Here is a 122,688-nt window from a genome sequence, read left to right on the forward strand (position 1 = left end):
CCCTCTGTTCGTTCAATTTTCTTTTGGAAGAATGCGTTTGCATTGTGGACGTAAGTGAAGTTTTTTTGGAAAAACAGCCGTTAAAAAACAAACAAAAAACCCCCAAAACCCTGCAGTCTAGATGCACCCTAGGTGGTGTATTGCAGATTCACTCCGACTGCTGACCCAAGCCAGCTGCTGTGGAAGTAGCAGTGGCACTTACCTCGGCTTTGCCTGGAGAGGCGACACACAACTGGGAAAAGGCGTTTTGGTCTTGCCATTGGGCGAGTGCTCAGGCGGTTATTAAAGGTAAGCGGCCAAGAATATGTTGAAGAGGAGATCAGTGCCGTTTTGCTCCTGTACGCCCACTTTCCTTTTTCAAAACTGGCATGTCCAGGCTGGTCTTCTCATGAAAACCTCTAGCTCCCATGGCTTGTGAATTCCATCACGGAAAGGGCAGGGCTGTCCCTTCACTCAGGTAAAGGCAGCAGTGTGGGCGCACGGCAGGGGTTTCTTGCGCGAGAAAGCCCCATGGCTAAAATGGCCATCGGAGCTTTTTTGCGCAAGTGTCCACACTGCCATGGATGCTCTTGCACAAAAGCACATGGCAGCATGGACGTGTTCTTGTGCAAGGGTTCTTGTGCAAGAACCCGCCAGCGTAGACATAGCCAGTGTGTGCTTGGCTGCTATGCTTCAGTAGCAAAGCTCCCCTTTAGCAAAGCTGCACTTTGTAGCTCTGTAGTAAAAGCATCACCCCATGTCCTCCCAAGACAACCAAGCTATACACATGACAACAATGTTGTTGCTACAGGTGTCCACACTAGGGGCTTATGCCAGCACAGATCCATCAATCAGGGATCATTTCTCCAGACCAATGTTCCCACTAATCCTTTCCATCCATGTGCAGATTTTTCCATTCATGTGCAGAATATTTTTTTCAAGTGCACCTAGGCACGTGTGAATGTGCACCACTGGTAGAAGCAGAAAATCTCATTGTGGGAACTCCGCTAATCAGCTGGGCAGCATTTGAATTTCTCCTGAGTGGTCGCACAAGCACACAGCTTACAGGGAACACTGCAGACCAACTTGTCTTGTGGCTGGCAGAAAAACAAAATGGCCACCAGCAAAAAAGCCTCTTCTTAAAGGGGCCATGCTGATTTTTTATTAAAAAAAAAAAATTTTTTTTTTTTGCTTAGTAACTGCTGTCAGGTTTTTTTTTTTTGTTCTCAATAATTTTTGTCTCTCCCTCCTTTTTTTCCCAACAGAATTTTTTTCCCCAGTGGTTTTTTTTTGGGGGGGTGGGAGGAGTGTTTGGCATTTTTGGTTAAACCATCTGGCAACCCTAACCACAAGGAGTATTTGGGTTTCAGCGAAACCACAGTAAGATTCTCAAACTGTAAGTGTCCACCCAAAGGGCCTTGAGTATCAGGGCCTTGCCGCTTTCACTCAGTCTCCTCCTGTAGGCAAGGCCTTAGACTCGAGCACTCCCAACCAACAAGCAGCTTTGGAACACGATCCTATTGATCTATCCATTCCTCACTGACCCCACAGCCTGATCCCTCCCTACATCCTCCCCGCCCACAGAAAAACAACATTTGCACCTGTCAAGAGCAAAGGTTCAGAATCACTTGTTTCAACAGAGATATCCTCTAAGTATAGGCAGGGAGGGGAAGACTTTGTTGTTTGATCCTGCTCCCCAAACAAACACACAAACAGCTGTTGGGAGTACAAAAATATGTTTTTTTTCCTTTTAATTATATCAGTTATCAAAGAAAAAAAGCAGTGGTAACAAAAATACAAAGCTCTGAGGTTGTTTGTGGTTTTTTTCAGGTTTTTTTTGTAATACAAGCTGAGCAGCTGTGTGATTTAATTGAGCTTCTGCTCTGAGTCTCTGCTGGCAGAGTATGAGTACGCTTTTCCCAGGACCAGCCGGTCACGCAGCAGCTTGAAGAAGGCGTAATAATTGCTGAAGAGGATCAGAGCCAGTGAGATGGTCTGGTGCCACTTCTCTGACGAGATCAGGGAGTAGAGCTGGTAGAAGATGACGGCTCCTTCCAGCAGAATTAAAATGTTCAAGATCCTCAAGGGTTTGCTGAAAAAGAACTGGAGGATAAAGAGCCAGGGTAAGGAGCCGCATGGGAGTTAGTTCTGCCTTGAGCATGCTACGGAAAATATGGGACACACCACAAATGGATGCCCAAGGAGCTAACACACACAAAGGCCTGGCTGCACTAGACCAGGCAGGTCGGCTTCAGGTACGCCACCCAGCAACGCAAAATGCACAACCGAGTCTAGCCGAGCCGCCGCAGCATCTACACTGCGGGAGGCCAAGGAGAGCACGTGCTCCCGTCAGCTTCCCTTACTCCTCACAGAATGAGATGTACAGGCGACCGGTGGGGGCTGCCCTCAGCAGTTGATGGGGGGAGCAGGAGGGTGTCTACACTACACCCGCTAAATCGAACACTAGAAGATCGACCTCCGGAGGGTCAATCTTCTCTGTAGTGTCCACCTGCCCTAAGATTTTGCCTCTAGCAGCACACTCGCTTCTCACCCACGATGAAAAAAACGTTGGTGATCTGATCTCCGGGACACGGGCACAGAGGTCCTTCCCCGAAAGCCCCCCCCCTCCCATTAGTGCTCAGGATAGGAACAGAGAAAGCACAGGACTAACACTCAGACCAGGGGCTATCCCTGGCTCTGTCACTCCCCTGCTGCGTGACTGTGAGGAAATCACTCCTTCTCGCTGGGCTTGCTTGGCTTCCAGCTTTGTCTCTCTTGTCTGTTTAGTCCCTGAGGTCTTTGGGGCAGGGACTGTCTGCGTGCGCAGCGCCCCAGACAAGGGGGCCCTGGCCCTGTTGTGCAAGGAATCACTCATAAAGGAGGAGGAACACCGCCAGCTTACATGAAAGCGGAAGTGTGAGACATCAGATGGCACAGCCACGTTGTAATGGCCCACGGCTTTGTACACGTTCTTGCTGTGTTTCACCAGCACCCCCTGGGGCCACATGCATTCTTCGGTCCACCTGCAAGAGAAACCGGCTCCTGTAGTCGCCACCTCCAGAACAACAGGATCAGGCACAGGGAAGGTGGCAGTGGCTCTGAACAGTGTCTCCAGAGGGGTCAATGACATTCCCCCATTAGTGGTGGTGGTGGGGGGGGAGGTGTACAGCAATGCAGCTACCCACAGTTCTAACCCTTGAGTCCAACACTAACGACTCTTGTAACCATTTGCTAAGACACTGAGGCACGGTGATTTGCGAGGGCAGACTGTGGCTTGTTGCGTCAGCGTTTAATAGCCACTTTTCACCAACACATCAGAGGTTTAAATTATTAATGGAGATATCCCTATCTCCTAGAAGGAGAAGGGGCCTTGAGAGGTCATTCAGTCCAGTCTGCTGCCCTCACAGCAGGACCAAGAACCATCCCTGACAGATCTGCCCCAGATCCCTAAATGGCCCTCTCAAGGACTGAACTCACAACCTTGGGTTCAGGAGGCCAATGCTCAAACCACTGAGCTATCTCTCTCCCCTGGCCATAGACGGGGTACATCAGACCCAGACAGTGTCAGGCTGATTAGCAGCCACTTTGGAGCAAGTCTGGTTTCATTATTCCTGATGCTGACCTGGGATCTCTCCCGTCCCCCGTCCCCCGCAGGAATAGAAGCCTGGGAGAAGAACGCCCCGCCCCCACACACAAGAGAGAACAAACCCGTGCTAGCCAGTGGGAGCAGGTTCCTTACTGATGCTGTAGCACATTGGAGCACAGGGCTGGGTCGACTTTCTGCCAGCAGCCCAGGTGCGCTGCAGCTTTGTGGAGGAGGTCGCAGTAACGGGCAGGCAAGAGATGCTGCATCAGAATCACCGAGGTGCTGATGGACACCAGCAGGAACAGCTCGCACGACCACCGTTTGTCGTAGTACTGAGTGTTCTGTCGGGAGCACGAACACAACGGGACAAGGCGTTAGGACACCCTGGCCCCACAGAGCAGTGTTGGAAGGCGGGAACCAGCCCCGTTTGCTGCAGCAATTACAGCTGCTTGGGAAACCAGAGCAGGGCCAGAGCTGTTCCAGCCCTACAGTCAGCAGCAAGAAAAGGTGAAACTTCTGAGCACTTGGGATGAGAAATCGAGGCCCTGCTGGGTGAAAGGAACCTATTGGGCACAGTCACTTTCCTATGCTGGGACCCCACCATGATGACTCGCCTTTTGCTCAGAGAAGAGCGGGCCTGCGCTTTCAGAACAGGTGGCTCTGAGATCGAGTCCCATGGCTTGCAGAAGTGACAGGCATGAAGCCAGAGGCATGGTTCCGATTACAACAGGAACCCGAAGTCTCCACTCTCTGCTCATCCGAATACATGTGCTATACTGTACAATGGACTATGAAAATCCAGTAAAACAGACACAGGAGAGTCCCCTCTATTACAATCTACCCTCTCCCTAAGGAGAGGTTGGAAAGAGAAGAATTTCAGTTTTATTCTGGTCTTGGATCTGCCCCCACAAGACATTAGAGAGCATGAAAAGCTGGCATGGCCACAACCAAAGAGAAAATTCTGCAACTCTCTAGTAGGGATGTAATAGTGGAGTCGATTAACCGACAAACAAAAGCTTATCGGTTAATGCTATATAGACCACATGCAATTCCCTGCCCCCTCTCGCCAGTACATTTTTAGTAGGCTGGTCAGCATGCTCATGCCGGGTCTGGGACCTACCCCTGTTGCAGCTCAGCATTTAAAGTGTATTAGGAGCCAAGCAGGCAGACAGCTTGGCTCAGTTCCGGCTCACGCCAGGTCTGGTAGTTCAGACCCACCCTCAGAGAGGGGCTGCAGCCACCCCACGCTGCTGCCTCTGTATCAGAGGCAGCAGCGCAGGGCGGCAGGTAGCCAGTCTGTGAGGGGAACTGGTTTTTAAATTGGCTTCTCTCATGGACCAGCTCCTGCCTGGCACCCCGCGCTGCTGTCCCTCTGATACAGAGGCAACAGTGTGGGGTGGCAGGGGGCTCCTCAGGAGTGGGGCCAGAGAGCACTGGCTGCCAGCCCCCGCCCCCGGGGACTATAGAATAGTTGAGTAACCGATAAGAATTCACGAGGTTAATCGAATATTCAATTAACCGATATTTAACATCCCTACTCTCTAGGGGAAAATCAGCTTCACCCGAATAGACAGAAGTTTGCATAACTCGAGATAATCACAGTGTTCGATAGCAGAAACACGCTGTAGGGTTCTGTATTTATTATGTTACATTCATGCTTTTCTGGCTTTTTTAAGCATCACAACATTCAGACCCTTTCTACTCCACAAAGCGAACCACATCACAGAAGAATTTGGAATTAAGCAAATCCATCTGAGACAGGTGCACGCTGATTTGTAGGAATCTGTGTGTAAACCAGACTCTCGACTTACTGCACCCACTTCCCATGCACCGGGTGAGAACTAACCTCGTGAGAGCCACCCCCGCCTCCCACAGACCAAGTGTCTACTTCTGCTAGTGACTCAAACCAACCTGCTTTGCTTGTCCCACCAGAGGAAGGAATTACAGAAGCGCCTGCCAGGGCAGCGAGCACACAAGGGTGTAAGGCACTCACCTTCACAAACCAGACAGGCACGAAGGCCACATAGTAGGCACTGAGCATGGAGCTCACCAGCACCTCTTTCATCCTCCAGTTAAAGTCCATCTTCAAGTACTCCACCTCACTGCGGATGAGGTCTGGGGAGAGGCAGCAGGCATGGGTGGGCATGGCCTCCATGCCGTATATGTGTTTGGTATGCTGCTTCCAGGTCTCTTTTAAAACGGTTAGATAGTCTTTACTCCTGGAGTTTACTTCCCCCGTCTCTTGAGGGCCAATGTTAGCCACCTGGGAGAAGAGGGCCGTCTTCCGAAGGTCACAGTTCAGCTGCAGAAAAGGAATGTACATGCCGAACCTGGAAAAGGACAGAGGCAAGAAGGCTGTAACAAACGGTCCTCTGTTCCCCCAGTCTGACTCCCATCACCATGAGAGTGGAAGTGTCAGAAGTGTCAGCACCCAACTCTCTCTTCTGAATGGAGTTCAGGATCATGAGAGCCACTTCCCACCCAGCATCTAGAAAGGGACAACTAGAGGGACGCTGCCATATCACCCTGGCCCTGTATCTATTGGGAGCTAGACACACCACATACTTACTGTGCCCTGTTGCTTTGGGATGTGCATTGCCAAAGGTGCCCGGTCAATTTTAATACTGCTTGCTCCTGATTTAACTGGAGACACTTCTAGCAGTTAGGTTCTCCTCCCTGAAAGTTCCTCATCTTTTGCACCCATGTCTATCAGATAAAATCACACCATCTCGGCACTATCCACAGCAACACCGCGAGCGGTGCTCCTTATGTCTGCCCACATACAGGCTCACTGCCTCATCTCATTTACCCTGGGTCACCTTAAAAACTGGCTGGGCACGGCCCCTTACTTTTCTGAGATGCTCCTCATTTCACTGGCACAGAGTGATTTTGACGCCCGAAATCACATTTGCTTACAACACTTAGTCTGCCCCTGTTCACCATGGGGCAGGAAAACCTTTGCCAAAGTGGGGAAGAAATACTGCTGCCTGCATAGAAATAGAACCAGATTCCTCAGATTTGGTCAAGTGGCAGGGAAAAGTGCTTGTTTCTGCCCATCTCGCTTAAGATAGATGGAGGAAGACAAAGAAGTGGGAAGCTCTGGGAACTGAGCAACCACGGACAAGTTTGAGAAACGAACTATTTGTACAGCCTGAGAAATCTCAATGCGGACAGTCGTTTTACAAAACCCTGGGCAATTAAATTCTGGTTAACTTAGCCTGGGCAGGTCATTCAAGTGGAATAGGAAAGACATATACTTAGCCCCCAAACAGCTAACCTAATATAGTTTTGATCTACTGACAGAGTGAAAGATTCGGTTCCAAGGAGATCAAGTGCTCATTTACTTTCAGGCTACATCTTGCCGGGACTGATTGATTGGAGAGGCGGGTTTAGAAGTTCAGTATCAAACCACAGCTGGGAGGAGAGCGGTACTTACGGGTAACACAGGAACAAGAGATTGAGGAACGAATAGGTTCTGAAGAGGTGAATTATTGATCGGCACAGGCTCCAGCCTGTCCCAGTGAGGACTGCAAACCGAGTCATCACAAGGAAAATGGAACGTGCCAGGGAGACTTTGCCACTTTGTGAAGCCTGCAGATGAGTAAGAGCAGAGCAGGAGTTAGATGATTTACCCTCCTTCCAGAAAGTAGACAGAAAAACTAGCAGCATAACTAGTGAACGAGTTCTACTCAGTCCAGCTAAGCCAGCACCACAAAGTAACAAAGGCGGCTCAATCGCTAGGTACCATGTGGCTGCAGCCAGCTGAGAGGGGCCTGGTTTAGATCAGAATCTGCATGTGGACTCTTCAAGATCAAGAAGCTGAACCTTGGGCACAGATTTCAAATACACTTCCCATTTTGCTGGCGGAGAGGAATGGCCCCTCTGGTTTTTTGTCTAGCCCTGGTGTGTCATCTGTCTACTACAGCCTTGAAGGCCACTCAAATAAGAAGCAGCTTGCTTTCTTGAACACAGTGGGAAGGAAAAACCTCCAGTCTCCAATTTAACGCAGCAAGCCTCTGAAGTCAGCTAAATCCAACCAGCAATATAAACTGTTGCTTATTCAGCTTCTTCTTTGCAGGAAACAGGAATAACTAAAGAGGAAGGGAAGATGAAAGGAGCCAAACATCATTCTTTAGTAAAGGATAAAGTAGGGCTTCAAGTGATTATGAAATAGAATATTATTGATTTAAATATTTTGGATGTTTTCTACTTTTTTCAAATAAATTGATTTCAATTACAAGAGAGAATACAAAGGGTACAACGCTCACTTGATTTTTGATTACAAGTATTTGCCCTGTGAAACAAAATATTTTTCAATTCACCTAATACAAGTACTATAGTGCAGTCTCTTTATCATGAAAGCTGAACTTACAAGTGTCGAATTATGTACAAAAAGCTCTCAAAAATAAAACAATGTAACATTTTAGTGCTTGTAAGTCCATTCAGCCCTTGTTCACTTCTTGTTCAGTCAATCACTCGGACAAACCAGTTTGCTCACTTTTGCAGGAGACAATGCTGCCTGCTTCTTGTTTACAAGGTCACCTACAATGAACGAGAGAATGAGCGTTCTCATGGCACCGCTGTAGTTGTTGTTGCAAGATATTTACATGTCAGTTGTGCTAAACATTCATACACCATTCCAAAGGATGTGTATCCACGCTGATGACAGGTTCTGCTTGATAACAAGCCAAAGCAGCGTGGACTGATGCATGTTCATTTTATCTGAGTCAGATGCCACCAGCAGAAAGCTGATTTTCTTTTCTGGTTGGTCAGGTACTGTAGTTTCCACATCGGAGATGTTCTTTTAACATTTCTGAAAGCATGTTCCACACCTCATCCCTCAGCTTTTGGAAGGCACTTCAGACTCTTAAACCTTTGGTCAAGTTCTATAGTTATCTTTGGAAATCTCATGTTGGTATCTTGTGTCTTGTGAAATCTGCAGTGAAGTGTTCTTAAAATGAACAAAATGTGCTGGGTCACCATCTGAGATTGCTATAATATGGAATATATGGTAGAACGTGGGTAACACAGAGCAGGACACGTACTATTCTCCCCCAAGAAGTTCAGTCACAAATTTAATTAATGCATTATTTTTTAATGAGCATGTCATCAGCATGGAGGCATGTCCTCTGGAATGCTGGTCAAAGCATGAAGAGTCATACAAATGTTTAGCATCTCTGGCACGTACATACCTTGCAGTTCCAGCTACAAAAGTGCCATGAAAATGCCTGTTCTCACTTTCTCACGACATTGTAAATAAAAAGAGGTCAGCGTTATCATCTGTAAATGTAAACAAACTTGTTTATCTTAGCGACTAGCTGAACAAGAAGTAGGACTGAGTGGACTTGTAAGTGCTGAAGTTTTAAATTTTGTTTTGTTTTTTTGAATGCAGTTATGTAACAAAATCTACAGTTGAAGGCTGCACTTTCACAACAAAGATTGTTCTACAGTACTTGTACGAGGTGAACTGAAAAATACTATATTTTAAATCATTTTTACAGTGCAAATATTTGTAATAAAAATATACACTGATTTCAATTACAACACAGAAAAATATATATATCAAAATGTAGAAAAACATCCTAAATATTTAATAGTTTTTCAATTGGTATTCTATTGTTTAACAGTGCAATTAAATCCAATTAAGCATGATTAATTTTTGAGTTGTGATTGACAGCCCTAGGTTAAACCAACCTACTACAGTCCAAAACACCACCAGAAATTCAGTAACCAAATATACCTAAATATAGTGAAACTCATATGAGTAATGGATTGAGACATCCCTATACATCAGTTTTCCAATAGGAAACCACATCTAGATTTTATGTTGCAGTCAGTTCAAAACCCTTCAGAAGAGGGAAGGAAAAAAAGCAGTTTATAAGGGAGTCGGAACACTCGATTTTACATTCCGCTTCCAGTACATCTAAACTACACCCTATATCAGTGTTTCTTAAACTTTTTGAGACTACGGAACAACAAACAATATTTTTTTATGCAGAACACCTATGAAAATTTTCTTTAAAAAAAAAAAACAAAAACAAAGAAGAGGTCGTGGTACACCTGTGAGTTGTTCACGGAACACCAGTGTTCGGCGGAACATAGTTTAAGAAACACTGCCCTATATTCAAGCTCCAATAGCATTGCAGGAAGTACTATCTATCATCTGGTTTTTACTTTTAAATTTATCATTCCATTCCAAGAATCTTTTACACCTGGTTGTCAGCACAGACCTTTGAAAACCTACACCACTCTAAGGGCTTAGAGTACCCACAGATCTCTCTTATTGTGGTTTTACTGATGGCTCTAGAGCAATAACAGCTAGAGCACACTGTGTTGTACTCCATATTCTTTATGAAAATATGCTTATGATATGGATATGACATAACAGACGTACCTTATGCAAGATGGCTCATGTAAGATATCACTGGAAAGGTTGTGATTTATTGAATGTGATTATCTAATTTGTATACCTGTATCATGTCTGTATCTAAAGTTAGAAATACGGATCACATATTTGTATTTCAAATGTGTTATTTGAGGTGTTACCCATAAGTAACCCTTTGGGTACAACAAAAGAAAAATGCCAGTGTTTTTCCACTGGGAGACTAAAGGATTCCCACCATACATAAGAACTACATAAAGCCAGGGAGGGATATCATCAGGGTTTTCCTCTGCCACCCTGCCCAAAGAGAGTCTGAAAACACCTAGAAGCAAGAACTGAAGTGGGGCAGAAGAGCTGATCCCAGAATGGAAGGGCAACTAGCTCATGAGTGATAATACTTGAAATCTCAAACTGAAGGCCAGCGCAGCTGCCTTTCAAGACGGTCTGTGATGGGCCTGTGACAACATTTAGGGTGAGGAATTACTATTTGTAGCTAATTTCTTCAGTGAATCAAGCGCAAGTTTGTGCTAGTTGTTTTATGTGCTTAATAATCTGCTTTGTTCTGTTTGCTATCTCTTGAACCACTTAAAATCTGTTCTTTAATAAAATTGGTTTTGTTAATTATTAAGCCCAGTTCATGTAATTTCTAGCTGTGGGCAAGAAGTAGTGCATACCTCTCTTCATACAGAGGAAGAGGGTGAAATTGTATGAGCTTGTGCTGTGCGGATATTTCTATTAAACAGAATTAGTTTGGATTCACCTCCCAAAAGGGGTGTGCACGTCTGCTCTGGGTGATTCCTTTCACACAGAGCTGACTTCAGTCTATGTCGGCAGCTGGGTGTGGCCCTACCTGTGTGTGCTGCAAGAGGCCGGAAAACCTAATTCAGCAAAACAGGGAAAGGAAATTCAGGCTGGTGGAGCAGGAGAGGCTGAATGAAATGCCAGTACATCAGGTGGCACCACCAAATGGGGTGTGCCCCCATCACAATGGGAGTAGGCGGCACAGTTAACAAGGCTGGCGTTTTAGCTTGATAAGGTTCTATATTGAGTTGAAAGACACTTCTGTGCTTTCTTTTACCTAAAGCACCCACAATATAGCAAGGCAAACACAGATGCTACTCAGGGAAGGCTGGGAAGGAGAAAACAGTTTTGAGCTCGGGCTGTGGCTTTACCTCCTTCACAATGGCACCGATCAGCCTGCGCGCTAAGACGATTGTCGTCACCGTCAGCACGTTGAAGTCAATGAGATGAAAGTTCTGCAATGACAAAAAGGAAACTCTCCCATTTTGCAACAGGTAGCAGAACAGCCTGAGGGTGGTGGGAAAGAGACCCACGCTACTCCTACCTCTCTCCTGGATTATCAGGAGAATGCCCAGGGGGCACGGTGCCAGGATGTCCACACTTTGCTCAAATGAGTGTCACCTGACAATTTACCAATGGCCTGAGACACCTCATTTGCATGAAGTGGGGATGATTATAGCCACCTTAGTATTAACAAAAAGGTGCAGCCTATAGAGACTAAGTCCTAGGATGCAATGAGGTCAGGCTACTCAAAGACGGAACAGCGCCTGCTTGGACCCATAGTTGCAATAAGCCGTGTTTTTGTATTATGGTTCAAGGCAGCTACAGGCCACAGTGCAGAACACAGCGCATGATGCATCTGAAAGGATGGGAGAGCTCCACACCCCAGCCCAGAATAATACTATTAGCCAGGAGAAGCTACAGCTTGTTCCTTTTGGGAAAGAGGTTTCTCTTAACATTTTAGATCTCCTTTTCTGCTCCTCTCCCCTGCTGTATGGACACGCAGTCTCTCCAGTCCACCAAGGACTGAAATTAAGAGGATCAACTTTATTCAGAGAAGGAAAGTCAGTGTTGGGCTGGAATCCCAAATCTCATGATTCTTAACATTACAAATAAATTCAACATAAAAACTGGCAGGAGCCAGGGTGCTTGTACATTCCTTTTTTTCTCTAGGTCTGTTCTACAGTAGAACCTCAAAGATACAAAGAGTTATGGACCGACTGGTCAACCAGACAGCATGTGAAACTGGAAGTAACCGTTCAGCCAGAGCAGGAGCAGCATTGGGGTCTACGCTCCTTTCCTCTACACAGTAGGGCTGCATCTAGACTGGCAAGTTTGTCCTCAAAAGTAGCCGCTTTTGCACAAAAACTTGCCAGCTGTCTACACTGGCCGCTTGATTTTGTGCAAAAGCACTGACGTTCTACTGTCCAAAATCAGTGATTCTTGCACAAATGCTTTGACGTTCCCGTTCGGGCAAAAGCCCTTTTCCGGAAATACTTTTGTGCAAGAGGGCCAGTGTAGTCAGCTAAAAACTGTTTTGCACAAAAAAGCCTCGATGGCAAAAATGGCGATTGGGGCTTTCTTGCGCAAAACCGCGTCTAGATTGGCATGGACGCTTTTCCGCAAAAAGTGCTGTTGCGGAAAAGTGTCCGTGACAATCTAGACGCTCTTTTCCGCAAATGCTTTTAACGGAATAACTTTTCCGTTAAAAGCATTTGCGGAAAATCATGCCAGTCTAGATGTAGCCTAAGTGCTAGTTTCACTCTGTTCCTGCCCCTGGCCAGGAAGAGAAGGGGGTGCTGTTTTCCCACATCCCTCTTCCACTCCCACCCAGGCTGGAAGGAGGACAAGCTTGCCCAGGTAAGAAGCTGCCTCAGGAACCTGGCCCAAAGCGTGAACTGCTGGAACTGGAGGTGTGTTTTGTTTAGTGTTTTGGACAACCTCTTTTCCTGGGCCATCTGTAACTGTGAGGTTCTACTGTGTCACTTTCTAGTGAATCAATACATAGCCCTATAGTCCCTACCAGGATAGGATGCTGAGCTGTTTTGCACAACACCGCGAAAAAGCCACTGTCATGAGAGCTGGGCTAGACTGGGTGTTGGCTCTTAGACTGATGTGCTGTCCGAATAGGGCATCTACCCAGACGCTGTTGAAAAGTAGGAGGCACTGAGATACCGTTGGGAAGGGAATGGGTTTTGGGTGCTCAGCAATCTGGAGAGCAACCACGCATATAGGAGTGTGACTGCAGGTACCTGCCGAGGCCAGGGATCTATGAGAGTACAGCAGCACATACCCAGGTACCTACCAGTGAGGTGTGTGATGGAGGATGGGAGGGTGGGTACCACCACACAGTTTTGTAGATATTGATGTAGTGGACAAATAGAGCGATGAGATGGCAGAAGAAGAGCTGAAGTTCAAACAAGATACTCCGCTCCACAGGCAGCTCTGGGATCTTACAGTGCCGGAGGGGAACCACTGTCTGGGTTGCCAGAGGAGGGCTGGAGAGGCCTGTACCTGAACCGCTCCTACCAACATAAACCAAAACCCACCAATTACTCTCCAGAGATATGCTGGGGAAAAAACAATGCCCATCCCGAGCCCCCACACTCACACTGCCGAGGATGGACGGGTCTATGCTAAGTGGAAAGTCCAACCTCAAAGCTACCCGCAGAGGCTGCAAAGAACAGGTACAACCAATACGCAGAAGATACCTCTTGCACGCAGAGGCAAGACAACATACAGAAATAGTGTTGCGGGCTCAGTAGGGATGTGAATGTTTAACCAGTTTACTGGTGGGGTTGGAGGAGCCCCCCAAGGCCCGCTGCAGGTGGGGAGCTGCTTTAACCCCAACTGTTAACCAGCTGGAGCAGCCCCCATTCACAGCACGGGTGCTGCTTTAGCGCAGCCCGGCTAGAACACACACACGCACCTCTGTTTAATTGGTTAACCATAACATCTGGCTGGTTAACCAATTAAACAGGCTTTTACATCTCTAACGCTCAGGATATGCTGATACCCTTTTGCCTGGTCTAGGCATGGCATCTGGTTTGTATAGCAACCGCAATTTTTGAAATCAGGTCTGCCTGCAGCACCAGGACATCTGATTCCTCCACTTTGAGCAAGCTCTGAGAGCAGTGCTTGTACACATGCAGCCCTACAGGGACAACTGTTATAGTTAGCTGCAAGTATTTCTGCCTCATGCTGCTTATTTACATTGTGTAATGGGTATGCAGATTCAGTGCCATAAAATAAAGAGATTTCTTATTCTCCCAGAGAGTCTCTTATGCCACAGGTCTAATTCCAGCTATGGACCACTCACTCAAAGAGAAGGGTATAAACGCAAATCAAGCAAGGTGCATCCAGTGAATGATCCCTAAGCAATACTCAGTATTAGATCTTGGATTTCTAAAGGGGCTTCAGAGCATTAGATGCCAAACTCCCATTAAAAATCCCATCCCAGATCCACAAAAGTCACAGCTATAGTGACAGCAGAAAAGCTTCTGTTAAGAGAATGGAAAAAAAGAGAATCAATCCAAACTTCTTCAAAATGTAAGACTGTGAAGCCTGAAAGCCTTAAACACCCTGCATCGTGGCAACTCTGATGGTCAGAGCTTGTCCTCTTCAAGGAGCCAGCCAAAGGTGCTGGAGAACAGAGAGAGAGGTAGACACCAGACGACACGTTTGCTCAGAAAAGAGACAAAGCATGGAGACAGGACCGAGGGTGGTGACGGAGGCTACGCTGCTGCAAGCTGGTCAGTCTCCTGGTTTGGACCGAGGGGAGCCAGGGGCCACGTGCTACGGATCCCCACTCCTCACGATCGACTTTGCCAAACGTTCCTGCTTACTGTGCTAACAAGATCTGTTCTACGGTGTTTCCAATGACCCTTCTGTTTTACCTCGGCGGCTGAGTCACTGCTGACTGCAGAGATGTGATGGGTGGGGCACGTAAGGCTTCCCCAGGTGGACTCACTGTGGGGAGCTCATGTTGTGAACAGGGGTGCTAAACGCTGCGTAGTCAGACCCAGGCGGCACTGGAGCCCAGGAAACTTGCCCTGGTGAGAGTGTGCCCTAAGGGGGGAGACAATGCATTAGAGTCCTGACGGACTTCATTCCGAGCACGCCAGAACACCGAGTCTGACTCCATGACAGTGTCTTGCCCAAACGAACTAGCCAGCTCTAACAACTCCAATGGAATTGCAGCAATGTGGGTGGCAGCACAGGCTGTCCTTGGCCATGCAGGACCTGGGGTGTTTACGCAGGACTGAGAGGTCCTGCCGTGACCTTACTGCTTTTGAGACTGGAGCTAGCTAGATCCACGCTGGCTCAGGTATGTCCACACATGCTGCATTCATACCTCTGATTGCAGTATAGATTAGGGATGTTAAATTAAGATTAATTGGCTAATCAAACAGTTGATGCAATTTGCATTGACTATTCGATTAGTTGATAAGGGCGCCTCTGCCTTTGAAGTGTAGCAACAGCCCCTCCCCCCCACTAGCCCCATGCTTCCTGCAGCATTTCAAAGAGACAGTGCTGCATGAAGCCCGGGGTCAGCAGGGGAGTCTTTAGCTAACCCTGGGCTCCACTCAGTGCTGCTGCTTTGAAGTACCCCCCACCTTTGCTGCCTCTTTCTGATAGGGGAGGGGAGGGAGTGACTAGTTGACTTGTCTGTTGACTATCCGATAAGCATTTGCTTACTGGATAGTCAACTAGTCGTTCACATCCATAGTATAGATATACAGAGGCTCAGGTGTGTTACTGAATCGAAAACTTAACATTCACAGCATTAGCTCCCAAGTCCTCAAAGCCCCAAAACTCGCAGGATTGATTCAGCCCTTCAGCCTTTGGAACTCCTGTTGGAAACACCGCTTCTATCATACAGGTATCCAGGAGACAGAGACAGGAGGCCTCATAGGCTCTGTGTGGACACTAGATATCTAAGGGAACTTTTTATGAGTAAGATTCTCACCCTGCCAAGACTTTTCCCTGCTCATCACAGGGGCTTGCCCTTCATCTCCAAGGAGGCATCCTGCACCTCAGGGCTGCTATATGTATATGGATTATAAAATGCTCTGAAGAACGGCTCTATAAATAATATGAAAGAAACATCTCAGCCGGGGGCCACAATCATGGAGTACATTAAGGGATATTCACCGGCAGGGTCAAGGATGTTCTAGCCAAGGGATTTATGACGTGCTCATCATGTGGTTATCTGAGTGCTGATTTTCCACCTCTTCCCCTCTCCTCCCCACACCTCTGTGCTTTCCCCACAGAAGTCAGGCTGAGAGCGAAAGCATATAATCCACGGCTGAGCTGTCACCATTCAACCAGTTTAGGATTTGTGAAAGAAAATCCATCTGCCCTAACGAACCACTGTCCCAGAAGTGCATCAACTGCCATGCACTGCTGGAAATGGTTGACTTAACAAGCAGGACTCTGGAGCCATTTTTTAGATAAAACTTTGTCTATAGCACTCCTCTCCCCAAGGATCTCCAAGTGCTTTAAAACACTTGTTGGGTAGCTAACCATCATGTGCCAAGCACTTGGGAGTCCTTGAGTGTATCACTACCCACATTTTCCCCTATTGCTATTTTGTGTTAAGGACAAAAAACATACTCCAGAGAAGTTGTCATGGATAACCAAGACCGTTGCAAGCTGACATCCATGTACCAAGAACAACAAAAAAACACTGAACCACTGACAAAACGGCTACGGTAAGGGATGGGAAAACATGAACCAGCCTCAAGCTGCATGTTTCACGGAGGAGAAGCGGTCACAGTACATAAAGGAATACAAGAGATGCACATTTACCTGGTACGTGAGCGCACACCAGTGACCGATGAACTTGTGGAATGTCCAGTACCCCCAGGAGCCCCAGTTTCACAAAGAGGATTTCGGCAGTAAGATGTCCGGTTAGGGCCCCGCCTTCCCCCTGCCATAACAACAAAGGGTATGGAGGCTGCCCTGAGAGGTTGATCGCTCTTCACTGTTTAACTATTTCTTCAGTCCTTCCAACTGAAAAGGAAAGATTTATAACACACATGGATTTGGAGCAGAGTAGGCAGGTAACTTTCCTTCTCCTCTAGCACCTCAAAGCACCAAAGACTGTCACAGAACAGGTCGTGTGGGTGGGGGAGTGGCACTATATGTGAAAGAAAATTTAGAATCAAATGAAGTAAAAATTTTAAATGAATCAACATGTTCCATAGAATCGTTATGGATAATAATTCCCTGCTCTAATAAGAATATAACAGTAGAGATCTATTATCGACCACCTGACCAGGACTGTAATCGTGACTATGAAATGCTAAGGGAGATTAGAGAGGCTATCAAAATAAAGAACTCAGTAATAGTGGGGGATTTCAACTATCCCCATATTGACTGGGTACATGTCCCCTCAGGACGAGATCCAGAGATAAAATTTCTTGATACCTTAAACGACTGCTTCTTGGAGCAGCTGGTACAGGAACCCACAAGGAGAGAGGCAATTCTCGATTTAGTCCTGAGAGGCACGCAGGATCTGGTCCAAGAGGTAACTATAACAGGACCGCTTGGAAATAGTGACCATAATTTAATAACATTTAACATTCCTGTGGGGGGGAGGAACACCTCAGCAGCCCAATACTGTGGCATTTAATTAAAAAGGGGAACTATGCAAAAATGAGGAGGTGAGTTAAACAGAAATTAAAAGGTACAGTGACTAAAGTAAAATCCCTGCAAGCTGCACGGACACTTTTCAAAGACACTATAATAGAGGCCCAACTTAAATGTATACCCCAAATTAAAAAACATAGAAGAACTAAAAAAGAGCCACCGTGGCTTAACAACCATGTAAAAGAAGCGGAGAGAGATAAAAAGACATCTTTTAAAAAGTGGAAGTCAAATCCTAGTGAGGTAAATAGAAAGGAGCATAAACATTGCCAAATTAAGAGTAAAAATATAAGAAAAGCTAAAAAGGAGTTTGAAGAACAGCTAGCCAAAAACTCAAAAGGTAATAACAAAATGTTTTTAAATACATCAGTAACAGGAAGCTTGCTAAACAACCAGTGGGGCCCCTGGACGATCAAAATATAAAAGGAGCACTTAAAGACGATAAAGTCATTGCGGAGAAACTAAATGCATTCTTTGCTTCAGTCTTCACGGCTGAGGATGTTAGGGAGATTCCCAAACCTGACCCGACCTTTGTAGGTGACAAATCTGAGGACTTGTCACAGATTGAAGTGTCATTATAGGAGGTTTTGGAATTAATTGATGTTACTGTTAAGTTTAAGTCACCGGGACCAGATGGCATTCACCCAAGAGTTCTGAAACAACTCAAATGTGAAATTGCGAAACTATTAACTATGGTTTGTATCCTATCCTTTAAATCAGCTTCTGTATCCAATGACTGAAAGATAGCTAATGTAACGCCAATATTTAAAAAGGGCTCTACAGGTGATCCTGGCAATTACAGACCGGTAAGTCTAATATCAGTACCGGACAAATTAGTTGAAACAATAGTAAAGAATAAAATTGTCAGACACATAGAACAACATAATTTGTTGGGCAAAAGTCAACATGGTTTCTGTAAAGGGAAATCATGTCTTACTAATCTATAGAGTTCTTTGAAGGGGTCAACAAACATGTGGACAAGGGGGGTCCAGTAGATATAGTGTACTTAGATTTCCAGAAAGCCTTTGACAAGGTCCCTCACCAAAAGCTCTTACATAAATTAAGTTGTCATGGGATAAGAGGGAAGATCCTTTCATGGACTGCGAACTGGTTAAAAGACAGGAAACAAAAGGTAGGAATAAATGGTAAATTTTCAGAATGGAGAGGGGTAACTAGTGGTGCTCCCCAAGGGTCAGTCCTAGGACCAATCATATCCAACATATTCATAAATGATCTGGAAAAAGGGGTAAACAGTGCGGTGGCAAACTTTGCAGATGATACTAAACTGCTCAAGGTAGTTAAGACCAAAGCAGACTGTGAAGAACTTCAAAAAGATCTCACCAAACTAAGTGACTGGGCAACAAAATGGCAAATGAAATGTAATGTGAATAAATGTAAAGTAATACACATTGGAAAAAATAACCCCAACTATACATATAATATGATGGGGGCTAATTTAGCTACAACTAATCAGGAAAGATCTCTGAAGATGTCCATGCAGTGTGCAGCAGCAGTCAAACAAGCAAACAGGATGTTAGGAATCATTAAAAAAGGGATAGAGAATAAGACGGAGAATATCTTATTGCCCTTATATAAATCCATGATACGCCCACATCTAGAATACCATGTACAGATGTGGTCTCCTCATCTCAGAAAAGATATACTGGCATTAGAAAAGGTTCAGAGAAGGGCAACTAAAATGATTAGGGGTTTGGAATGGGTCCCATATGAGGAGAGATTAAAGAGACTGGGATTTTTCAGTTTGGAAAAGAGACTAAGGGGGGATATGATAGAGGTCTATAAAATCATGAGTGGTGTGGAGAAAGTGAATAAGGAAAAGTTATTTACTTGTTCCCACAAAATAAGAACTAGGGGCCACCAAATGAAACTAATGGGCAGCAGGTTTAAAACAAATAAAAGGAAGTTCTTTTTCACACAGCACATAGTCAATCTGTGGAACTCCTTGCCTGAAGAGGTTGTGAAGGCTAGGACTATAACAGGGTTTAAAAGAGAACTAGATAAATTCACGGAGGTTAGGTCCATCAATGGCTATTAGCCAGTATGGGTAAGGAATGGTGCCCTTATCCTGTTTGTCAGAGGGTGGAGATGGATGGCAGGAGAGAGATCACTTGATCATTACCTGTTTGATTCTCTCCCTCTGGGACACCTGGCATTGGCAGACAAGGTACTGAGCTGGATGGACCTTTGGTCTGACCCAGTATGGCTATTCTTATGTTCACCCCTAGTGTGTTATACCTATTTTACAGATGGGGCAATGTAGAAAAGGGGTTCAGACCTGAAGAAGAGCTCAGTGTTGCTTGAAAGCTTGTCTCTTTCACCAAGAGAAGTAGGTGGCCCAATGAAAGATACTACCGCACCTATGACTCTCTCATATCTTGGGATTAATGTGACTACAACAATTCTGGAGAAAAAAAAAGATCCTCAGAGGTATTTGGGTTCTTTCATTGAAATGAATGGAAGTAATGTATCTAAATACTTCTGAGAATCTGGCCAGAAAAGGTCAAATGTCTTGCCCAAAGGTTACAACCACCTGCAAATATAACCCAGTTTTAATCACAGTTTTATGCCTTAACCACAAATCCATTCTTCCTCTTTTAAAGAGTCCTTGAAGAAGAAAAAAGTTGGGCTTCTGCCATTTTTGCTTCCTTCCGATGGGCAAAGACCGTAAACACTTGGTGGCAGGACTATCTGTATAGTCCATGACTGGGGCTCTGAGGTACCACCACGATCTAAATAATAATTTCAATCTTTCTTACAACTAAAATATTTGCTTTTTTAGGCTGAACTTTTAAATCGTGTCTTGGCTGGAACTAAGCATGTTAAATTGCGGTTACCCAGCTAATCATATAGTCGATACAAATTGTATCGACTATTAGTCAATAGGACCGCTCTGCAGGGCCATAGTGGGGGTAGCTCCAGGAGCCAGCTCGAGCCGGGAGCGAGCATTCTTGGCTTGTGTTTGCTCTGAGAGCCACCCATGCTGCGACTTCACATTTAAAATGGAGAGGCGCAGTGTCCTTGCAAACTGGGACTGCTTGGTCCTGGCTCGCACTAAGTCCAGCAGTCCCTGTTTACGGGGGACAGCTCCCTGCTGGGACCCCTGCACCGGGACTGCTTCACAGCAGCCTCTCCTATCCCCCCACTGCTGCCTCTGATAAGCACCCTGGAGACAGTGCTGGGGAAAACCAGCTTTTAAGGTGGCTCAGCTCAGCACCAGCTCACATTCCCACCCCCCCCCACTGCCATTCATGGAGGCAGCAAGGGGGGGGCACAGGGATCACGGGACAAACAGGGACTCAAGCAATCCCCACTGGCATCATTTCCCCACTGTGCCTCTGCCTCCCCTGTGGAGACGGTGCTGAGGGAAACCTGCTTTTAAGCCCAGCTCCCCCAGCACCGGTTCCTGTCCCCCCCCCACCCTTTGCTGCCCCGATACAGGCAGTGGGGTTAGGGGGGAAGCGACTAGTCGCTTACATTCCTAGCTGGAAGATGCCTATGGAAGTAGTAAGGCGGCCACAACACATTTAATAAGAAAGCGCAAATTGAGCTTTTCTTGGGTCTTGATTGCTTAAAACGCTGTTGTGTTGTTTATCTTTAATTCTCCCTTAACCGAATTCTGTTAATTGGGATAGAAATTAAGGCTCAACAGCCAAGTCCCTCGATTAAACCGTAAGAACGGCCACAGTGGGTCAGCCCAAAGGTCCATCCAGCCCAGTGTCCTGTCGGCCGACAGCGGCCAGTGCCACCTGCCCCAGCAGGAAAGAAGAGAACAGGAAACCACCAAGCGATCCGTCCCCTGTCGCCCTTTCCCGGCTTCTGGCGAACAAAAGGCGAGCGCAGGGGCGGACGATCATTTTCGGGACGTGACCACGGGCTGCACTTTTCCACGGGTGGAGGCTGGGTGCAGGAGGGAGCCGGGTAGCGGAGTGGGGCACAGAGGAGGGGGTGGGGTCCGCGGGGGGGGGTCACAGCACAGGCAGCTTCCCCCCGCCCCCAGCGCAGACACAGAGGGAGCAGCTCTGAGCCCTGGGGCTGCTCCCCTGTGGGCCGGGCCCGATAGGGAGGCTTGGCGGGGGCTCCCCCCACGACCCCCCCCGGCCATCCGGGGGGGGGCAATGAACGGGCTAGACACCGAGTCAACACCTGGGGGGGGTCACTCAGAGCCCCCCCCGCAGCATGAACGCGCCCAGGCCCAGCTGCGGGAGGGGGGGCCCGGCCCCAGGCGAGGGGGGGCAGAGCGGACCGCGGGGGGGACTCCTAGCGGGGGGGGGGCGGGAGCCCTGCCCCCTGTGCGAGCCGCCCCCCTCTTACGCCGAGGGGCGGGGCGCCGAGCCCATCCCGAGCCCTCTCACCCATCTCCGCTCCGGCGGCGGCTCGGCCTGCGGCGGGGACAATATGGCGGGCGGGGCCTGGCGAGGGAAGGAGGCGGGGCGAGGGGGAGGGAGAGAGAGAGACGGCGGCCAGGAGCGGACACACTTCCTCGGCGCGCGAGCGGGCCCCGCCCCGCCAAGGGGCAGAGAGGGGCTGGCCCCGCCCCCTCCCCCGCCGCGGATGGGGAGAGCGGGGGACGCAGGGCGCGCCGCCGCTGCACATAGGGGGAAACTGAGGCACGCAGCCTGCGGCAGCGCCCGAACCCGGGGGGTGCTGGTTCCCTGTACCCCCCCCCCGACTGCAAAATCCCACGTCGCTGTCATCCCCTGCGCTATAGCCACTAGACCTCGCTTCCCTCCCAGCTCTGGGTTCCTGGCCCGCTGTAACCACCGGACACTCCTATTCACGACTGTGCAGAGGCACAGCTGTAGCCACTACCCCACACTGCCTCAGTAGCTACGGCCGTGGACTTTTGGACCCAGTTTCTATATAGACAGACCCCAGGCAACGGCAGCCACGTGCTAGGCAGCCAGGCGATGCATTTCCTTGCCCCAGCTGCATCAGGCTGGTAGCTGCCTTGTAGCCATTGCTGGCTTCCACGCTGGACCCTGCCTTCCACAGGCCCTTGACCTGGCAAGCATGGCTCCTGCACTGTGCCCTTTCTATTAAATAACCACAGCACCAGTGAGGGTACAGGCTGGGAAAATGTGGTATAGAGCAGCCATTTTTCATCGCTGTTTTCAACTCTATTATGTATTTGAAGGGAAAGAAGAGGGGAGCAGTACAGAAGTAGGAGTGAAAAGCTACCAGGAAGCAAGGAAGGTGCTGCTCAGATACTGCCTTCTCTTTAAAAAAAAAAAAGAATAGAGTCACTCTGCATTTTCCTCCACGGGGGACCCATATATTTGTACTTACAACCTCTGGCTGCATCTAAACTGCCAAGTTTTTCCACAAAAGCTCTCTACACTGGCTGCTTGATTTTGTGCAAAAGCACTGACTTTCTACTGTCTGCAATCAGTGCTTCTTGCGCAAATGCGTTGAGGTTCCCATTCGGGCAAGAGCCCTTTTCCGGAAATGTTTTTGCACAGGAGGGCTAATGTAGACAGCTAAAAACTGTTTTGCGCAAAAGAGCCCTGATGGCAAAAATAGGGAGCGGGGCTTTCTTATGCAAAAAGCACATCTAAATTAGCATGGACTCTTTTCCGCAAAGAGTGCTGTTGCAGAAAAGCGTCCGTGCCAATCTAGATGCTCTTTTCCGCAAATGCTTTTAACAGAAAAACTTTTCCATTAAAAGCATTTGCAGAAAACCATGCCAGTCTAGACATAGCCTCTGTGTTTTTGAAAACTAGGACTGCTGTAGGTTTTGCAGTGGAAGTAGGGGGAAAACATATGTACCATACAGAACCTAGTTTGTCTTCTACAAAGAACACACACGCACGCGCCAGATAACAGCTACATACATTAGCAACCATTTAACAGTTTACCACCAACTACGCTGGGGAAGTCACAGTCCGAGAGCCTTCCCCAGTTGTGGTCAGCCTGTGTGTTACTCCGTACTAGACTTATGTTTCTGCAGGATTTATATGTTTAAACTGTTTCACCGTTACAAATGAAGTACAGGCAGGGCCCAGCATAGGTTGTAAACTGATGGAGGAAGGGTGGGAAAGGTTAGTAAATACCTTAGAAACTATACAAAAAAAAAAAAGCTAATATAAAACGAAGCCATTTCAGGGCTCAAGTCAAAGCTCAAGTCAAAGTGACAAAAGGTCTAAAATTACTGTAATTTCAACCCAGGTGAGGAAGAAGAGTCTATGACAGCTAGAAAGAAAATTCCAATGGCTAGAAAAATATTTTCCTAGACAATCTGAAAATGGGACATAATGGAACACTGGCTATAACTTTTCATCTCCAAGTAGCAGCAAGGCACCTCCAGACTAAAACAGCCATGGGCTAAGGTACATTTGGTGCCTTCATAACAAGTAAATCTGTACTTTAACAGCTGCTTGAAAGACCAAAGCTGCAGTGTCCAACTTCCTCCTACTCTAAGAATGCACTCTTCCTTGGGCACAAGATGGAGCACAGGTTAATGGCTCGAGTGCAACTCCTGACTTGAGCAGCAAGCTCTCTGAGAGCCAAGACAGGAGACTCACAGTAAAGAGAACAGAAACTGCTGATGCTTAGACGGGGGGGGGGGGGGGGGGGGAGAGAGAAGAGTGAGGGAGAGACAGGGGCAAGAGATGAAGACCTATTTTGTCAGATGCATGCTCCGATAAATCTGTCTATAAGGTGCCACAGGACTTCTTATTGTTTATGCAGATTCAGACTAACATGGCTACCCCTCTGATACTTGTCCCAATGCAGACTGCTAGCTCCTGGCCAAACTCAGCACCTTAAAAGGTACATGGATTTTTAAAGAACGAGGAGCTTTAACTTACTTGCCTGATAATTCTAAGTGAGTTAAAAGCTAAGCTCTTGGCCCTTTGCAATCTCTTGTTTTTCTTCTCCGGGACTGTGAAATTCCCAACAATCTAATATATTCACGACCACAGCAGCCGTTTGGCCTCATATCCCTCATCTTTCCAATCTCTCCCAGTCACACTGCATTCCTCCATAGTCTGTGACTATGACATTCAACCTGAGACAGACTTCATTGCACTGGCTATGTTAATACACTATAGACATTTCAGTGATGTGTCAAATGTACCAACTGGAAAGATGTGCAGTATTTCTCTGTTCTATTGCATCTGTTCCCTATATCCAGGACTCCCATCCCATCTACCATGGCATTAGATAGAGATTCCGTGAATTATAGCAATAATTGCAGGATGAGAAACTTAAAAATGTTTACATTTGAAAGCAAAGAAATTTAGTCAAGGATTTTAGCTACAGGAAATAACTATAAATGTATATTAACAGTATGGTTAACTTAACTCAAACAGGCTTGATAAGTAACCTAGCTCTTACCTATGCAATAGTAATTTTAAATTAGTATTTGCCTCGAATCATGTTGACTGTCTTCAACATCTTCAGCTGTTGTCTAGGCTGGAGGCAACACAGTTTATAGAATTAGTGAACTTATATTAAGCAAGACAGTACCAGATGGTGAAAGGGATCTGCTGTTCTAGCCTAGTGTTCCTTTATGAAGGTTATGCACAGAAAATGAATATTCAGACATCCAAAGGCCTATTTAACTCATTAACATTTTCTGTTCCATATGTAATTGCAAAGATTGTGGATAGCAATTACTCACTGCACATCAAACCGTGAGGTTTAAGGTAGCAACCTGTGCGCTTTTATAGCAAGCCTCCTACTGGGTTTGCTTGCATAGCTAGAAGTGGAAATAGCACTTTAACTGGGAAACAGGTACACTTCGCATTTCAGTGCTGACAGTTACCACTTCCTTTCCAGGTTCTGAAGTGAGTGAAGCAGCAGGCTTCAAGGTCCTCTTTACATAAAGAGGCCCCTTCTGAAAGACAGGTGAGGTTAGTTCGTGAGATTGAATGTTCCTGTTCACATTGAGAGAAGCCAGCTCATCTTACTCTATGGTTTCCACAAATCTGACAGCAGGAGGACTGGCCCATTTTGCAAAATGGAGCATTTTAAGATAGAAACAGACACTAACAAAGTGTAATACTGGAAGGTTTCAAGGGCTAGGTCATATTAGCAAAATTAGCAGCGAACTCCATTACTGGTGTGTGGGGGAGAAGAGGAGGAGAAGAGGGTTAGTATTTACATTCAGCACTCTAAAACCTTGATTTTGACCACCCTACAGCTACATTAAAGAGATGGCCTCTGCCTTTGTAAGACTAGTCTAAACATACATGTAAAGTGTCAGAAGCTCTAGTCTTACCAAGATTTATGCCCTGCAACCAGCTCTTCCTCAAAATAGAGTAGGGTATTAAACAACTGTCCCCCTTCTCCATCCAGCTTACTAATAATGAAAGATTTCTGTATGTCCTCTTCTTGTCTGCATCCCACAACCACAGTGCTTTAATCCTCAACAGGCACTCCATATCCAGAGAGCCAGGGAGGAAGATACCACAGCTGGTGTCTCACCCCTCTCCTTATATCATTTCATGATTTCTGCTGGACACCTTATAGATTATCTCATGCCCATGTGATTTTTGGAAGGCAGGTGTATAGCTGATAGTATTACTGTTCAAGAAGGGAATAGCTATCACAGTGCAGCTGTAAAATAAGACAGACACTCACTAAGATGCAGACTTCTAGTCTCGCCTTACTACTGTTTTCACTTCCTCTTCCCACTTCAGTTTCCCACATTTATTTTGCATCAATAAAGACAATAGACTTAGGATCAGGTGTTGACTATTACAGTGTCATTATAGGGTCCTGGTCTTGATTGGAACCACTAGGTGCTATTGTAATCTATAAAAACCGTAAACCCCTTGGAGGAGTTCCTTTGGTACTGTTGACTTTTGGACCTTAATGATTCTATTATGGTAAAACACTCAGAGGCATGTTAGATCTGAACCACACTAGATGGAAAAATGGAATGGTATGAGAGAACAATTACTTTTAATAGATTCATAGATATAAAGTCCAGAAGGAATCCGTCTGACCTCTTGCATAAACACAGGCCAGAGAACTGGACTCAGTCCCATGCTAAGCCCATAATTTCTGGCTCAACTAGAGCATCTTTCAGAAAAACCATCAATCTGATTTTCATATTATAATTCTAAAATCAGTACATATAGTAGACTCAAAAAGATCAGATTATACCAATGCTATATTCAAACCAGTTTTTGCAAATAAGTTATTTACAATAAGATTTACATTCTTCCATAACACTATTTTTTCCCCCCCACAAACACGCAACATATGCAGGAAATGTAAGGTAGAGGCAAGCTGTAAACATTCCAAATAGCATTGTCACAAGATTCACTTCTACCGGATAAAAATTTGCACCATAACAGGTGGTCTTTATCACATCTTTTCCTTGGGATATAAAGGTTGTGCCTAGTAAGAAAGAAATGGGAAAATAATTGGTACAACAATAGAAATACATACTATAATGACATTGCAAAAATATGTATTGAATAAATGAACCATGGAAATCACCAATATATAAATTGTTTCCCCAATCAATGTTTTGAACACCAATGGACCATGAATATAAATGACTGGTGATATAATATTTCAACACCACCCTGATTCCCACCCTTCCTTCCCTACTGCGTATTAATAGTATTAGAGACACTAGTTTGTCTCCTTTCCCATCTGCTTCTATATAATCAGGGGTTTTGTTCATTGTGCAACAAGGTAGTGCTTTACAGGCAACGTAATTAATAAGACTATTTGCAATTCTGTTCAAGTTTCTCACTCCCAGGTCTCAAAAGTGCAGTGAGAAACTGACCAGAAGCCTGAAAACCACAAGCTTTAGAAGGCTGCTCTTCCCACTCTGTCTTGTGGACAGTTCAGCCGTTGATGTCTTCAATTGTCAGTTGCTTTTGAGTGAAGGCTGGGTTGTCCAACAAATTACTAGGTTTGCAAGGAGGGCAGTGGGGTGCAGACAACAAAATGCCTCCACAGGATAAGAAAATGAACGATAATTGGTGTCCACCAGAGGGAGCATGCCAGTTGTCAAGGGTGAAAGTTACCGACAGCCAAAGGAAACATGAGACTACATCCTTAACATAGCAAGGCTCAAATATCAGCTGATGTGGGATATGTGCAACCCCCCAAAGCTCTTAGCTAAACAAGCTGTGGTCAGGCTTTAAAACCTAATGGTGAGAAGCCTGTGCAAGTATCTAACAAAATGAAGCAATAAAAAACAGCTAGCAGCTAGTTTGAACCTCAGAAACCTACCAAGATTTGGTAGCCTGGATACAAGTAGACAACCTTGTTTTTTCCTTAGAGCATCTTTTACACATTCCCACTCTTCTGATACTTTGGCAAGCAGAATGCTAAAGATGAGAGGGATGGACACAGACTCTAAATTAAACAATGCCTGAAAAAACAGCCCTGCCAAACAGAGTCAGAGCTGACTGCCAAACCTAATGTACTGTGTTTCATGAATGTGTGAACTGAATGCCACTTGGCAGGTCTACTTAGTGCCGTAAAGGAAATGTATTTAGCACGTGCTAGAGACAGAGCAACTATCCTAGTGGAAAGGGATATAGGAACAAAAGAAGGGGCAAGTGAAGAATTTCTATAACTCCTAACTATACATTGTTTAGCCTAGTGGTGTGCAAACTTTTTCCCAGCACAACCCCCAGGAAAATGTTGGTTGAGAAAAGAAAAAAACAAAACCAACCACACACCCCCCCCCCCCCAAACAACAGTGGCCCTTTTAAATGGTGCTCCTCCACGCTGAGCCAGGGAAAAAGTTGCCCCTGGCCCAGCACTGCCAACACCACCACTCCCCCTCCGAAGACAGCCGCAACCCCCAACACAGGTTGCGAACCGTTGGTCTAACCCGCCTAGATACAAACTGAGCAGAAACAGACCAAAATAGAAAATAAAAAGGCCCATGCCATACATTTCTATTCAAATAAAGTGTTTTTTTGCATCTACAGAATCATGTATGTGAGTTTTTGGAAATGCTGGTAAATTAATACTGTGACGTAAAGAAATTTCAGGTTTTCATGTAAGTACTTTAAGGAGCAGCCCAAGGACTACCTTGTCCTTTTGGAAAAAAATCGTAAGGTGGTATTCAGCCATCACTTCACATAGCTCGCTGAGTCTTTAAGTGGATGCATTACAAGAGGCATCTTTGTGTACAGACGAAATAGGAAGCCGCTCACATGACGTTAAAATGAAAGAGACATAAGTTATGCTAGAACTATGTTTACATTCCCTGAGGAACTGGGTCTTATATCAATGTCTATAAAGTTGAATAAACCCCTTAAAATACATTTTTAACAAACGGATTTGAAAACACAGATTTGCCATCAATCTGCTTATGGAATTCTGCTAAATGGACTTCAATGGGGATGGACAACCCCACAACCTTTAAATATAATCTAACGGTGTGTAATAGGACCTGAAAATGGATCACACTCAATACCAACATGCAAAAGGGACCTGTGTGTGTTATGTGGAGTGAGTGAGTTGAAGAGTGAATACGAATACAAGAGAACCCTTCATACTGGATCTGACAGCTTCTCAGGTTTTTTTTTGGGGGGAGGTGTGGTTAAGAGGAGAGAAAGGATTGGTGCTTACAGCTTTTGCTGGTTGACAAAGTACCTCTATTACTGGCGAAAATACTTTATATTTGTAGTCAAACTCAAAATGCTGAAGAGTCAGTGGGTAGCTTCTTCCAAAGCTATAGATGAAAATTTATATCCACTAATCTACAGCACTGAATTGAATCTTCCAGAGGAGATGAAGCTGAAGCTACATTTTCATCTGGAGATGAAACACTAGTCACCTTCTAGTTCAATGCTGTTAAGCAACTGGAAGGAATATTTCTTCTCTCCCCCTCAGAAGGCATATCTTGTACCCAGGTAGGAGAGCACACTCTAGACAATGATTCTGGGTGTCTAATCAGATCATCATCGACACAGCTTTAGGTGGAAGCTGAGAGTCAGACCTTCTTGTATGGTATGAAGCAGGGGTTGGCCAATAGAGGTAAAGCAGTGGTCCCCAACGTTTTGGGGCTGCCGGGCGCCTGGGGGCGGGGCCACTCACAGGCCACATGACTGGGGGCAGGGCCAAGCATGTGCTGCACGCCCAAGGTTGGCACCAGCATGTGCCGCGATCCTGGGCAGGGGCTGCCCAGGTTCCGCGGGGCCAGCGCGGGCACGCACGGCGCCCCCAGGGCCAGGGGCGGGGGTCTGGGTCAGCACCAGCACACGCAGCGCGCCCGGGGCTGGCTCCTGCCGCATGCCCGGGGGCGGGGCCAGCCCAGATTGCTCCGCGGGCGCACATAAAGGAGGTAAAGCATCCATGATGGCATGTGGTAGTCTTGCCTCCATTCTAGCATCAAATCATACATCTCTTGCAGAGTATCTCATTTAGGAAATAGGAAAATTGTCTCTGGAGATCTATCCCAGTCAAGATCCCAGCTTGGTCTCTCTATTGGGGGGGGGAGAAAGGAGAGAGTCAAATTGCCCTCTTGTGGAACTGCATGAACCTACAATGTAACTGTAGAAGTTGGAACCTTAATAGTGGACATATGGGATTTCTCTGGTCTCCTTTGGATCTACTCCTTAGAATGATCTGGCATTTGATCTTTAGATCCACACTCAACTCCAAATGGCCCCAAGAAGCATTTAAGTAAGATGTGCTTCAAGTTTGACCTTCCTTTTTGCATAATTGATGTGCTTGGTTCCAGTAGTCTCTCTCGAGCTTTATGTTCCTTAGCTGGAACCAGCTCTTCTGGAGGCAATATCTTTGGAATAGGATTGGAGGATTTGGCAACCGCAACTTGGAAATGGAGCTCTCTGCCAAGGCCAGAGCCTTCACTGTTAAAGCTTTCCGGGATCCAGAAGTACTTGAAGCAGATTCATGTCCCCTATCCTTCCCTTCAGATCCTCTAACCCCACAGGTTTGGCTGACAAGTCCTGGTGTAACAAAAGGCTATTGTTTCTCTTTACAGGCCCAAGGAGTAAGCATGCTGCGCATAGCATGAAGGAGAATTCTTCTCTCCTAAGCATTTCAGGCAATCATCATGAATACTGAAAGCTGGGAAAACTGCTGGGCACGACACCTTTAAAATCCATGCTGCTTGTTGTTGGGCTCCATTATGGTATTGGTACCAGGTAATTATCATTCAGTTTTAGAAGTAGTTAGTCCAGGTACTGACCAACTAATTTAACAAACTAGAAGGCATTTTATCTATGTGATCTGGAGAGAGTCAGATCCTTTCACTGACGTGGTTGGAAAGAAATGAGGCTGCAATGAGTACTATGCCTCCTTTTGGGCCCACACCTTCAGAATGTGTTCACATGCTATAGAGGGGGTAGGACTTGTAAGCACAACTGATAGTTACCAAAAGATGCTTTCATGCAAGCTGCACCATCCGTCCCCTCTAAGAATGAGAATATGCAGAGGACATGTGAAGAATGTTACTAGATAGAACTGCTTCATTGCTGGAAGATGGAGTAGCACCTCCAACACTTCCTTATGCTGGCTTTGAAGCAAAGCCTCTTTGCACATCACAGCTCAAAAGACTGCCTTGCTCTTGTCTTGCCACACTTCAACCTCTCCCCAGACCCACCACAACTTCGTTCTGCAGGAGGCTCGGTGGGAGAGCTCCTAGTAGGTGCACATTCACCCACACAACCCCCACCTCCCTGGGACCACTACAAAGGCCAGTCACACAATGAGCCTTCTACGACAATCTAATTTATCCATGTGCATATGAAGAGCTACTTCTGTTTAGCACCTCAGATGGCAACACCGCCACTTCCTACACAGAAGATGTTAACTAGCCATGTGATGCAAAATTCAATAACCTACCCAGTGTGTCTTTGGCAAAAACATCTTCATCCAGGTAATTTGCAGCAACATCCTGGACTCCTGCAAATTGAGAAAAGATTGTGAGTTTCCTTAACAGAAAAACAGATTTAAAGAAAAAAGATCCTGCATGCAAATTACACAGGAAGGAAAACATGCAACTTAAGCTGAGCTCTGAATAATATTTCACAGTGAATATCAATGTGGGGAGTCTATAAGGGCCATCATTTTACATTTTAAATAACTGAACAGAATTTTTTTTTTTTTGGCAGTAGCAGGACTGTCTATATTCGGTGTCATTTTACATTTTTGAAATTTAAGCTTTCAGATTCCTTTTTTGCCCAGGTTACATTACAGTGCATTTACAAAGTGCACGATTATTGAAATTATGGCTAATTTATGCAAAAGCACGTGGTCTTTTTTTAAAAACATCTACTTTTAAACATTTTTTTTCAAATTTTACATTAACATTTGAAGAATTGTTTCAATAAAGTTTATGCAAGTTGCCGTCACAGTTTATGTAAAAGAGAAATGTGCTATTAAAAGCAGACATTTAGGTTACCTTTTGTTTTTTGCGATGCATGTTAGCTTTACACATCCTTATTCTCCTGCGATAATTTTCCTTTAAAAGGGGGGTATAGGGTGATCTTTTCATCAAGCAAGACATTATGCCCTGAAAGCTGACTCCAAACCATTGTTGAAAATTGTTATTTACATTTTAATAACAATCTACAAATACAACTTTTTGTTTTAAAGTATTCCCCTCAGTCATGCACTGCTACAAGCAGTTTGGTTCCTAATGTTCTAGCGCATTTTTCACCCCCGAGCAGTTTATTTCTCCCCCGTCAGCTTTATATTTTGCAGAGAAGGGTAATACAACAAACCATCTCAAATTTCTCTAAACAGCATTTTACTTTAACCTATTATACTTTCCCCAAAGGATATTAAAAGCCATCATCTGCCCCCTTCTCAAAACAACTGTGGGTTTGTAACTGGCTTTCCAAATGCAGGCCACCTTAAAGCAGGCAGGCATCACCTTTAGACAAGGATTAGTTGTGTTCATAAACAAAATAAAGCTCCTTTTTTCATCCTGTTGATAGCTAGGTCTTAGATGTGTCAATCTTCATTATGTCATTCTACTTTTAAACCAGCCATTTCAGACTCCATCTGGAGTCTGCAAAGACGCTGAGGCTATTTGAAATCTGAATCACTCAATTCAGTAACAGCACCATAAACACTCCTTCCACTTGCAGTTTTGCAGAAGTCAGATTTCTGCTTTAAGTACTGGTTCAAACTGCTTTCAACAACTTCCGGGGGGTGAAAAAAATAAGTTTTTTTCCCTCCTTTTTAAATTAAGCTCACTCACCAGAGGTTGATAGCTTTTTGTAAAAGTTACAGAAAAAACACCATTTTTAGAATGTCTCCATATTTTAAAAAGACCATTAACTTTAGCATTAATTTAAGTTTATTTGAAAGAGAAAAGCTATTTTATTGCTCAACAAAAGAATGACAATTCATCACATTTACTTTGATTAAAAAAGGACTAAACTTTATTGACAAACTGCTGCAGACATTTTGACAAATTTTAGCTACCTATTTAGGCAGACTTACACACGTAGCATTTAATCTTCAAGAACAAAGTGGGAGGACAGCGTACAAATCCAATTAGGACTTTAACCTATGTACAGAGTGAAACTTCTGATTTTTTCAGCTGCAGTGTCCCTTTTTATATAAAGCTAGTGTTGAGACATACTTGAACAAGTTACTGGGATTGCTAAATATTGACACCTTTGCCAATTTTAAACTTGCACTGTATTATCTGCCCCAAATATCCTAAAATGAGAAATCTGTAGTTTTACAGAATGCAAGCCTACTATTCATTTAATACTTTCTAATTTCAAACCCTGGGCAATTAGAGCCAAGTAGTAGTTTAATTTGTTCTTCTCTTAAAAGTCCTCCACATAGAACCAAACTAAGAACCCCTTTTCACTGGAAAATCTGCTTCCCAAGCATCTCTCAACACTGCGTGTTCGGGGCTAGATTTCAAAACCCACGTAAAAAGTCAATTTTACAAACCTAATTTTTTTTTAAATCAATTAACTTTAAAAAAAAACTATTTAATTTATTATGAGGATCTTTGTATTAAAATTTAAACTTAAGATTCATCAGCAATCTGCTTTTAAGGAAAGTTTGACATCTGAGCTTACTTTTAAACGGTGGCAGCCACTACCGTTACATTATGATTTTAATTCTTAAAAACAGCCCTGAATTTTGAAATGTAGCCTACTTTTGGGATTCTGCAACTACAACTTTTACGGGTTTCTTAAAAACCAAACTTAAAGGTTAACAAAACCTTAATTTCATAACTGTTAAGCAAGCATGTCACTTTTGAAACTAACTTTAACTCAACTTTCATTAAAAAAGGTACAGTTGTGTTTATATCTAAACAAAGAAAAGCAATCTACACACTTAAAAAAATTAAAGTTGGTCTTCTAAATCTATTTAACTCATTTTAAAATACTACATACAGAAGCCAGAATGCAAGGTGAGGATGGAGTGGGAGAAAAGGGGGCCACGAAGAAAAACAGTTAGACAATTACTTGTCTGGTGTGGGTAAAGCAACAGGAATCCTGGGAGATACAAGAATCAGTAACAACTGTTTGCTCATAACTGATATTTTTCCCTCATGTTTTTAATAGCGTCCGTAGGGGTGCTCTCTGTAGGCCCCCTTCACTGGCCTAGCTGGTGGAGCCTTCAGGGAGGGCCTTGTTCCATTCCAGTCATCTTGGCCTGCAAAAGAGCAATAAACATCAATGGGCACAGCACACTAACAGCCTGAGATGCACAACTGCACTGTGTACCAGTCAGAACACCTGCCTCCAGTTTCATATCATGACTTTGTGAAGACCAGTGACAGTAATACTCCCACAACTCCATTGGCTCACAAGCCTTTAGAGGCCATCTTTTAAAGACAAATGTTTATCTACAAGATCCCAGTGTCAGTTAGCATCAAGTTCCATAAACATTAACTCTCTACCAAGAGCACCTCCAACTTATTTGTATGGGAACCCCTTTGGATGTCTCCACCCCCAACTATGCTCATATTTGAACAAACCTAATACCTTTAATCTATGAATGGCAAGTGATTTAATTTCAGTAGCTCTGAAATGGACTCCTGAAGCAGCTTTGGCAGTCAGCCTCAGCTAAGGTCACAGCTGTGAAAGCTCTTTCAGTCTGCAAGAAGGCAGCATTTTATAATCCAGGAACTCTGATTCAGCTGTGCAGGATGCTGCTACAAGAAGTGCATTTCTCAATTTTAAAAATAGAAGCAAGGAAGTCTCCTTGCATAAGCCTGTCAAAAACCACCACCACTGCTCTGGCAGCTTCATACAGTACCCAGCCATACAACAGGGTTTTAGCAGCAGAGGGGTGGGACAATGACTGTTTAGGGACTGGATTCCAGGAGACACCTCAGCACTTTCAATGCTTGTCTCCTGAGATCAGGATTTTATTACCCCCTACATGACACCCGCACCAATATGCATAACTGATTATGGTAAAAAACTTTCAGTAGGATAGCACAAGACTCCCTCAAAATCCTGTTGCCATATAAGTAACACGGAAGCATGTGCTGTTCAAATCCCCTTCTCCTAGAGCTAGCTCAAGTCCCAAATACCCAAGCACAGCTTTCATTATAGCTTGTGCTCGCAACTTTCTTATTTTGAACAGCTGCCCCTCTCCACAGGTCACTGTTTCAGAGGAATGAATAGACACCAGGCACCAAGAGGCAAGTTTAACACTGTCGTGACATGCATTTTTATTTTCCTCAGAGTGGCCTCCATACTGGCTGCACAATTTATTTTTCTAATTTTGTTTTCATGAAAGCAGAGGCCAAAGGAAATGACTGTGGATAAACAGATTAACTGTGGCAACTACATGCCAAGTGTACTACCAGCACTTTGGCCTTCAGAACCCAGACAGCAGCACTGCTCATACCAAGCAGAAACACAAAAGCCTTTTTGTGGTGCATGACCAACACAGGCAACAAAATAAAGCATTTAACAGCCATTCTAAATGGAGACATGGAAGATATTCAGCATTACTGAAGCATTTATTCATATTTAACGCAAATAGTTGAATTTAGATTCCTTACAAAGTAAGTATGGACCAGTATGCCACCACAGTTAAGTCTCAGTTTCTGCTCGCTCCTGAAGCAGGTGGTGTAATGCCATCTTAACATTTTCATATGCTTAATCATGGGACAGCTAAAGGCCTCCCCCTGCTTCTCCAAGCCCATAAACACTTGTACTCAATGCTGGCTACCTTCTCCCCCTTAAACATACTCAAGGCCCAAGCCCAAGCAAGTGTGCCTAATGGGATTTCCACTGAAACTAATTGTGCCTTGACTTTAAAGACTGCTAGAAAGTGTGCTTCCAATACATCCACTGGCTGATTGCACTGCTTTTACAGAACTTCCAATTTGTTGACCTGAGCAGAAAGATGGGAAGACCAGAAATCTCGCTCTATGATATATGGCAGTGCAGTTCACAACTAGCACTAGAACAGCCTCAGGTTACTCAAAGTATTACATTATAAAGAACGTACGTAACAAATATTTTACTATGACTTCTCAAAATGTTGTACCTTCATATTTGGTTCAAAGAAATAGCGTTAGATCAGATTTTGGGAAATTGCAAACTGCGTATTTTCATTAGCCAAACAGAGGACATATAGTTACTACTGAGTTCTGTCAAGGTAAAGAGGAGACTTAATGCTAGATTAAAATTCATCTTTCCAGGAAGTATTTACTGCAGATACAGTTTCAGCTGGAAGGGTTTTGAGGGATACAAGGAAACAGCTGGCAGTGTACATTCATTCAACTCAGGGTGGGCAAAAATATGGCCTGCAGGCCAGATCCAGGTCATCACCCTCCCATGGCCCAGCGGGACACTGGGGCAGGCTTCCTACCTGCTGCGCCCCAACATGCTGCTCCAAGCAGCCAACTGCTGAGACCATGTGCATATCTGCATGCCCTGGGGAGTAGGGGGGCGGACTTTACATGTTGCCCCTGCCACCATCACAATCTCGCAGCTTCCACTGGCCCTTTCCCAGCCAAATGGGAGCTAACTGGTCTGTGCTTGGGACATTCAGACACACATGTAGCTTCCCTACAACTGCCTGCTTTGAGCAGTGTACAGGGGCACGGCAGGCAGGGAGCCTGCCCCAGGGTCCACTGGGCTGCTGACTGGGAGCTGCCTAAGTAAGCACCTCCTAGCCAGAGCCTGTGCCTGGCACCCCACTCCTGTCCCAGATCACCACTCAAACCCCCTCTGTACACCTGTCCCAGATCACAACCCCTTCCCAGACCCTGCACTGCCCCTCCTGCAACCCAATCCGCTGATCGTGGTCACAACCTCCTCCTGCCCTGGGTCTCTATTCTGTCCCAGAGCCTGCACCCCCCATCCTTGCACCTGTACCCCAATCGTCTATCCCGAGCTCCTGTCTGCACCCAACCTTCTTTCTAGACCCCACACCTCCTCCATCAATACCATAGAAGAGTGCAGCCCTTGACCACTTATCAAATTCTTGGAGTAAACACCTCCCCCCCCATCCAAAATTATTGCCCACCCCAATCCAACAACAAAATATAGCATCCCTGCAAGCCAAACTGCTGTAAAAGCTGTGCTGTGGCTGGGAGTTCAGATCTTGAGCACAGAATGCCCCAAACTGACAGAAACCTAAATACCCCATTTCTGACAGAAAAAAAGGGGGGAGCGTGCATATGCAGGAACAAGAATTCATACATAGCATTCTATTGTAGGAGTTTAGGTAAGGCCACTTCTGCAAGAATCAAACTAGATGTGAGCTTAAAGCCATGATGACCTTAATTTGACTATCATGTAGACCTGTTATCTGTGGAATGTAAATATTTTTCCTCCCATGAAGGCAAGTTCCCTTCACCACTGACGACCTCCTCAGCCCAGTCATTTTTTAGAACAATTCCATCAATAATTTCGTGCTTTAAGACAGAATGTTTAAATCAAAAATATCTGATAAACTTCAAGCAACTCCCCCACTGAATTACAACCCCTTCTCTCCCTGACAGCGTGTCCAGACATACCATAAGCTTCATAGGATTCTTGTGCCTCCCCATGTCCATAATCATAATATTCTGTGTCCCTGGAAGAGGAAGACAAAATGTGTTTAGATTAGTCACGTAGAGGTGAAGACATTTATTTCCAAATACCAAGAACTGGAGCATTCAAATTCATGTAGATCCTCAATTCAAGACTTACTTGAATTAAGACACCCAACTACCTACTTTGGGGTAAGTATGCCCACTCCTTTCTAGGGTAGTGGGAACTCTCTTAAACGTACCTTCCCAAACACATTAGAAGCCAACAGATCCAAGTACAATTAGCCTCAAAATATTAAAACAGAAATGTGTTTAATTTTACCTGTAAAAAGTCACACAGAATTCACTCTCAAGAATGGGAAGAAAGGGAACTCAACACCAATGACACACTTACCCTTGGCCCTGGCTGTAGTAGCCTTCATAGCCCTCATAACTCTGCTCCGCATATGTATCATCGTAACCCTGAAACACACAATGACATAAGGATGGATACATGTGGAGGGCCTTATTCATTCTGAATAAGGGGAAGAGCAAAACTGGGTTTATTCAGCAGTCCTTTTCAAATTACTCCTGAAAGAATTCTGTGCTCCTGAGGGGCTGCAGAATTTATAGTTTCTCATTTATTTTTACACACACACACACACACACACACACACACACACACACACACACACACACACACACACACACACACACACACACACACACACACACACAGTCCCCGGGTTACGTACAAGATAGTGACTGTAGGTTTGTTCTTAAGTTGAATCCGTATGCAAGTCGGAACTGGGGTCAGCCGCTGCTGAAACTGATCAGTTTCAACAACGGCTGAATCTGGACGCCAGTTCTGACTTGCATACAGATTCAACTTAAGAAACCCAGGCATCCCCAAGTCAGCTGCTGCTGAAACTGATCAGCGGTTGATTCCAGGAAGCCCGGGGCAGAGTTGCTCTGCCCCAGGCTTCCTGGAACTCTGCCTCGGGCCTCCTGTAGTCAGCCGCTGGTCAGTTTCAGCAGCAGCTGACTTGGGGACGCCTGGGGCAGAGCAGCTGGGGTGGTGCTGGGTTGGTCCGGAGTGGCGCTGCGGGACCAACCCGGCAGCACCCCAGCTGCTCTACCCCAGGGGTAGGCAAGAAAAGCCTGGTCTGCTGGGGGAGGGGGGGAGGGAGGGGCACTAGCTGCACCCCCCCCAGCAGACCAGGGAGACGGGAAGCAAAGTCTTGGAGCACGCCCACAGCGGGCGTGCTCTGCGGCTTTGCTCCCCGTCTCCCTGCAGACCAGGGAGATGGGGAGCAGCTTTTCTCGCCCCAGAGGATGGGGGCAGTGGACCGCGGCGCATCTGGGTGTCCTGCCGCTCCAGTCTTCCGGGGCGAGAAAAGCCCCGTAACTGCGGATCTGACATAAGTCGAATCCGCGTAACTCGGGGACTGCCTGTATTAGGGAAGAAGAGCTGTCCCGCAGTGTCCACTGGGGGCAGCCATACCACTAAGGGAGTGACCAGCAGAGCTGGGGCTCCACCATCTTGCCTGCCAGCACACTGTTTAGTAGCCCCCCCCAACCCCAAACCATTTCCCCGCAACTTGACTACAGTGCCAAAAAGGGAGAGTGGGGGAAAGGCCGCTGGCAGCTGGAGAGCTGGGGGAATGGGGAAAGAACATCCATCTCCTACATGCACACAGACCCCTAACCCACATCCCCAAGGGTCTGCCCTGAAGGACACAGGCAACGCTTGGTAAGTATGCTAGATCTATATTTGTGCCCCTAGCACAAAAACCATAAAGGGAATTTATGGTGGGACATGTGCCTCTTCCCCACTGCCTGGGGCAGCCTGAGGGAGACAAATCACTCACTGCAAGGACAAAGGGGCTGGGTGCGCAGGCATGACAACGCGACAGATCAGCACAGAGGGGTATGGCTTTTCATTATGTAGGAGGCAGAAAGGTTTGATCTCATTCTTGGAGGCAGAAATATGGCAGCCTGCCTGCATAGTAACACTGTTAACGTTCCCATTGTTAGTTAAGTAGTTCCATTTTCAGTCAATTCCCTCAGGAGCATAAAACCTATAAAAGTTTTAAGGCCCCAACGTTGCCAGAGTGATGTAAAGCCTTAAAAATGACAGTAAGGGAATCATCTAGGAAGGTCTATGTGCTCTCACTTTTTTCCATGCCAAAGTTGCACAAGAGGGTTAGAGCACAACTCGGGATTTATTTTACTTATCCATTAAAAAAAAAAAAAAAAATACTTGGAGGGTAAATAGAACATTTACCAAGCAGTCAATAAAATGTCAGGACAATTAGAACCAAGCACTTCCCAAAGTACCCAGCCAGATCCAGGGCAATGATTAGCAAAACTGTAGGACTCATCTAAAAGTCTAAGCAACATAAAATGACTTTTTGGCTGTTTGATAATGTGCAATATAATTTAAACGAGAAACTAGAATCATAACTGGAATGCAAGTTATTAGTTACCAGGTGTTTGGAACCTAGCTTCCATGAGTTTAAGAAAATTTGAATTTGACCTTTTGCCTGTATTGTAGTTTAAATTACCAAAGCAACAGAAACTGGGGTGATTAGAATGCATTATTTTAATAAAATATGTAGAACTGGCATGGAATTTAATTTTTTGGTACAGAATCCTCCCAGGAATATCAGATGAATGGGTAAATCCTAGCATGTCCTGAGGGAACCTGTCTCTTACAGTGAAGGTGAGAATGTTAAAGCATGTTCACAAGGCATGCCAGACTCCTGTAAAGCATCCAAGGCTGCATTATGTCCACAGTATATCAGAAGTCTCATAACTGGGTGACCCAATATAGGATTTACAGGTAGACAGAAGCTACTAGGTTTTAACCTGAGCCAATGGAAAATAGAAGGAAGTTTTTTCCAGAGGGAAGGACTTTTTTTTTTTTTTTTTGGGGGGGGGGGGGGGGGGGGGAGTGAAATCCCATGTGATGGTTTCTTAAATAGTTACTCTGGTATTCAGCTGTTTCTTTCTAAGATGGCAAGAGCAAATATTCTTAAGTCAAAATGCTGAGAAGTACTTGTCTGTAGTGACAACACTGTCATTTTAACCCAGTTTGTTCACGTTAAAATAAGTTCTTACCACAGTTACATGGGTCTGAAGACTCCAGTACACTCTGCTTCTATAAGACACTTTCTAATCTAAGTTTGTTAGTAAGCAAGGGCCATAGCGCAGACTCATTGATAATCGCAATTGCTTTAATACCCAACATTTAGGGCAGGGGTGAGGAACCTTTTTTGGGTCTAGTGAAGAGCCAAAAAAAGGCCCTCACTGAGGAGAGACATTCCTCATATTCCCCTTGCATACCAGCACCTACAGGGGCCTAGTAGATTGTGTGCGCTCCAGCTCTGGGGTGGGATAGCAGGGGGGCTGGATCACCACTGCATGCTCTCCGTGATTGAACCCCCGGGCCTGAGGTTCTCCACTCCTGATTTAGCGTATACTGCAATGTAGGTGAGATACCAGTGCCAGCCAACTCAAGATTGCAAGATGTTTAGCTGCAGTATAGATGTTTGAGTTTGGCCTCCAGCCAGAGTGCTCACACCACAAATAAAAACAGTCTCTTAGCCTGAGTCAGAGGACACAGGCCAGTCAGATTTTTAATTTCAGTGCCGACATGCCTGTAGGATCTGCAAATGTCTTCTAGCTACTTGGAAAGAGTATGTAGTACAGTTTCTTACATAATCTTCGTAAGTTTCGGGTGCAGGTGGAGGAGGAAGCGGTATTCTCTGAATGCCGGCTGCACGAGCTCTTGGTACAGGAGCGCCCCTTACTGCTGGAGGAGGAGGTACACCACGGGCCACAGTAGCACCTCTAGCTATGGCACCCCTAACTGGTGCTCCTCGCACCAGGGCTCCACGAGGAGGACCCACCACACCACGCCCTCTAAAAAGAAAAAGGGTTAGAAATAGCTACGCATGTATTCTGCAAAAGCCAGAATGTTCTAAATATCCAAGATAGCAGCTAATGAATACTGCTTGTCTGTCAATATACTATGAATTCATTCATAAACAGTTACCCATGCTATAAAGTTGACGACTAAATGCATAAATAGGATTATAATGTAATTCTGGTAAGAGTCATAAGGTTACATAAAACTACTCATAAAACATTACCATAGGAAAATGGAGACAGTAGCTGAATACCCAAGTCACCATTTCTAAACATTTTAAAAAGGTGTGAATCTGCAGAGCTTGTTTGGTTATAAGAAAAGTAGTCCAGAACTTTTCCTCAAATTTCCCACAGCAAGCCTACTCTTATCAGCTATTGTAACAAGGGAACCCTGGGGCTACTCTACACTGCCCAGTCTTGTGCAAGAACATATGCAAATGAGGCGCAGCAATGAATATTATCGCACCTCATTTGAATACTTAATGAACAGCCAGTTTTGCACAAGGGGCTTTTGCGCAAGGAGCAGTCTCCAGAGCTCCTTCTTGGGTAAAACCCCCCCTCTTGTGCAAGAGCCGTTCTGCCGCTTATTTTCAGGCAGAATGGCTCTTGCGCAAGAGGAGGTTTTTGCACAAGGAGCAGTGTAGACCGCTCCTTCTTGCACAAAATGGCGGCTCATTAAGTATGCAAATGAGGCAGTGATATTAATTGCTGCATCTCATTTGCATATGTTCTTGCAGAAGACTGGGCAGTGTAGACATAGCCTGGGGTTTTACGAAGTCCAAAGAAGGGATGACTAACCACTTCTGAGTAATAAACACTTTTTATCCTTCATTTGGGATAAACGGTAGGTCTACTGGCACTGTGTGGCACAGGTTCATCACTGACTTAGTCCAACGCAATGAGCAAACAAGCAGTATCAGGCTAATATCATCAAGCTTTCAAAGAGTTACACACAAGCTGCACGGGTGGGCCCGCTGACTGAGAACCATGGATCAAGGAGCTTTAGACTTCAACTTTACCCTTTAAATAATTCCAGAAATAAGATGAGATTCCAGCAAGGTGGTATTCCAAAGCTATCGCAATTCAGATCACACAATATTCGGTGACCTCCATTAAAAGTATTATTACCTCATTTCCGTAACACCCCCTGCTAGAGGGAACTCTCAATTTAATAAAAGCAGCCCCACAATATTGGAAGTTGCAATATTGGCATTCAGGCTCAACAAAGAAAAGATTAGTCATCTTGCTAGCAGTAAGAGTTCCCGTTTCCAGCATCAATACTTTTGAAAAATACCTAGGAACTGGTGGAGGAGGGGGAGCTGCTCCTCTTCCTCGCACAGGGACCCCCCGGCCACGGGTTGGTTCTGGTACCCCATTCAGATAAGACAGCTCCAAAAACTGTTCCTGGCAGATGTCGTCCATCATATCCTGAGAAGAAAAGGGCAGAGAAAGTCGACTCGGACACTAGGCTAGCCATTGTGCTCTAAGGTGTCAGAGGTTAACATATTAGAACATCAGTTGCTGAAAACCACGAGTCACACTTCAAGCTACAGCAGCTGTCAAAGCATCTACAGTCCCCTTTCAAAAAATGTAGGTTCCCTGCCAGCCAAATGCCTGTGACAGAAAATGCCATGTTCTGCTCCAAAAACATACTGGAAACTGATCATGGCACTCACACAAAAGCAGGAGCTGGATGTATCCTGATGAAGAGTAAATGCCCATTTACAAATCCAAGCTAACTCTTTACATTCTCATGAACACAGCACATCTCTGCGCTCCATGCCTTTTTATCTCCCCGGGATACAGCTTCGAGTATTAGAAGGTGGTTTTGGTAACTCAGAAGAAGCCATTCCAATCCACTTCCTCCCCAAACATGCATACAAATCAGGTTAGCACTACTACCCTGCCAGTGGGATTCCACAGAGCCGCCACAGCAACTCTGCTTCTGTGAGCTAAGCTTATTGCACATACCAGGAGCTCTAGCACATTCTCCTCTCAGAGCGCCCACCCCTTCCCCCGGATGTGCCACTCCTTCCAATTTACCCTCTATTTCAGAAACATTGCAAACCCCAGCCCTCCCAATGCTAGAAGCCCTGTGTGCCCACCATGCTGCCTACCCACAGCTTCACCACTCATTCTCTTTCTGTCCACTCCTTTGGGGCAGTAACGTCTTCAACTCAACTGAGACAAGTGCAGAACTCAAATAAGGGATATTGTTATGCTGGAATGTGTTGTTTTCTGCCCTCAATCAGTTCTTTTATCTAGACTAAGAATTACAGAAGTAGCAGAAGATGTTGTTCTGCTAACCAAAGTCAGGGGTGACATGTACCCCCCATCTCTCTCTTTAATCTTGTTTTCACAAAATCCAGAGGATTCTGCTTACTGACACCCAGAACATTCCCTGAAATTTTAGAAATTTGGATTGCATTCAAAACGTATTGCTTTATAGCTAAACAAAGCTCAGTTATTGAAAACCATCTCCAAATTTAAAAACATGGTGTAAATATTCATCTAACATGCCTGTTACCAGCTGAAATCGACTGCCCCACGTCAAACTCATTATAAGAGATGGGAACACTTATTTAAGAGCTATCAGGAGTATTTTCTGCAGGTCTCTACAAGGCAATTTCAAGTGAAGAATGGAACCCATTCAAGAAATCAATTACCCTAGAGGGCACATCAAAGGTTGCTCTCTTGATAGAAGAGCTGCCATACAAGCGCCAACCAAATTCTGTCTATCATACCAGCCAGTAACAAGTGCTTCCAAAAAGTTTGGAGTTTCCTGTACGGCATGGCAGCTATAAAGTAATGTGCCATTAGAAGAAGCTTCTGCTACACCTGACAAGGACCAGCTTCTTTTGGTGAGAGAAGTTTATACAGAATGCCAGCATCAGAGCTAAATGACACAATGGAACACATTTGTAATGTGAGTGTTTAACACATTGTCAGAGGCCATTCAAGGTTAACTGGCCACATCACTAAGATGTTAACTACATATGCCAATCAATTTGTTCCACCTTGTATTTAGCTGCAACACCAAGTGCCTTTCTAGAGCTGAAAAAGAGCACCATAAAAGCATGCTGGTTTAATAAAAAGTATTACTTCACCCACTTTGTGTCTCTAATATCCTGCGACCAACACAGCTACACCACACTTCTAGGCCTGGTCAGTTAGTGGTTAAAATCTCTTCCTTCAGGGCACAAGTTAACTACACTATATTCCACAGGGAAGGGTACCAAAACCAAGGCTCTATTCTAAAAAGCATCAAGAGCCAGATTTACATACTGGAACAAGGAACTTCTTGACTTCTTCCATGGCATGAGCCATGAGAGCATAGGCCTCGCAAGGTGGTCCAAAGACTTCAATGAAGACATGCAGATCCATATTTAAATGAGCGTATTTGGGATCTCCTCCTTTGCGCAGTTCTTCCTCCTAAAAAATACAATTCAACATTGTGAAGCCAGACAAGGTGCAGAGAAACCATCTACTTCCTTAAGCATGTTTCTAAACATTAATTAGCAGACTAAAATTGACATCCACGGTCAGACATGGCTAGAAAATAGTAATCCCTGCAAAGTTGCTATCATTATTGTCCTGGTGAAATATGTGCAATAACTTTGTATGCAAAGATGTTGAGTTTTACTCTACAATATTACTAAAACAGGTTTCAAGTCTGAGGGCCAAGGACAAAACCAGCTCCCTCCTCCCCAAAAGTTAATACCTCAGCCCAATGTCAACAAATCAAATGGATGACCACCACCTAATTAAATGGGCTAGTAGTTAAGATGGAAAAAGGATGTGGGTAAAAATCTACAGCCTGACAAAGAAACAGCTGAGATTTCCTCTCCCCCCTCCTCAGGCTTTGTCTACTGACCCCCACCTTTTTGTGCACCACCCAAGATGACTCCTTACAGCTTGCTCTTGTGTAAAAGAAAAAGCAATTAGCACAAATTCTCGCTCTACTATCAACAGTGTCAGCACCAGAAGCAAGCAAGCAGCACAGGACTGGGAGAGATCCTTACTGAAAGACCCAGGGAGTGAAAAAGTTGGAACGTATGGCTGGAGTCCTTTGCTTTGAATTCACTTAGCTTGTTCAGTTAGGTATTAGTTGTGTTTTCCCTTTGTTTTTGGAATTCATTTTGATTTTTATGCCTCATTACTTGTAATAAAATAGTAAAAAAGTATTAATCTCTACATATTAAAAAAATTCCCTGTGGGACGACAGTGACACTACTCTGCATCCACAGGAGCCAAGCCCAACGTGGAGAACTGGGGCAGTCTGTGGCCCTGGCCTCAGCCCTCTCCTTCCCAGTGGCCAGGGGAATGGCCCTAGCTGCTCTGGCCTTGGCCCAGCCCTACTCTGTGGTGGGGGGAGGGGGGGAAGAGAAGAGAATGAAGAGCTGGGGCCAGGGTACCTCACCACCAGGCCCTGGCCAAGAGGGGGGCTGGTGAGCATAGTGAGCAGGGGGTGCAGCCCCCTAGTTTATCTAAACCAGTATGTTTAGGAAATTTAATTTGGGACAACAGAATTTGTGCATACACTTTTCTATTACTAAATTATGCAGTACAAGACACTTCTGGAAATATGTCTGCAACTTTGCTGGTGTCCCTCTGCAAAATAATTCAGGAGCAACTGGCTAGAGAATTCACAATACAGCTGGGAGTAATTTGTATGCTAGAAGCTGAGAGCACGCAGACCAGGAATAGTTTCGGTCACAGTGAAGCAGTGTAACAGGAGAATTTATAGAACACAGCAGTCTAGATTGCACCTTGAATAATGTCATAAATGGACATATAAAAGAAGTGGTCTCCCAAAACAGGAGGATTGATTTTTGAAGTGCCGAACACCTGTAGCTCCCATTACCGTCAGTGGAAATTGTGAGTGTGCTCAACACCTCTGAAAAGGCATACCAGAAAGTTTTAAGAGGCTATTAATGATTTTACTGTGATTTGGCCTGGATGAATTTTACTGCAGCTTTCAGTAGTATATACTTTGTGGTGCTTGTTGTACAAGTCAGCTGTACTAAACTGGTTTGCCATTAACATCTAATTGTATTTCTTCTGTGTAAGTGCTTTTATCACTTCCTTTGTAACGGCTTCCTGCTCTCAAATGCACAGCAGGACTCAAGTCACATGTCAGCAGTAACATTCTTATCCAATGATTTACCAAGAGCAGTTCCCTATTCCCCCATCCCTTCCACCTTTTTACATCATAGGAAAGAGGTGTCGGTACTTGTAGTAATGTATTAACTGCTTCTTCCAGAAGATTTCTGGCAGATACAAGTAACATCATTCCATTTCAACAGCACTCCTTCCCTCCAGGCACTGCTTTGCAATGAAAAATGGAGGCAACACCTTAGTGCCAATTCAATTTTACTGTTAAGTGTCTAAATTAATTCAACAGATTTGTACTAAATTGGAAAAAATTCAACAAATATAAAGACAACCTGCAAAATTAAAGTAAAAACTTAGTGAAATCCTAGCTCTGTATTGACCCCATTTAACCAAGCTTTAGGTCAAGGAGGAGAGGAACGTTCAGCACGGAATTAAATATTTGTTGTTCTATTCAGAAATCTTCCTGGCACTTCGCTATTCCCTAGAGAGAAAGACTGACACATTGGCAACCTACAATGTCAGCTAATCAATAAGCGTCTAGAGGATTTCACTTAGGGGAAAGATTTTTTTTTTTTAAAGGATGTATTTCTTTTGTGAATGCCCTCACATATTCTGGCTAAGGAGGGCACTAAGGCCACATCTACATTACAAAACTGTGTTGACTCAACTCAGCATACAGCCACCATAGTTATTTGAATTGCTCGTGTGCACACGCTTGGTTCCTCGTCAGCACTGTGAATCCTGAAAAGGAGCCCTTATGTCTATTGTATTGTAAGTGTAGGGCTCGGAAATGGCTCCTGAAAGCCAACAATAGTCAAGGTAAGCAATGCAGTGTTTACATTGGACACTATGTTGTCCAAATTACATTGACTGTGAATCTGTGCTGCTCAGAGAAGTGGTGTTTACTAAATTAGTGTAGACAGACAATTACAACAGCAGGAGTCAAATGTAAGCTAAGATATCTCTACAGCTAGGTCAATGTAAGGCAGCTTATGTCAACCCAACCATATATTGCAGACCAGGTTGTAGTAACCAAGCTACAATTGCACTCAATTCTTTAAAGTTGTTGTTCAACTTTCAGAAGAAAAAATAGTTAAAGGTTAACCAGTTACCAAAGTCCATATTTTTTGCAAGGAGTTCAGCTCAACCATCATTTTTATGAGATAACATATACATGGGGGTAGACAGAACAAGAGACAGAAATCAGCATCCCTGAGTTCTAATGATTTTCACCTTTGTAAAATGCTTTGCTTATCACTTGAGAATCTCAATCTATATCTGTAGATCTACATACACTTCCAAGCCCTTACCTTTGCTTTGTCTCTCATTGAACCTTTTCCAAGCACAGAGATCTTGGCCCCAGTTTCTTCCTGCAGTCTTTTGATGGTATTGCCTTGGGGTCCCAAAATCTTCCCAACAAAATTAAACTGATAAAGAGAAAGACACATTTAGTCCCAAAGCTTAAGGAGGTTAAGAACGGCTGCTGTTAAAACTGCACTGGCAGACACGGCAAAACTGGAAGTTTAACCAAGATCAACCACAGTCCCAACCCACACCCACATCACACAAAGTCCCGTGGAAATAAACTTTACAATAATTTTTGGAGAAAAGATTAACAACTGGCTGGCTTGCTCTTTTTATGAGATTATTTTGCCAGCAATTTATGTTCAATTAACTCAGTCTATTTCATTTTAATTATGAGACTCCAACCATTTTGTAGACAGCAATTCTTAAGTGTTAGAGGGAATCTTAATTTTGAAGCATGAAAAGCCAGCTAAAGAAGAAACTCTGCTCTGGTAATGAAAGAATGTAACTACTCAATTGACACATTTTTAACGTGACAGTCTAGAAATCCAAAATGTTAGAAATAAGATACTAAAAATTTGCATAGGAGAAATTCCACAGCAATAGAAGAGCACTTTAGTATAACTTAAAATTACACTTAGAGAAAGACACTATTTACTAAGCATAGCATGTAAAATCTTATATTTACAGGCAGATCAGGTAGACTTGGTTAGTTACGGTCTGGCCCTCACCTTGGGATACTGTTTGACAGGTATCAGAACTCGTTCCTTCAGTTTCATGTTCTTGTGGGAAAACAAATCCAAGTAGTTCTCTTCCTCATCCTTCTTTGTCTCCCCCTTCTGAATTTTTTCAATTTCTAGACAAAATAAAAATAGCATAATGTTTGTTCCTCAAACTGAAATGACACTTGCATAGTGACACTTTATAGTGGGGGTGGGAACCTCAGGCCGGGGGCTGGATGCAGCGCCTGGATTGGGTGCCTGAGGCTCAGCATTGGGGAGCCTGAACTGGTGCTCCAGCCCCCCAGCTTCCCACCTCCAGGGCTGGAGCACACAAAATCTACTAGCTTGGGCCCCCCTAGGCTCTGGTGTGCAAGGGAAGCCTGGGGAGTGTCTTCTCAGTCAGGAGCTTCTCACTTGTGTGAGGCCCCTGACTGATTTTTTTGTGGGTCAGTGACCCCCCAACCCAAAAAAGGTTCCCCACCCCTGCTCTCTACAATCCTAAATTCTCTGCCAATGTATGTACGTTGATAGCTATGTCGGAACAAAACTAGGAGGTGTTAAAAAGGGTAAGCTCATTTAATCTAGTCTGCATGTCTCTCTAACCAATGCCCAAAGTCTAGGGCTCTAACAGGACCAAGGACATTATTGGTTTGTAATAAGTAAATGGAACACGGGATTATGACATGAATCACCTAAACTGATAGTAACCATGCACCCTTAAACACAATATACCATCTGTGTTGTGCCCTCCTTTCTTCCAAACCTCAAATAAATATGGCAAACAACACTTTGTTAGCAAAATGTTATGGTTGCCTGGTGATAATATTCTGGAAGAGCACAGACTGAGTTCCACAAAACAAACCTCTGAAAACCAGTAAATAAAGAGTTAAAGTAAGAGCCCTCACAGAGTTAGCCGCTAGGAATTATTTGCATGGATTCCAGAGGTTTTCAGCATGTCAGGTGCATAAACAGTGGAAGAATAAATGGGAGTTCAAAAAAAGCTCTGTCGTATGAGGAAATCAGTGTCTGAGTCCCCTGTGTGTGAAAGAAAAAAGGTACCTCTGTACAACTTGCATTCTTTCAGTACAGAATTGTGTAAGCTGTGTCAGTAGAAGAGCACTGGGGTCTTCTCGTTAGGAGTACTGTCAGTAACGAGGATGGATATGAAAGCAGTTTGTGGATTTAATAAAGGGTAAAGAAAAAGACAGGGTTTAAGTGGTACCCTGTGTGCAAGTATAAAGGAGGTATAAAAGAGACTGATGTGGTTGTTAAATTTTACAAGTACGATATTCTGCTTTTAGTGTTTGAGCAGAGGGCAAGTGTAGATTAATGGAAGGAGACAGATCCTCATAGATGAACAAGTATCCCCCAACCTGGCTCATACACACAGACAGGTAAGAGGCAAGTAAGAGGCAGGGCTTAGACACTTGGTGGGGAGTAAGAGAGGGACTGAAATCCCTGAACCCAATTATCAGGAGGTAGGGTAGGCAGAGGAGTCAGACCACCCCGCCCCCCCAATCTCCTAAAATGCCCCTCTCCTGACAGTCAACATTTGCACCCTTTAAAGAAATTGATTATATTCTCTGAAAAAATTCCTAACATATTAGCAATACACCTTCAAACTTTCTCCAATTTTCTGGTAGGACTTGAAATTGACACTGGTTGGGGGAAGTCAGATTCAAAGGACAGCTGGTGTGAAACTTTGAAGGGTAATAATACTGTAACTTCTCTGTGCATGCTCAGTGTAATTCATTTATCTTGTCATTAGAGTCAGTGGCTTGTGTCATACTAAGCTACAGGCACAGTCCCACAAACCCTTTGCCAAATAGCCCCACATATGGACCTCTAACAGTATCCTTGCGCCCTCATGAAGTGCACCAAATCTCAAGGCAACCTGAGCAATCATACATTTTAGAATAAGGCAGCTGTTCTACAATGAAATTAGGTCAACCTACATTGCACAGAGGTTTGAAAAATTAGCATTCCTGAGCAATACAGTTAAGCCAACCTAACACCTAGCATAAAAAAAATACCAGGTCAATGAAGACTTCTTCCACTGATCTAGCTACTGCCTCTTTGGGCAGTGGATTAATCACAGCAATGGGACTCCTTTTCCACCCTCTCCCAGTCACTGTAGTTAGTGTCTATACTAAAGAGCAAATATATCTGGGTTGCTAAAGTGTTCTGAAGTTCAGACACAGCCTTAGAAGAGCAGAGAGTCAAACAAAAGCCTCATCTTAATCTTATCCATACCAGGGCTATGGCTCTGCCATAATACAAACCTTATCTCTATGACAAAGTAAAACTGCAAAACCACCTTCAGTCCCAGAGAAACACCCCCATTTCAAGGAAGCAACCATTTGGGAATTAGATCAAGTCAGTTTAAGGCCTTGTTTGTACATGAAAGTTGCACCATTTTACATAAGGTACCATTTTAATCCAATTTAGCCAAATTTATTTTGGTTTTAAGAGTAGCTTATTTCAGTCTATCCTAAATTAATCCCTAATATAAAAGAAACCAAACGAGTCTGTACTGGTTTAATTAAAATTGGTTTCCAATTATATCTTTAGTGAAACCAGCACAACTTTCACAAGCCCTATATATGTGGATTTCAATTGTATTCGCTCAATCAAGTTGTCTCAATAGAACTGAAAAAGTCAATTTAATACTTATTAAAATTAGGGATGTGAAAGTATATTCATGGTTATATGCAAGTTCCCGAGTGCCTTGCCTCCCCCCCCACCCCGTGCTGCTGCAGCATGGAGGGAGAAGGGGCAGAAGGCTACTTGCCCCTTCCCTCTGTGCTACTGCCTCTGAGGGAGCAGCATGGCCAGGAGGAGAAGAGCTGGCACGCGTGAGCTGGCTCTACATGAACACCAGCTCCTAGGGAGTCAACTGCCCACCCCCCCACCCCCGCATATAACCACTAAAAATTTCAGCAGTTACCCATTTATTTGGTTAACTGCATTTCAATATCCCTAATTAAGATGCAGACCATTCATTACCTTGGAGGCACATTAATTGTTCATGTATTCTGGGGGGAGGGGGAGAGCGCCAGAGCTACAACATGGCCATCTAACATCAGTTCAAACATGTTAACTTGCACTGCAAAGAGTCAACAGGGCTTTTCAATTATGTCAAGTCATCACAACTGGAAAGAAAGTTGTGTTGAAAGCCAGATGACGATAGCTTTTAGTTGTAATTCGTAGGATTTATAGCTAGGCAATTATATTTCTGTGGGAGAAAAAGTAGTGCAAGAGACTGAGATGAAAGCATGGTAGTCTTGATCAGAAATCTGGCTAGAATCCCAAGCATCTTCAGGAAATACTTTATAATGTAACTCAATCACCAGGATCTAAAACCCTGACATCCTCCTAGCTGTGGACAGAGATGACGCTTTCACGGAGAGGTGGGTGGCACAGAGGGAAAGAGCCCAAAGGGGAATTACATACAACAGAAAATTAAAAGATTAACATCTCTCCTTGGAAGGCCCTCATACGACTATGATGGGTCCAGTACAAAAAACTTAACAGAACAAAGGGTCAACGAATCTTCCCATAAGCTTTGGAAACACAAAACTGAAGTCCACAAGATCAGCAGATTTTCAAGTTGGAGGATATAAATGTATGCCTTTTAAACCTGGGATGGGGAACTACAAGCCCGTGGGCTTGCCTTGAATCAGGCTCTGCAAGTTATGTTCCCCCTCCTGCCCTGCCAGCTAGGGAAACAGCAGCACAGGGGACTGCTCGGTTCCTGTGCCTGCTTGCAGGTCCCACCCTCCTCGCTCCCACAGGCCACAAATTGCAGCCAATGGAATGGTACAGGATGGTTCCTAAAAGTGCTGGGAGGTGCAGAGACACTTCTACTGCCGCTCCTGGAGCTGCATCTGGTGGTGCCCCAATCCTCTGCCCCTCCCTCCCAGACCCTGCACCCCCATCCTGCTGCTGCTCCCCACCATCTACAGAAAGCCTGCATGTCTCTCTGTCCCATCCCTCCCAGACCACACTTCCCCACCCCCTACCCTCTTCCTCCTGCCCAGGCCCTACACTTCCACTCTACTCTCCTGTACACCAAACTTACTTTTGCCCTCACCCCAGAGCCTAGGAGGTCTGCACAAAATCTATTAGCCATGGACCCCCAGAATAGTTATTCTGGACCTAAGGGGAAAGACCTGAGCCTCAGCATTCCTCCCCACCCCCACAGGCCACTCATGCGTTGCGCCCACTCCTCCGATTTTTCTGTGGCTCCCAATCAAAAAAGGTTCCGCACCCATGCTCTTAAACATTTCATCGAGCAATGATGAGACACCACAATTCTTTTCAAAAGGACACTGTAGGCAGAAATAGCAACTCACAAGGTTTAATTATGGCAGGGGTGGGCAATAATTTTTGCCCAAGGGCCACTTAAATGTTTTGAAGTGGCCCTGGGGCACCCCAGAAAAGGTGGGGCCTAAACCAAAAGGGGTGGGGCCAGGATGCTTCTGGGCTTCCCCACCCCAAGACCATGATTGGTCTAGGGGTGGGAGGGAGGAGTCCTTTTGTCCCCCCTTCCCACTAGGCCTGGGGGCTCCTTCCCACATGCAAAGGCTCTTCCCACCCTGTGAGGAGCACGTGGTGCTTCAAAGCGCTGCATGCTCCTGGCAGGGCAGGAGGAAGCTTTGTGTGCTCCCCCATCCCCAAGCTCTAATTGGCCTGGGGGCAGGGGAATGGCAGGGCCTCCGCGGGCCAGATCAACTCGCTTCGCAGGCTGGATCCGACCCTCGACAGCCCTTTTGCCCATCCCTCAATTAGGGGCACACCAAAAATGTTGTTTACCAACTGGCCTACTGTGTGACAGCCGAGTTTACACAGGTCAGTCAGTGTGTAATATGTGGGCACCAGAATTCACATCGATATGCACTACACACCCTGTAGACAAGCCCTTGGCTGCTAAAGATAGCTTTGATGAAAGGGACAAGAAAAAAGCCTTGGCCATTACCACAACATCTTTTAAACCCGTTTCTATTTGACAAGACCAACAGACATTCTGCCCATCAAACATGGAAGCTCCTTGCATCACTTGAAAGGAGGATGAAATAGTTAGTACAGCATCAGCTGGAGATGATACATCAAAGGAGCACCTGCAAGCACTGTGCTACCAGATCCTGACTCCACATCAGGCAGTACTACTGATTCCCAACAACTTGGATGGAGGTAACAGGCATTGCCAGAGAAATCTGCCTTTTTCTGAATACATGTAGAGTGGAAAGGAAGCAGCAGCCATGGGTCCCCTGGCAAAGTCCACAGTAGCCTTATTGTATAAATCCTGCATAAGACATAAGGACTATGGAGCTGGGCACATTAAAAACCAACAAACACTGCCTGAAACAGGTTCCTTCAGGTGAAATTACAGTGCAATAGTACCCATTTATCTTGAAACTGAGAAGAAAATGACACTGGACATATATCTTTGGGAACTGTGGGCCTTATGGGACCAAGCTGCTCACCCACAGTAGGGAAGCTAAAGGTTAACCAGTAAACATGCGCCTCACCAGCATGCTTACCAGCTAACTGGTTAACCAGCGCCCCTGCCACCTGTAGCAGGCGAGGAGCCGGCACCGCAGCAAGTAGGGGATGGAACCACCCCTGCTGCTGGTGGTTAACTATTCTAGATGGTTTTTATATCCCTAACACAGTGCTGAAGGAACAGGAAAAATAGAGGAACAGCCCCCACTGAATAATGGGCGGCGGGGGCGAGTAATCTGGACTCTGCATCTGATGTTCAGTCTTCTGAAATGCTTTTCATGAGAATGCTGAGAAAGCATGGATACAGGATGGACAAGATGGTCCACTGACTACCTATTATATGACCACTGTCAAACACTTAAATATTTTCGCAAGAATGCCCTGACACAGGCAGCATACTAGCTTTTTGATTGCATCATGGTGCCACAGAACTTCAGCTCATTGTGTCTCAATTTTCTGAGTTAATATAACTCAGTTAAGTAAATTTTTTGTAGTAAGGCATAAACATTTAAGGCTAAGCCACCTGGAGAACATAAACATCTTACTCTTTTGAAAGACTCCTAGGATCCAAGGAAGATAAAATCTGCTTTCCCTAAGCCACATGAAGAACTCAGATCCTTTGCCATCACAACCCATTGAGAATAACTTACTGTCTAACAGAATCAGTCTATAGCTGTTACATTGGCTGAAGTTGTAAAAGCACAACTCTTAGAACTATAAATAACCTTTCACAACGTAAATCTGCTCTGAATACAAGTTCTCTTTTTTCAAGTCTCTTGGCAACAGCATGGCAACTGTATTCATGATTGAGGTAATCTTGTGAAAGTTGCATGACAGCACTGAAATTGAAGACCTCTGTTTATTCACTAACCAGGTTTCAACAACATGGCTGCACTATTTAAGTTTTCCCAGTGACTTCATACCATATCAAAACACACACACACACACACACACTTCAGGATGAAATTTAGTTTCCATGCTGGTAGCTTTGACTGGAATGTCAGAGCCTTTATACATTATCCAGGGATCCTTTAGACTAACTGAACAGAATTTTAGAATATGAACTGCAAATTGTGTATGGTAAATCTTGTTGAGAAAGTGAAAGTCAAACATAAAACCAAACTGGAACACCGCTCCATGAGGGCAGAGTTAAGGGTGATTGCAGGCATAGCGTATACCTTACCTCTTCATTTCCTGCCTTTCAGAAGATTTACACACACCCCTCACCCCTGGCAGCAAGCTCACCAGGACTCTGCCCTGGCCAGCCAATGCAAGCCACAGGAACCCCGGGCAGGGTGGCTGGAAATTTCTCAACCAGACGCCCGGACACCTGGCCTCCCACCCCCACCTACCTGAGCTGGGCACTGCTTCTTCTCTTCGTTCCCTAGCATTCTAACTTCTTTCCCCGTTCCCCATGCCCAGGGATACTTCCTTACTCCAGTGGTCACCAACGAGTAGATCTGGATCTACTAGTAGATCTTGGAGCCTCTGATAGCCAAACCAGTCAGGATCACCTATCAAGTGCCAGTACTTCAGCTGCCCTTCCCCAGGGAGCTTCCTATTTGTGATACAGAGCAAGGAAGGGAGATGGGGGGGCTGATGTCAGGGTGCCTCTTCTTCCACTCTGTAGTCTATCTCCACAGAACAGGGAGAGGGGAACAACAGGGCCTGGGATGAAAGGAGTTTCTGGCTGCTTTGGAGAATGGTGAAGGGCCAGGGCAGGGGTGAGCCTGCCTTAGCCCCACTGCAACACCACCCAATAGCCACCTGTGGTAAACAGTGTCCAGCTGGAGCCAACTCTGAACCCCTGCCCCAGTCATGTACCCCACTATACCCCAAACCCCTGCTCTAGCCCTGAGCCCCCCCAGACCCAAACCCCCTTCTGCACCCCAGGCTCAACTCAGAGTCCCCTCACACTCCAAATCCCTTAGCCCAAGACCAGAGCCTGTGCTCCAACCCTCTGCCCCTGCCTGGGGAAAGGGAGGGAGAACGAGCACGAAGGAGGCAGGACAAGGGTATTTGGGTTTGAGGTAGATCCTGGATTGCACTCACATTCAAAAAGTGATCTTGGGTTTAAAAAAGTTGGAGACCCCTGCCTTAGTCACTGAAATGGTATTCAATTGATTGGTTTAAGTTGAGTACCACTGCAGGTGAATGGCTCCTTAAAACTAAGCCAGTTGTAGAGCTGGAGGGGGAGAGGGAAGAGGGAGACAGGGACACCACCTTTTCGAATGTGTGAATGGCTCCTTAAGAGCGCCACCTGGGGAGACACTTGCCAACCCTTTTGAAATGTAATGAAGACACTACGGGTCACAACCCATAGGTTGGAAAACCCTGGTCTAGTCAACAGGTTATCTAGTCATCTTTAAACATTGTTTTCAGGAAAAACATGATTTCAGGAAGACCCTTTAATTAACCTGGAAATAGCACATATCTAATTTATCATAACCAAGAGGAATATCAGTGGCACCAAGATACAAATTCAGAATGGAGCCACATCAAATCTCTAGTACAACGAAGATGACAGCTTTAAACAGCACTTTCCTACTTTTACATGAAGAGTTGAGATGAGTGACGTAATGTGTCTACTATATTAACACTGCCAATGCCATATTATAACTGCTTTCTAATAATGCAGTTCATAAAGAATGCATTATAGTTTCACTAGTATCAGATATTTTTAAATGTAACAATCCTAACAAGGGGCTAAATTATTCTAATCTAAAAAATTATATCCTTTATATGCAGTTTACACTTCCTTTTCTTTTTTACACAGTAAACTGTTGGTTTAAAAACAAACAAGTTAAAACACTAACAACTATTTTTAAACAAAACTGTCTACTTGATACAGCTATGTGTGACCACAGTGCAGCTGCGCTGTAGTGATGTGGAAAAATCTGAGCCGCCAGGCGATTGGACAGTGATGATCAGGGGAAGAGAGTGCTAGCCTAGTCACAGAACAAAGACTACCATGGCCATTTCCATTTAGTTTCATCAGAGGCATGAAACAAGCTCTAATACAGATTTTCATAGTGGTGAATAAAAAAAACCCCACAATTTCACATTTCAAAGGAGTAGACTACATAAAAAAACCGAGTTTACTGCCGTACCATTCTCTTTAGTCTCCTCTTTCCCATGGATGTAAAGAGCCAAGAGAATCACGCTTCAAGAGAGAGAAGTTATAGGTTCGTGTTTGATCCCTTTCAAACCATGAATTAATCTTTGGGGCTGGATGCTATTTAGGATACACCCATATCGACCCGGATTAAAACTACCCATCCATCTAACGTGCATTAGAGCAGGAACGAGCGCAACGATAAAACGCGCCCCACCCCAAGCCTTGGCGACTGAGCTTTTCCACGCGCTGCTTCAACCCTGCAGAGGAGGCAGTTTACAGAAGCCACCAGGAGCGAGCCCAGGACAAAAAGGCGACCGCCTGCAGCTCGCGGCGGCGGCGGGCCCGGAGGGAGGGAAGCGGCCGCATGGCAGCCAGTCGGCGGCCTCCTGGCTGCACGAGGATCCTGCCCCCCGGGAGCAGCCAGTCACCTCCCGGGGCGGGGAGAGCAGCTGTGAGCGCCGAACAAAGAGCGGGGCCGGCCAGGACTGAAGCCTCAGCCCCTCCCCGCCCCGGATCGCGGCCTAGGGAAGGGGGGCGGGGGTTGCGTAGGCGGCGGCGCCTGGCGCCAGCAGCAGCACAACGTGGGTGACAGACACACAGACCCCCCCCCCCGCCTCTCCCGCGCCCTTCCCCCTCCCGGCCTCGTCCCCTCCCCCACCCCGCGCTACCTGCCGTCAGCAGCTGCATGGCGTGGGTGAAGGACGGGTCCAGACTGTCCTTCTCGGCCATGAGCTCCGGCAGGTACTTGTTCTCGGGCTCCATCTTGACGGTGGCCCCGGGCAGGAGCGGGGTGGGCGCGGCGGTGGGGGTCTGCGAGGCGGCGGCGGTGGCGGCGGGCGGGAGGAGCGGCGGCGGCTGGGCCCCGGCCCCCCGGGCCCCGCCTCGGGGCGGCCGGCGGGGCGCGGGCCCCCCTTGCCGGGCGGCGGGGCCCGGAGCTCTGCCCAGCCGGGCGGCGGGGTCCTCGCGGCGCTGCATGCCCGGAAAGAGGGGGCGGGGGGGCGGCCGAACGAGCGGGGGGAGCGAGAGGGCGAACAGGATTGCCACACACCGACCGCCGGGGCTCCCAGGCCAGGAAGTGAAGGGCCGGAAACGGCTCCTCGCCCACTGCGCCTGCGCTCCCGCCGCCCGCTGCCGAGCGGCGTGTACGTTCGCCCCGCGCCCCCGTCAGAAGCAGCCAGCACCGGGCATGCGCCGCCGCCGTCGAGAACAAAGCGCCGAAGTGAGCCGACGCGCATGCCCAACCGTCACCCTGCGTGCCCTGCCCCCGCGTTGCGCGCGCGCGCACGCGCAGCGCTCAGCCCGCGAAGGCGAAAGCGCGCGAGACTGGCGGCGAAGGGAGCTGCGCCCGCCGGAACTCGCACGCTCCGCCGCCAACAAAAGTACCCAGGGGAAGCAATACGCCTGCGCAGCACGGTGACGCCCTCCGGAGGTACACTGCGCGTGCGCAAAACAACGCCCGGCGTCGAGAACAAAGCGTCGGCTACACCTAGGGGCGCATGCGTATTGTCCTCTCCCCCTTCCCCCTTCGATCGAATACTGAGGGCGTAGCGTAGTGGCTGTAGTGCGCATGTGCACGTCTCTCCCCTCCCTCCCGCAGCCGGGAATGTGGCACGTGCTGTGGTGCGCATGTAGCCCTGGTGCGCAGGGCGCCACGTGGTCGGGTTTGGAGCCGAGGGGAGAAAGCGCGACAGGAGCCAATGGGAGCATGGGGCGCAGCGGGGAGGAGGGGCCACACCCCAGGGACAGGGGGATTGCAGGCAGGGGGGTGTTGTGGGGGCAACCACGAATAGTGGGTGGGCCACGTGAGTGGCTCTCCTTCATCTCAGTAGTCACAGCATCCCATGGCCCACTGGGGATTCTCCGAGGGTTGCCAGATGGTTCAACAACAAATACCGACCCCCCCCACCCCCAAAAAGGGGAATAATTCTGAGAAAAAAAGGGAGGGGGGGCACTGCCTTTAAATGGCTCCTCACTCCCCTGCCAACACCAGACATGGCAGAGGAAAATTGTCCCTGCTGGGCTTCTGTTTGAGAGAAACAGGAAATACCAGACTTTTCACTGGTCTGGTAGTTGTTGTTGTTGTTGTTGTTTTTTACCGGACAAGGGACCTGAATAACGACAGTCTTGGCGAAAACCGGACACCTGGCAACTTAAGATTCACCTATGGGCCTGCAGGTCCTCCCCCCCACCATGTGCTTCTCATGCACTGGGGCACTACAGCCCCCCCCCCCCCCATTCAACTGCTCCTCCCCTTCCCGCCTAGCACTTTCACAGCAGCACTGTCTCACGTCCTCCTGCTTCCTGTCCTCCCCCTTCCTCCCAAAACTGGAACACAGTGAACAGTTGATTAGCAATGTTCCAGCTCTGGGAGGGAGGGGGAGCCGTATCAGAGCGCAAAACAGGCAATTTGCTGGGAGGGAGAGGGGAGGCATAGGAAGTGCAAGGCTCAGGTGGCCTAGTGTGTAAGAGGTTCATGGGGGAGGAGACATGGGGGAGAGGCGTGTCTGCAGGAGCCCCAATAGGCTGCATGTGGCTTGCAGGCTTCAAGTTGCCCACCACTGACATGGGGTGAGGGCAGGGTGGGTGTTGTAGGGATACTGGTGGGGAGCATGGGGTATAGTGGGGACACAAGGGATTCAGGTAGGGGGGTGCTGTGGGGATACAGGGAACAGTGTAGGATGGGATAGGAATGTGTAAGTCAGACCACACACTCATACAGACTGTGATATTTACAGCAAATCAACCAAAAAAAATTGCCACTGGAGGGCTGGTGATCTAGTCCTAAACTCATGTCATCCTCCCTAAGCACTAGCAACAGGTGTTGAGTTGGCTGTTGCCTTCTAGGGAAATTATAGTAGGCACAACATGACCCCTTGGGCACTCTTGCCTGAAGGCACGTTAGTGTCTTGCATTCTCCTAAATTCTAAGTGGTAGAGTAACATAGTTTTGGAAGTGGATCTAAGATTCTTGGAAGGGAGGACATCAGAGATTGATTCAGTTCCAGTAGTGTCCAGCAACTCAGGCTTTGCAGAGCACCCTAATAAGCTGTTGGAGATGAGCTGAGTCAATGCAAGGGAGGAAAAAAGACTATGGGAAGCAGCTGAATCTATTGGGGGGTTTATAAATCCCACACATAAGGTGATGGTGACAGGAGGCCTAACGCTGAGCTAATGTGGAAAGAACTTTCTCCTTGCAAATCCCCATGAAATCCAGTAACATTGCTGAGTCTGGAGTGAATGTGGAGAATGAGCACAAACCTCAGGGGAAGAAGCCTGGCACACAATTTGGGTGGGCATTCTGAACTCAGATTTCACCAAACACTACAATAGCCTTAAAATGGAGTCAAAGACAGTCCCATGAGGTACTCCAATCTATACTGCCTCTCTGGTATTCTTTCCTTTGTGACAGATGGGCCCTTACATCAAAAACCACAACAATATTCAGGTTACTTCCAGTCTCAAAGGACCACTCACTTACTCCAGCTGCTTTTTAGAGCCCACACCAAAGACAGTGCTAGCCAATCCTACAATTAACTAAAGATTTATTAACTAAGAAAAAGAGTTATTTATAAGGTTAAAACAATGAAACATACACAAACGAGTTACAGGCATGTAATAGAAGTTGCTGTGATATGCAAGTTCTATAAGTTATTTACAGAACCCAAGCTAAGCAGCTGGAGAGCCCTTGTTTTTTTCCCTCTTGTGTTCCACAGTGTCTTCTGTGGTATCTATGGGTGTTCTGTTCAGCAGAAGATGACACCTCTTGTGAAAAACTAGTATTCCGCACTTGGTAATGCTTCTCTCCTGACTGGGAGTTTACTGTATCAGAGCAAACATTTAAATACTAATTTATAACATGGGATATAGATATTATAAGTGACATTAACGCATGCAACAACTCAAACATTTCATAAAGCCTAAATACATTTCTATAAATCTGATACCTATTGTAGCAATACTAACACACAAGTGGACCAGACTAGTTTCCAGCCATGCACTTGGCAGTATTCAGTTGAGGCCTCAGGCCTTTGGCATGAGCTGGCACCTGGTCTGCCAGTAGTACAGTTGCACCAAGGGATTTTTCAGCAGGAAAACGTTGTGGGTCACTGGTTGCAGGGATCTCTGCCAGTGTTGTTAATGAAGTCAGTATTCCTTTACCGGTTGGCAGGACCCCGTTCCTGGAAGCTACAAACCTCCATGCCACTGTGAGCAGCCATTCTCCCATAATGAATGGATTGATGGGTTCATAGTTCAGGAACACAGTGGAAAAGTGGAATACAGGATGTTGTGGAGACCAGGACTTTAATAGGATTTAAAAAAAAAAGGTAAATAAATTCATGGAGGTTAGGTCTTTCAATGGCTATTAGCCAAGATGGGTAAAAATGGTGTCCCCAGCCTCTGTTTCTCAGAAGCTGGGAATGGGTGACAGGGGAGGGATCACTTGATGATCCCCTGTTCTGTTCATTCCCCCTAGGGCACCTGGCATTGGCCATTGGGATACTGGGCTAGATGGACCTTTGGTCTGACCTGGTCTGGCCATTCTTATGAACAGTTTGTAAAAGCTATGGCTACTGTAGAAAATCCTGCCATGCCTGATAGTGTGTGGGTCTGTCACGCAAGGGTTCATTCAGGAGGCTCTAGAATAGGGGTGGCCAACCCGAGGATCTCCCCCCCCCCCCCCGCAGGTGTGGCTCGTGAAGCCCCCCCCCCCCCGGTGGCTCAAAAGCTGCCCCCGCGCCTCCCAAAACGGCCCTCTCCTCCTGTCTCCCTGTGCTAACCTAGGCACGGCGCGGCCATGAAAGCTCGACCAAACGCGACTGGGGACTCCTTTTAAAAGGGCAAAAGGGGCAGTCCTTTTTTTTTTTCTCTCAGCAACTTTGCCCCGGCTCTTTGTGCTGAATCCACCATCCGGGCTTCCTTCTCTGCCCTCTTCTCTGCTTTCACTTCCTGATTCAGTTGCGCTCTCCCTTTCCATCTGTCCAATTCAATTTCACATCTCTGACATAGCTCTCAAATGCTTCACCCAGGATCCTATTCACCTCTCCCTGCCTGTCCTTCCCAGAGCACACGTCTTCTATGCCATCCCATCGGCCCAGCACCTTCTGCTCCAAACAATCCATCCTTGCTCCTGCTAACGGGCCACCATGGTGCCAGTCATTTACCTGCTCTTTCAATAGGAAGATACAAGACTCTCTGTCCTCCTGCACACTGGTTCTGCAGTCCAAAATCAGCCCCCTGCTACAAAGATTCTTCTGTCCACCTACCTGCTGCTTCTCGCTGGGTCAGATTACCTTCTTTGATGGAAACCCCGCTGCTGTCAATATAGCAAGCATCTACACTATGGTGCTGCAGCAGGACAGCTGCGGGGCCAAAGTGGTGCTTCTGGTAGTGTAGACACACCTTTAGACAGCAGAAGCCTGAGCCTGCCTGCCTGTACAGGGCTGTTTTCAAAACAAGGCCGCTGATTCATTTCTCTCTGTCACTCTATGTTTTTCTTTCCAGGCATGATCATGTCTGTTTCACCTCCCTAACTCCATACATCTCACACATTACCAAGTTGCCTGTTAGCTTGTGTTCCCTGCCTCTCTTCTCTTTATTGGATCCTGTGGTTCTCCCTTAATTTTTGTTCTTTTTTTTGCTCCAACTGCCCAGTTATGGCTGCCTAATTCCAACTCCATCTTAACACTCAGTCTCTTGTTAAGTCCGTATTCTATGTGCTTCTTGTGCAGTCAGAGAGTAGAAAAAAAATGTTGCTCTGTGTTTAACCCCAATCCCTGCTACACATGCTGTAGAAGGGTGGTGCTTTGGGGGCTAGTATAAATGTTAATTGGGAGTACACACGGCTTGGCGATAACATCACAGCTGGGGCTGTTGTGCTAGGACTGTGCTGAGAGCTGCAGTGATGACAACACACAGTAGTTGCCATTTGTATTTGACTCATTAATTCATGGATTTCAGAGAAAATATGCATGTAGCTAGTTTAACGTTTGCTGTAAGTTTTAGAGGAAGAGAGGTTTGTTAAGGCTCTGTGCTGGGGTTCAGGAGATCTAGTTTCAGTTCTTGGCTTTGTCCCAGCCTCTGGGCAAGTCACTTAATCGCCTCTGTAAAATGGGGATAATACTTCTCTTTTCCCACTCGGTGTCTTGTTTTTGTAGTTGTTTTTTTGGGGACAAGATGCCCTCTAATTGTGTACAGCTTCTAGCACAGTTAGGTCCCAATCTTAGTCAGGGCCTCTGTGTTTACTGAAATACAAATTAAAAGTAGTAAATATTTGGTTGTTTACCTGGCTGCCACGTCCCTCAATCAAATCCCTGAGACAAAGCTAGGGGGTGGATATGCTTTTCCTGGATGGAACTGGGAGTCAGATCAGTTCCAGCGCTGAGTGTGTGGTCCTCTTGGCTTACCTGCCCTCTGCCCTATTCTACATGGCTGCATCTAGACTGGCATGATTTTGCGGAAATACTTTTAACGGAAAAGGTTTTCCGTTAAAAGTATTTCCGCAAAAGAGCATCTATATTGGCAAGTGCCTTTGCACATAAGCATCTGTGCCCAGTATAGACGCGGTTTTACGCAAGAAAGCTCCAGCAGCCATTTTCGCCATCGGGGCTTTCTTACGCAAAAAAATCCTGTCCCTGTCTACACTGGCCCTCTTGCGCAAGAACACTTGCGCAAGAGGGCTTTTTCCCGAGCGGGAGCATCGGAGTTCTTGCGCAAGAACACTGACAATCTTACATTAGATCGTCAGTGTTCTTGCGCAAATTCTCGTGGCCAGTTTAGACAGCTGGCAAGATTTTGCGCAAAAGCAGTTGCTTTTGTGCAAAATCTTGCCAGTCTAGACGCACCCCCTGGGTGTAATAAGGCAGCAGAGGATTACCTGGGTGGAAGTGCTTTCACAATTATCCCCTGAAACTGGGATGATGGGATCATTAATTGGCTGGCTTGCTACGAAGCTGCCTTGTTTTGCTCCAAAGGGAGACAGAAGCCTCAGAGCCTTTAGGCTCCAGAGATTGTATGCTGTGCAAATGGATGTGTGCCACAGAGACGCCCATCTGCAGCCTGGAGAGGGGCCCGTGTGGAGGGTTTTCATGCTGCATTGGCGAACAGAGGAACTCTTGTTCCCATGTCACCATTGTCAATCCTGTTGCAGCTGCCTGCGTAGCTAAGCAGCAATGCAGAGTCGAGGGGGCTCGTTCTGGGAGAGGGCCTGGAAGGGGGTCCCAAGTCTTTATCTTCTTTGCAACCCTCTCTCTTCTGCTAAAAATGGACATTTTGGTTCCAGGGCTCAGATCACAGAGATCATCATCATTCATTGTTATCACAGGGTAAGATCAGCTATTCCTGCATCCCCTTGGGTCAGGGAGACCCCTCCCTGTTTGCCGAATGCTGTGCTCTGCTGCCCCCTGGTGAGGAGAGGAGGGTATCTGAGACAGACCAAGCTGTGGTGTGCACTCTGCTGGCAATCGGCATACTTCAATTGGGCCTGGCCTGAGCCAGCTGACTTGAGATCCTTGGGTAAAGGGACTATGTCCTTGTGCTGCAGCCTGGACTTTAGGTCCCTGTAAGCTAGGAGGTGCCGCCCAAGCCCGCCGTTAAATATCCCCTTAAACCAAGCCCCGTTAGCCAAAGTCAGCTGGTGCCTAACGGCAGTGTAACCATGCCCAAAGACGGAAAGATGTGGCAACCGGAATGTTGGAGAGGAGAAAAAATACTCCAATTGTCACTGATCAACGGGCGCATAAGCCCTCTTCAGAACTTTCCATGTCTACAGTGTCTTCCGTCCAAGGCCTTCATAGAACAAAATACACCCCTGTCCAGGGGCTCGGCATAAGGTCTATGCACTAGGGATGTTAAAATGTGTGTAACTGATTAACTGTGTAACTGCTGAAAATGTCAGCGGTTACACAGTTACATGCGGGGCAGCAGTCAGCTCTCTGGGAGCCTCTGCATGCTGGGATCTGGTTTTTAAGCTGGATCCCGGTACGCACCGGTTCCTGCCTGCCACCCTGCTCCTGGGAAGCTGGCCGCTGCCCCATACTGCTGCCTTTGATACAGTGTGGGGTGGCAAGTGACTCCCAGGGAATTGGACCAGGAGCTGCGTTTAGCCATTTGCTTAGCATGAGCCATTTGTGTGTAGCATGAGCTTGTCAGTTACCCATTTAAAGGGCTACACTCTTATACCCTTACACTCTTTGGCTACATCTAAACAGCAGCGCTTTTCGGTATCCCAGAAAAGCAGTGCCGCATCCAAGAAATGCGTCCGCTTTTCTGAAAAAGCAGACATCTCTTTCGCCATCCCTATAAACCTTGTTCTACGAGGCAGGTTTTTCCAAAATTTGGCACCATGTAGACGCACCAACTTTCGGAAAAGCCTCTTTTGAAAGAAAATCAGAAAAAGATAGTGACCGTAGTGACAATAATTTGCATATGCAAATTGCGTATCTTTTTCCGATTTAACTCTAGCCAAGACGTAGCCTTACAGACGCAGCCTAACATTAAAAAGGTTATAGAGCAGTTTTTAAACTTAAGAGCTGGGGAAAAGCTGATGGGTGTGGAGGAGCACATGGGCTAGTCCCAAATGGAGCGCAAGATCTGGTTCAAGAGATAAATATAACAGGACCACTTGTAAATAGTGACCATAATATAATAAAATGTAACATCCCTGCAGTGGGAAAAACACCTTAGCAGCCCATCACTCTAGCATTTAATTTCAGAAAGGGGAACTACACAAAAATGAGGAAGTTAGTTAAACATAAATTAAAAAATACAGTGACAAAAGTAAAATTTCGGCAAGCTGCATGGAAACTTTTCAAAGACACCATAATAGAGGCCCAACTTAAATATATACCCCACATTAGAAAACACAGTAAGAGAACCAAAAAAGTGCCACCATGGCTTAACGACCAAGTAAAAGAAGCAGTGAGAGATAAAAAGACATCTTTTAAAAAATGGAAGTCAAATCCTAGTGAGGTAAATAGAAAGAAGCATAAACTTTGTCAACTTATGTGTAAAAAATATAATATGAAAAGCCAAAAAGGAGTTTGAAGAACAGCTAGCCAAAAACTCAAAAAGTAATAGCAAAATGTTTTTTAAGTACATCAGAAGCAGGAAGCCGGCTAAACAACCAGTGGGGCCCTTGGACAATCAAGATGCTAAAGGAGCCCTCAAAGATGATAAAGTCATTGCAGAGAAGCTAAATGTATTCTTTGTTTCAGTCTTCACGGCTGAGGATATTAGGGAGATTCCCAAACCCAAGCCATTCTTTTTAGGTGACAAATCTGAGGAATTGTCCCAGATTGAGGTGTCATTAGTGGAGGTTCTGGAACAAATTAATACACTTAACAGTAACAAGTCTCCAGGACCAGATGGAGTTCTGAAAGAACTCAAATGTGAAATTGTGGAACTACTAACTGTGGTTTGTAACCTATCCTATAAATCAGCTTCAGTACCTAATGACTGGAAGATAGCTAATATAATGCCAATATTTAAAAAGGGCTCTAGAGATGATCCTGGCAATTACAGACCAGTAAGTCTAATGTCAGTACTCGGCAAATTAGTTGAAACTACAGTATAGAATAAAATGGTCAGACACATAGAAGAACATAATTTGTTGGGGGAAAGTCAACATGGTTTCTGTAAAGGGAAATCATGCTTTGCTAATCTACTAGAGTTCTTTGAGGGGGTCAACAAACACGTGGACAAGGGGGATCCAGTGGATATAGTATACTTAGATTTCCAGAGAGCCTTTGACAAGGTCCCTCACCAAAGGCTCTTAAGTAAAGTAAGTTGTCATGGGATAAAAGGGAAGGTCCTTTTGTGGACTGATAACTGATTAAAAGATGGGAGACAAAGGGTAGGAATAAATGGTAAGTTTTCTGAGTGGAGAGAGGTAACTAGTGGAGTCCCCCAAGGGTCTGTCCTGGGACCAATCCTATTCAACTTATTTATAAATGATCTAGAGAAAGCTGTAAACAGTGAGGTGGCAAAATTTGCAGATGATACCAAACTGCCCAAGATAGTTAAGACCAAAGCAGACTGTGAAGAGCTTCAAAAAGATCTCACCAAACTAAGTGACTGGGCAACAAAATGGCAAATTAAATTTAATGTTGATAAATGTAAAGTAATGCACATTGGAAAAAATAATCCCAACTATACATACAATATGATGGGGACTAATTTGGCTACAACTACCAAACAGAGAGATCTTGGAATCATTGTGGATAGTTCTCTGAAAACATCCACTCAGTGTGAGTGGCAATCAAAAAAGCAAATAGAATGTTAGGAGTCATTTAAAAAGGAATAGAGAATAAGAAAGAAAATATCTTATTGCCTCTATATAAAACCATGGTTCGCCCACATCTTGAATACTTCGTACAGATGTGGTCACCTCATCTCAAAAAAGATATATTGGCATTGGAAAAGGTTCAGAAAAGTACAACAAAAATTATGAGGGGTTTGGAATGGGTCCCATATGAAGAGAGATTAAAAAGACTTGGACTTTTCAGCTTAGAAAAGAGGAGAGTAAAGGGGGATATGATAGAGGACTATAAAATCATGAGCAGTGTGGAAAAAGTGAATAAGGAAAAAATATTTACTTATTCTCACAAAATAAGAACTAGGGGTCACCACATGACATTAATAGACAGCAAGTTTAAAACAAACCAAAGGAAGTTTTTCTTCACTCAGCACACAGTCAACCTGTGGAACTCCTTGCCAGAGGATGGTGAAGGCTAGGACTTTAACAGGGTTAAAAAAAGAGCTAGATAGAATCATGGAGGTTAGGTTCATCAATGGGTAGGAATGGTGTTCCTAGCCTCTGTTTTTCTGGAAATGGATGACAGGGTAGGGATCATGTGAGGGCATCTGGTATTGGCCACTGTCAGCAGACAGGATATAGGGCTAGATGGATCATTGGTCTGACCCAGAATAACCGTTCTTATGTTCTTATCCCTAGTATGTATCACTGAATCTCCCCAAAATAGGACATACTTGGGTGTTAAGTTGTGCATGGGCCTCATGCTCGCCCCGCGCAGGGGGTGAACTGCACCTAGAGCGCTTTAGAAACATGACTGCAGCCTTGCCACACCCTTGGGAGATGTCCCCATTCCATAAATGTCACACCAGACTATACCTGCTTCATGTTGCCTGCATGGGATCAGGAAAGGAAAGCATGTGACACGAGATCGGTCAACTGTGTTACAGGAGACTGAGCACTAGGGAGGTGGGGTCTATCTGAGTCAGTTGCAGCCCGGATTGAAATTCTCCAGTTCTCAGACTACTCTTCCTTGTTCTAGATGGGAGCCCAGCCAGAAGCAGAGTCAGGGCTGTAAGAAGGGGAAGAAACCTGCTGAGGCCAAGCTCTGAGTCATCTATATCCGGTGTTCCACCCTTCGATAAGGAAGTAGATCAATGGGTCATTCATTCATACCTTTCATCTCACCTTCCCGGGAGCCACTTGGAACCTGGCCAGATGAACCAGGCGACTCAACCTGTTTTCCGTTTTGTGTGCCTGGCTCACCTCTACCCATGCTCCCAGCCTTTTCCCAATTAGCTTCTACCTCCCTGCTCTCTGCCTGTCAGGATCAGGCTTGAGGACTATTTCCATTCCCCGCATACTTTGATTTTGTTGGGTGTTTGTCCGACGTTGGGAACTGACATAAGCCACAAGCAGCAGGAAGGTATGCAAACACCACAGATCTGGCTCCACTCATCTCACTGGAGTAACCCTGTGGAACTCAATACACTAGAAAAAGGGAGATTAGGATCAGGGACCTAGTCCAAAGCCCGGTGTGAACAGCTAGAGTCTTTCCACTATTTCGGTGGGCTTTTTCTTAGGCCTCAGGCCCCTGTCCTTACATCCTTACTCCAGCTATTTAAGCTTTTCTGTGAATCAGTACCTTAGTTAAATGCCAAGGGAAGAAGTGAAACTGTTTGGCTCTAGCTATAGTTTCAGGTAGGTTTGTGAACGGGTAACAGGTTAACCAGTTACCTAGTAAGCATCATCCTTACCTAGTAATGGTTAACCTGTTCCCAGTAGGAACTCCCACCCTGCTGCAGGCAGAGGGCCGCTCCAGAGTCAGCGTTTAACTGGTTAACTGATTAATCGGGATTTTGCATCCCTCGTTTCAGGCTGCCTCTGTAGATCCTGGCTTGGTCACATTTGGGCTTCCTTTGCAACCATAAGGGCTAGACACATTATTTTAAAATGAAAACTGGGATTCAGGAGCACAATTGTGTAACAAGAGGTGGAGTCTCATGGCAAACCCCGCAGCTATGGGATACTTGAAGGCCAGTCTAAACAATGAGAAATTTGTGGGCAAAGAAGCTTATGCTCCAATAAATCTGTTAGTCTATAAGGGGCTACAGGACTTTTGGTTGTTTATCCAGATTCAGACTAAAACGGCTACCCCTCTGATACTTTAAGGCCAGTGTTATGACCCCTTGTACTACCCAAAATCTCCCTCCTTTTTATGTATCTCTGCAGTTCTTTTTGTGAACCAAAAGAAGCTGTAGCCAGGCTATTTTGTGCCTTCTTTGTATCCTGATCTTGTCCACTGCTCCTCACCTTCCATAATTAGTAGCTGCTGACTTCTAGCCAAGTCAACCTTCTCTGCTCAGTAAACAACACACCCATGCTTTTCTCTATGCACAAGTTCCTCAGAGCAGTGACCACTATGTTGTCTTTGGTTTCTGTCTTGCAATTGTTTTGTGTTGACCAACATGTGGTTTCATGTTTTTATCATAAGATATGGAACTGGCAGTCTCCTCCTGCCCTGCATGTCAGATGGCACCACTGACATGTACAAATGCCTCTTAGAGCTAATTTAGAGCATTGGGTAAAGATCAATACAGGTTAGAGAATGCCCAGCCTGTCTAACCTATGGATTCCCCTCTGAAATACCTACAGGATCTCAGAGAACATTATCTAGGACACATATGGTGAAATTGGCCAGGGTTGGGATGACTTCATTCAATCCTGAAGGACGTAGTGTTCTAAACAGCCTTCCAGGTATTAACATTAGGCCTTTAAGAATTGACTTAGTATGTAAACCATCCATCAAGAACATACCTTCCTGTTACCTGTAAGATCTGCCAAGATCTCGAATCACTGAACAGAATGAAATGAAATACACAACTCTTTGGCTGCGTCTAGACTGGCATGATTTTGCGGAAATACTTTTAACGGAAAAGTTTTTCCATTAAAAGTATTTCCGCAAAAGAGCGTCTAGACTGGCACGGATGCTTTTGCGCAAAAAGTGTTTTTGCGCAAAAGCATCTGTGCCCAGTATAGATGTGCTTTTGTGGAAGAAAACTCCGATGGCCATTTTAGCCATCGGGCTTTCTTGTGCAAAAAGTTAAGGTGCCTGTCTACACTGGCCCTCTTGTGCAAGTATTCTTGCACAAGAGGGCTTATCCCTGAGTGGGAGTGTCAAAGTATTTGCGCAAGAAGCACTGAATTCTTACATTAGAATGTCAGTGCTCTTGCGCAAATTCAAGCAGCCAGTGTAGACAGCTGGCAAGTTTTTGCTAGTCTAGACGCACTCTTTGTGTTGTAAGAAAGCGTGTGAGCTCTGCAGTTTTCCATGATATGCCAAAGCCCCCATGACTCTGTGTGGCCACTTTGTGGGTTGGTCATGTTTAGTGGGTAACAGCGCACACCACCCAACAGTTTAGGACAGGGAGTAGGGAGAAGCAGCATCTCCAATTGCAAATGCCAGGAGGAATTAAGAGAGGCAGAATGCAATTACCTACCCTGGAATCTGGCCAAGAGTCTGGATTCTGTGTTTCAAGACCCAGAATTCCTGGGCTCTCCTGCACCCAACTTGCAGTCCTGGGTAGTGAAAGCAAGTGGGTTAGATAACTCCAGAATCATTTAAATTGCCTTGCTGTGGCCTGTGCTGTTCCTCTTGCGTGGATACTAAACAGGGGACTTTATTCCTGATGCTGTATTCCAGCACCACTAAACTGACGTACTAAATGCTTGCCCTTTGCCTGTTGTTCGTAAGAGCTCAAATACATCCCCGAGGCTGCCCACAGAATGCCACCTTGATGGAGAGGCCCAGCTCTTTCTGATCTATGAAGGAGAAACAGGGACAGCACAGAACGGGATGAGTCCATGTGTGATGAAAGTGATTTTGTTATAGGGGACAAGGGAGCTAGAGAGCCAGGAATCTGTCATCTGCACTCAGATTGCAGAGGGTGGAGATTTCTGTGTCTCACTCGTTGCTTTTCCGCATAGAACAGAATCCTTGGGCTAATGTCCCAGCTCTCTATCCCCACTGCACATCGTGTTATAGATGGAGGGTCAGGATGACCTGATTCTGGCATCTTAACTCATTCCCCGCTCCTGCGTGGCCAGTGCTGATGGCAGCGTTTCAGCAGAGGCATGGCAGTCTCTCTGCCCTGCTCAGTATCTTTCTTGGCATGGGGCTTGACTTAGGTCACTCTCAACTTTTTGCATGTTACCTGAATGGGTCCCATTTGCTGCCTGTTTGTTCTGATGGGCAGCTGGCATGCAGCTGCTCTCATCCAGTGAGTTACCTGCACTTGATGGTAAAGATTTCAAGGTGGGTGGCATCTGAAGTGAAGCTGTTTTCCCCATGTGCCCTGCTTTTATACTGATAATCAATGTTCCCTCTACTCTCTTCCATCCATGTGTGGATTTTCCCCCCATCCTTGTGCAGAATAATGTTATATGCACCAAGGCATGTGGAATGTGCACCACCAGTAGAAAGAATAATAATAATAATAATAATAAAACTAGCAGTGGGTGCTCTGCTAATCAGCTTGGTGGCATCTGAATCTCTCCTGGGTGACTGCCTAAGTGCATATCCTGCAGGTAATGTCTAACAACTTCATCTTTGGTCAATGAATAACAGCAAGCAGAAGCCACTTCAACCTTGGTTACGTTTTAGAGGAAAATACCCATCCTTCCTGCAGCGTTTATTATTTTACATAGTGCCACAGGTATGCTTGGCAGTTACAGGGGAATAGAAAGACAAAGTCTCTGCCCCAAGGGGACTACAATCTCAGGGATTTACCCTCATCAGGATGAGAGGATTATTCTGGGAGGGGTGGGTGAGATTCTGTGGTCTGCACTGTGCAGGGGGTCAGACTAGATGATCATAATGGTCCCTTCTGACCTTAAAGTCTTTGAGTCTATCAGAACATCTAGATTCTATTCTGCCAGTGCCAATGACTTTTTACATAGCCATGGAGAAGTCTTCTATACAATGGGGTTCTTATTTACACATCTTTGTGAAAAGCTTTAAGATCTATGGGTTCAAAATGCTATGCACATGCAGAGTAATATTATAACTTGCACGTGCGAAATCTCATTGTGTGAGGCTGAGACCTTCAAAATCAAGATGAAAAAAGGCCCCCTGGAAATGTAAGACGCAGCCAGCATTTACCTCTTGCTTTTTCCATGGGAAATAACATTCATGCCACACCCAGGGCTTTTTGCTCAGGACCCCTGCTTTCAATGTCTGTTTGTCATTAGGGCAGTAAATCCATGGCCAGCTGGAAGATCTGGCTGTCACTACACGTCTCGCAGCAAACAGGTACAGAGCTTGGTCCCTCCTGTTTCCAAAGCAAAGGAGCCTCGCCCTGGAGTCCAGAGGGGAATCATTATTAGCAACATATGGCTTTGGATACGCAGCTGAGCAGTTCCAGCCCCTTCCAGCAGAGGGCAGGCGCAGACCCAGCTGGCATACTGCTGAGTTAAAAGTGACCTGGCCCCAGCAAGCAAAGGGAAAGAGAATGGAAGCGGTGGGGGAAGGGGCAATGTGAGGAGCAAACCAAGGTGTGTGTGTGGGGGGGTGTTCTACACCATGAGGCTCTGCAGAGAAGCATGTGGGCGTGGGCCGTACCAACACAGCAGTTGGAATGGGGCATTCCCCAATGATGGAGTGGAAGGGGCCATCCTGTCACTGCTGCTGGGCCCCTCGGCTAAAGATATTGTGTGGGAAATGAGCCATTCCAATATTGATTGTATTTCCGCTGGGGGAAGTGGACTAAACCATTGCTGACTTGGAAGGGGGGGCGGGGACGGGAACTGGCGATTCCACTGGGGGATGGGTTATACCACTACTATATGGGTGGATTATACCAATGCTGGTTTAAGGGAGGACAGTCATACCAATGCCAGGCTGAGGAGGGGGGAGATGAGCCGTACCAATGCTGATCAGGGGGTAAGAGCGGCAGCATTCTGCCGGTTGGGGTTTTTTTTGTGGAGGGGGGGAAGCTTGTCCCAATGCTGGTGGGAAGTGACTGAGTGGATCACTCCACTGCTGGGTGTGGGGGGGGGAGCCCAGGCCATACCAATGGCGGATTTGCGGGGTGGACTGTACCAACACTGACGGGAGGGGGGGAATGTGCGCGGATCGTGCCATCGCGCGGCGGGGCGCGGGGGGTGGCTGAGCGAGGAGGAGCCGTTTCCCGTGGGCGAGGCGGGCGCGCTCGCAGTCTGTGGGGCTCCAGTTAGCAGGGCTCGGCCGCCATTCCCCCTCCGCCGGCAGAGCGGCCGCCGCCTCGCCCCCTCCCTGCCCGCCGTGTGGGAGGCGCCGGGCCCGCTCGGACGGACACAGCCGCGCTCAATGCCCAGGGTGAGGGGCCGGGGCCGGGCCGCGGGGGGAAGGGGGGAGCTGCTGAGGGGGGCGGCCTGAGGAAAGGAGGGGGCTGGCTTCGAGCCTGGGATATTGGGGGGCTGCCTGGGGGGTCGGGCTTTGGGATGAGAGGGGGCTGGGATATGGGGGGCTGGGGCTTTGGGATAAGGGGGGCTGGGATATGGGGGGCTGGGGCTTTGGGATAAGGGGGCTGGGATATGGGGGGGGGGGGGATAAGGGGGCTGGGGGGGGGGCTGGGGCTTTGGGATAAGAGGGGGCTGGGATATGGGGGGCTGGGCTTGGGCTTGGGGGGGCTGCCTGGGGGTTGGGCTTTGGGATAAGGGGGGCTGGGATATGGGGGGGTTGGGCTCGGACTTGGGGGGCTGTCTGGAAAAAGGAGGGGGCTGGCCTGGAGGATAAAAGGGGACTGGCTTAGCGCCTGGGGTATTGGGCTGGGGCTTTGGGATAAGAAGGGGTTATCGGGGCGGGCGGGGAGAAAAGAGGGGGCTGCCCTGGAAGCTGGGGTGTGGGAGAAGAAGGGACCTGGTTTGGAGCCTGGGGGGGCTGGTGTGAGGTGCTGCAGGGCAGCCTTGGGCTGAGGGGAAAGAGGCAGGCTTCATCTTAGGGTTTGTGGGGCCCTTGGGGCCATGCTTACCTACCCACTTGTGGGGGTATTAGGAGTTATGCCTGGCTGCAGGAGGGAGGAGGGGGCTATTAGGGAAGGGCTGTTTACTGGGCTGCCCGGATGAGTGAGAGTTTGGGGGAAGGAGTGGTCAGGTGACATAGGGGACAGCTTGCACAGGTTTGCCTGTTGGGTTGTGCTAGGTACCTTCCGGCGTGTGCGGGGACAGTGTGTGCAATGGGAGGTGGGGGGACAGCTTGCACAGGTTTGCCTGTTGGGTTTTGCTAGACACCTTCCGTGAGGTGTGCTGGGGCAGCGTGTGCTATGGGAAGTGAAGGGTTGCACAGCCAGGGGCCCTGGAGGGAAGGGGAGGCTGGCCCAGGAGGTGTGGCAGAGGGCACATGTGGGGATTTAGGTGCTGGGATAAGTGGTTTTGGCTCTGAGATACAGGGTGGTTTTGCTGAGTTGTGCTGGTGACTCCTCCTGTGGCTCATTAGCATGATTAGTCACAAGCTGCTTTTTCTCTTAGGGCATTTTCAGTTGGGGGTGGGAAGAAGGTTGACTTTTTCAAAAGCTCCTGTGTAAATGGAAAATGGATTGTGATCCCCCCCCCCCCATGAACAGCACAAGTTCTGACTCAGAACTGCAGTGGTAGTTAAAAAAAAAAAACCTAATGTGTGACTCAAAGTATAGAAATGTTTGACTTCTATAAGCCCAACCGATGGAAAGAAACTATTTTATAGACTGAGAGCTTGACAAGAGGTAGGAATATAAACACTGTTGAAAATTGACTGCTGGAATGCATTTCTATGAAGGAGACATGGTTGTAGCTGCAAATCTCTGTGTGTCTAACAGAAACAGAGGTTCAATTTCATAGTTCTAATTATAAGTGTCAGTTTTCAGTTTAGACAGTAGAACTTATGTTTTCTATATCTAAATTGTGAACAGTCTGTCTCATAGTTCTAGCCTCTGTACTTTGCCCTGTTGTGGAATGCTGTGTTGGTTAACTATTGTGAGGCCTCTGTGAGAGAACTTACTCAAGTACTGTTCTAGATATTCACTCTTCCAGAGAGAATCAATATGCTAGATTGTTTATATAAAGGCAAGTTTTTTTATTGGATCAAGAGGAGAGATGAGCAGAATGATTCACTAGATACTATAGAATTATTTTAGCATCAGATGGTTTCTGCAAACTTTAGGTGGCAGTATTTTATTGCCATTAAGGGGGGAAGCATATTGTCATTTGTGAGCCATGCTGAACTAGTGAATCAGCTTTCTTTGTTATGCATACATTTATTTATTTATTTATTATAATAATCAGATTAGTCTGGTATTTTATTCCTTTGTTAAATGTTGAAGGAAGTGCAGAATGTCTCCATGTAAATATTACTGTTTGAACACTGAAAATGCAGCACCTTAAGGCTTGGAAATTCAGGGTTAAGATTTTCACCTTTTTAATACATAAGAACATAGGAATTGCCATGCTAGATAAGACCAGTGATCTGCGTAAGGCAAGTATCCTGACTGAAAGTGGCCAATACTAGATACTTCAGACAGGGGTCTAAGTAATCTTATAATAGATCATTTAAAATATTGTAGCCATAAATAATTTTTTCTTATCCCCATCAGTTTCTGGATGATTTAAGGCCTGAAGCATGACTATTTATATCTCTCTCTCCTAATTTTAAACTTTTTTAAAATTTTGAACATCTAAGCCTATTTTAAAGTATACTAAACTTGGGTGTCAGTTAAGGATGTTAAAATGCAATTATCTGGCTAATCGTATAGTTGATACAAATTGTATCGACTATATGATTAGTTGATAAGCACTGCTGTGCAGAGCCACAGCAGAGGTAGCCCCAGGAGCCGGCTCTGGAGTCTCCCACACTGCTGCTCTGCATTTTAAATGTAGTAAGAGCCACTGGGCTCTTACTACATTTAAAATGTTGAGGCGTAGTGATCAGCGTGAGCCAGGACTGCTTGGTACCGGCTCATGCTGAGTCCAGTAGCCCCTATTCACAGTGGACAGTCCTCTCTACCGCAAACAGGGGCTGATGCCAGACCAGCCCTTGTTTGCGTTGACCAGGGCTGGCTATGGACATGGCTGCTGCTAGCCCTGGCCGCCACAAACAGGGGCTGCTTGGTGATACTAGCCCCTGTAGGTAGGGAGCCCAGCTTCCTGCTGGGACTCCTGCAGACAGGGGCTACTTCCTGGCAGCGTCGCCTATTCCTCCGCTGCTGCCTCTGATAAAGGTGGGGGGGAGGGCGCGGGAGGCGGCTCATAGAGGCAGCGCGGGAGAGGGGGTGTCGCTGCAGAGAGAACGGGGCAAGTGGGGACTGTTTGAGTACCTGCTTGTTGTAGCACCTCTGTTTTTGAAATGTACAAGAGCCCCTGAGAGCTCTTGTATATTTCAAAAGCAGAAGTGCCCACATTGGTAACCAGCATCAGTGGGGACTGGAGCAGTCCATGCTCCTGCTGTTTTCCCCACTGTGCTTTTGCCTCCCCTGCCCACCACAGAGACCATGCTGGGGGAATCAGCTTAAAGCTGGTTCACCCCAGCACCGGCTCCTGCTCCTCTCCCCCCTCCCCCCACTTGCTGCCTCTTGTCTGATAGAGGCAGCAAGTTGGGCGGGGAGGAGGGGGAGGGTGACTAGCCACTAACATCCGTACCAAATTCACAGTCTGTTTTGGTCAATGTCATGGTCATAAGATTTAAAAAATAATAAATTCCATTATTTCGGCTATTTAAATCAGACATTTCACAGTGTTGTAATTGGGGTCCTGAACCAAAAAGAAGTTATGGAGTGGGTCACAATGTTAGTGTCAGGGAAGTTGTGGTATTGCTACAATTACTTCTGTGCTGTTACTGGGGGCAGCCAGAGTGAGGCAGCTGCTGGCCGGGGTCCCGGCTCAGAATGCAGACCCACCAAGAGCAGCAGTGCAGAAGTATGGTGGTATTGCCACCCTTCTACACTGCTGCCTGCTCAGCTGGGCCCTCACTGAGCAGCCACCATTCTCCAGCTGCCTAGTTCTGAAGGCAATATAGAAATAAGGGGTGGCAATACTATGTACCCCCCCAAAAATAATCTTGTGACCCCTCCCCTTATAAATTCCTTCTGGGTCAGGACCTCTAAGTTGAGAAATGCTGATCTCTCCTATTAAATCTGTATAGTGTAGGATAAAAACATACACCACCAGATTTCACTGTTCATGATGCATTTTTATGACTGAATTTGGCAGGGCCCTATCTTTTAGCAATGAGCGCCACAGGTTAATTGTGTTGGGGTGTTTAACAAAGGTTTCCTTTTATCAGTGTTGAATTTCTTGCCCCCTCAGCTTCATTGGTGTTGCTCTGTGATTTATGCAAGCATATATTGGTGGGAGTATTGGCTTATTCTCTCTGATAATTGTTTAGTATACTTGTGTCATGTTCTCTTGTTTCCATCCTTTCTACTCTAAAACCAGTTATTCTTTTAGGTCTGTAATACAGAAAATCTAGCTATGCGTGAAAGCACAGTTGCACATCTCTTTGAATTTTAACAATAGTCTATTAAAAGTTCAATTTACATATACTTATACATTTCAGTGGAGACTGAACATGGCTTTTAGTACGTGTACTTTTGGCAGTTAACTTTCCACTATACGTTGTCAATTTTCCAGTAGAGACTGGCTAAACTCAGGCCTAGTTTATGCTAAAAAGTTATGTCAACCCAGCTGCGTTGCTCAGGGATATGGAAAATCCACACCTCTGAGACATGTGGTTAAGCTGACCTAACCCATGGGCGTATATAGAGGAGGCGCATTACCTATGCCAATAGGAGAACTCCTCCTGTCTATGTAGATGATGGCTATGCTGAAGTGTTAACAGTGGTGTTTCACATGTAGACAAGCTAATGTGAAATGAGTAAGGTAAAGAAATTGAGTTTTTCTGCTCTAATTTTATTTCCGGAATAATATCTTTATTTTTTTTGTTTTAATGCTATGAAAATACCACTGTTTGCTTCCTATTTGATGGTTTTATATTTCTCTTTTGAATCTTAAAAACGGTTTCTGTTATCACGGAAACATTGGTTTTCCAAAATATGGTACTTGTAACAAAAAATGTTCATACAACTCAGCACCATTATTTTGGAATGAGCTATTAAAACGGAAAACAAATTTCACTTTGATACAAGGAGACTATCTAAAATGTAATTTAAATTCATTTAAATTTGTCTTGGAGTCTAAATTCAGTTCTATATTTTGGACATAGCAGCTTTTAAGCTAATCACGCTGAGGTGTGCTCATTGTTTTTGATTATTTTGAAGATGTTTTCACTTTTAGGAGCCCAGATGGAGTTGTCTGGGAATTGTACGTAAACAATATTCAAATATGGTTTCTCTCTGAGCTGGTTTTAGACATGAGGGTTGATAAAAAAAACAAGCACACTAAAACAGTGTTTCCAGTTTCAGAGCTACTTCTGCCTCTCAGCAAACAAACTCTTTTGGTATAGAACACATACACAGTAGATTATCTTTGGAAATCCAAATGGAATATCAGCCCATTTCCCACTGCTGGAGTATACAGAAATGTTTTCTCTTTCTTGAAACAGTTTCTCTACTGTTGGTTGTATTAGTTGTTTGAGGTCACTCAAATATGGGAAAAGCCAGTGTTTTCTCCCACTGAATGTTTTGATGCAAGATTAGTGCCCAATTGGAAAGAGTGTTGTCTTGTGAAAAACACCTGGCTGCTTTTATTCTCTCTTGCTAATTTGTCTTATCAAGCAGAACATTGAGGTAAACCTGCCTAGTTTTAGGGCAGAGAACAGAGTGAGTTGGCGCAAGCAAAAGGAAATGAGTGAGTCATCAGCAGAACTTGTCAGCAAACTGGTAGAGAACTCAGAGGGGTGGTGGGTTGAGAGGAACTGCAGAATTGCTTGACTTCTCCCCTTTCCAGGCACGTGTCATTACGAACAAGCTTCTTTTAGAGATTGTTTAAGAATATTCCCAAGAAATGATCAAACTAGTATTGTGTTCTCTACAGTCAGGCAACATTAGAAAAGAATTGTCATTGACTAGATTGGAGAACTCTTTACAATCCTTGTAAAATCTTTTGCTTACAAAACACTTTTTGAATCCAGCAGAACCCTCAAGGCACTTCAGAATGTGCCTGTGTGGTATTACAGAGGCAAGGTAGGTGAGGTCATATCTTCTATTGGACCAACTTCTGTTGGTGAGAGAGACAAGTTTGCAAGCCAGATAGAGCTGCTCTTTCTGGGACTGACATAGCTACAACTGCACTGCATGCAAACTGTTTGCTCCTAACACTTCTCACTTCCACCACACATTGAGTGGATTGTTGCAGTGCTGTATGGTGACAGGAAGTGAAGTGTGATGTAGTCAATTGAAATTACAGGGGAAGTTGGGGTAGGCCACAGACTACATGAGAATTGCAGTTTTTCTAGGACGCAACCCTTGTAGTGCTCTGCTCCCTCCCTTCCTCCCCAAAAAACAAAGCAAAACTCCATGTCACTTATTCCAAGTATGTAGGTGTAAAACACAGGAATGGAACAAGTTCAGCAATTCATGACTATTAAGTAACCTCCTTAAAAGACTATCACATGTAGCATTCAACTAAGAACACAATGAGTTAAGATAAACTGGATTGCAAAGTGCTGTTCTCACAAATGCTGAAGGTGTTCTTTTAATATAGACTGCCAAATTAGCAGGTTTTGCTTTACATCCTGTGTGCTAGGTTATTTTGAAAGGTGATCCAAGTAACCTTTCCCAAAGTATCTGTATCTTGCAATCCTGGGAAGCTGCAGCTGTTGCAATCAATTTAACTGCCTTGCTGTAACAAGGGAAACACTTGCATGGTGTCAAGTATCAGAGAGGCAGCAATGTTAGTCTGGATCTGCAAAAGCTGCGAGGAGTCCTGTGGCACCTTATAGACTAACAGATTTATTGGAGCATAAGCTTTCGTGGGCAAAGACCATTTTGTCAGATGCATGTAGTGGAAATTCCAGGGGCAGGTATAAATATACGGGCATAAGAAAATCTCCAATAAATCTGTTAGTCTATAAAGTGCCACAGGACTCCTCGTCGCTTTTAAGGGAAACACTTGTAAATGTATCAGAGGGGTAGCTGTGTTAGTCTGAATCTGCAAAAGCGGTGAGGAGTCTGTAAATGTAGGCGAGGAGTATTGTAAATGTAGGTTTTGGAAGGGGGCAGGGAAGCCAGGGAGCACTTTATGATTGTTGATACCTGCTTGTCAGGAGGACTATTTTGCTAATCTCAAGCAGGATAAGTACAAGTGATTTCGCACACCTAAATGGCTTGAATTAGGTATCAATCCATAGCTAAAGTAGGTAGTCTCTGGCAATCGCATTTAAGTTTGATTTTCTGCTTAAAGTTCACAGATTTAATATTGCTTTCTGTCAAGTCAGGAATCATGTTTGACCATTTTTGGTTCATCTAAAACAAGGGACTGATGTAGCATTTTTTAAATAAAATTTTAGAGCAGGGTTTCTCAAAGGTCATTGAGCCGTGATTATCCTGACACCAAAAATTCCTACGCAACATTTTAGGAGCTAGGACTGAATGCTCAGCCCTGCTGCCACATGGGGGCCTCTAACCTGAGTCCCAAAGCTTGAGCCCTTCAGCTTTGGTCCCCAGCAGTGAGGCTCAGGCTTCTGATTTGGCTCTGAGTTTCCAGCAAGTGTAACCCCGGCGAGCCCCTTGAAACAGGCTCGCAACTTTTGAGACCCTTGCTTTAGCGGTTAATATAGGTATCTTCTTCCATCTGTTTTTAAAAGTAAAAACTCTTGCAAGTTGTACAGTATTTGTGTATGTAATTTAATAAAGATGCCTTTTTAGGCCATATCAAATGCTATGAGGCTATTATAAGGGAGCCTAAAGAGCAAAATGAATTGTCAGTACAAGGTCTATACTGTTTTGTTACAGACCAGTCATGGCTTACTGTAGTGCTGAGGTTCTGGATACTTTTTTGCCTTTTAGCACATAATACTTAATTATCCATAAGAAAGCAACCTAGTTGCAATGTCTTGGTAGCTGTCGACTTTCACCTTCCCTCTTTCTGAAGAACAGAACCTGGGAATCAAAAACTAACTCAGAATTCTTTATTTTGTGGCATTCATTGAGCTTGAAGATAGGTTATATTTTCATTCTGATCAATTATAATGGCCAGTCCCTGTGCCCAGGATTAAGTGCTGTTGATTGCTTGACTGGCAGAGTGAAAGATGCTTAAGTTTACTGTCTGGAAGTAAGGGCTTGTTGACCCGGCATGATGGATAATAGTGATTTTCCTAGTCTAGTTCCCATAATGCTTTTTTAAAAAGAGTTTTCACTGATAAAATGTGTTCCCTTACATTGTGGTATTGGGGGCAAATATGCATAGAGACAACCAAATCATCTTTGGATGCTTATAATTTAGCATACAGCATAGTTTCTCAAAATATTCATATACAGGCAGTCCCTGAGTTACGCGGATCCGACTTATGTCGGATCCGCAGTTACGAACGGGGCCCTCTCCCTGGTCTCCAGCAGACCAGGGAGAGGAAGCAAAGCAGCAGAGCACGCAGGCAGCGGACGGCCCAGACGCGTCTGGGCTGTCCACTGCCCGTGTGTTCCGCCGCTTTGCTCTGCTTTGCTCCCCGTCCCCCTGGTCTGCAGACCAGAAGGACGGGGAGCAAAGCGGCGGAACACGCGGGCGGCAGACAGCCCAGGTGTGCGTCTGGGCTGTCTGCTGCCCGCGTGTTCCGCCGTTTTGCTCCCCGTCCTTCTGGTCTGCAGACCAGGGGGACGGGGAGCAAAGCAGAGCAAAGCTGCGGAGTCCGAGGGCAGCAGGACAGGCACGGCGCGTCTGGGCTGTCCCGCTGCCCCCATGCTCCGTGGCTTTGCTCCAGACGCCTGTGGTACAGCAGCTGGGGCACTGCTGGTTGGTCCTGTAGTGCCGCTCTGGGCGCTACTGGACCAACCCAGCAGCACCCCAGCTGCTCTGCCCCAGGCGTCCTGATTCAGCCACTGCTGGTCAGTTTCATCAGCGGCTGAATCAGGACGCCTGGGGCAGAGCAGCTTGGGTGCTGCTGGGTTGGTCCAGTAGCGCCGAGGAGCGGCGGTGCTACTGGACCAACCCAGCAGCATCCCAGCTGCTCTGCCCCAGGCATCCCCAAGTCAGCCGCTGCTGAAACTGACCAGTGGCTGACTACAGGAAGCCCCTGCCCTGGGCTTCCTGGAATCAGCCGCTGATCAGTTTCAGCAGCAGCTGATTTGGGGATGCCTGGGGTTCTTAAGTTGAATCTGTATGTAAGTCAGAACTGGCATCCAGATTCAGCCGCTGTTGAAACTGATCAGTTTCAGCAGCGGCTGAATCTGGATGCCAGTTCCGACTTACATACAGATTCAACTTAAGAACAAACCTACAGTCTCTATCTTGTACGTAACCCGGGGACTTCCTGTATTTAACACATAGCTTCACATCCTTAATCATTCTTTAGACATGAAATACAAAGCTTTACATCAAGAGTAATCAATAGGTGGCTCATGGTCCAAATATGTATCACCAGAAGCTTTTCAGCAGATCATGGGGCACATAGGGGGTTGCTTCAGTCCCAGCACACCTCCCTCAGGGATGAAGCCCCAAGTCCCAGCATGCTTCCTGTGGGTCCTGAAGCCCTGAGTCCTGGAGCACTGGGTCTGTGGAGCTTGTTCCTTCAGCTCTGTGGATGTCACCTTCTGGGAGCAATTGAGGAAACCTGAAGCACTATCCCTTCCCCACCAGAAAAAAGAAGTAAATTAGGTAATGGTGAGAAATTAGTGAGAGATGAGTGAGAAAAAAAATCTTCTTGCTCCATAACCTTGGCTTTCCAGTGATGATGGGGTGCAGACAGACCTCTCTCCCACATAATCTGACCACATGGGGAGGAACAGCGGAGAGATACCCCCCACACAGCTCCCCAGAGAATCTGACCTGATGGGGGGAGTAAAGAAACTTGGCTCCCCTGACGCCTGTGGAGAAGGAAGAAGCAGAGTCTTTCCCTCACATGGTTCCCCAGAGATCACACCAAGAGTTTGTTTTTCTATGATTTTTTCATAATTGATTATGTGGGCCATTTTGATCTTTAGTTCAAGTTTTAGGCTACTGATTGTAAGATGTCAGTTTTGCATTTTTTAAAAATATATTCCTCCATTGGTTAAGGCTGCTTTTAAAAAATTGCTGTTACACATTTCTGTAGCTTTAAGTGTGCTTTTTATTTCTTTAACTTAAAGGTCTATTTTATTTGAAATTATTCATAGTGGTTAAGACCATTCTGGTGAAGTGTGTCTTGTTTCCAGTAGGTAAAGCTGAATTCCTTGTCTGAGTACAACATTTAGTGCTCTTTATTCCTTTGTACAAAGATTGGTTTAATGATTTTTTTTTAATTTAAAACTTTTCTGTCATTTTTATGTAAATAATATGTTGTTGACTTTTTGTGTACAGAACGCTTGGCAAAATCTTGGGTTGTCATAGTGATATCAGAGGAAGCCCAAAACCTGAGTAATAAACTGTCTATGCTCAGATTTCTGGCTGCTGTCATCACACTTCTCCAAAGATCTTGCTAAAATCTTCTAGGAAAAGACACACCAATCTTGAGTTTTCTCTGCTTAAAAACAAGCAGGGAAAAAAGATCCTGTAGTTGTGCTGAAAGGAGCAATAAAAGGTAGGGATGCAAAATCCCGTTTAATTGGTTAATTGCCCAGAAGCAGCCCTCGCCTGCGGGGTGACCAGGCTTCATACATGGTGACCAGGCTTCAGACATGGTAGCAGCCACTGCTTGTGGGCCACCTGTGGGTCAAAGCAGCCCCCTGCCAGCGGAAGGTGGGGAGTTGCTCCAGCCTCCACCAGTTAATGGTTACCAGTTAACCTTTCACTTCCCTAGCAAAAGACAAACTTCCTGCTTTTGCTTAGCATTTCACCCTTAAGTGTGCCCATTTAGTTTGCTTCCAGCAGTTAGGTGGCTCTGTGTCTATAAACTTTATGGGAGCATTAAATTAAATTTGTTACATCTTGTTTGTCTAGTATAAAACATCCTTCATGTGACTTAAGTGGCATGAGTGCATGGTAGACACTGCATTATTGAAAACTTGGATGCAGTTGGCAGAGACTAAAAGTTCTTAATTTTAAATGTTTGGTTGCCTTTGAAGTGGGTTTGTGGTTTCAGAATAGTTCCTACTGGATTATGCCCCATCCCAGGCAGGCCTGGCTCCCTTCACCCCTCTGCATTTCAGGTCAGATCCACACTAGAAACATTTGCTGGTTTAGTTAAGTGCCTAGTGACTAGCATGTTGGACACCACAGGCTTAGCCTTTGCAGCCCCGGACTGGAGCATGCTCATTGTAGACAGTCTTCAGAGAATTTAGCTACCGCACTCTCAGCAGAAACTTCAGAGTCTATGAACTGAGAATTTTCATAGTTGTATAACTTGGCCTAATTTTGGTACATTTTAAAGGGGACGGCAAAAAGCATTTTTGTTACAGGAAGGCAACCTCCTTGCCAAATGTCATGACCCTTCTCCAAAATATCATGTGGAAGAGCGTCATAGCAAACTGGCTGTACAGTTTTTCTAACACGAACAAAACATATTTTACCACCCCCATGCTGAGGCAAGCAGCCAGCATGGAAAATTTCATCCCAAATGATTGATGTTTGGTAAAGTGATGAGCAACTGAAAGCAAGGTCTTAGAAGTATTGAGTAAACGGTGGCACTACCAGTGTGGATATAATAATTCCATACTCCTTTGTTTTAGGGTTGGTCCAGACTGAAAACTTACATTGACAAATCCACGCCTCTAAGAGATGTAGTTAAACTGGCTAACCCCCAGTGTGGACAGCACAAAGTCAGGCAAAGAAATCTTCCATTGACCCGGATACCATCTCTTAGTGAGATGGATTAACAAAGTGATGAGGGAACCCCTCCTGTCAGTGTAGAGCGTGTCTACACTAAAGCACTAATACTGTGCAGTTGCGGGTCTGCAGCTGTGCTGCTGTAGCAATTTATGTGTAGACAGTCTTACCTGATGAATGCCCTAACTTGGGTAAGATCAGCATTGATCCAAAATAGCTGTATTCCATTATGTTGTCTGTTCTGAATATTGTTTTGCAAAGTGTCAGCAGCGTTGTTGTTTCTCTGCTTCCTGCTAGTCATATTTACTTGAGGGAAGCGATGATCTGATTAGTGAAACTGTCATCTAATCGTTTTGTGTTGAAACTGAACTTCCATAAATAGTTGATGAAAGGTCATCTTATTTACAGATTAAGGAACATAAGAATGACCATAGTAGGTCAGACCAATGGTCCAGTTAGCCTAGTATCCTGTCCATTTAGCCTATTGGCCAGTGCAAGATGCTTCAGTGAGAGTGAACAGAACAAGGTAATTATTCCCTGTCATCCAATCCCAGCTTCATGGATCAGAGGTTTAGGGACACCCAGAGCATGGGATTACATCCTGGACCGTCTTGGTTCATAGCCATTGATGGAACTGTCCTCCAAGAACATACCGAGTTCCACCAGGCCTGCTGATGGGGATGAGGCGGAGGCGGCAGTTGTGCTGGGGCCTGGCGATTCTAAAGGGCCTGAGCGCATTGCAGCTACTGAGCCTCAGGCCTTTTAAATCGCCCTTTCCCCCACCCCCACAGCAGCTTGCCTGGGGCCAAGCACTGCTGTCTGCTCCCCTGCGTCCCATATAGATTGTGTGGCTGTGGAGAATGTCTGCTGTTTTCTATTGTAAATGTTTAATTATGAGCTACCTGAGCGGAAAATGATGGATATTTCCCCTTTAGTTCTGGTGTTCAGTTTTACTTAGCTTTTTGATTAAGTGAGATTTTGTAGAATATTTGTCATCCAGCATGCTAAAAGATAGACCGAAAGGATGCTTCTTTGTTGGACAGTAAAATATGATTGTGTACATCAAAACACTTTCTAAATCAGTCTTGTTTCTCTTAAAGCTTAATGATTAATTACGTTGAGGTTTCTGGGTGCACTGTATTCAATAGCGCTGTACGATCAAAAGAAACAATCTTTTAAATATGGCATTTTTCTTCTTCTTAGGTTTTCTGTTGGAATATACGTCACACATTTATGGCGATTCTGAGCATCAGGGCAGATTTCTGCCAGGCCCAGCACAGCACCCTGGCTGACAAGTGAGCGTGTCCTACGTACCATAATTACTTTGCCTTGAAGACTCCAAACACAGCGGTCACCTTCAAATATATGGGATATCTTCTGCATATTGGAAGCATATTCCTTTTACTGACTCAAGCAAAACTAAGTGTCAAGAAAACAAAGTGGAGAGAAGATCTGCCCTTATTTTTTTCGCCTCACCAGTGCCTAAATGTAGTACAGGCTGCCTAGTCTTGCGTGTAGTCAGAATTTTTGGAGTCTGAAGGATACCACCTGCAGTTTTTGAGGCCTAAATTGAATTCAAGTGGATTCTAAAGTAAACCTGGTTTTCTTGAAGTGAAAAATCATAAAGAACAAGTCAATAAAGATAGTTCTGATCAATCCCAGGCATTTTAGTTGTCTTTTTAATGTTTTCTGCTGTGGAACGTTTCAAGGGTTATTGATTTTTTTTTTTTTTTTTTTTTTGCCCCCTATCTATTTTTGTTTGCCATTATGAACCGTCCAGCCCCAGTGGAGATTACTTATGAGAGTATGCGTTTCCTGATCACGCACAACCCAACCAATGCAACTCTCAACAAATTCACAGAGGTAAGATAGCCACGTACACTAGTATGGTTTTTCCATTCTTTGTGTTTTGAAATTTTTAGAGCAGCACTAAAGACATCTCCCTGATCCACCATGGGTGATGCTTTCAAAAATACCCTTTATACTTAAAGTATTTTTTTAAACTGTTCAGTACTTTGTTTATAAACTGCTTAAAGTTCTCTTGATTCTATAAGAAGGAAGCCTTTGATTTCCTTTCTTCAAAGTCCTGCATCTTTTGACTGAGAGAAACTGGATTAGACTCCTTTTGGAGCCCATAAACATGACTCTCTTTAGGCTCAGTCTGCAATAAAAAGTTAGGTTGACCCAGTTTCATGGATCAGACAGTGTGAAGAATCCATGCCTTGTCTGTAAGCTCGGGAAGGGGGAGAAGTGGGGGGAAGGGATGCTTGGGAGAAGAGGCAGGGTGGCTGCAGAGCCCTGCAGCCGGAGACTAAGAAGTGCAGTCCCGCAGCTGGTGACAGGCCAGGAGTGCAACCAGGCTGCAATGCTTACCCATCTGCTGCTGCCAAAGAGGAGCGTGGGAGCAGAAGGTCTGGCATTGACCTCCGCTCGTCTGACAAATTCCTGGGTTTGGGCCTGGTCAGGTTGCAAGAGAGCCAGACTAGGGAGGTGCAATCTGTAATTAAAACCATAAGGTCTTAAACACTTTTTAAAACTGAAGCTTAAATTTTGCATAAATAGATGGCATCACCAGAGAAGTACTGAGAGCATACCACTACATCACATCTTGTTGCGAACTCTGGCATATTTTATAAGCCCTTTTGGGAAATGATATGATGCCCTTGCCAGGAGTAAGATTTGATGTAATAGATCTCTTCCATTCTGTTAAGATCTTGTAATTTGACACTGAGCTTTCATATCAACATGATTCCACCTTTCAGGAAGACGCTCTCTAGGTCAACAGTCAGTTCGGGATACTAATGGCTAATTTGGACAGAAACCCCGATCCTCCCATTGATGGGATGTTTCCATTTTATTGTTATGGATTATTTTTCTAATACCTTGTCTGGGGGCCTAGAATCTGGGACGGATTGTGCATGTGGTATAACATTTAAATATAAAATTTTGAAGAGCCATTCCTGAGACAGGCATAGGAGGAAATGCTGCTTGCTCTTTGAACTCTCAAAATGAACTGGGTCGGCTTTAGTTTGATTTTTCTGATTATTTATCTAGCACAATATGCTACTTAATAACTAGAATATGGTTCTGTGCATGTTCTATTCATCCGGTCTCAAAATGTGTCAGCACTGCTTGAGGCAGACAGCTTCGTGCTTGTATTAATAAAGAGAAAATAATCTGCATAGGGGTATAAGTAGCTATTTTCTTTTTCCTGTTAAATGTGCATACCTATAGAGCACTTTTCCCACTCTGGCCTCCTGCTCTAGGTTAGATGGACAAAGTAGTGGACTGATCCCCCCGCAGTGGGGCGAACTCCACCCATTGCTATATAGTCTACACTCAGAGACCGAGACTCTATTCTGCTCTGTGGGTGTTGTCCCTGGGGTTGTGTATAGACTAAAGTTTAATGACTTCCTCATTTGTATCCGAGACAAGGCGGGTTATGTCGACAGTTTGTAAACCGTATGCAGTGCTCATTGTTGCTGTAACTCACCCTGGAGCTGTGGATTGCTTGTGCTTTATTTTATCCTGTACAATTTGTTTGGCTTTTAATTTGTAAACTTTCCTATCTTCCCCCTTCCTCAGCCTTTTAGTCCGCATCCTAATGCCTGGGAAGACCACATCCAGCTTAGAACCATGAGACTCTTGGAGCTATCCTTGCTCCTCCATTATTCAGTCGTCTCCATGGAACTGCAGAGCTATGTACACTCCAATTGAGTCAGCATAGCATGTTTATGGGGCTTTGTTAAAGCTGAGAAAATGCTCTAATTCCTCATTCTGGCAGTATGCTTCATGTGTTTGCTTTCCTTCTTGTTCTCAAAGGAGCTTAAGAAGTATGGAGTGACAACTTTGGTGCGAGTTTGTGATGCCACGTATGATAAAGCTCCTGTTGAAAAAGAAGGAATCCAAGTTCTAGTGAGTCTCCTTTAAAATTCTTTCTGAACTAAAAAATCATTAAATATGAATCAGATGTTCCAGCACTGTTTGGCATTGATGCTTTTGCCTGATAATGACTCGGAATGTGTGACTACTATAACAACTGAGGGCTCACTTAAATATGGTTGTTCAGTATACTGTTTGTAACTTTGTGAAATATGTCAGATATTTTTTATTATTACTACAACCAGGTATCCTTGTTAGAATAGAAACTCCTATTCATAGAGGTCTGGGTGTCTCAGGAGATATTTTGCTGTTCATCTCTTGATCCATGTTCAAACCAGATTATTGATAAAGTTAATGACTTTTGATGCATGCACTTTTCAACAGAAATGTGGAGATAGAAGGAAACAAACTGAACCTCTGGTAGAAGCAGGATTGCATCTGTTCAGCCTCAGTGATTTGATTTGGTGGTTTCAACCTTGTACCTAGAACCAGTGACCATTTCATAACTGGCTTTGTTACTGGTTCCTACAGAATGAAGCGTGACTTCTCACTGCTATAGGTGGTACCCAGCGGTGAAGGTAACTTGACATTTCTTACAGGTCCTGTCCTATTGTAACCTGTGTCTCTGCCAGCTCTTTAAATATCTCCCTGCTGGCTTTTGCCGCAGCTCAGCCAGCTCTTGCCAGAGCTGTGCACCGGGGCATACCTGCTTCCTTTAACCTCCGGTGGTACCTTTACAACCTTGGTAAGACACACTGATAAGATACTTGTTCTGCATAAAACTTAAAATTTCTTTGCTAGTGATGATCTGATACATTTCACAGGTACTCACTTGATTTGAAAAATATTGTTGTTGATCTTCTGGCATTCACTTAATTTTGTCACTTGTGACATTTTTAACACACAAGCTGAAAACAGCCATCATTTTACATGGTGCTTTTTCGCTGGAAGTGGGTGACAGGCTAGGGATCACATGAGGATTACCTGTTATGATCCCTCCCTCTGGGGCATCTGGTATTGGCCACTGTCAGCAGACAGGATAGTGGGCTAGATGGACCTTTGGTCTGACCCAGTACGGCTGTTCTTATGTTTGACACATGGCTATATTGCGTGTGATATAGACCAGAACTAGCATAAAATACTGGTAATGTGAGAGATTGACCTGGCCATAGAATTCAGTGGGTTCAGCTATAAGTGCAGCGTAGCTATTGGCTTCTTCCTTTGTGCAGGAGAAATTCTGTAACTGCGATTTAAGGTAGATTTGCACAGTGAAATCTGGTGTTGCTTGGTTTTCTAGGTTGAGTTTTCATTAGTGGTGTGACTAGATACAGATGAAAGCACACGTTAACTTTTGAGGCAGACCATCTTAATAGCTATAGTATGTCATTCATGGCTTTTCAATAAAATAAAAAACCCCTGAAGTGACTCATCAGTCTCTCCACTGTGATTCCAGAAGCTGCACCTTGCTTAAGAGTTGTAGGTAGTCAGTCTTCTAATGCCTCTCATTTTTATGGCTAGAAGCCTTGGGAAATTTTGGAGGAAATCTCTGCAGAACTCACATATGTGGGATACATCTCTGCAGAACGTACGTATGTGGGATACTTTCTATTCTGCTTGATCCTGCTCTTCAAATTATATGTGACTTCAAAATAAAAGGCTCAGAAAAGTTATTCGGAAATGGGTACTGCCACACTTTGAATTCAGCACAAGGTTTGTGGGGAGCCTCCCGCCTCACTGCAGCATTGAAGTTTCTCTGCTGGATGATCTTCCCTGCTCCAGCACTACTGTTAGCCTTGGTATTTCCAGAGCATCATCAATGCAAAGGAATGAATGATAGTAGTCAGTTTGTTCTGCTGGGAAAGCAAACTGCCCAAGAACATCACAGGCTCACGGGAAATCTTGCTTCTAACAGAGGTGCAGTTTTTCCTTCTACCTCCACATTTGTGTTGAAATGAATCTGTATCCCTGTCATAAAACTCTATAGAGAAGCATGCTGGAGGCTTGAGCAAAATGATTTGTTTATAGTTGTGGTGCATATGCCGTGCTGACTGGAAAACCGCCAATGTCATTTATGGTGCAGAAGGGCCAGTTACTTGCGCAATGAGGACCGAATATCCATTTCAGAACACTGTCCTCAGCACCAAGGATGCTAAATTTAGATTAATCAACTAATTGAATAGTCGATGTAATTTGCATCGACTATTTGTAGTCAATAAGGGCGCCTCCACCTTTGAAATGTAGCAAGAGCCCTGCTGGCTCTTGTATGTTTCAAAAGCAAAGTGGACAGTCCCTCCTGGCCCCATATGCTCTCTTCTGAAATGTAGAGAGCTCTTGCTGCATTTCAAAGGGGCAGAAGCGCTGCCAGTTCCCAGCTGTGCCCCTGCCCCTTTTCCCCACCGAGACAGTGTTGGGGGGGGGGGAACTGTCTTAAGCTGGCTCCCCCCAGCACCAGATCCTGCTCCCCACCCCTCAATGCCTGCCTCTGATAGAGGCAGCAAGTGCGGGGAGGAGGGGAAGCAACTAGTCGAGTCTCTAGTCGACTGTCCGATAAGCATTTGCTTATCGGATAGTTGACTAATTGCTTACATCCCTACTCAGCACCATACTATTTGAATGCCTTACAAATTCTGAGTTACATACACGGGGTCCTGTATGTTTGCCACACTTGTCCTGAGTACTCTGCAGTTAGTTTGTGACTGATCCTAGTATACTGTTGTTGCAGGAGAACAAAACTGTAGAGGGAAGAAGTCCTCTAAACATCAGATAATATTATCAGAAAACAGGAGATTGCAGAAGATTTTCTGCTAGTCTCACACTTGATTCACATGATTCCAGCCATGATCGTTTCTGTTTTTATTAACACATCACAGTGTTTGGGCAATTATGACCCTGAATATTCAATCACATGACCCACAGCTACTTGCCTCTCTTGAAACCAACTCTCTCAAAACATACTGTTGTCACCATTCAGAACTGGTGTTATATTACCAGTTGGTTGATAAAATGACGTAAACCACTATTTAAAGCCAGCATTTGTTTACAAAAATAATGAAGGTTAAAACCACAGCCTGATAGAGATTAGCATCTGTTATTGAAAACTGTGGAGGTCAAAAGCCTATGAAACTCCTGAAACAAAGTTTGAGTTCTCCCCACGATCTGAGGTGATACACTAGTACCGTGGTCACCAACCGGTTGATCGTGATCGACTGGCCGATCGTGAGGGCTCAACCTGTTGATCGTGAGGCGTTCGGGGGCCTGCCTATTCCCCCTATCCCTGAGAAGCCCCACTACCTACCTCCAGTGAAAATGGAGGTAGTGCTGGCTTCCTGCGGGGTGGATGGAAGTCCTGCAGCTGCGCGCCACTTCCGGGGGTTCCAGAAGTGCGCTGGTTGCTCTCCTCCCTCAGGTCTGTGGTGTGCCAGATCTTGCAGGGGGGAGGGGGTCCCCAGAGGAGGCACGCACCAGGGCTTCCCTCCTTTGCGGGAAGGGGAATTGGCCCCGGAGGAGGCGCGCGTGGGGGCTTTCCTCCTCTGTGTGGGAGTCCTGAGAGGAGTCTGGTGCAGGGGACTCCCTGTCCCCTGCTGCAGAACCCTCCCCCCGGTACCCTGTCCCCTCCCTCCTCTTCCCCACTGGCACCCTGTCCCCTGCTGCAGAACCCTGTCCCCTCCCCAGCACTCTGTCCCCTGTCCCAGCACCCACTAGCACCCTTCTTCAGTACCATGTCCCCTGCTCCCACCAGCACAGTTGGGGCCACATTAGTGAGGCTTGGGTTTTTTTGGGGAGGAATGTGTGTGTGTGGTGGTTTTGTTTTCTTTTGCATCTCCCTTGTGTGGCCCCAACTGACTTTTCTGTGGGTCAGTGACCCCGACTCAAAACAGGTTCCCTGCCCTTCTCATAAATAAAGACAATGCAGAAACCTTTTGTGTTTGACATAATATTTTATTTAAAAATGAAGCTTGGCCAGCAAACCCCCAATTGGGGCCAACCCCCATCTGGCTCCAGCATCATAACACACTGCACACACCCCCAAACCTTAGATCTGAGCCTATCATACACTGGAACCCCCTGCCCTGAGCCCCTCACATACCCCAACCCAAATTCCTGAACCCTCACAGCCACAAGCCTACCACAACCCTCCACCTGACCCCAACACTCCCCAGCCTGGAGCCCCCTCCCTGAGCCAGCATCCCCTTCTCCACCTCCTCCTGCATCCAAATTTCCTCCCAGAGCTTGCACCTCTCACCCCTTCCCACACCCACATCCCCACCCAGAGCCATACCCTCAACCCAGTGAGGGTACGGCTAGACTGCAAGAGTTTTCCAGGATTCCAGAGATATCCTGGAAAAACTCTTCCGTTTCCAGGGATGTGTTTGTTCTTCTGCTTTTTTTTAGTGGAAGAGTAAACATGCTCTTTCGGTAACCTCTATATTCCTCGTTCCATGAGGAATAAGGGGGATTCCGAAAGAAGGGGTTTTTCTAACATTTGGTCCAGTCTAGACAGGACAAATGTTGGAAAAACCTCTTCCTACATAAGAATTGGGGAAAAAAGTGGCAGTGTGGAGTGTATAAGGGCTGGGGATAGCAAGTGATGGAGAGGAGGAGAATAGAGAGGGCAGGGCTTCAAGGAAGGGGTGGTGTCTTGGGGGAAGGATGGGGTGGTAGATCTTTACTTGTTCTGATATTTAAAAAGTTATCTTGGGTGTAAAAAGGTTGGAGACCACTGCACTAGTACGGAAGACAGAGATGGTGGAATGTGGCAGCTAGTAAGCCTGCTTTGACAGATGGCATAGTGAGAGAGCAGGGAATTGGAGAATTAGACTCAGCCTGTTTCTTTTAGTGTTGGTGGCTGGAATAGATAATAGTGTCTTTGGGATTAATGTAACAAATGACTGGACGATAGCTAATATGATGCCAATTTTTAAAAAAAGCTTCAAAGGTGATCCTGGCAATTGCAGATCGGCAACCTGAACTTCAGTACCAGGCAAATTTGTTGAATCTATAGTAAAGAGCAGAATTCTCACACACATAGAAGAACACAATTTGTTGGGGAAATGTCACATGCTTTTTGTAAAGGGAAATCATGCCTCACCAATCTATTAGAATTCTTCTAGGGAGTCAATAAGCATGTGGATGAGGATTATCCAGTGGATATAGTATAGTTAGATTTTCAGAAAGCCTTTGACAAGGCCCCTCGCCAAAGGCTCTTAAGCAAAGTAAACTTTCATGAGGATAAGAGAGCAGATTCTCCCATGCATCGATAGCTGGTTAAAAGATAGGAAACAAAGGGCAGGAATGAATGTCAGGTTTCAGAATGGAGTGGTAAATAGTGGTGTCGACCAAAGGTCTGTACTGGAACCAGTGCTGGTCAACATATTCATAAGTGGTCTGGAAAAAAGGGTCAGCAGTGAGGTGGCAGAATTTGCAGATGATACAAAACTACTCAAGATAGTTAAGTCTAGGGATGTTAGCGAATAGTCAACTACCTGATAAGCATAAGCCTCTGAGAGAGGAGCTGGTGCTGGGGGAAGCCAGCTTAAAAGCTGGTTTCCCCCAGCACTGGCTGTGGTGCTGCCTGCTTCCCCCACTGCCTCAATCAGAGGCAACAGGGAGGGATAGGGGAAGCTGCTGCAAAGCAGCCTCTGCCAGCAACCCCTGTTCATTGTGGCCCAGGCTGATGCTGAAGCAGCCTCTGTTCACGGCGGACAGGGGCTGCTGGTCTCAGTGTGAGCCAGGACCGAGAAGTCCTGGCTTGTGCTCATCCGGGATGCTGCACCTCTACATTTTAAATGTGGTAAGAGCCCGGCGGCTCTTGATACGTTTAAAATGCAGAGCTGCAGTGCAGGTAGCTCCCAGAGCTGGCACAAGCCAGGACTGCTCAGTCCTGGCTCGAGCCAGCTCCTCCTGCGACTCTGCAGAATGGTCCTTATCGACTAATTGTGTAGAGTCAATACAAATTGTATCAACTACATGATTAGTCAGATAACCACAATGTAGCTCCCTGCAGTCTGGTTGGTACTCAACTAGGAATGTTACAAAGGGTTATCTCAAAACTAGGTGACTGGGCAAGAAAATGGCAGATGAAGTTCAGTGTTGATAAATACAAAATAATGCATATTGGAAAATATAATCCCAACTATACATATGAAATGATGGTGTTCAACTTAGCTGTTACCAATCAAGAAACAGATCTTGGAGTCATTACGGATGACAAAACATCCACGCAGTGTGCAGTGGTAGTCAAAAAAGCTAAGTATGTTGAGAATTATTAGAAAAGGGATAGACAAGACAGAACATATCTTATTGCCTCCATACAGATCCATGGCATAGGTTGAACCTCTGGTTCTGCAACACTTGTGGTCCAGAAGAACCAGGAATATTGCTGGACCAGAGAGCCCCAGCACTGGGAGCAGGGACTAGTTGGGAGGCTGGCGGCTATGAGGGTGGCCAGGAGCAAAGCCAGGCTGTTGGTCACTGGGGAGAGCCCAGAGATTGGCAGAAGTGAGGCTGGAATTCTGATCCAGCAAACTCCCTGTTCAGGACCGGTCAGGTCCCAAGGGTGATGGACCAGGGAGGTCCTACCTGTGTGCGCACATCTTGAATACTGTATGCAGGTCTAGTTGCCCCATCTCAAAGATGTATTAGAATTGAAAAAGATGCAGGAAAGGGCAACAGAAATAATAAGGGGTATGCAACAACTTTTATATAAGGAGAGATTAATTAATAAAACTGGGGCTTTTCAGCTTGGAAAAGAGATTATTAAGGGCAGATGAGAGAGGCTGGTGTAGACAAAGCAAACAAGAAAGTGTTTACTGCTCATAACACTAGAACTAGGGATCACCCAATGAAATGAATAGGCAGCAGGATTAAAACAAACAAGAGGAAATATTACTTCATACAATGCACAGTCAACCTGTGGAACTCCTTGCCACAGGCTATTGTGAAGTGCAAGACTTTAACAGGATTCAAAAAAGAGCTAGATAAATTCATGGAGGATAGGTCCATCGATGGCTATTAGCTAGGATGGGAAGGGATACAAAACCATGCCTTGAAGTGTACTTACCCTCTCTTTGTCAGAAGCTGGGAATGGATGACAAGAGAGGGATCACTTGATGATTCCCTGTTCTGTTCATTCCCTGTGGGGCACCTGGCATTGACCACTGTTGGAAGACAGGATATTGGGCTGGATGGAGTACTGGTCTGACCCAGTATGATCATTCTTGTGTCAGTTCTTTAAACTGTAGGTTAACATGGTTTAAAATATTTATATGGAAGTAGCATGAGGGAAACCCAAAGCAAGGATGTTAAGAGTTAAGGCTGAATTCTGTTCTTTGAAACCTTTAAGTTGACCGGGTTGAATCAAATAATAGATCAATTTCCATGGAAGTCAGTCAAGTTTGTCATTGACTGACTACTGTGAGAACAGCATTGGCCCTAAATGACTATGGAAACTAATTTGTTTGCTTTTGGATTAAATATTGAATGGGTATTATAAACCCCTACGAAAGTTAATTTTAAAAGGAGCTGAGAGTGCTAAATACCTAGTATGGTCAGCCCTATAGCCATACTCTGGACTAAACACCTGCAAAATTATTTAGGAGAACTGAAGCTTTCTGTTTCAGTAACTCTGACCCTGGCATATTTGTACCATTGAAACTTCTAAACTACAGATATTTGAGAGCTTCAGGGGGTAGCCGAGTTAGTCTGTTACAGAAAAAAAACAACAAATGGTCTGGTAGCACTTTATAGACCAGTGGTTCCCAAACTTTTCGGATTCACGCCCCCCTTTTTGATTTTTGAGAAACCCTCATGCCCCTTCCTCCTAAAAAAAATACCAGCAAAACTTGGGGTGGGATTGACAGAGGGGTGTGTGTATGGCTGGGTCGCCTCGCGCCCCCCCCTGGAATTTCTTCATGCCCCCCCAGGGGGGCACGCCCCCAGTTTGGGAACCCATGTTATAGACCAGGCATGTCCAAAATCCGGCCCGGGGGCCAATTGCGGCCCGTGTTCCGGTTTAATACGGCCCCACAGGTAATTTGGCAATATCTATCTTTTATGGCCCCCAACGAATCCATATGTATTGAGATGAATACATTGTAAAATCTCAGTTAATGTCAGATGGTCTAAATCAGTTATAAATATATTTGGACACAACATGTATACTTGGTGTTATGTTCCTGTTCATATTTTTTGAACTTAAAAGTTGACAGACAACCTTTATTACCAATAATATGTAATGTACTTTACAATGTTCCTGATATATATTTCAGCTTCCTGGATTTTTTTTCATCTGGCCTTCAGATAGGAAAGGCAGAGTGATTTAACACCTGTTTAGATTTGTCATCCATGTGACGAAATGAAAAGTATGCAGTTTGCAATAAATTTTGCATAAAATAGTTAATTTGCATTTAATTTTAATGGTTCAAAGAATGTCAGGCAAAATGGTCGGCCCTCACGCATGTTCACTTCATCAAATCTGGCCCTCTTTGAAAAAAGTTTGGACACCCCTGTTATAGACTAACAAAACATGTAGATGGTATCATGAGCTTTTGTGGGCACAGTCCACTTCTTCAGATGACCGGAGATATTTGAAGGCTACTCTTCAGTTGAAGTTTTTTGTAAAAAGGTGCGGTGGTCATATATTTCATACAGAAGTTTGCAATAAAAAACTGACAGTCTTATTATAGCAGTTTTAGATGACTGTTCCTGGAACTGATAAGCAGATGACAGTGCCTACACTGATGTACCATCCTGTCTTAGGTTACGATAAGAAGAAGCTACATATCAGATTCGGTGGTCCTAGCTCTTATTGTTTAGGAGGAGTTCTTGAACATAGACTTTTAGGCAAAAATTTGTATAGTTCTCTGTATCCTCTTTTAAGTATTCTATTTAATTAATTTTTTTTCTGATTTAATTACAGAATTTCAGTGATATTTCAAAGACAGCTATTTAGTTTTTTCTCTACTGAAACTGGGTATCGGTCAGCAAGTTCCACTAGACCAAATTAGCTCTATTTAGTGAGTTAGCTTTTAATTTAAAATGTTTAAGCACTTTTAAATTTGGTTGAGTATTGTGGTGTAATTGAATCCGTATTTGGAATACTTTACAACTAGGAAATTACATGTTTAATAGCAACATTGTAGAATTTGGATGTTGATTGAATATAACCCTGTGCTGCCCTCAGCCCCTCTTCCACTAGCCCTACTATTGATTGTGGATGGCATTCTCTATTATTGTGTAATCCCTGCACAAAAATGATAGCTAATTTTTTCTTCCTCCCAAGGACTGGCCATTTGATGATGGAGCGCCACCCCCAAATCAGATAGTTGATGACTGGCTAAACCTGTTGAAAACCAAATTTCGTGAAGAGCCTGGATGCTGCATTGCGGTGCATTGTGTTGCAGGACTGGGAAGGTAAGTGCTTTTCTGGTCTGCTTTGTAAGACGTTCACTTTAGCACGTACATAAGCGGAAGATTTCATCCTGGAAGACAGTGGCACTTATTCAGTTAACCAAAAGAAATCCCTTTGTGTAAGTAACCTCAAAGACTTTGGATCGCAATCAAGGATGCTTACTATGATTTTAAAATGGTAGGTGACATGACAGCTGTATCTCAAAGCTTTGGTTTAATTTTGGATTGTTTGTTCACAGTAGTTGATTTGACATAGCATAATAGTGCCAGGAGAATTGGAGAATCTACTCCATGAAAAATGCATTGCATCTCTGTTAGAAATCTGTTGTGCTTTTTGACAAATTGAATATATGTAGGCAGTATAAGCCAAATGCATTGTTTGCTCCGGGCCTAATCTGCAAGGTTCTGAATGCCTTCCATTCCATTGACTTCAGTGGGAGTTTGAGATCCTTTTTTGTTGCTTCCCAACCATTCAAAGCCATTGGATAATGTTACAGAATATTGGCATGCAACATTTCACTCAAAATTGTAAAAAGGCTATTTTTTATCTATTGGTGTATGAAAGTCCCAAACTAGTTTTTGAATGTTTGCAGTTTTGAGGTGGAGACATGCAGAGGCACACCAGAGCACTTTTTCACTTATGAACACCTGAAAAGAAAGATTCACATGAAAGTGCTTAGGGTGTTTCCTACAGCAGTGTGAATGCTGGAAACATTGATACAGGGCAGGTTAAGCAGATTTTTTTGCTAGTTAGGGGACCCAGTGAATTGTAATTTGCTCCATCAGCCCTAAACTGCCTTTCCTCAAATTGGTAAATCAGGATATTGGTTCTGTGGCTCTCTAGAATCCTTTAATTTTTATCTGCCATGCCTACCCCGATATACAGCTATTCTATTCATCCTAAGGGTGGCATAGGACAGGGATTGTTTGAGGTTGTGGTGTTGCTTTGTTACTGGAAACTAAGCAAATTGTCATGTATGCCAGTTCCCTGTTTGTTTTTCTATGTCCTGTTACTCCCCAAACACACATACATCATGTTCCCTCCCGGCCTGGGAAGGGACTGCCCCAAGATTGTTCCTGATTTATGGATTTTTTTATAGCCTCTTATTACTAGGACAACTGATAAATTTATTAATCACCACTTCAAAAATATAAAAGCTCCAGTTTAATATATAAGATAAACTTGTGGAAGGTGGCTATGGACAGATTGGACTGTCATTTAAAATTAGTCTTTTGAATCATTTAGTCAGATTTGATAAGGTAAGAGGAGTCAGGCTAGTTCAGTATTTGCATAAGGGAACTCTGAGATGTGGCAGAATATAACCATTTCGATAGGTGTCACACCTGCGGTAGTACTGGCTACCATCCCAGCATGATGCTGGGGGCACATTTCTATAGGAATTGCCATTTTTTATAAAGACCCAAAACCAACGTCCATTATGGCCTGAGGTCCCCCGATACTTACTGGTGGAGTATTAAACCAGGTGTCTTCTGGCCATAATTCAATTTTAGTAATGTATACATAGTCTCCTAAACTTACTCCTTTCTTTCCAGTGAGATTTGCTATTCACTCCCTCCTCTAAATTGTTGTACAGTAGGACTATGTGCTTTTTAAAAGTTGGTGACTGGATTATAGTGGGGTAAAGAGAAATACCTTCTGCATATGTGCTGATTTCTTTGATTTCCTTCTTCTCCAGGAACCATATTTGCAACCAAAAAGAAAAAAATCAATTTATTCAAATAATTGGGAAAACTAAATAGAGCAGCCAGTCTCTCACATGCAAACACAAGTTCTATAAACAAATGACTGCTTGTCTTGCATGCGGGTAACGAAGAGATAAATACTTGAGATGTGTTTGTGATGGGGGTGGGAGCCATATAAATCCTTAAATAGATATAATGGAAATGCAGAAAGGTGGCATAAAGAGAAATCAAGAATAGTCACGTAAGTTGGGTTGACCTGTCTTAATTTGATCTTTAAATCCATTTCCTCTGCTAAGGGAGAGGTGAAATGTTGAAGTAGGAAAAGCCTGAATAATGCAAACACATGGCAGTTAACATGATTTGCTACTCCCTTTTGTCTTGTTTCTAGCTGAGGATTTTTTTGAGGCAAGGGAGCAGGTGAAAGCTGAGCGCACATTTGGCTCAATGAAATGATTTAAAGCCCTCTTGTTTCTTGTCCAGCATTAGATTAAAGTGTGCTGACAGTGTGACAGCCACTGTTATTACATACACGAGTTGTTAGATTTTAGTCATTCTGAATGACTTTTCAGGTTGTCCTCTTGGGTTCCTTTTTCTGTAGAAAGCAAAGGAAGAACTTCTCATAAGTTTTGCTTAGGCCCTAGGAAGCAAACCTCAAATGTTGTCCGTTCTACTTACTTACATTTTTAAAGCGCAGTTAGTGCGTGTGGGGTTTCAGCCAGCCAGCCTGGATAAGTTAAACTGAAGCCAAGTTTATCTAGGTGCTGCCCAGCAGGGACAATGCAAGCTGCCCTGCCAGAGTTGCTCAGTTTTGTTCAGTTTACTATGTCAGTTCAATCTGAGCTCTCCTCTGCCACCAAGGTGCTAGGTGTAATTGTGTGCTATTGCTATTATGAGCAGCTGAGCATTAGGAAGGGGACTCAAAGCATCCCCTCCCTTCGCACAACAGTTGTGAACAGCCACCCTCACATGCTCCATGCTCAGCTGGGCTGGCTTCAGAGCAGTGACCTGCCAGTGAAAATCTTCCACCATTGCCCCATAAGTTTCCCCCTATCACCTAGCAAAAGGAACTAGTGTCGATGTAATTTCAAAAGTGGTACATATCTTTAGTGTTCATGGGATTAAAGCTGCGTTGTAGCAAAAAGTTAAGTGCTTCAAGATGAAACTCAAGTTTATTTATGTGCAGCAGAGTACAAAATGTTATAGTAAAAAAGAGAGACTAAAAATCCGTTATCACTATTTCATGGCAGACACTGAAGGAACTATTGATTTTGATGCTGGAGAATTTTACATTAGACGCTGCAGGCAAATAATTTTCTGTAGGTAACATTTAAAGGCAGGAGACTTAAGCTGTTAGTTTACAGACTAATATGGTCTCTTTGAGGGGTTCAGTGTACTGTTTTTCTAGACAGTTAAAATAAATACTGATTTCTCCTCATAGGGCCCCAGTCCTGGTTGCACTGGCTCTCATTGAATGCGGAATGAAGTATGAGGATGCAGTTCAGTTCATAAGGCAGTAAGTAACACTGGCCAGCTCTCCAGCACGCTTCCCTCCTTCTTTGTCTGTCTATGCAATTTTACTTGGGTGTTTTAAGAGCAACGTGCACTTTATAGCAAGACTTTTTAAACTGCTGAGAGCTTCCCAGTGTCTGTGTCCAGACAGTTCTCGGCTTAACTTAGTGAATGTCAACCCTTACTCCTCCTTGGCTAAGGAGGTGAATGTGGGGGAAAAGCACCAACCCTTCTAAGTCTGCTTTTGCATTGAGGCACTGGTTGGTGACCCAGTGTTTTTGCAGAGAAAGTAAAATGCTAACACAAGAACCTACAGAATCATTTAGTAAAATTACTGCTTGAGGAGGACAGTGACAAATTACTAGTGAACCAAGAATAAATGTAGCCTGGCCAGGTACTGTAGCAGCATGCTATTCCAGAGCCGTGGTGTCCAACACACTAGCCACATGTGGCTATTTGACGGTTGAATGTGGCTAGCTGGCTTGAACAGTGTAGCTAGTTGACTGGTTGAGTGTGGCTAGTTTGCTATAGCAGCAGCCATTAGAATGGCTATTAGAACTGGTTGGACACCACGGCTCTAGAGTTCTTGGACCAAGCTGCATGATCACTCTGCAGCATGAGCTCTAGGAATCCTGACAGTGTTGTGTATGGAAGTAACATTGTCTACTGGAGAAATGTTGCCAGCCATCCAGCATAGAAAAGGTGGTGTTGAACGAGAGCAAGCACAAAATTCTGGTGTTTTTGTCATAGCACCAGATCTTGAAATGGAGCCCATGAGAAAGGAAGATGCTGTATAATCATGTACTAAGAACACGCTTCACGCTGCTGTTGGAGCTCCAAGGTCTTCAGAGATTGTCCTAACCCGTTGTCCTCATCAAGAAGACTTTCTTGGTCCTCCTAATTTTTTTCCCTCTCGCTAGTGCTAGTCTTACCCTTTTTTTTTATCCTGCTCAATTACCCTCTCTGTTAACTCTCTTCAGATATTTGTACTTGGTTGTCATGTCTTCACTTAGCTAATATTAAACATGTAGACAGCACATGGCTCTAAAAGGCGTGGGTGGAGTGTCCTTCTGTCATTCAGCAACCACTTCTGCTTGTGGGAGAGGAAGTGAACTCCAGAGACTGTAAATCTACCAGCCCTAAGGCATGCAGCTGTCTGCTCAGTATGATGAGGGAAAAGTGTTTTTATCATCCACAGATCTGACTAATTCAGCTCTGCCAATCCTGATCCATGTCCCACTTGAGCTCTCCTTTCTTAGAGGAGGCACTGAATAACGAAGCGAGCCAGGTGGCAGCTCTGTGGGGCTGGAAAGCCCTTGCAGTGCAGCGAGGGGCTATCTGTTTTGAACTGTACACAATAACTGAAGCAGTGCTTCTGCTGTTGATATGATGTGTTCATTCTGTTTATTTTAGGAAAAGGAGGGGAGCTTTCAATTCCAAACAGCTGCTTTACCTTGAGAAATACCGACCTAAGATGCGATTGCGCTTCAAAGATACCAACGGTCATTGCTGTGTTCAGTAAAAGAAACCCTACACGAAGGCTGAAGTTATCATGGCTGTTTTCTGGACTCTTTGTCACCTGGAAATGTGAATCTGGAATCAAACTACGTCATCAAATTAGTGGTGGAGTCAGTGCTCCTCAGCCTCTGTCCTAATGGTGGTGATGATTTAAAAAAAATAATAAAATTAAAAAAAGAAACATTTCAGTGAAGGATTGTTTTCTCCTCAGGCTGCAGTTTGAATATCTGCCAGGAGAAAATCAGTTTCTGAACCTTCTGTATTTTTAACTTTTTTTAAAAAAATGAAATAAAGTAAAGTTTATGTCTAAGGAAAACCAGCAGAGCATTGGGTTATGCGGAAACCATGTTCTTGGTTCGGGGACAATGCTTTATAGTTAGGTCCTGGTATGTGGAATTCCCTTTGGAACTTCCTTTAAAAAAAAAATTACCCCCCCCCCCCCTTTATCGGTGACAGCTGGCAGACAGAAATAGGGAGAAGAACTTTTCTGCTATAGGTGAGTGGTCTGACAGCCTTAAGCCCACCTGAGCCCTTTCCAAGAAATATGGTGGTGGTTGTGTTGTGGGGTATTTAGAGCTTTCCAATGACAGGTCATTTTCCCATTAGTTCACTCTAATACACTTGGTGAACCTGCTAAAGGCTTTTTTTAATTGGCGGAGGGAGTGTTTTTTTTTAAACTCTGCGTGTGTGGACGTGGGTGTGTGCGCTTGACTAAATCATATTTCTCCAAAGAACTTGGCTAAGAAAATAACATTCTGCTATTTGGGTAGAAAAATTATATCTTGGTGGAGGAATATTCAGAAATCCATAATCCAGAAGTGTCCTACTCAACTAATGGAGACTCCAGACAGGAAGTTTTTAACTCCTCTGTCCTAAGAACCAGGTAGGCTGTTGTGATCATTGTCCAGATTTTTGTGGGGCTGGAATGTATTGTTTAGGCACCAGTGCGATATTTTCTTTGCTGGGTTAAGTGCATTAATTAAGAACTAAGACTAGTTATTTGCACGGCCTATGAGAGGTAGTTTCAGTAAGCTGGCATCACAATTTGTATGGGAAAACTAGGCTTAGTGCCCTGCCACATCAGCGATCTCTTGTGCTTTCATCTCACCATCGTGTTTGTAATGTTGATCAGCCACTGAGGTCTGAACACTGGTTTAGGATTGTCTTGTCCTGTGGTTTCTTGCAGTGTAGCACCAAAAGCTTTCATTTGTCTGTCCCAGCAGCAGTGCCAGCAAGTGCAGACTTGTGCCCCTTTAGTAATACCTCAGATGCTGGTTATGAGAACTGCCTATATACAATCTTTTCCTATTCCAGAGTTTAATATTGATTTGTAACCGAACAAAATTGCAGAAACACTTTCAGAAAACAAATAATGGATTTTTAAAATTCTGTTTCTATAAGTGTTTAAGTTAAAACAAAAAGGATGGTACTACTCAAGCCTTCCCACTTAAAGACATGCCAAAAGATCCCTTTGTCAGTTCAAGGCTATCAAATACTGCACTTCTCCTTCCCAAAGCTCAGATACTGTACCTTGACTTGAACTGTATTAATGTAGTAACAAACTCCTTCCTGCCTTAAAATGTGTAATATGCTCAGTGTGTTTGTGTGTCTGTGTGTGTGTGTTGCAGTTAAAATCAAGGCACAAGCATGCATGATATTAATTCCTACATGTTAGGAAAATCATCAGTAATGTTTGATTCTGCACAGGGGTACCTCGGCTGGAAGCATTTAACATTGGCCCTTTCCCTCTGAACAACAAACCAACATTTGAATTGTTCTCAGGATTGGATTTTTGATTCTGTGAAATTAAAATCTTCGATTCTGAACTGAATCACGTACTGTTAGCTAAAGCTGGTTTGACAGATGGGAGATGTAGGACTGGAGGGAAAAGGGTTGTAGCCAGATTATAAACCAAAGCCCAAATACTTTTAAAGAACAATAAAAGACCCTGTTTTACATGCTGTCTATATAACTGTATTCCTCCTCATTTTACTTTGATAATATACTATATTAGCTTGTACTATGGCCCTGCAAACTTAACTAAATTGATAAAACACAATGATTATATAGGTGCAGAAATTCATAGACATGGAGTGGGGGGGGGGGAGGGCTTGATTGTGACCAGGGCCTAATAGACACAATAGCTGGTTCAGCACTTAGACATAGTGCAATAAAATTCTTACGGCAAATGGCTCTCATTTCTGGTTCTCAATTTACTTGCTGCATAGCTGATACATTTTGTTCTTTACCCCGTTCTTTCCTTGATGGATTCAGACCAGTCTGTCTACAGATGCTCCTTCATAATTAGTCTGACCATAGTTCGTAGTGAACAATGTGAGCTTGCTTGTGACTCAGTGACCATGTGAGAGGCACAGTTCCATACTGAAAAGAGGAAGAAGTGCCACAGACATCAGCTATTTCTTTCTCCTCGCATCACCTGGTTTAAAACCCCCCTGAAATCTCTATGCAGCCTTTCCAAATGCTGTAAAAAGATCTGTTGCAAATCTCGCGTCTCCTGGACAAGACTAGACAATGTGCCACTTGGCAGTGTGTGAATTAAAACGTTGTCTGGGAGCTCCATGGGGAAATTTCTAAAGCCTTGGGTTTTAATCGGTTTCACTTCATTTGTAAGGGGAGCTCCATGGAATAGAGATGTACAGTTTACCATGTAACAGGAGTTCTACTTTCTAACCCCCCCCCCCCAAGCTCTAGTCAGCTTTGTTTTGTTGTAATGAAAACAGATACATTACTCACAGATCAGTACTAGATTTCTAATTTTTATCAGATTTCCTCACCTGTGCGTTGATGTATGGTTTCAGTCCCCAGTGGAGATCAGAAAATAAATGACTGGAAGCTGGCTCCACATTCTTGTCTATATGTGGGCTTCTCTTGCCAGTCTGTTCACCCTGCTAGCCCTAGTCTCACTCTTTGAGTTTGCTGTTCGAGTCCCACTCCGCTCCTGGGGTGGGTTCTCATTCTAGATTCCCCACGCAGACTCCTTGCTCCAGTCTTTCCCTGCCCTGTCTCTTTGACAAATGGCTGTTTTGACAAAGCTGCATTTTCCAACAGAAAACTCTTCCCTTGGAATGTTTTTGACCAGCTGCAATCAATTTCTTAATAGCCTCCATTTTCAAGCCCTTTATTTCCTCCCATCCTCCCTGCTGTGCACTCTGCTGATGTCAATAAACTGCTTACTTTCCCCTAAAATCCCATTTTGAGTCTTATAAATGTCACTTCTAACTATCTACCCCAGATACCACTGTGGAGCGATAATTAGGCACAGACAGTTAATGGGGTTAGTGGGAAGAGTTCCCCTGAAAGTTGCTTATCACCATGTTGGGTATTAAGGACATAAATTATGTGATTGAGGATCTTTTTTCTCTGCTTCTAATTTACTAGGGCCCACTGGGGTGCAGTGCTGAATAGGGAAACTGATAGGAAAAGAGGCACTCCGCACCTTGCAGGATTCTTCCCCTAGGGAACTGATAGGAAAAGAGGCACTCCGCACCTTGCAGGATTCTTCCCCTAGGGAACTGATAGGAAAAGAGGCACTCCGCACCTTGCAGGATTCTTCCCCTAGGGAACTGATAGGAAAAGAGGCACTCCGCACCTTGCAGGATTCTTCCCCTAGGGAACTGATAGGAAAAGAGGCACTCAGCACCTTGCAGGATTCTGCAGATCTACATGTCGCATCAGCATGATTTCAATAAAGGACTCCTTAGCTGATTTCTTTGGACTGGCTTGACTCTGTGCATAGAACTGACGGCATTCAGGAATCCCTTGAAGCTCCTGTGAAAATTGAGCAGTTTTTAGAAGTGGATTAACTTTCTCCCCATTTGTACTTCAGCCCTGGAAGGGAGGTAATTAGTAATGTGTTGCATCTGTGTCAATAGCATCTTTTGTTCTAGACCCGCCTCCAATTCTCACAATAGCACTGTGAGCTAGGTAAATATTTTTACCCCCATTTTACAACAGGGGAAATTGAGGCACAGTGATTATATGCGTTGGCCAAGAGCACACTGGAACTCCCAGTGTGTAGGGAAACTGGAATCCCGTCTCCTGGACACGTGTTTCCAATCACATTGAACATTCTGCTAAGAGAAAATTAAATGACATAAGCAGAGTTTTGGCTATGATTTCCTGCCATTGTCTAATCAATGTGAGACCTGCCAAAGTAAATGCTCAGGTAATGTGATGAAACTATGATGCTTCAGAATGGGGTTAGGTGACCAGAGTTTAAATGCGGGATCCTTATTTAGCCTACAGCTACCATGAGTAGGGCAGCACCTGCTGGGAAGTGAGGCCTTAAGAAAAAAAATCTTGCCTTGGACAAGGAGACTGAGGATGGATGATTATGGCCCTTTGTCTGGAATGGTGATAAGAGAAACAGAAGCACCATGCAAAAGGCAGCAGAACTTGTTCCATCTAACTCTGCAGCTAGCAAATAAGACCGGCTGCTAGGATCCAGGCAAATATAGGGACTTTGGCTGGAAAATCACCAATTCCTCTGACATTGACCACAAATTCTGTAGTATGTGTGAGAGATTCTAGAAACCATTATAGCTTTTAAAACCCGTAAACTGCCCGAAACTTTCTTCTACGACTGGGTAAAATTCTACTCACCTGCCACCAGCATCCCTTGGTGACATCCAGAAGAATAGGATTGTTTAAAAAAATAAATCTTCTGCTCTGGACAGTTAACAAATGGCATTTTAACAGTCTTTGGAGATTTTGTCTGGATGCAATCACCTTAAATTGAAAACCACCTCTGATTTTGGACAACTGGCTCTGAGGAGGTGTTTCAATAAGATGTCACTAACCCTTCATTTTGCAGCTGTTTCTCTGCTCAGTTCAGGCCCAATATTAACTAAAATATTAGCCAAAAACAGATTAAAACGTCTCATACTTAATCTAATCCAGGTAGTTCAGCCCAGTTTTATCACCAGCAAAGGCCTTTTAGATGCCAACAGGAGTCATAAGCCTAATCTTCTATGTTGGCTCTCTTGGATATGGCTAGCAGAAATTCTATCATTACATGTAGAAAAGATGTCTGATTAGTCCCTTCAAAGTTTATCCTCTGAGAATATTGGTGCTGGTGGATTCTGGCTACTGCTTTATAGCACTGCAGAAAGCTATTAAACAAAACCCCCCACTTCCAGAATCAGAGTTCAGAATAACTTTAAATGACTCAGAGGTTTTTCATCTATACTTCCTGACCAAAATTTGTATTTCATGGAGTAGTTATTTTTATTTTTTACTTGCATTATGAGATCAGGGCCTAGACAGCATCTGCCCACAATAATTTCTGGTCAGGGAGCTGTCTTGCCAGGGAGCTGGCTGCCTGGGGAGGTAGCTGCCTGATTCCCTATGTACCTTGGGGAGCTGGGGAGCCTACCAAGAAATCAGTAATCTTAGAACCATACTGCCTGGAAGTTGACGGCCAAGGGAGACAGCCAGCTGGTGAGTCTGCAATCTCGGAAACCAGATAGCCATGGAGTCTCTTGCCTTGGAAGCTGGGCAGCCCACCAAGTGGGATGCTGGCAAGTTGGGAGTTCAGGGAGGGGGGAAACCCCAGGAGTTGGGCAAGTTAGCAGGAAACCAGGCAGGGACATAGTCTAAACTTTGTCAAAAGTTACAATGAAGTTCACAAGTTACCACAGAACATATTGATCCCCTCTAGTTAGCATTTTCTGACAAAACTTTTGTTGGAAAACTTCCAGCCACCGCTAATCTATCCATTGCCATAAGGAGACAGGCTGATGGAGGTAGCTCTGTTGACTGGCAAATCAGAGCTATAGGTGAGATTAAATTCACGGCCAACAGACCCACTGCTAGGTTTTAATGCTGTTGGAGGAGATGAAAATACAAGTCAAGTGACAACTTACTGTAATGTAGACCACTATCTGGTTGCGATCTCCACTGATCTGCCATCCTTAAGAAAAGTGCTCCCAGGACCCATGTAATCTCTAGACCACCCCTTAACATGCTAAAATGAAAACATGCTGGCAAAAATCACTCAACCCCACCAAAAAGAAATCCAGAATAATGCAGCAAATCACACAACTAATGACATCTGCTAATTATCAATGTGCAGTCCGTAAGAACATAAGAACGGCCGTACTGGGTCAGACCAAAGGTCCATCTAGCCCAGTATCCTGTCTGCCCACAGTGGCCAATACCAGATGTCCCAGAAGGAGGGATCACAACAGGTAATTTTCACGTGATCCCTCCCCTGTCTCGCACTTGCAGAGAAACAGAAGCGAGGGACACCATTCCCACCCATCCTGGCTAATAGCCATTGATGGATCTAACCTCCATGAATGTATCTAGCTCCTTTTTGAACCCTTTTAAAGTTCTAGCCTTCACCGCATCCTCTAGCAAGAAGTTCCACAGGTTGACTGTGCACTGAGTGAAGAAAAATTTCCTTTGGTTTGTTTTAAACCTGCTGATCATTAATTTCATTGGGTGACCCCTAGTTCTTATTTTGTGGGAATAAGTAAATACCTTGTCCTTATTCGTTTTTTCCATACCAGTCATGATTTTATAGACCTCTATCATATCCCCCCCCCTTAGTCTCTTCTTTTTCTAAGCTGAAAAGTTCAAATATTTTTAATCTCTCTTCATATGGGATGTGGTCCAAACCCCTCATCCTTTTTGTTGCCCTTTTCTGAACCTTTTCCAATGCCAATATATCTTTTTTGAGACGAGGCAACCACAACTGTATGCAGTATTCAAGATGTGGGTGAACCATGGTTTTATATAGCGGCAATAAGATATTTTCTGTCTTATTCTCTATCCCTTTTTTAATGATTCCTAATGTTCTATTTGCTTTTTTCACTGCTGCTTCACAGAGTGGATGTTTTCAGAGAACTATCCACAATGACTCCAAGATCTCTCTCTTGAGTAGTTGTAGCCAAATTAGTCCCCATCATATTGTACAGGCAGTCCCCGGGTTACATGGATCCGACTTACATCGGATCCCTACTTACAAACGGGGTGAGGCAACCCCGCACTAGCTGCTTCCCCCCAGCAGACCAGGGAGACGCGAAGCTAGGGCCCCTTCCCCCAGCAGACCAGGGAGACGCGGAGCGGCTTTTCTCAGCAGACACCTCAGCTTGAGAATAAAGGACTGAGGGAAGTGAGGTGTGGGAGAATAAAACTGAGCTCTGGAGAAATGTTTGGCTAGAGTTTCCCCTACAATATGTACCAGTTCCGACTTACATACAAATTCAACTTAAGAACAAACCTACAGTCCCTATCTTGTACGTAACCCGGGGACTGCCTGTATATACAGTTGGGATTACGTTTTCCAATGTGCATTACTTTACATTTATCAACATTAAATTTCATTTGCCATGTTGTTGCATTTAGCTGTAAAAACGAGTAGTCCTGTGGCACCTTAGAGACTAACAAATATATATATAGTCTCTAAGGTGCCACAGGACTACTCATTGTTTTTAAAGTTACAGACTAACATGGCAGCCCTTTTGAGACTTTTACTTTTAGCTGCACCATCTTCCTTGTCTACTATTACCCCTTCTCACATGCCTTTAAACCCCGCTTTTGGCATACTAATCCTGGCATCCTTTATGAACATAGCCTGGGATTCAAAGTCAAGTCCAAACCTCCAGCCATGGGGGGAAAGAAAAAGATCCCATTAAGAAAAATGTTGTCAAGGAAACTGTTCTCACTCTAGGCAGCCAATAACACTCAAAAGAAAATTCTCTCCACTGCACAGCTCAGGACAGCATGCTGTAGGCTCTGCAAATGGAACTGGGACAGCAGGAACTCAGCGCTGCCTACAAAGACGGGTATTGATTACCCTGTGGACTCCCTCCCAACCTGCTGTAGCTTTCTTTTGCATCTTGAGTAACAAGCCAGACTGGCTTTTCTTGTATGCTGCTGGCCAGATATGTTAAATGGGAGAGGGGTGAGCAGGAAGGTGACATATGTTAGAACAGACTGGCTCTTGGTACTGGTATTCTTCCTGCAAACATAATTACTTAAGCAAGATGAATACCCCGCATTTCAGTTAACTCCTCTCCAGCTTGTGCGAAATCCATTACCAGCTGCCTTGCATTTGACATGTGAGACTGCCCTTAATGATGACAGTAAATTTAAACACGGCAGGGAAGCTGTGGATTGCTGCCAGGTTTATACATGCCACTGTATTTAGATAGGAATCCTTTAGGATCACCCCTGTGGGGAAGACCACAGCTTTCCCCAGTTGCACTAACTGGGACCAAGAGCAATAAGCACATTGATCTCTCTCGCATGTGCATGCTTTCAGAATCCAGACTCCTGTCACTGATAGCCGGAGGTTGCTTCCGGGTCACTAAGTAATACCGGTATTCCAGGAGAAGCCTTGATTTCTGCAAACACAATTTTAGAATGGATTTCCTGTCTGCTTGTTTAAATGGAGACAAACCCGCTTATTCATTTGAGGCCCTCAGACTGGAATTAAAATTGGGTTCCCAAAGGCCCAGCAGAATTATCCAACTGCCTGCCTTTGGAAATGGATTTAAATGAACATTAGTGCTGACAAAAGCTAAAGGATGAGTGTACTGGTTCAAATTAAGGATGTAAAATCCCAGTTAATCAGTTAACCGGTTAATCTAATGTTTAACTTAACAAACTAGGGGACTTTCACTGTTCAGGCCCCTTGGCCCATGGGGCAGCCAGCTCCCAGCACCCACATTGGGGCTACTCCCAGCCACCACTGCCAGCTGTTCAGGGCTAGAACAGCCCTGTCCCTGCAGCAGGCTGCTCCCTGGGGAACTGGTTACACGCTCTCATCCCTAGTTCAGATCAGGAGCAGCGTAGTCCCGCAGACCGCTCTGTGAGCACACCTCACTCTTATCCAGTCCCCCATGCCTAGCGGTTCCGGAACTGCTGGGGAACATCCAATCCTGAGCCCTCATCCTCTGGCCATCACCAGAGTACGGGAGTCCTGTGCTCGATACCTACACAGCTCTGCCGATGCACCTCCCACCTGACCTGCGTCGTCCTTTCTTTGTCCTACTCCTGGTTCTCTTCTGAATGGGGATTTCCAACTATGTTTTATTTTGCCAGATAGCGCGAGTTTTCTCCTGACATGGGCAAACATCAAGTAGGTACTAGGGTGAATCCATTAAAACCATTTCCACTCATAAATCCAGCAGCACCGTAAGCCAGTCCTGTGCCGCCGAAAGATGATTTTCCTCACCAATCCTTCTGTATTTATTATTTGCGTCCACTCCCTTTATTCCACCTATTTGATAACGACAGGTGATTGCAAAAGGGCAGCTGCTGAAAAATGCCACGCTGGCTGGATCACATTAGATGACATTTTTTCCACTGTGATGATCTTTAAGCTCAAGCTGGGGCTGCAAAAAACCAGCCGCTCTTTCATTTACGAGAGGACAAAGCTGTCTTGTAAAAGAGCAGACCAGCGGAGGGTGACTGCATGTGATATCCCTATCTAGCTGCGATGAGGCAGCATGGACGCAGCAGCCCAAATCAAAGCCATGCTGCTGCAAGGTTCAAGAGGAGAACAGGCCTCGGAAAGAAGGAATGTTTTGGTTTGTATCGTCTCATACAACATTTATCAATAGCCAGAAAAGGAACAGATCTTTGCATTTATTCTGCCAGTTCCTTGCTGGACAGTGGTTCAAAATGTCTGCATGGCTCCCTATAAGTACCATTGGGAAGCGCAGCAGACCCTATCGTCTGTGGAAGGAAAAATCCTAGCAAGGGTGAATTAATTCTGAATCTCACAGCATTTGATTGTATAGGAACGAGGGACAGCGCCAAAGCACCATAGATAGAAAGTAGCATTGTCTAATCCAGGCATTTGGAAATCATGAGATTTGCATAAAATCTTGTGATTAAAAAGGACTATTGGTGTTCTTTTTATTTGCATTTTGGGCTCATCGGGTCACATGTTCAAGCATTACGCTGCAGCCACGAGGGCTAGGAGATACCAGAGGAGATTTTCATGCAAAACTCTTAACTGTGCCTGCTGTGGCTTTAAGAAAAAGACCACATATTGTGAGAGCGGACAACACTGGGAAAGAGTAGAGAGGCCGCTGGGGGGAAGGGAGGAATGGAATGCCTTGAGAAATGAGTAATAAACAATGGATTGAATGAATTTTTGATCCCAGCATATCAAGCGGCTGCCTTTGGATCTGGATTCAAAACTGATGATGGCCGGGGGAGGAGGAGGGAGTTTAGTTTGGGGTTGTGGAGCCAGCTGCGTGTAATTTGCTGCAACTGGCCACCTCTTTCTGCTATCCACCATATGCTATGCAAAACATTGAGCCAGGATTAGCAGTTCATGGCCATCGCTATCTTGCTTTCTGGCATGCCCCACGGCCCTCCTGCAGCTGCCAAGCAGTTAACTTGTTGGATCAGAGAATGTCTTTATGGACTCTGGCTACTGTGGGGCTGCAGAGCCCTACAGGATCACAGTGAGGATGGGGACACCATTAACGCTGCTGCTCTTTGGCAGGAAGAGAGCCCCTCCTCTGCCTTGCTTTGGTGGATTCTGTCCTGAAGCACTTTGCCTGGCCGCCTTCTGGAAACATGCCAGAACCTATCACAATGATCCATGCAAAGTCTGAATCACCCCTGACTAGCACCCTGTAACGTGCTCCTGGGTTTATTGGGGGTGGGACGGGTGCATGGGGTTGCAGCAATGGCTGGAAACGCCAAGGCTACGTCTAGACTGGCATGATTTTCCGGAAATGCTTTTAACGGAAAAGTTTTCCGTTAAAAGCATTTTCGGAACAGCGTCTAGATTGGCACAGACGCTTTTCCGCAAAAGCACTTTTTGTGGAAAAGCGTCCGTGCCCATCTAGACGCGCTTTTCCGCAAAAAAGCCCCGATCGCCATTTTTGCAATTGGGGCTTTTTTGCGGAAAACAAATCTCAGCTGTCTACACTGGCCCTTTTGCGCAAAAGTTTTGCACAAAAGGGACTTTTGCCTGAACGGGAGCAGCACAGTATTTCCGCAAGAAGCACTGATTTCTTACAGTAGGAAGTCAGTGCTTTTGCGGAAATTCAAGCGGCCAGTGTAGGCAGCTGGCTAGTTTTTCCGGAAAAGCGGCTGATATTCTGGAAAAACTGGCCAGTCTAGACACAGCCTTACAGTTTGATGGCGCAGCATTTGTGCTTGTTCACCGCTCTCATTCTGAAAAGTAGGCAGTCCATGCTGCTCATCCAATTTTGAGAGCAGTGGGTTTGTACCAGTCTGGGGCTGAGGTCTTGATCCAAAGGGGCCTGCTCTACCCCCATGTCCCTGCAGCCCCTGAGAAAGTCAGAGCAGGGAGTCTCCACATGCTGTCCTTGCCTGCAGACACCACTCCTGCAGCTCCCATTGATCAATAATGGAGAACTGTGGCCAGCGGAGGCTGTGGGGTTGGTGCCTGTAGATGAGGGGCAGCACATGAAGCCATGAGGCCACTGCTGAACATGCCAGTTGCTTTCAGGAGTGCAGGGCTAGGGCGAGAGCACCCTGCCACGCCAAATTCTCTGGGAAGTGTACTCAAGTGAATGAGCGTTGTCACAAAAACTCCAATTTTATTCAGGATCACACCGGGACAGACCCCAGAACCTTGCTACAGCAGCTGCTCTTCTGAGCGAGATTCATCCCAGCTTCCAAGCCAAGGACCAAATTAGCATCTAATGTGTCAGTAGAGAGAAGAGGCAACTTCATCAATATAAATGGATCTGGGCTTCTTCACAGGCCTCCCAAGATGCTGATAGGGCCTTCTACCATCTAGCAGTCCTGTGCTGATGCAGCAAAGCATGGAGAGAGCCCAATTTCCTGCTCTAGCAGCAGCATTTGCTACCCGATTCCTCCTCTCCCCGGACGCTCAGATCCTGAATAAAACCATCTCTTGTGTGTAAATATCCCTGGAGGGCCGTGTGGCAGTCTCCAGGGTCCCACTCGCTGTGGAATAACATCATTGGACCTGTAGAGGGAGTAACTATACAGCTCAGCTTCCAGATCAATTAGAATCAGCTGCTTGTTCTCAGCATAAAAAATACACGAGGAGCATTTCCCCACTAGACCCAGCAGTGAATCAGTGATGGAAAGTGGCTAGTGCTGTGTGGAGGAGATGCCCCTGAGCTATACTGCAAACAGACAGCGAACAGCAGGCTTGGTTTCTTTTCTTCCTTTTTCGCCTGGGATGTCTACCACTTGCCTCAGTGGATCAATGCACCCGGAACTGCTCAAACTGATTGCAGCTCCAACTCCATCTACCACCTCATCCCCCGCCTGCCCTCACCTTGTTGTCTTGGCTCTCTCAGCCGCAGACACGCATTGATTCACAGATCAATCAACGCGGCCTGAGTGCGCAGGGGAGGAGTTGTTCTTGTACAAGTTAACTCCATTTGGGTACCAAAGCTTGGGGACTTGGCTGGATTCCAGCAGGACTAGACTGGTGTTTGAGATATGCCCTATTTTCTGGTGTCCCCAACCTTGCTTCTGCTGCTGTCACACCGAGCAAGCTGGAGATAACTGAAAGGAAATTATAGGCACTCCTAAGCTTTAAGACCCCACACATTTTGGTGCCAAACTACGTCTCTGCACTCACTCATCCCATGCTCTCACCTAAATCACTCGCCAGGCCTGTACACGGTGTGGGTGCGAAAGCACCTTCCTATAATCCCCCAAGTAAGCATGCTCCAGCTGGCCAGGGGAAGGCAGGAGTTGCCGGAGCCTCCCTCCCGCATGGTCTGGCCGGCCGGGAGAAGGCTGGGGCTGATTTCCCCGCTTACTTGGGGAACCATGGGGAGTGCATTCACACCCTTGCAGTACACATTTACAAAAAAAGTGCACACCCTGAAATTCCTGCATACGGGCGGCTCACCTTCCGCTCTTGGCACTGCAGTTTTATTCAGGCCACCTGTCTGTTTTCCTCCTCTAATTCTACCTCTCCTGTGGAGCCTGTTAAATCCAAGTCTATTGAATCCCAGAACTGGAGGAGACCTCAGGAGTCATTGAGTCCAGCCCCCTGCCCAAAGCAGGACCAACCCCAACTCAATCATCCCAGCCAGGGCTTTGTCAAGCCAGGACTTAAAACCTCTAGGGATGGAGATTCCCCCACCTCCCTAGGGAAACGATTCTAGTGCTTCACCACCCTCCTAGGGAAATAGTTTTTCAAAATATCCAACCTAGACCCCTCCCCCTCTGCAACTTGAGCCCATTGCTCCTCGTTCTGCCACCTGTCCCCACTGAGAACAGCCTCTCTCCATCCTCTTTGTAACCCCACTTCAGGAAGCTGAAGGCTGCTATCAAATCCCCCCTCACTCTTCTCTTCTGCAGACTAAACAAGCCCAAATCCCTCAGCCTCTCCTCAGAGGTCATGCGCTCCAGCCCCCTAATCATTTTGGATGAGCCTCCACTGGACCCTCTAATGCGTCCACATCCTTTCTGTAGTGGGGACCCCAGAACTGGACGCAATACTCCAGATGTGGCCTCACCAGAGCTGAATAAAGGGGAAGAATCACTTCTCTGGATCTGCTGGTAATACTTCTAATGCAACCTAATATTCCATTCACCTTCTTGGCTACAAGGGCACACTGCTGAATCATATCCAGCTTCTCATCCACTGGAATCCCCAGGTCCTTTTCTGCCAAACTGCTACTTAGCCAGTCAGACCCCAGCCTGTAACACTGCTGGGGATTCTTCCATCCCAAATGCAAGACCCTACACTTGTGCTTGTTGAACCTCATCAGATTTCTTTTGGCCCAATCCTCTAATCTGTCTAGGTACTGGACAATCAAGGTACCTGGATCTTGAGCTTTGCTGTTCACTGTTGCACTACATGAATATCCACTGTTGCACTACATGAATACCTCACAGAATCCTGTCCTAAGCATGAAATGTGCTCAGTGTAAAACTCTGAGTTAACCTAAGAACCACCACACAGATCAGACCAATGGTCCATCTATCCCAATGTCCTGTCGGCCGACAGTGGCCAATTCTAGGTGGCCCAGAGAGGATGAACAGAACAGGCGATCCATCCTCTCACCCATTCCCAGCCTCTGACAAACAGAGGGTAGGGACACCATCCCTGCCCATCCACGTGAACAGCCATTAATGGACCTGTCCTCCATGAATTTATCTAGCTCTTTATTGAACCCTGTTACAGCCCTGGCCTTCACAACATCCTCTAGCAAGGAGTTCCACAGGTTGACTGTGTGTTATGTGAAAACAAATATTTTTTGTTTGTTTGTTTTAAACCTGCTACCTGTTAGTCCTCTCTGGAATGGTCTCTTCAATAGTCGTTCCAAAGTCCTGGTCAGGAATGGAGAGATGACTCTGGGGACATTACAAAGCATTCTTGCATTGATCTCTGTGTCTGCAACAATACCCCTACATCTTCCATCTACACAGACTATTTTCCTATATATTGTAATTGTCTCTATTAGCCTGGAGCAGGTACTTTATCTTTCTATTCATTCTATAGGAAGCAGTGTATATTGTGGTGCTGTGTAAACAATGGCATGTCATATAAAATCATGACTGGTGTGGAGAACGTGAATAAGGAAAAGTTATTTACTTGTTTCCATAAAATAAAAATGAGGAGGCACCAAATTAATTTAATAGAAAGCAGGTTAAAAAAACCCAAAGGAAGTATTGCTTCATGCAGCACACACGCAACCTGTGGAACTCCTTGCCAGAGGATGTTGTAAAGATCAGGATTTTAATAGGGTTCAAAAAAGAGCTAGATAAAGTCATGGAGGATAGGTCCATCAATGCTTATCAGCCAGGATGGGCAGGAATGGTGTCCTTAGCCTCTGTTTGTCAGAGCCTGGGAATGGGTGAAAGGGAATGGCTCACTTGGGGTACGTCTACATAGCAACTTTATTTCGAAATAACTAGCGTTATTTTGAAATAATGTCGAAATACTGTCAAGATGGAGGACTTCTTACTCCGACTCCTGTACTCCTCATTGTATAAGGAGTAAGGGAAGTTGGAGGAAGAGGGCTCTATTTCGAAATAAGTGCTGTGTAGACACCCCCAATTTCGAAATAAGAGATTTTGAAATAAGCTATGCAATTGATGTAGCTCAATTTGCGTAGCTTATTTTGAGTTAAGCACTGCTGTGCAGATGCACCCTCAGGGATTCCCTGTTCTGTTCTTTCCCTCTGGGGCAGCTGCATTGGCTGCTATCACAAGACAGAATATTGGGCTATATGGACTTTCTGTCTGACCTAGTACAGCCATGCTTATGATCTCGTGTCAGAACATGTTCCTGAATGACACAGATTTAATTTAAAAAAGAGAAAACAAACCAACTGCATGTGTCCCCTCCCTGCTACCCTCCTCCTCCACAACTCAACTTCACTGCATCTGGCTTGAGTGCTTTGCTCAAGATCTCTGGAGGGCCTGCTTTCTGACATCCAGGGCCATCCTGATATTCTTCCCGGTAACAGTTTTGAAGGACAAGTCCAAATGTAACCTCTCAATGTATAAGTCCAGTACTGAAAGTGCAATAACACAGAGTAATTGCTTTTCGAGTCAGCCAAGGCTTTCTGACTGCAGAGTCTGTAGAGCCTAATGGAGCAAGCAATGGCTTCCTAATGGCTATCAGCAATTTCTGAGCTCCCAGAAAACCAATATCAAATCGATAGTCAGGAAGAACTGGAGCAGCTATGATAAGCTCTCCCACGCAGACTGGCAGAAATATATTTGCAGACTTATAAAATGAATTGATCTCCTAAAGCATGAATGAACAAGTGCCCTTATTTGCTTAGAATTCTCTGGAACTTAGATATAGATCTATCTATCTATCTCATTGTTATCACCATAGTATCGTCACACTTCATAACATCTGCATTATAAACTTAAGTCTCTCATGTTTGCAGTGTGGTTCAAGTGGAAAACAAAGGAGAATGGCACAGCAATGCAAATAGGAAAGGTTTTTTTCCTGGCATACGTGGAATTCATGATCCCTCTACAAGAAGAAAATGAAAATTATACTAACGCACTGGTGGGATTTATTTAATGCTGAGTTTGCATTTACTGTGATACAAAGAGGGAATTTTAGATGGATTTGGGATGATCTGCCCTGACAGAGTTCAGACAAGAAGTAATTTCTATTCCTCAGCCAAGGAAGATTCAAGGCAAACATTATTACACAGGAACACTGTTTTTTTTTAACTAACATGATAAATTACAAGCAGCCCTTGGGCTCCAGGTATGCTGCAAGTACAGCATAGCAAGATTTTTGTGCCCCTAGTTATACAGTACGTTATTTCCTTACAGTGATAGTACTTTGCAATTATAGAACATCTTCAATTCACAGAATTTGGTGAGGATTAGTTATTTAATCCTCACATCACCCCAGGAGGCAAGCAAGGATTAATACTCCCATTTTACAGAGGGAATTGTGATGCTGTGAATGAAATAACTTGCCCACATCAGGGTGTCTGTGGCAGGACCCAGACTTTGACTGTGTTAGATGTGTGTTCAGCAATGAACAATGAGGTCCCCTCTAACCTTTTCCAACCATGTACAGATTTTTTCCATCCATGTGTGGAGTAAGTTTTAATGTGCACTGAGGCTTGTGCGAAGGCACGCTGCTAGTAGAAACAAAAACCGAGCTGCAGGCATTCTGCTAATCTGCTGGGCAGCATTTGACTTTCTCCTGAGTGGCCACCCAAGAGCCCAGTTTACAGGGAGCACTGGTGTCAATCCCTAACTGGGGCCCACAAACAGTGCCATGATACATACAATAAAAGCTCAGAACAGAACCTAACTCCTAGTTTTATGCCTTCATCAGCAGACCTTTCTCCTATAATCTAGACAGTATAAAATAGCTCTGAGCTGATTTTATTTTACAAATATATAGAGGCAGGTAAAGACATCCATTACTAACAAAATGTAAGATAATTTGCTAATAGAGCTGGTTCTCAGTATATTAGCCCTTGGCTCCTATTCCATGTCAGGTATGTCAAAAAGATCCTGTTTGCTGTGCTTAGTTGACATATGACAAAGGTAGAATGTTTTCTCTTCTATTCTGTTTCTAGGATCTTATCCTGCTTTTATCGCCATGGTATCCAAGAGCCTTCCAGGGTTTAAAAGGAACTCAGTGACTAGCTCCTGTCCAGTTGGGTTTCTTGCTTTGTCCTCCAGGACTGAAACTACATTTTTTAGGGTGTCTAGACATGAAATTTATTCCAGAAAAAGGTAGAGCGAGAATTTAAAATGGGAGATGTGTTCTTCAGCTCCTCCCTATGTAGATAAGCCCTTAAAAGCTGATGCTCTCTGGATCATTGTTTGGGAAGGCAAGATGGGAGAGGTGTGCTTTACATTTGGACTAGAAAATCAGAAGAGGAGAGATGGTTTTTAGATCTTGCAGTAACAAGTTCCACAGATGTGGGCTGACTTTTGAAAAAGCCTACAGTATGCAAACTTTCACAAAACGTGGTGAACTCTTACCATGGTGAAGAAATCATCCAAAAGTTGCCTCATCTTACAGAGCCTGAAACAAACTCTTGGTGAGGAATAATATGAGCTGCCCCTTTCATCTAGGGGACTGACTCTTACAGTGCTGGGTTTTCTGCATAATTCCCACTGCCATCAATGGGATATGTGCTGTGGATCAAGGATAGTTTAACTTGGCTTATTTCATAGCCCTGGGCCACAAAACAGAACTCAATATTATTTTATCCCCCCGTCAGTTTGACAGCCATACCACGATTGAAGTTCGGGGCTATGTGCTAGTTATTTATGATGATAAAGTGTGTATGTGGGAGGGTCTACTCCCAGCTCTGCACTGACATACTGTGTCCCTTTGGACAAGTCACTTTTCTTCTCTATGCCTGTTTCCCCTCAACCCTTCGTCTATGTCTTGTGTAGAATGACTGTAAGCTTTGTGGAGCAGGGACTGACTGTCTTTTGCTATGAATCTGTACAACTCTTAGCACAACAGGACACTCATCTCAGCTGGGGTGTGCAGATGTTACTATAATAGCAATTCTCAGACTGTGGTTTGACCCAGTTTTAATGGGTCATCTGGGCTTGGTGTTAGACTTGCTGGGGGAGAGGGCCAAAACTGAAGCTCCAGCCTCACTATTGGGGTCTGAAGCCAATGAGTAGCAGAGCCCTTTGGCCCTCTCCCTGCCTAAAGCTGAAGTCTTTGGGCTTCAGCTTTGCTCTCCCCGCCCCACATGGGGTGGTGGGGCTCAGGGCTTTGACCCCTTTTCCTGAAGTTGGAGCCCCCTGCACTATAACCCACTGCCCCCCACCCCCAATTCATTTCGATTCCCAGCTACAAACCCTTAAGGGCTCCCTATCAGGCCGCCTCTTCTAGTCACACCCATTGCAGCTACTAATGCCAAGTTAGCCCCACCCCCTCAGCAACAGCCCCCCCAATACCCCTCCAACTAGCCCCCAGCCCCTCTAACCCCCCCAGCTATAAGCCCCTGGAACCCTCAACTACCCCCCAACCCCTCTAACCCCCCCCCCCCAGCTATAACCCCCTGGAACCTTCAACTACCCCCCAGCCCTTCTAATCTTCCCCAGCTATAAGCCCCTGGAACCCTCAACTACCCCCCCAGCCCCTCTAACCCCCCAGCTATAACCCCCTGGAACCCTCAACTACCCCCCCAGCCCCTCTAACCCCCCCCCCCAGCTATAACCCCCTGGAACCCTCAACTACCCCCCCAGCCCCTCTAACCCCCCCAGCTATAACCCCCTGGAACCTTCAACTACCCCCCCCCCCAGCCCTTCTAACACCCCCAGCTATAACCCCCTGGAACCTTCAACTACCCCCCAGCCCCTCTAACCCCCCCAGCTATAACCCCCTGGAACCCTCAACTACCCCCCAGCCCCTCTAACCCCCCCAGCTATAACCCCCTGGAACCCTCAACTACCCCCCAGCCCCTCTAACCCCCCCAGCTATAACCCCCTGGAACCCTCAACTACCCCCCCAGCCCCTCTAACCCCCCCAGCTATAACCCCCTGGAACCCTCAACTACCCCCCCAGCCCCTCTAACCCCCCCAGCTATAACCCCCTGGAACCCTCAACTACCCCCCCCCCAGCCCCTCTAACCCCCCCAGCTATAACCCCCTGGAACCCTCAACTACCCCCCAACCCCTCTACCCCCCCCCCAGCTATAACCCCCTGGAACCCTCAACTACCCCCCCAGCCCCTCTAACCCCCCCAGCTATAACCCCCTGGAACCCTCAACTACCCCCCCAACCCCTCTAGCCCCCCCAGCTATAACCCCCTGGAACCTCAACTACCCCCCAGCCCCTCTAACCCCCCCAGCTATAACCCCCTGGAACCCTCAACTACCCCCCCAGCCCCTCTAACCCCCCCAGCTATAACCCCCTGGAACCTTCAACTACCCCCCAGCCCCTCTAACCCCCCCAGCTATAACCCCCTGGAACCCTCAACTACCCCCCCAGCCCCTCTAACACCCCCCAGCTATAACCCCCTGGAACCTTCAACTACCCCCCAGCCCCTCTAACCCCCCCAGCTATAACCCCCTGGAACCCTCAACTACCCCCCCAGCCCCTCTAACCCCCCCAGCT

At 45.5% G+C, this 122,688-nt stretch overlaps 3 protein-coding genes across 10 annotated transcripts; 1 reads left to right on the top strand and 2 right to left on the bottom strand.

Annotated features, from left to right (window-relative positions):
• Nucleotides 1-1,698: 1,698 nt before the first annotated feature.
• Nucleotides 1,699-32,617, bottom strand: TMEM39B (transmembrane protein 39B). 7 transcript variants are annotated; one of them, XM_075908560.2, is made up of 11 exons: nucleotides 31,215-32,617; nucleotides 27,618-27,715; nucleotides 24,756-26,768; nucleotides 16,560-16,763; nucleotides 13,054-13,273; nucleotides 11,120-11,203; nucleotides 7,002-7,156; nucleotides 5,559-5,895; nucleotides 3,719-3,906; nucleotides 2,882-3,002; nucleotides 1,699-2,082 (listed from the first exon to the last, which is right to left on the bottom strand). In XM_075908560.2, the coding sequence occupies exons 4-11, from the start codon at nucleotides 16,685-16,687 to the stop codon at nucleotides 1,846-1,848; spliced, it is 1,470 nt and encodes a 489-aa protein (XP_075764675.1). In that variant the 5' UTR covers nucleotides 16,688-16,763; nucleotides 24,756-26,768; nucleotides 27,618-27,715; nucleotides 31,215-32,617; the 3' UTR covers nucleotides 1,699-1,845. The 7 variants fall into 7 exon arrangements, with proteins under 7 accessions (XP_075764675.1, XP_075764673.1, XP_075764674.1 ...); XM_075908558.2 differs by lacking the exon at nucleotides 27,618-27,715; XM_075908559.2 differs by having other exon boundaries at nucleotides 24,756-27,715.
• Nucleotides 32,618-32,733: 116 nt separating this feature from the next.
• On the bottom strand, nucleotides 32,734-58,343 carry KHDRBS1 (KH RNA binding domain containing, signal transduction associated 1). The gene is made up of 9 exons (XM_075908563.2): nucleotides 57,693-58,343; nucleotides 48,411-48,535; nucleotides 47,685-47,801; nucleotides 44,545-44,691; nucleotides 42,554-42,687; nucleotides 41,049-41,253; nucleotides 37,742-37,809; nucleotides 37,333-37,391; nucleotides 32,734-34,001 (listed from the first exon to the last, which is right to left on the bottom strand). Exons 1-9 carry the CDS (start codon nucleotides 57,997-57,999, stop codon nucleotides 33,904-33,906), a joined length of 1,260 nt encoding a protein of 419 aa, XP_075764678.1. The 5' UTR covers nucleotides 58,000-58,343; the 3' UTR covers nucleotides 32,734-33,903.
• On the top strand, nucleotides 57,657-104,456 carry PTP4A2 (protein tyrosine phosphatase 4A2). Of its 2 annotated transcripts, none has more exons than XM_075908565.2 (6): nucleotides 57,657-57,765; nucleotides 86,335-86,994; nucleotides 88,954-89,046; nucleotides 98,294-98,424; nucleotides 101,564-101,638; nucleotides 103,048-104,456. In XM_075908565.2, the coding sequence occupies exons 2-6, from the start codon at nucleotides 86,899-86,901 to the stop codon at nucleotides 103,154-103,156; spliced, it is 504 nt and encodes a 167-aa protein (XP_075764680.1). In that variant the 5' UTR covers nucleotides 57,657-57,765; nucleotides 86,335-86,898; the 3' UTR covers nucleotides 103,157-104,456. The 2 variants fall into 2 exon arrangements, with proteins under 2 accessions (XP_075764680.1, XP_075764679.1); XM_075908564.2 differs by lacking the exon at nucleotides 57,657-57,765 and adding an exon at nucleotides 73,400-73,627.
• Nucleotides 104,457-122,688: the final 18,232 nt, after the last annotated feature.

This window comes from Pelodiscus sinensis, chromosome 26 (genome assembly GCF_052426305.1).
Source record: "Pelodiscus sinensis isolate ZL-2025 chromosome 26, ASM5242630v1, whole genome shotgun sequence".
Classification (NCBI taxonomy): domain Eukaryota; kingdom Metazoa; phylum Chordata; order Testudines; family Trionychidae; genus Pelodiscus; species Pelodiscus sinensis.

Coding starts and splice junctions, on each gene's coding strand:
- KHDRBS1 (XM_075908563.2), bottom strand. CDS start 57,999: ATGCAGCGCCGCGAGGACCCCGCCGCCCGGCTGGGCAGAGCTCCGGGC. Junction 44,692..47,684: donor CAATGAGAGACAAAGCAAAG/GTAAGGGCTTGG, acceptor TGTATTTTTTAG/GAGGAAGAACTGCGCAAAGG. Junction 34,002..37,332: donor AGAATCCTATGAAGCTTATG/GTATGTCTGGAC, acceptor GCTCTTTTGCAG/GCCAAGATGACTGGAATGGA.
- TMEM39B (XM_075908556.2), bottom strand. CDS start 22,013: ATGTGCAGCGGCGGCGCGCCCTGCGTCCCCCGCTCTCCCCATCCGCGG. Junction 3,907..5,558: donor TGCCTGTCTGGTTTGTGAAG/GTGAGTGCCTTA, acceptor TGCTCCCGACAG/AACACTCAGTACTACGACAA. Junction 2,083..2,881: donor TCTCACACTTCCGCTTTCAT/GTAAGCTGGCGG, acceptor TTTATCCTCCAG/TTCTTTTTCAGCAAACCCTT.
- PTP4A2 (XM_075908565.2), top strand. CDS start 86,899: ATGAACCGTCCAGCCCCAGTGGAGATTACTTATGAGAGTATGCGTTTC. Junction 86,995..88,953: donor CTCTCAACAAATTCACAGAG/GTAAGATAGCCA, acceptor TTGTTCTCAAAG/GAGCTTAAGAAGTATGGAGT. Junction 101,639..103,047: donor GCAGTTCAGTTCATAAGGCA/GTAAGTAACACT, acceptor TGTTTATTTTAG/GAAAAGGAGGGGAGCTTTCA.